This window comes from Toxotes jaculatrix, chromosome 18 (assembly GCF_017976425.1).
Source record: "Toxotes jaculatrix isolate fToxJac2 chromosome 18, fToxJac2.pri, whole genome shotgun sequence".
In the NCBI taxonomy this organism is placed as follows: domain Eukaryota; kingdom Metazoa; phylum Chordata; class Actinopteri; family Toxotidae; genus Toxotes; species Toxotes jaculatrix.
This window is the reverse complement of record NC_054411.1, coordinates 20459190-20600681: the sequence shown is the minus strand read 5'-3', so window position 1 is coordinate 20600681 and position 141492 is coordinate 20459190. Positions and strand designations below refer to the sequence as shown.

The 141492-nt window shown below is 42.4% G+C and overlaps 8 protein-coding genes, 1 long non-coding RNA gene and 1 pseudogene across 16 annotated transcripts; 8 read left to right on the top strand and 2 right to left on the bottom strand.

Annotated features, from left to right (window-relative positions):
• Positions 1-18009: 18009 nt before the first annotated feature.
• LOC121198227 (pyruvate dehydrogenase (acetyl-transferring) kinase isozyme 2, mitochondrial-like) lies at positions 18010-27277 on the bottom strand. The gene is made up of 11 exons (XM_041062213.1): positions 26997-27277; positions 26007-26148; positions 24122-24193; positions 23842-24029; positions 23606-23695; positions 22707-22784; positions 22520-22596; positions 22015-22113; positions 21148-21258; positions 20944-21057; positions 18010-20419 (listed from the first exon to the last, which is right to left on the bottom strand). Exons 1-11 carry the CDS (start codon positions 27124-27126, stop codon positions 20276-20278), a joined length of 1245 nt encoding a protein of 414 aa, XP_040918147.1. The 5' UTR covers positions 27127-27277; the 3' UTR covers positions 18010-20275.
• On the top strand, positions 24023-29456 carry LOC121198229. Its single transcript, XR_005896332.1, has 4 exons — positions 24023-24238; positions 26010-26164; positions 26396-26484; positions 28327-29456. It is a non-coding gene; the product is annotated as an uncharacterized LOC121198229 (long non-coding RNA).
• Positions 29457-30055: 599 nt separating this feature from the next.
• Positions 30056-38657, top strand: LOC121198226 (sodium- and chloride-dependent GABA transporter 2-like). 4 transcript variants are annotated; one of them, XM_041062212.1, is made up of 15 exons: positions 30056-30130; positions 32747-32881; positions 33224-33259; positions 33408-33545; positions 33924-34035; positions 34160-34292; positions 34789-34923; positions 35097-35200; positions 35685-35809; positions 35929-36041; positions 36312-36449; positions 36573-36675; positions 37320-37420; positions 37679-37849; positions 37956-38657. In XM_041062212.1, the coding sequence occupies exons 3-15, from the start codon at positions 33235-33237 to the stop codon at positions 38073-38075; spliced, it is 1518 nt and encodes a 505-aa protein (XP_040918146.1). In that variant the 5' UTR covers positions 30056-30130; positions 32747-32881; positions 33224-33234; the 3' UTR covers positions 38076-38657. The 4 variants fall into 4 exon arrangements, with proteins under 4 accessions (XP_040918146.1, XP_040918143.1, XP_040918144.1 ...); XM_041062209.1 differs by lacking the exon at positions 30056-30130 and adding an exon at positions 31041-31210; XM_041062210.1 differs by lacking the exons at positions 30056-30130; positions 33224-33259 and adding an exon at positions 31041-31210.
• Positions 38658-40004: 1347 nt separating this feature from the next.
• Positions 40005-42669, top strand: LOC121198228 (glucose-6-phosphatase catalytic subunit 1-like). The gene is made up of 7 exons (XM_041062214.1): positions 40005-40061; positions 40292-40485; positions 41147-41369; positions 41464-41573; positions 41652-41757; positions 41844-41959; positions 42146-42669. The coding sequence occupies exons 3-7, from the start codon at positions 41152-41154 to the stop codon at positions 42667-42669; spliced, it is 1074 nt and encodes a 357-aa protein (XP_040918148.1). The 5' UTR covers positions 40005-40061; positions 40292-40485; positions 41147-41151.
• An 836-nt stretch (positions 42670-43505) lies between these two features.
• On the top strand, positions 43506-66848 carry nbr1b (NBR1 autophagy cargo receptor b). Of its 2 annotated transcripts, none has more exons than XM_041062206.1 (22): positions 43506-43720; positions 49180-49242; positions 49715-49733; positions 49866-49888; positions 51003-51191; positions 51491-51568; positions 51696-51949; positions 52333-52458; positions 53248-53454; positions 53859-54018; positions 55116-55199; positions 55300-55485; positions 55643-55759; positions 56011-56086; positions 56326-56436; positions 58869-59150; positions 59974-60184; positions 60291-60539; positions 60788-60876; positions 61161-61236; positions 61676-61769; positions 62197-66848. In XM_041062206.1, exons 1-22 carry the CDS (start codon positions 43619-43621, stop codon positions 62368-62370), a joined length of 2970 nt encoding a protein of 989 aa, XP_040918140.1. In that variant the 5' UTR covers positions 43506-43618; the 3' UTR covers positions 62371-66848. The 2 variants fall into 2 exon arrangements, with proteins under 2 accessions (XP_040918140.1, XP_040918141.1); XM_041062207.1 differs by having other exon boundaries at positions 61676-61773.
• A 1035-nt stretch (positions 66849-67883) lies between these two features.
• Positions 67884-73509, top strand: LOC121199064 (transmembrane protein 106B-like). Of its 3 annotated transcripts, XM_041063521.1 has the most exons (9): positions 67916-68017; positions 68915-68967; positions 69763-69945; positions 70219-70282; positions 70410-70563; positions 70671-70811; positions 71010-71053; positions 71516-71569; positions 72710-73509. In XM_041063521.1, exons 3-9 carry the CDS (start codon positions 69765-69767, stop codon positions 72828-72830), a joined length of 759 nt encoding a protein of 252 aa, XP_040919455.1. In that variant the 5' UTR covers positions 67916-68017; positions 68915-68967; positions 69763-69764; the 3' UTR covers positions 72831-73509. The 3 variants fall into 3 exon arrangements, with proteins under 3 accessions (XP_040919454.1, XP_040919455.1, XP_040919456.1); XM_041063520.1 differs by lacking the exon at positions 68915-68967 and having other exon boundaries at positions 67884-68017; XM_041063522.1 differs by lacking the exons at positions 67916-68017; positions 68915-68967 and adding an exon at positions 68504-68674.
• Positions 73510-79418: 5909 nt separating this feature from the next.
• Positions 79419-88897, top strand: LOC121198333 (annotated as a pseudogene).
• Positions 88898-96039: 7142 nt separating this feature from the next.
• Positions 96040-102041, bottom strand: aoc2 (amine oxidase copper containing 2). 2 transcript variants are annotated; one of them, XM_041062783.1, is made up of 6 exons: positions 100415-102041; positions 99589-99707; positions 99145-99311; positions 98452-98584; positions 98037-98341; positions 96040-96479 (listed from the first exon to the last, which is right to left on the bottom strand). In XM_041062783.1, the coding sequence occupies exons 1-5, from the start codon at positions 101985-101987 to the stop codon at positions 98051-98053; spliced, it is 2283 nt and encodes a 760-aa protein (XP_040918717.1). In that variant the 5' UTR covers positions 101988-102041; the 3' UTR covers positions 96040-96479; positions 98037-98050. The 2 variants fall into 2 exon arrangements, with proteins under 2 accessions (XP_040918717.1, XP_040918715.1); XM_041062781.1 differs by having other exon boundaries at positions 96040-98341.
• Positions 102042-117323: 15282 nt separating this feature from the next.
• On the top strand, positions 117324-120145 carry LOC121199083. The gene is made up of 5 exons (XM_041063548.1): positions 117324-117481; positions 117825-117926; positions 118109-118285; positions 118809-118934; positions 119248-120145. Exons 1-5 carry the CDS (start codon positions 117433-117435, stop codon positions 119430-119432), a joined length of 639 nt encoding a protein of 212 aa, XP_040919482.1. The 5' UTR covers positions 117324-117432; the 3' UTR covers positions 119433-120145.
• Positions 120146-123011: 2866 nt separating this feature from the next.
• On the top strand, positions 123012-139978 carry LOC121198703 (TANK-binding kinase 1-binding protein 1-like). The gene is made up of 13 exons (XM_041062997.1): positions 123012-123080; positions 134004-134244; positions 134380-134511; positions 134987-135091; positions 135189-135339; positions 135455-135648; positions 136631-136698; positions 136812-136918; positions 137822-138012; positions 138127-138408; positions 138792-138872; positions 138960-139187; positions 139375-139978. Exons 2-13 carry the CDS (start codon positions 134011-134013, stop codon positions 139501-139503), a joined length of 1902 nt encoding a protein of 633 aa, XP_040918931.1. The 5' UTR covers positions 123012-123080; positions 134004-134010; the 3' UTR covers positions 139504-139978.
• Positions 139979-141492: the final 1514 nt, after the last annotated feature.

The following is a 141492-nucleotide window of genomic DNA, read 5'->3' as shown; positions in this document are numbered from 1 at the left end:
TGATTTGCCCCTTGCTTCCTGTCTTTACGATAAGCTAATATAATTTATTGCCACCTAGCTTTAGCTCTCACTGCACAGACATGAAATTTATATCAATTCATCATCTCACTCTCAGCAAAAAAGTGAATAAGACTTTTTTTTTTTTTTCCCCAAAAGGTCAAGTTATTCCGCTCCGCATGTGACCCTGATTTGGGGGCACGCGGGGTTTTCTGTTTCGTGTTTAGCTTCGTGCTCAAGCTGGGCAGCAGTTTCCATTTTTGCCACAGTAGCACAAAGTGCAAATGAGTGATTTTGATGTTTTAGTGTTTATGATTTCCCAGATGGAAAATCATTTCAACCCCCTGTCCTAATAGACATACACACCAGGCACACACACACACGCACACACACACACATACATAAACATATACAGATGTAAGCCCATGCTCCAGTCTCTCTACTGAATCTGTCTATCATTTCTCACCAATTCATCCTCTCCTTATCCTCCTCTCCCTTCCCAGCGTCCACTTGTTTTGAGTGCGTCTGTCACTTTCCTTAAGGCCACTGCTGATGTCGCTTTTGTCATGATGATGTACATATGTAAAGTTTGCGTTGTAGATGAATTTGCATGGGGTTCCAACGCAAGCAATGAGGATACTGATATGATTAATAATGTGAAGAGGTTTGATAAGATTTTAGTCTCAAGTTTAATGAATGTGTATATAACATTTAGATTACTAAGAGTGTGTATGGATGTATGTGTTTAGAAGCATACATATGCACTAACAAAGCATGCAGGACAAAAATTCTTCACCTCTTTGGATGCAACGAGAGGTGGGATGGGCTGACATTATGCATGCCAAAATGCTATGATGCTATTGGTCAGGACAGACCAAGTTAGGTACTGTAATGGGGTCGGGTGGGGGTGGGAAAGTTTATTTTTGCAGGACGGGGAGGGGTTACGTTTCTGATAGGTCTTGTATAGCTGCTTTCTTATCGAATCTTGAGAGACTTATGATAAGAGAAACATATTAACAATCGTAGCTTATGATTTTTCTTTTCTTTTTTTGCTTCTCTTTTCACAGAGAACTGTTCTGAAAGCCCTGCGCTTATCAGATATATGCAAAAAGAAGCAGTAACTGTGAACTAATGCTAAGAAATGAAAAAAAAACAAAACAAAAAAAAAAACAAATCCAGCTTCTTCCATCATTGTCTCGACTCCTCCTCTGCAAGAGAGAGGAGAGACTCCTCCCAAGAGATCCCCTTCCATCCTTTTCATTCATCTGCTCCTTCATCATCTGTCCACGTCATGTTTCCTTCCCATCTGTCCTGTCTTGTACTCAACACTTACATTTAAACCACAGAGAATTCAGAAGGGTACCTCTGCAATGTGAGAATCCCATGATTCAGTGCAAGGATGAGAATTAAGGCCAGTTTAACCTGCTCTGGGGGTCTCAGCAAAACTGAGCTGTGGACCACTTCTCAGCATCACTTGCTGCAAATTTATTTAAGAATAGTCACCAAAGAAGTTTAAAACAGCCTGAATATTAGATGATTCTGATTATAAGACACCTTTTTTTCCATATGTGGCAGGAAAACGTATCACACCTGTGTTCAGAAACTGGATTTCCTAAATACTTTTATTGCTGACTCACTCTACAAGGCACTAACTTTAAGAAATTCCCTAGCTTAGCAACATTATGACTACAACCAGCCCATAATGCAACAGTGTATGTAGGAACCTGCGTTATATCAGTACGCTTTCCATCTGATGTTGCGAATATGTAAACTCGAATATTACTATGACCTCCGCTTTTTCAGACATAATTTCCATTAAAAAAATGTCATACTCAACAAGATTAGGTAAAAATAATTGAGAAATTAATTCCTTAATGTGATTTTATTCTTGTTGAAAAATAATTACCACATAGTTCGAACCAGGAGCCTTTTGGGTCAGGTGAAGGTCTGGCCCCCCCCAGGCAGTTGCCTGCTTTGCCAGGTTGGTAATCCAGCCTTCATCAGGAAGGATCTAATTCATGAAAGCACTCTGTAGAGGTACCCTTCAAAGTCTGAAGATTTTTTTGAGATCCAAATTACTGCTGGTTCTTACATCATGCCCCTTGTTGTCAGCGTTTCTCTCCTTTCCATCAATTCACAACTCAGGTATCTCTTTCACACTATCCCTTTCTGTGCCCCAGTGTTCGTGTTCAACCATCTTTCCTCAGAGATGTTCTGTATGTATGAAAAATGGAGTAACTAGAAAAAAAAGTTGAGCTTTCCTCTCTTTTCTGTGCCTACCATGTGCTCTGATTTGTTGCTCTTGCCCCCCCTCCTTCAAAAATGCTATTTTGCTTTCCTTGTCCAAATGTGCTTCCTGTCTTCCCCTTGTGTCGTCACCTCGTCTTCCCACCCTTTCCCAATAACTGTATCCCTCTTTCTGTGAGACTTTATCCCGCCAACACACCATCCATTCCCCCGCCCCGAAGTCTCTCACAGCAAAACCAAAAAGGAACTGACTGAAATTGGAGCACCTTCACACCTGATTAAAAAAAAAAGATTGGCCTAACACTGGATTTCACCGGGGAGGAAGACAGGAACGGACGTAAAAATGAATGAAAAAGACTGGAGTGATGTGTTGTAGACTGGGAGGAGGGGAAAAATGTGCTATGAAATGATGTGTTCTGAGTGGATTGTCAGCCGAGCAGCATCAGAGGGAGGAGATGGAGGAGGAAAAGTTTGGGCAAGACAGAAAAGTGTGGTGATGATGAGGAGGAGGAGGAAGAAAGAAAGAAGCAAAAATCGCTTCTCCATGTAAGAATGTGTACCTCACTGTTGTTCCTGTGCACTGTTTGCTTCTTGTGTTGTCTTTTCTCACCTGTGTGTGGTTCTGTGTTGGTGTGACATTTTGTTTTATGTTCTGTGTTTTCGTGTTGTGTGCCGCACCCTATTTTCCTTCCCTTTTTTACTTTCGTGTAGCCTTTGTGTGAACCACACCTGGGTCAAACAGCCTTCACAAACACTGTCTGCAGCTTGTTTTATCCCACACAGGTGCAGGAGACTTGTACTTTGTCTTTTTTGGGCAAACACAAGCTGCACCAGAATGAAATAAATCAGAGATGACCTGAGCTGATACAGCAGACTCTGCCTGTCTGACAGCTAAAGTGGGATGAAACAAAACGCTAAAAAAAAAACAAAAAGAAAGAAAAAATAGTTGTTATTTGGCCAAGGTCTGGTCTGTACATTTGCAGGGCACACCAACTGAGATATTCCGTTCTCAGCTCTTGGTCTGGATTTCAGCCCAGTCCTGGTTGGCTGCAGTCCTCTGGTTTGAACTTTGACCTCTGACATGATTTTGATTTCACTGTCATTGACCTCGATGTCTCTTGGTCTCATCAGCTTCTTAATTACCACCCAATTACCATTTGTTATATCAGAGGACTGAGCAGCCCCCGAGGACTTCTGCAGTCTGTGTGTGTGTGTGAGTGAGTGAGTGAGTTATAGACACAGAGAGAAATGTTAGTGTGTGTCACGTTCAAGCTCTGTGTTTTTGGTGTAATTGCATGACGGCTGGGCTGGGCGAGCTTTGTAGTGATGTCCTTTTTTGTTTTTTTGTTGTTTGTTTTTTTTGTTTGTTTTTTTTTGCTTTAGTGGTGTGGTTGTACCATTTCCTTGCCTTGGTGTATAGCATTTTGTTGCTGCAGTTTCCATTAGTACAAACAGCTATGTCAAACTGAGCACCACTGGAAACTACAGATTAGATTAGAAACACTCAGTCTGCCATTGTAGAAGTCTTTCACTTCCTACATTCTTACTCCAACCTGAGAGGATTTGGTTTGGAAAGTTGTGCAGCTGCATTGAAGAAAGAAGGCTTTCTATAATGGCTAACACTTAAATCTCATATGTAGCATCGGAGGAAACTCACAGCCTCTTTGCCAACAGCATCTTTGGTATTAAATGTGTTGTAGTAGTATTTTGAAACGTGTGTTTAGTCACAAAAATCCATTAACTCTCTATTGCATAAAAGGCAAATTTATAAGATTTATACCAAGATAAAAATGATGTGACTCCATCTTGATGCTTTTGGGAAACAGGCCCATTTCTAATGTTCCACACTTCACCTCAGGAAGATATCAAATAATTTTCAATGGAAATGAAAGCTAAAATTTTACTTTTCTGTGATGGTGGGTAAAATAATTGTCAGTTTTGCTCATTGTGTCTGATGCCATGTAGGTAAAACTGGTCCCTTGTTAGCTCTTAGTTGAAAAATGTTAATCTCTGATAGAAGCAACTCATTGGTCAATACCTATACGTCAGGACTGGGTTGCACCAGAGCTTCATAAATCCAACTCTAAATTTCAGTGTTGTTCTTAAGTTCTCAGAAACAACTAGATAGTTTCAAATCATGTTGCATCATTAAAATATCAGCTTTTAAAGACTTTAGTAAGGTGTGAATCTGTTGCCAGGCAACTTTTCTAGTACCATTCACTCAAAAACAATGTGCAACACCAGGAATTCACTGTATTATTTTATATATGTCTTCATACGTGGATAAATAGGTTTCAAAGTTTGTAATATTTACATAGTTTCTGATGAGTGGACCGTGTCCGATCATGCTAACCTATTGTTAGCATCATATTTCATATTTTTTTTGTGATGTAATTTAAAATCTTTAAGATTTACATCATAAACAGTATTTATCAAGTTTCAGGTCACATATGTAGACCGCGTTCTGTATTACCTTAATACTCTTTGGGTCAAATGTTAGCAAGCTAACTTTAGCACTTGGTTCGGTAGCTACACCACAGTTACTGGGTGTTATTGTTTAGTAACTTCTTAGTAGGAGCTAGTTTGTAAAATGCAACCCGTTTCAATTTAGTCATGCATGTTCACTTAGTATAAATTTGATCTTATGAACAGCTGGGGCCGTCCAAGACTCTAAGACTGCGTATCTGTACAGATGCCATTCTGATGAAAGCAAAGAAAATATTGCTTTACCCACCAACATCATCTCAAATCTGAAACAAAATAACTTATTGGCATCTGGTAAATCAAATGATTTACCCTTTATCACCTGTTACATAGTTAGTACTTGATGTCTGGATGAACTTGTAAACTTCTTGACCACCCTTCATCAGGGCACAATCAATTTGAAGTGAATAAGTCACGATCAGAGTGGTGACTTATTCGCTTCAAATCCTCACTAAATTCTCTTTTCTCTTTTCCTTTTCAGTGCTGAGTTTCTAACCCTCCCCTCCTCCCCTCCCTGCAAGAAGAGGAAGACAATAAACTTTATCCCACTGCTCCTCCAGCTCCCCCAATGAAATTCACTGTAGAAAACGGGAGGGAGACAGAGAGAAAGAGGAAGAGGAGAAGACGAGAGGTAGAAATCATCAGAGTCACTGACACCTGGACATTTCCGTCGTCTGTCTGACACGTGCATATTGCAACCCAGTGACCCATGTAAGCCATTTTACTGTGGGAGCGACCAAACATTTCCACCTCTTCTGAACTGATTTTCACAGCAAACCACAGCATGGATGCTCCTGCCTCAGCAGCCAGAGGGCCATAACCTATGACTTGGATTTGGAAACCATGTGACAAGGATACCCTCTATTTCCACAGTTGTGTTATTCCTTCACTCTTTTTATTTCGAGAAGCTGCATGCACAACTGTCGATTTCCAGTGAACGTTCCATTATTTTGGCATTCAAAGCACTATGCAAGTTGAGGGGTGGTCCATCATGATGTCGAATGGCTCCCGCAGAGTCTGACCCGGTGGTGCTGCTGGGCTGCAGAGGCCGGGCTTCCCTGTTAATCTCTGCTGATCTACAGGACCTCTACCAGCAGGTGGAAATCTACTCATACATATCAGAAAACATCAGCCATATCACATGTAAATTTGACATGATCCCTTTTTTGTTTGATATCATCTGATTCTTCTGAGAGACAGTTGACATCTTGGGACTTCAAGTTCAACTGATCGTTTTAAATGTTGAGGTCTCCGTAGACGACAAAGAGTCAGTTTTAATCCACCTTGAGATGGAATCTAACCCAAAGACAGACGCGTAGATGGACGTACCAGTTGGGGTGAACAGAAACCCTCAAAGACACGAAACTGGCCATAACATCTGCTGAAAAAAAAAAAACAGGAGGTGTCACTGAAAAGGAAGATGTGATTGACCCTCTTTCTCTCTTTCTCACTCTCTTTTTCCCTCTCAAGTCTTTACAGTATCTTGACCCCCCCTCCTCCCCCGCACCTCAGCATCGCTGCTGCTGCTCCTCTTTAGCAAATCTGCATGGCATGAATGAAACCAATTAAAACCCGAAGAAAGACGGTCAAAGATACAATGGATGGATTTAAAAAGGGGTGGGGGGAGAGAGAGACAGGAGAGAGTCCATGAGAACGGGGGAGAGAGACTGTAGATTTCTTTTTTCATCCACCTAGCAATTTCAATGCAAAGTCATCATCATCATCATCCAAGCTACTTTTTAACCCCAAAACCGGCTGCTAATATGTGCAAAACAACGTCTCCTGCAGCAAACTGCTCTCTCAGAAGGCATGATGGATAAAGAGGAGCTCCCTCCTCCTCTGAGAGAAAGAGTGGAGGGGGGAAGGAGATTCTGCAGACCATACACTCTATACCTCTGGGGATGGGGGCAAGAAGATACAGGCTTTTTAAAGAAAGCAGGTATTCAGCAGCAGCAGGAGAACATCTTTGAGAAACTATTCTAGGGATTAAAAAAAAAAAGGCAATGATTGCAAAATTAGAAATGCATTTTTATGACATTGTTTACCAGCATGAATATTCTGCATGACTTCTGCAAGCCATTCTGATCTCCCCCACGAATAACAGGGCTAGAAATTGAGAATTTAAAGATGAAATTTTAACAAAATTATGTTATATGCAAAAGATTAAAAAATGTAGAATCATGTTTTTTTAAAAAAAAAAGATTTATTTATTTATTTATTTATTTCCCAATTTTGTTTTCAATGATAAAACACCTATGATTCAGAAAAAAGGGTTGCAACATCTACCCTGTTTTGTTTTCTTTAAGAAATCCTGGGGGACTCCCACCCCAGCTCTCTAAAATCCAAGAAGACTCCTTCCAACTTCTGCAAGTGTTTATTATGCTACTACGAGTTCGTCTACTACTACTACTACTACTACTACTACTTCAACTCCTCACCTGGCTGCTACTCTGCTTCTTCTTCCTCCTCCTCCTCCTCCTCTTCTTCTCTTTCTTCTTCTTCATGTAGCCTTTTACCAGAACCATTATACGTAACTCTCTCCAATGGCAGCTGTTGTGTGTCTGTGTCACTATCTGGACCCAGGACTACCAAACTGACACTGAACTGTGCTGTCCACTCCAAGATGTCATTGATTCCATGTATTTGAACTGAAAATGTCTTTTGTCCCTCTCCCTGGTACTTATTTCTTGACCTTGATATCCAAGGCAGTCACCACCCCTTCGAGGTTAGACAGGTGAAGTCTGGGGTCGAGAATACAACAGAAAAATGTACAGATGAAGGTTTTGGGTTTTTTTTTTTTTTTTTTATTAACCCACACAGTGATCCAGGCAGGTCTGTTTACTTCCTCAGGTGAAAAGATACAAGATGGCTACCTCATCACCCAGGGTTGTAATACCACTAGCTTGGATTTACACTACTAGGTCCACCTTGATAAAAAAAAAAAAAATGTGGTCCAATACAACAGTTCTGCAGTAAATCCTCCTTTATGAGGTTTATAATGTTCAGTTCTTATTGATACTTTTTAGATACATGTTGATTCATCTGTGTGATCATGCTTGAGAATTAGTTTTGCTGCTGTTGAACTGTATTGTATTATACAGAAAAATGTTTGTTATTTAACTGACCTTCACTGATATAAATGGACAGAATAATAGAAACATTCTTAAGTATATTTCAGTACAATTCAACAGCACCACGAGCTGTAGCCTCCAAACTGACCCTAAATCAACATCTCTCAAAAGCATCCAAACCCTGTAACCTTCATGAAGGGAGGATTCATTGCAGGACTGTTGCTTTGGACTGCATTGGTTTTAGCTAGGTGGACCTAATAAACTGACAACTTAGTGTATATCTCGTGAGAACCTAACGTCTCTTTTTTTCCCTAAATTCACCCACCTAAGAAAATATGGAGGCCACCAAAAATGAGATTTTCCAAGCATAAAGACAAATCCCACATTTTATTCATTTATTTCACTTTTCAGTTATATTAAATTAAATGTTATCTCCCTAAATTATGTTTTGGTGTCAGGTATGTAATATAAAACCCCTCTTATTTCTGTTCAGCATTAGTTTTTTTTTTCGTAGTCGTATAGTCAAAAAATATCAGAAGCAGCCTTAAAACAAAAAACTCAGCGTGTGTAGTAGTAGAATGTAAACTCTTGATTTCATGTGAAATGCAGACATGATCTCAGTTTTCTCAAAGGTAGCTACAGCCCTAAGTAAACTCAAGGAAAGGCAACATGCGGTTCAGGGGATTCAGACAGAAACTGAAGGGTGTCATCTGCAAATGTTTGGTCCAGTAGCTTTTTTCATGGTGTAGCTTTGTGAATGAATCACAAAATCCCATAACGAAGGAATGACAGCTCCTGTCAGACTTCCTGCAAATGTGTGATTTCCTCTTCATCTCGAAAGATCTCTTGGAACTTGAGCGGTGACTGATGATTGAGCCTTTTTGAGTTAGCTGTTATGTAGCCACAACATCTCTCCATTTAAAGCTCCCCTCTTGGTTAGTTTTATTGCTCTTCCTTTCCGAATGGCTCAGGAAAAGAATCATTGCACAATGTGGCATAAAATTGTAGCTTCATTGAAAGGATATAAGAAAGCATCATAATACTGCAATCTTATTGGTTGATGGTACTGGTTTTATTGATGAGCCCAATTGACAGTGTGTGCATTAAACCACATCTTATAGGGGTCATAACAGGGGCATTACGACTTGGCCTAGCCAAACTTATTGTGTAAATGCTATGCCTAGCTAAAACATGTAGTAAACCTGTAAATAAAAGGAGCGAAAGCTAAACAAACTTAGCAAAAGGTTAAACCTATAGAGGGAAGCTTTCTGGTTTATTCTTCTTAAAGTGACCTGATTTGGTGCTTTAACACTGAAATAGATTTGGTCCGTCATCTGCGACTACAACACAGAGGCAGAGCATCGTTTCCCTTGGTGAGACAGCCAAGGAGACACAGATACAACAGTGTTAATTGTGATGGATGTAGCTCCTGTGTAGCGATGGTGGTGTTTTTTTTCCCCCCAGGGTGAGAGGCAGCCATCTTGGCTCTGTGTGTTCAATTAGGGTTGGCCAAGTACCCCCCATTTATTAGGAACAGCAGAAGCAAGGACGCTCTGCTGGGCTGTGGGAAACCCATTTTCACACAACCTGTGGACAGATTTTGATAAATTAGATAAACAGAGTGAAATAAGGAGAAAAGTGGAAATGCCTTTAGAACTGGAAGGAGCACTTTGATGGAAATCCAGCAGTTTCTGGACAGATGTGTTGTTATCCAAAAAGCTGGAGATTGTTAGACTTCCTTTATTTGGATTTTGCTGGTACTTTTCATTTTTTACCTTTTCGTGTCTTTTTTATGCATCTCATATGAGCATTAATGTTCATTTTTGGTGCTTTGGTTGTGTTTATTTTTAATTCTTCTGTACTCGTTGGCATTTGGTTTGTGAGACCGTGTAGAAAACTGTGTAAGCACGGATGCATGACTGAACAAATAGGCCCAAAGGTTCAGGGGGCCCAAGCTTCTGTTTTAAGTGATTACAAAGAGACACAAAATGACCACAAAGAGACACAAAACAACCACAAAGAGATGTAAAACGACTACAGAGAGAAAACAAAACAAAACAGCCACATCTGTGTTGTTTTGTTTCTGTTTCGTTCTGGGTGTCTTGCTTCTTTGTAGAAGGGCCGGGGTGTGGTTACAGGTGTGTTCCCAGGAGTCCATTGTCCCATAATTCATCCACGTGTGTAGGGTTTTTATATTGTAGCTGACATACAGTCGGGCTATCACAAAACCATCAATCCAAAATATTCCCACTGACAGCTTATTCCCAATTAAAAAATGTCTGATAAAATACTTACAAATTAAAAAAAAAAAGACATTTTTGACAACTGTCCAGCTATTTAGAGACAAATTCTCTCCTGTTGACACAGCCAGAGAAGTCCATCAACTGTGCTTTCCTGCACTGCACGCTTTTCAATAAGGGCTATCGATCTAAAAGATCTGTGTCTGGCAAACCATTGCTATATCACAATGGTGCTCCCACTGAGTGATAGCCAGACATACATGCTTGCTCAAAATGTCTAAACCCAAATGTCCACTCCGGGGACTTGTGAACTGGAACCCCCAAAATTTGATCATTTGGTATGAACCATAACATTTTTAACAATTGTCACATTGCTGGGCTGTGAGGGGGGAAATCTTTCTATAAGATGGGACTATATTCTTTCTAATGATAAAAATTCTTGAACCTGTAACATATCTTTCTAAATTTCTCTTAATCTTTGCTCTGCTTTACATATTTAACTAGGATGGATTTTGTTTGATATACACAGTAAAACCTTTCCCTTAAATTTGGTTGTCCTCACATTGTTATTGAGCACTCTAGACGTCCAAATGTTCTTGAGGCCCTTTATGCACTTGATGAATTGCAGATTCTGACAGTCCTAGGTACTCACAGACTTCTTGAGAACATGCCCTTTGAGTTTGTTAAGTGTGGCAGCCAAGCTACCAGATCTTGGCTGAGCCCAAGTTTAGAAATATGAGTTCAGCCCATGTCTGGGAGCTCACCGGAAAGTCCATTTGTTTTCTCCAGAGCGAGACAAAAATGATCACAGCTCACTCGTCTCCATTTGTTCATGTTTCAAAGTCGTGCTGCAGTCTATTCACTATTTATTACTTCATTGCGTCTAAGGCCATGCAGTGTTTTAAACCCAGACACATCCATATTTTAGCATAATGAAGATCATAAATGGTAGCATTCACAGTGTAAGCAGCCAGACTAACTGAGTCTGAACTGAACGGAATCTTTTTGGGGACAAAAAAAAAAGGTGACCATTTGGTATCCATGCTCCTACCCAAATTACTCTCTGTTGTCACAAAAAGAAGAGTTACTTCTATGTATTTTATTTTTTTACTTTCTGGGCGAATCTTAACAAATCGCAAAGAGCCAAAAAATCAAACAGAAAACAGGGCCTATCTCAGGAATACACTGTGTCAAAAATCTGAGATGTGGAACGTCAAGATGTTTTGATGCCGCAGGATGTATTTTCAAGAAAGTTTTGCGTTTCAAATAATTGTTTCAAATGAACCTTCTGATCACTTCAATCAGTAAATGTGGATCTCTTTAATCCTGCTTGAAGCCTGGAAGTAGATTTTTTTTTTTCTGTCATTTTGGTCTACACTACATCCGGCTTCCCTTCTACACCTCACTAGGTCCCATTGCTTCCAGGTATTTTTTTTTAATACATATTACTTGTCTTCCTAAAAGTATACAGTAATAATGGTTTACCATGTACTATATTGTTCCTATACCATGGTGAACACAGCTTCTTCAGTGTGTTAATTATATTGCTTTCAACATTTTTTATTTTCGAAAATTGTATTTTTGGTTTACATATGTATGTTGTATTTTTTTAACACATGCAAGTCTGATGAATTATGATCAACAATGGATCTATAAATGCTTTTGTATACAAGCATGCAGTGAACATAAAGCCAGCCGTTGCATGCACCAGTTGGGCTACAGGCGTCATGTTACTGTGCTGTTGGAAACCATTTGCTCTGTGTCTCAGATGGGGTTTGCTGGATTTACGCTATCTGTCAGAGCAAAGGTGGTCACCGTCTCCAGTTTCTTGTTTGGTACTGGGGTGTATGAAAAGGAAATGCTTCAAGAATTCATGAATAATGGGTACAGCCCTTCATCACAGTGGGATCCACCCCCCGTCTCCCTCCATACATTTCACGTTGCTTCAGAAACCAGCCTAATGAAGACATAATGGAGACTTGTCAGGCAGTAGGAGAAGAAGAGGAAGTGGCTATTGCACAGTTCTAGAAAGACATAGAAACAATGATTATTCCACTGCAGTGTGGTAGGGACAGAGCAATAATGAAATAAGCTCTTTTTTAGGGTCTCTGGTTTCGGTTAAGTGTGTGAAAGAATGTGTGTGTTTGTCTGTTTAAATGATGTGTGTGTGTGTGTGTGTGTGTGTGTGTGTGTGTGTGTGTGTCTAAGAGAGGAGGCTTGCCATGCAGTCTGAGCTAAGCCACGCCCCCTGTGAGTAGACGGACATCTGAGCTAAACAATAGTGCAAATTTACTTGAAACCCAACTGACGACCAAACATATCAGGACAAGATGCAGAGGAGCGGCTCTGCCCACTGTCTCCCCCCCTGCCCTCTCACCCCACCCCACCCCACCTCACCACCACCTTTCTTTCATGCTGATTGGAGTTTTAAAGGTCTATATATAAGCAGCCTATTACAAGAAACCAGCAGCAGTCTGACTGGTGACTGATGCAGCTCTCTGTGGGTTAAACCTTCTTTGCATATACATTCTAGCCACACAAAGTCAGTCATGATCCTGCGGATGTTTTCCTTTCACAGCAGAAGAAAAACACCTGGTGTGGCCAGAAGTCCAAGGGCAGCTGCTCTGCCCTGTGGATTTACCATTTAAACATGAACGGACATTGCAATTTTAAGCAAGCTAACTACTTTATCCAGTCATTGTTGGCTAGTGGAGTTGTAAACTGAATCTTTGACAAAATAATCTTAACTGAAGGTCCACTTATCTTCACGAGGATCTTATGGTCTTCTTAAAAGCTAATAAGTGGACCTTATGTTAAAACTGTCTTGGCTAGCTGGTTTTGGATTAGCTCTACTAAAGTACACCGTCTGAATAGACTAGTTAGCTTGCCTAAAATCACGAACAATATGTTGCAGTCTTCTGTATAGCTAATAGGTGGGCCTTCAGTTAATTTTACCAATGCTAGTTACTTTTAGCCCAGCTTTATTAGCCTGCATTGTCTGGATGGACAAGTTAGCTAATCTAAAACCGTACGTTAAAAAAAACACTATTCCCAAGGTGAAGAGTGAACTTTCATGTTTAGTCTAGATAATGTTTTATATCAGTCTGTAGCTAGCTAGCCTCTAAAACTCCAGTCTGCGTTTCTTGCAGCAACCTCTCCTCCTCTCTATCCCACTCCTCTCATACCCCCCCTCTCTCTCCATCCTTTCCTCCTCTTCCTCTCTTCCCACCTCCTCCTTCAGTTCTTTTGAGGAAGAAGCTTCTTTTTGCATCCCTTGTTCTTGTGTTTTTCTATCCTATTTTTTCAAGATGAATTCTAAATGCATGCGTGGGAAACTTTAAAAAGATGACTTTAACTCAATTGCGAATGGCCATGTGAAGGGAAGCCTCTCCTCTGTTGGAAAAAGAAAAAAAAAAAGCAAAGGTTCTTGTCTTCCCTTCTTCCTTTTTTCCCCCAGTTAGGACATAAGCTGTTTTCATTTTTCTTTAACCTTTTTCCCCCCTAGGTTCATTCACATTAAATTCCTCATCAAAATTTTCATACAGACATGGACTTTTTTTTTTACTGATATAGTCACTTTTCACCTGGTAGCAGTGTGAGACATGAGCACTGTCTGGAGGCAAACTGGGCTCAGTTTCATGAGTCCAGTCATGGTTTCCCAGAAGCTTCCAAAACACCGCTGCTGAGGCTTAGGTGCTTGTTTGGGAAAACAAGTGATTCTTTATTTTTTTTCCCATGTAACCATTTCAGAACATATCCTTCAGACATATTCTCTAGATATGTTCCTTGGTCATATTTCTTTCTACTTTTGACACGGCTTTTACTGAATCATGGCTGCTGACACCATGGAAAACTTTTTTTCATCATCAGGCAAGCTGCCTGCTCATCACCTGCCTCTCCTACCTGTCTGTTCAGGTGTGTTCATTTAGCTGTGCCTTCTCTCACTCATTCTCCTAATGCTGCAGATTCTCATAATCAGAAAATTATATCATGCCATAAATCCAGATGCAGCTATTTCCCGAGTTGGATTATGACACTCTGGGGTTCATGTTGTTGGTGTGTGTCCGCTGGAAAGAGGCAGAGAAAAAGAGAAGGATGACAGGCAGAAAGATGAGAGGCTTCCCTCCATTAATGAATGGGGATTATGCTATAAAAACTGATGCTGGATATAATTTTATTGTCACTACACTGGAGAGAGAAAACAAAACAAAAAAAAAAATAAAAATAAAAATAAAATAAAGAGAATAAAGAACTGTATAAAATATATTTCAATGGAATGTTTATTATTTACCTTTTCTATTTTTGAAAAATGTAAAAAACAAAAAAGGTGAAACTGTAATAATTCAACAGCATTTGTGAAATAGAGACTTATAAAAAAAAAAAGCAGATCTGTTGTTAAAGTGTATGAAGGTTTGACTGTGAATGCTGATTTACCTGAGCAACTCTCCTCCTTTACTGATAGGATAAATAAATAAAGACCAGATGAATAATAATAATAAAAAGAAAAAATACACAAACTACTGGGAAAAAGCAATCAAATTAAATTTAAAGAGAAAACCTCAAAAACTTAATAAAAACATTAAAAGCTTATGCCAAAATTTTACCATTTGTGTCCAGTGCCTTTTTTGTCCTCCAGCCGCTAATGTCCCTGCGCGACAACACCCTCTAGTGGACTCACATAGTGGACCACCAAGACGTTAACTTCACAAACACCAGTTATTCAATCATCAGTTACATGTCAGAAACACCAGTGATGGAGTCAGTGCATTTCAGTGCAGAGTTCGTGTTGTGGAGGTGATGAAAGGTGCAGATGGAAAAGAGGATGATGCAGGATGGGTATCAGCCGAAGGAATAGATAGGAAGGAAGTGGCCAAGATTTTTTTCAATCTCTAGATCAGCTGGCAACTCTGTCCGTCGTCCTTTGAGCTTGGCTGCTACAGCTTACTTTAACCAGAGGACAAATCAGACTCTGAGGGACCCGAATTCCCCAGGATGACTGCATATCTCTGATTTTGGTCAAACATCCCCTTCAGATATGTTTTAGGACATAAATACATAAAGATCTCAGCTTTGAATAACATTTTACGTTTTTTGCAGTTGTTGTTTTTGTTTTTTAACAAAGAAGTTCTACAACCTTACCACTGAGCTCCAGAGTTCATGAACCTAGTTCACAGTTCTAGTGTCATAAATCCTGCTTATAGGCATCAAACTGACATTTAAGGTGAGCACAGTGATGTTCAGGCATTCCAGAAAAGTAAAAATTAAACAATTCAGATTTCGGACTGGAGGGGGATTTAAATGTTATTTTGTTGTATAACTGATTCAATTAGAAGGTAAATCTCTAGATAAATCTAACAGGTTTTGTAAACAAGTATACATATAATTGTGAGATAACGGTAATTTGTAAACCTCACCACATGGTGTCACTGCTCTATCTATAATCACACCACTGAAAACAGACTGGCACTGAAAACAATCAAAAAATCAAATATGACAGAATGTTTGAACCATTTTTGTATATTTATATTTATATATTTCTCATCTGCCCCTGTTTACAAATAACTTTCATTTGTGATATATTTTTTGACATTTATTTTGACTGAATGCGAATATTGAATAAAGAAGAGAGAAAAAAAAGAGAATTTTACACATGGTCATGTGTAAATCTGTACTCTCTGTATCGGTTTTTCAATGCACACCGCAGTTTTGCAGTCCGTGAGCACAGATTTGTAAACAACTTCTGTCTTCAGAGTCCACTGAGTGGTGGTTTCTGTTGCTCTCCTCTGTTCTGCTCTCTCTGTTAGTCACTGTTTTTACAGGAGAGGAGGTCTGAGCTGCTCACACCCAGCGGACAGCAGAGGAGAGAGGAGGTGTCACGGTACAAAATGGAGGCAGTACCTGCTGAACATGCTGAGCACCAGCTTACAGTTAATGTGACATCCTCTGTGCCCCTGTGTGTGCACAGGTGTAGCTGCACCAGGTGGTGCAGCGTTAACGCACAAACATGGAGAAGGAAACCTGACCTCTGACCCCATCACAAAAGTTCATGTCTGAAGTCAGTCTGCAAAGAAACCTCTGGATAAGCCAGAGTGGGTTTTGGCAATAAGTGACACCGGAGAGATGACGTTTAAACTGTGCTCTTTGGCCAAAATCACCAATGGAGAGGAAAGAAAAAGAAAAGAAAGGAGCACAGCACAAGAAGTGTTGCACAGATAGAGAGAAGAATGGATTCTGCTAGATATCAGCAAATTACAGACGCAAATGTCCTGCAGTCAGTCAAGAAAGTGAAAGTGGAAAGAGGCTGGTTTCTCCAACAGGAAATTACCTGAAAATCCACCATGAACTACTTCAAGAAGGAGGGCGGAGTTACCAAGAACTGACTCAGTAGTTCATCCCACTAATGAATGGACAAATCTCTGTCAGTCTTTATTTCGATCTTCTGGACAGTTACTCATCCGATCGACGTGCACTCATTTCAAACTCATGTTCATAATCAGTTCTGATAAAATTAGTAAGTAGTGTGTCATCAGTGTCAAGCTGATAAAACGATGTTGAGTGTGTTAAACAGAGTCCAGAGTCTCCAGAGCTCCAAATCAATGTTAGCATTGAACTAAAGTATAAAAGGGGGTTTCCTGTGATTTGTTTGTGTTAGATTTCATTGATGTGTCAGTAATCATGTACAAAGAGTGGAGATGTAGGGCAGTGTGCTGTAGCAGGGACCAGGTTCAGGTTCACAACAGAACTGGTTCGAGCTGGTCCTCAAGCTCTCTGACATGAACCCGCCTCAGTCAGATATACTGGGGACATTTGTGTGTTTGTGTTACGTGTGTGTGCACTGTTAATACTTACATCAGACAGAGGTCAGTGGTTCACTTGTGTGGTTTGGGGTTTGAATCTTGTTCATGGTCGATATTCAGCCTGAAACCACAGGACATTTGGACATTTTGACTTCTAAAAAATGAAATTTGAAACTTCAACTTTATAAAATCAAATTAATTCATGGCTGATGAATCAATAGCCATGGCTGGTTATGACAATTTTTTTTTCGGCAAATGGACAACTTGACCACAGCAGTTAGACCCAATTCATTTATTAACAACCTGTAAACATGCATCTGCAACAACTGCAAAGTGATGTCCTATTACTGATCTACAAAACAATGATAAATGATTTATGGGTCATTGTGTCAGTCAGAAGTTTAAACCAGAGAGGTATTAGATTCAAAACACAGTGCCATAGTTGTCAAAATTGTCAAAACTGACAGATTTTTACTTCAGAAACCAGGGGCGCCTGAAATAGCTCCTACTCTTGACAACTCTATAGCCACTGGGGCTAAATAACACATCACTGGTGTTGGGCGTTTCAGGGGATTTGTAACACTGCTTGGGTGGAGGCTTCAGTTTCTGATAATGGTGGATGCTGACCTGCTGTAATGTCATCTAAACCTGCAATCTTTATAGCTTTATTGTTGTTCCACAGGACCATTGTTATACCCCATTTGTCAGTCCAATCCATCATTTATGACCTAACGCTTTCACTGTTCAGCAAAACCAAGCCCAACACAGATACACAGGCCTACCGCGTGTTCACGGATGTCCCAGCAAACACTCCCTGTATGCTGGCCAAAGTCCGTGCACTGACCCTGGTACTCTTGTGAGCTATTCTAGGCCACCTACACAAAGAAACGCTCAGAAACATGCACAAATGCACGCACGTTATTGTACATCTTTTCATTGATGTTATGCAATTCAGTGTGTGTCCTGGTTTATTGCTTCCTTGTGCACAGTTCCCTGCCTGTGAGACACACACACACACACACACAGTGAGTCTACCTGCTGCTACAAACCCTGAAACATCATTACTGAGTCCACGCAGCTCCTGAGGAGCAAATACGCATGTTCATCACACAATATATAATCCAATTACAACAATAATGAAGATAAAAGTTGCATTAATTTCAGAGTGACTCATTTTTTAAAACCATTTTTCAAACCTTTTATTAAAAAAATAAAAATCCTCCATAATTAAGAGTTCACTTCAAATTTACATGAGAATACAGGCACTTCAAAGGACACAATAAAACAGCATCTGGGTCACACACATACTGTATGCTGTGAATAGTATACACACAGTGAATCACGATATACAGTATAACAGGGAGGTATTATTTTCACACAGTAAAATGCATACATTTCAGTCTGGACTCAACACAAGTCTTCAACAACACACTGATTGAGGCACTTTCCACACAGTGAGTTCAGCTAACTAATAGATAACCAATACCGTCAACAGAAGACATACTTACATAACTGTCTGTTGCTGACAGTGTTAGACTACCTGCCAAACACAAACCTTAATCCTTGTGTAATATCAGTAACTGGGTAGCCAAACACCTGTTCTGCCAAAAGGCAGGAATTCAAGAGAGGATTTACTTAGTCAGTTTGTTCAAGAGAAACTACATTAAATCAACACAAGCCTGCAAAGTATTCTCTCCCTGACTGATTCACACAAAAGCAAACCAGGGACACACAGGAGGGAATGTTTTGTTTCTCGTAACAAAAAAGAAAAAGAAAAAAAAGCACCTCTTAGTCAATGTGCACAGACATATTCTGTTTCTGAGGAAAATCTCCTGCTGGCACCTTGAAAATGAAAGACCTGACTGGCTGACAAGCACCCTGAAACACCTTTATTAAAAAAAAAAAAAATCAGTAATACAGATCACTAACATTTGGCTGCAATGTGTATTTCTTTGTGAAATAAGGCTTGGGATAATATCAAGCTGGAAGACACATGCACTGTTTTTTGTCCTAGACTTAACCAAATCCTTTATAACACACCACAGTCTCTTTCTTTCATCTGAACATCTTACTGCTGCTGAGATATATAAAAGCCCTTGGACCCATTCCGTCAGACATTATTACAATGAGAAAACATGCAGACTCAAAGTAAATTCATGCCAAAAAAAAAAAAAAAAAAAAAAAAAAGAGAAAGTATAATGGTACTTTTTTATGTTACATAATTATCAGGAACTCATTCAAATCAAATGTTGCCAAAGGCTGGAACGCTTACAATGCTTTAACAGAGTGGTTTTAAAAAATGAAGCCATCTTTTCCCAATATTCGGGGCCGACTGATTACTCACAAAGAGCTGTATTTTTTTATATAGCGTATTTTGGCACCTTAGGAATCAGTCAAAAAGTTTTGTGATTATTAGTTAATGGGCAGCCATTAACTTTGCTGACCATAAAGACAGCTTTGCTAAATTTAGCCAGCTGTGGCTAATTGACGTTAGCTGAGTGAAACTGCTAAATAAAACTTATGGCTCTTGTTGTCAATTTTCTCTCAGCACACTAGTAAATGTACTGTGTGTATAATTTAGATGTCAGATAAAATAGAGAGGGTTCTGTGTTTTGTGTTTTTATAGACATTAACAATCTAGCTAGCTGATCATTTTCAGACGAAGCTGCTAACAGCTAGCACCTAGCTTGAGTTTAATGACTGACAGCTGCCAGACAGTGAAACAGTTGCTGGAACTGCCCAAATGAAGCTTTAAGGACATCATATAGTTGTTTAAAGCTTCACTGTAAAAGTTTCGAATGTGGTGGTCCAGCATTCGGGGCTGTGAAGCAACAATCTGTTCATTTGTGAAGCTAATATTTGGTTAAAGAGCTACAGAGAACAGCTGCCTCTCTTACCAGCTGTTTGTTATTACTCAATGTGCAGCTCTTCATAACAAATAACACCCTTTTGTGCTTTGATTGATCACACTGGTTTTCAATTCACAATCCCAATATTGGTCAGAAAATGTCCACGATTAGATATCTTCCACAAATTGTTCAGCCCTGTACTGTATTCAGTTCATCTCAACATGTCTTTCTCTCTCTCTCTCTCTCTCTCTCTCTCTCTCTCTCTCTCTCTCTGTTTCTGGATGCAACCACTACATCTTTCTGTGTCCACCGTCTTGACTCAGAATGTCAACTTCCTTTTTCTCTTCCTTTATCTACAGCACACACGTAAAGAAAGCAGGAGGAGATGCAGGAAGAAGGTGCTCGCTCCAATTCCTAGACAGTCAGAACGTCGATGATGGGGCCTTCTCTTTCATCTCACCGGCCACTTTGAGTCACCTCAGCCCCCCATCCACTGCCGAGCTAACAATTCCGGTCCCACAATGCCCTACCTTTAAAGGACATTCTATGGTCAGTTTGCAAATGTTTGTTATATCTGGTCATTTAGTGAATCACTTGGCAGCGCGGTACACAGCCAAGTCCAATGGCTCCTTTGAGGGAATGCACCAATCGTCTGCCTCCAAACTCAGCTTGTAGTGACGCAGAGCAGTTTTGTTAAATACTGGCAGCCTCTCCACAGAGTCTGTGGACAACACCTAGAGACACAGACACAACAACAGGGTTTACTTACCACATGCTTTTTTTCCTGCTTGTCTATCTGAACTTATCTTGATCTTTTTCACTCTAGACTTGGGCCCTGGTCTTTGTACACGGCAAACCCAGTAAACTTGATTTGATAGCAAACTGACTGGCTCAAGCTGTTTCCGGCTTTCAAGGCTGTTAAATTAATCTAGACCTCTGATCAACAAATCCTTAAGCCTTGCCTCATTCTGAATAAAGCATTCAATACCTGTATGACAAAGCAGGCTTTACAATAAAATGTAAATCAGTACACAACAAAAAAACAAAGACCAATTCAAATTTAGCTTGGGCTACTATGAGCAAAAGAGGTCACAAATAAAAATATCTGACTGTTTTTATAAATAAAATATAATTTAAAAAAAAATAATAAATATGATATGGGCTCTCCAATCATGTTGCCTTTTTCAAAATAAGAGTTATTCAAGGTAACTTAACCCAAGATTGACATATCTAACACGTGTTTGTATCTGTATATTACCTTCAGGTGAATGACAGCATCAGTGCCGTAACCCTCCATCGAGTAGAGCTTCAAGTCTCCCTGGAAGTAGCGAGCGTAGAGCCGAGAGATGGGCAGACCATAGCCAAACCCAGCCTACATGAATACAGAAAAACACACACATTAGCTCTTCTCATGTACTAATATTGTATTTGAATGTGTTGTTTTTGTGTGTGATCTACTTACCAGTGGGGCTCTGTGTTTGTCTCCTAAGGAGGGTCTGGGTGCTGTGGAGTACATGTAGCTGAACAAACGCTCTGTCTTCTTGAAGGGGACGCCGCCTCCTCTGTCACTCATCTGGTGAAAGACGGACACAACAGAGAGCTTAACACAGAAGCGAGGGCTCGGCATAAATATGATGATGAAGGTTTGGCGTTAGGTGTGTGTGTCTCCAATTTAGGAGCGGAGTAAAGGTTGCAGGTATCAGCTAATAGTGTGCTGTGTTAATCCTGTCTAAATATGGCTGCTTGGTGTGCCAGGAGCCAATGCTGTCAGTGAATGAGCTCGGCATCTGGGCGGATTATGATGCTTTGATGATAATGAGGGTTTATGAGGCTTATATAATCTAATTAACCAGCTGAGTGGAGGTGAGTCTGGGTAACAGGAACAATGGGGCAAAGGCTGGAAACACGTCATTTCCAAATGAGGACAAGAAGAAAATAGTCTCTTTCTTTTCATAGCTTTTTTTTTTTTCTTACACCCAGTAATCACCTTAGTGTATACATGATGGATTTGTAACATACTTTAGTATGGCTTCACAGGATGGATTGCTGTGCTTTTTAAAGTAAAGAAGTTCATTTGTGCCAACTCAGGTTCTGTTCTTAGCTTACGTATTCTTCTTTCATATTGTGATAAAACTGAAAAGTTTAGTTCATGTTGTGCTGCATGTTTGCTGGTGCGTTGTAGAACTGGAAACGATGTGTGAATCCTTCACAAAAGGTAAAAGCAACCAAAGAGGAAAAGTCTTTCAAATGCTGCTAATTTAACGTTTTTCATGTTAATTAAACATCTGATGATTCAAGAGTTTCTGCGCTTGGCAGAGGAGTTACTCACCTTGATCGACAGGTCCTCGCCACCGAGGGCGACCATAACTTTGATGGGTGGGAGGGTCCTGCTGGCCTCAAGGTTCTCAATGGTTGCTCTCATGGCGTTCTACAGAGAGGACATGGGAAGGTTTATTAGCTTCTGAGTAGCCAGTAGGCTGGAACCCAAACTAATCCATGAATCAGTTAGTTCACTGAAAGAGAAATCAACTATTTTAATAAGTAAATAATAGTTTTGGACATTTTCGAAGCAGAAATGTCAAAGATTTGCTATTTCTAGCATCTCAGATGTGCGGACTTGGTGCTTTCCTTGTTTTACATGGTACTAAACTGAATATATTTTGGTTTTAGTTGTTGGTCAGCTAAAATAAGACATATGAAGCCTTGACTATGGGCTTTCAGTTTCATCGCTACGATAAATGAATGATCAATTCATTGTGAAAATAATTGTTTGGTTAAGTACTCCTCTGGGGGTGTACATTTTTTGTCTATGCAGCTGCTGTATTATTTATTACCTTGAAGAGTTCAAAGAGCATGTGGTACAGGTGAGATGGGATGTATGAAATCTGGATGGGCTCCCTGATGCTGTTGGCTGGGGGAGGAAAAAGAAACAAAAAACTGTCAATGATCTGTAGACACACACATCAGCAACTGGTAAAAAATGTGTTTTGTCCGTGTTTTGCATGTGTGTGTGTGTCTTACCATTCATCTGCCTCAGCTCCAGCTCTGGTGCTCCCAGGTAATACTGCTCACACAGCAACTTTGCACTTTCATAGGCATCTAGAGAGAAAGAAAAAAACAGTTCCATTCTTTGCCCTGCATGGAGATGATAAAGCCGACATAAAGATAAACAGATGCGATGAATGCAAGGTCATCATCAGCGTAATCACGATAAGTGTGTTTGGATCACAACCAGCAGCCCTGACTCTGCCCACTGACCGAAGAAAGACCTAAAGCGGCAGCCGGCCAGCTCCGCCCCTGCTTCACTCGATGCCGTGAGGAGTTTTTATTCCTCATCAGAGATACAAAAAGTGAAACGGACACTGAATTATGAAAATGGTAGTGGAGTTATGGTGTCACTGTTTTCTTAAATAGAACGCAGTTTGTCTTTGAGATGAGCTGTTTTGGCAGCCATCATGCCAAAAAGTCCCACACTGTTCTGTTTTTTTGACTTCATGACTGACGACATATCAGGGCTGGGTAAACACACTGCAGGTCCCTGCAGCAAAAATGAAGTGTTGGGGACGCTATTGGTCCCCTGTTTGATGTTGTCAGCTTGTGCTCTTTGATTTTGTCACAGGCATTAATATACATCAACAGTCAAAATGTTTTAGAACACCTTCATTTTTCCAGCTGTTATCATGTTTACATAATTCAATGTCAGAGAATTAAATGAATAAACTAATATGCAGTGACCCTGGGACCTATAAATCTGGGGCCCTCAGGCACTTCTCCTACTTGGTCATTCAGCCTTGTGCCATATTGGGTAATGGAATAAGAACAAGAATCTGTTGATGTATTGTCCCTGTCAAAAGTAAAACAGTGGTCAAAACCACCTGTGACAGCCTCTCTCTCTCTCTCTCTCTCCTGTTTCTCCTTACCTCGTACAACCTCTGTCACATCACACATAGAGTCGATGCAGCCAATGGTGTTAGGGTGGGCGGGGTTTGTGTTTCCGTTGAAGACCAGAGCTGCAAGAGAGAAGAGAAAGAGGAAATTGGTTATTACTCTTCCTCCGCCTTATATACAATACCTATTTACAAACTGCCTGTGAGTGCGGTTGGAGGCAGAGGCTGGTATTTGGAGTGTGTGTGTGTGTGTGTGTGTCGCAGCTCACTGTGTTGGTTGATGAGCATGCGGATGGAGATGCGGCTGGTATAGAAGCGATCCAGGAAGTACTGGATGTTGTGATCAGTGACAGCGTCCTGCTGGCCAAAGGCGTCTTTGTACTCGATGACTCCCTGAGCCATGGTGGGGACCACCTCGTTGTGCCGGTTCCTGATGGCCTCCAAGACCTCCACAAACCTGGAGAGGACAGGAAGAAGGCAGGGGTGAGGTTAGAGAAGAAGAAAAGTGAAAGCAATGTCCAGATCTGTCCTGTGCTGTGTTGCACTCACGTCTCGAGGACTCTCTGATCGTCTGGGTTCTTGTCCAGAAACTCAAGGATTTCCAACAGGCTCTGGATGTACCTGAGAGTGTACAAACACAGGAGAGTCCTTGACTGCTACAGCATGGTAAACACACAAGTGTGTGTGTATGTGTATGTGTGTGTTTATATATATATATAAACCTTGCTACAGCTGGTTTGGTCAGTACATTCCAGTGGGAGACCAGAGGGGCGGGGGGGGTGGAGGAGGAGGAGGAGGGCACAGACAGGAGAATGTAAACACCACCATCCATCACCAATCCTGACATGTAGCGTGCAAGTGTGTTTGAACGCAATTCAAGGAGAATAACTCCGATGTGAATCCTGTTTCCTGAGATGACCCACGTCCTAGCAGACCACAAACAGCCAGTCGCCCGCTAATCAATTAGTCCTGCGTGCTGTTTGTCATTAGAGACTGATGGACAGTGAGCAGCACGCTTTTTCGTTTTACAGCATATCTGCTCTGTAAATTCATGGCTGAGCCTGTTCACCTACAAGCATTAAGCTCTGAGAGAAAAGGGCGCAATCCTAACATCTGGATGTTAGGATTGTATGTATATTTTAAGATCCGAACAGCGTCACTGCGGCTTCTATGTCTGTCTCAGTTCCCTACCTGGAAGTCTAGCCATGTTTACAGAACCCGATCTGAGTGTGAGCTGACTGCATGCTCACGAGGTGAATCTACGAAAACTTTCCAGAAACTTCATCAACAGGTGGCGTCCGCGCTGCTAATCACGCAGAGCATCACGTTTTCCATCGGCGAACCTCTTAGCTTTGCTATTTTGGAAAACTAAGCCTCTGTGTCTCGGTTAAGTTCCATCACAATAATAACAACTGCACTGCAGAACGTCTGTAATTTGTCTTGTCATTCGCTCTCCAGCTCTGCTCCCCCCTTTTTTTTCCCCACACACACAAAAAAAGGAAAAATCTAGGAGTGTGTTGAGAAACAATTTCCAGAGAGCAAATTCCTAGAAAGACAGATGGAACAAATCTTGCAGTAGCCTCAAAACACTGAGGACTTTTTTTTTCAAGTCTCAAGTCAAATGTCTCCTCTCAGAATGAAAGCGTTCAGCACTTCATATCAAAAAAAAAAGACTACATTCACAATTCTCTAGCTTTTTTTTGTTAAAGCTTATGGGTCCACTTTGTTAAAGTGTCTGATTACATGAACCGAGCTCGGCCTTTTAGTACCGTCCATAGCTGCACACTTTTATCGTGAATGACGCTGAAGCTTGTCTTTATCGCTGTCACTCAACAGTGAAGCTGCTGTTCTGAACATACTGTTCCCCTCAGCTGCAACAACAAGCGAGTCAGGATGAGGGAAACGAAGAAGAAGGAAGGCGGGGAATAGAGGAGGAACTGGGACAAAGTTCAGCTGCCTTCCCTCTCCACCCCCCCGCCCCCCCCACCAACCATTTGATTATATCTGGGCTTACAGTACACTGTTGGCCTGCTATTCATAGCAGCTGGATTAAAAGCCTTGCAACACTTAAAATGAGGAACTAAAGTATAGAAGAAAAGAAGGGTGGTGGGAGCGGTCAGAGCACTGCCTCTGCTCAAATAGGAGAAAAAAAAAATATCCAAGGATGCAAAGTCACTTGTAATTTTAAAATGAACAATTTCAATGTTAATGTGTGTTTTGAGGATGTTCTGCGCTCAGCTTCTTTTAGATACACAAAAAGAAACAACAGTATTTTTTACCTGAGTAGGATGTGCTATGACTTAGAGGTCTGTGCTGGATAGCAGTGATATAACATAAGGTCAGTCAGTAAATCAGTCACCAGTTAATCGTGCGTTCTGCTAATCATTCAGTCAATCATCCAGTGAGCGTTCAGTGGTCCGCTGCTATTTCTCACCAGGTCTGGAGGAGCTGGACGGAGGGCGTGGCCAGCAGCTTGTCAGGCAGGAGGTTGATCTCCTTCATGATGTTGGACAAACGGACAGGGAGCTCCTGGCGAAGGAAGACAAAGGACGTGCGCTCGCAGGCATTGGTCGAACCTGGATGACAGAACAGGTCAAGATTACAAATCAGTGCACAAGGTCACAAACAAAGTTATTACTGCTTTACATCATCTGAACTCAAGGTAAACCTGCATTAGAACACAACTATGTGACTGAGCAGCAGTTATTGAGGTGGTGAGGGGAGTAATTCACGTTTTTCTTTACACTGGTGCAACTTGTTTACCCCAATTTGAACATTAAACATTTAATTTATTTCTTTTACTTTTTTCATTTTACCTCCTAGAGGCAGCTGAAGCAAGTTGTGAGCCCAACACTGAAATATCATCACATTGATATGAGAGCTTTTGGCATTCATCTGTACATCAGGTGAATGTAAGTCTAACATTTCCTCCTTTTTAGCTCTGTTTTTGGTCACTACCGACTCCCAAGGGAAATATCTGGCTATTTAGCTGCTAAACACTCCAGTATGTTCACCAGATGTCGTCATCATCAGTTGCTGTCATTGTCATTGTTGTCCATCCATCCACTGCATTATCATGAGCAGCAACAGTGTTACTACCACAAGCATCGTGACTGAGCCCTGAGAGCTCACAGCAGACTGGCGGTGTGTAACTGACACCTCTGTTTTCTTTCAGCGATGAGTTCAGATGGTGAGATCAAGGTTAGGAAACCTTTAACTGAACTGCTAATGGTTTTAGCCCCCTTCCTGCTCATAAGCTGCAGTACACAAAGATACAATTCAGCCTCTGAGGTTTTAGACATGAAATACCTCTTCCTTCAGTCTTATTCCTGATCCAATGGAATGTATACATCATAAAGAAAATAATAGTAAAGAAATGAAGACAAGTTGTAAACAGACTGATACAGATCAGAGTAGCACTCACCAAAGTCCAGGAACTGCTTCATTGACAGAGGAGATGGGGAGAACTTGGAGAAGTGGTCTATGTGTTTGGGCACGTTGGCCAGAGCTGCAGTCTTCATCAGAGAGCGCACAAATTTCATCTTACTCGTCATCCTCAAAGAACTAACTGAAGAATTAACCAAAATTTAAAAAAATAAATAAAAAGGGATATAAAATCCTCTGGCGTGCAAGGTTGAGTTGTATTAAAATGAATAAAGATTATGTAGTGTGGTCGTCCGGGGGCATCCTCTCACCGTTTACAGTCTGCAACTCCGCACACGAGGCTGTTATTTAACAGAGGACGTCGGCCAATGGCAGAGGGCGGGTGGGCGCAGCCAGCGAATGGGATTCAAGGAATCCCACCTACTTGTACTCTAGGAAGATAGTAAACAAGGCGGCGTGTGTATGTGTGTGTGTGTGTGTGTGTGTGTGTGTGTGTGTGTGTGTGTGTGTGTGTGTGTGTACGTGTGTGTTGAATGGGTGACCCGGTCACATGGAGTTTTACATAACGTTTCCTCTGCCTGATAAACAGCTCGGGCAGAGAAGTGTCTCTGTGTCTGCTGTCATCACATTAACGCAGACTGTAAAAACAGAAACGCTGTTGGCACAACATGCGCTCTATGGTCCAATAGTCAGTACAGTTTCTACAGAATGAGTGTAGCCACCTGGATGACAGGGTTGTGTACTGATAGTACCGATCAGAGGGGCTGAGGAGGGAACACAGACATGGAGACCAGAGCGGAGAAGAGGGAGCAGTGGAAGAAGAAAAGAGAATATATTCTGGCAGCAGCAGCAGGCAATGTTAGTTAGTGAATGTCGAACACAGTCTCACATGCGCACATTTATACTTTACGCATCCATGCAGAGGGAGACAGAAAGACAGAATCAAAAGGTTATATATATATATATACAAAAAACTTTTTATACCTGTACACATGACACTAATGTCGTACCATTTGTCTTACGGCCATGACTACATGTTTGATGTGTTGTTGTTGTCTATTCAGACAAAACCAATCATGTTGTTTAGCTGTTAAAGCAATGACTAAGGGTTAGGTTAACCAAAGAACATGCTGGTCATCTAAAATGCCAGTTTACAAATATCAATAAACATTGAAAGTTTGCATCTTTGCCTCATGTTTAAGGATTTTTATTTTATTTTTTAATGAAAAAGGTGGTTAGTCCATTGTATAGGCCATGTACACTAACACGGTCTTTTTTAAAGCTTTGGACGCCATCTAGTGGACAAATACTGTAACACCCTTGATTTTATAGATTCATTCATTCAATTTTCTACCGCTTTAATCCGTCAGGGTCGCGGGGGAGCTGGAGCCTATCCCAGCTGACTATGGGCGAGAGGCGGCGTACACCCTGGACTGGTCGCCAGTTAATCGCAGGGCTGACACACAAAAACCACACACGACCTGCTTGTGCTTTGTTGTTGACTTCATTTTCCAGTAGAATTATTGGGAGCTGTAGTTGCAGCTGTTTGTTGCGATTGTATTTTCATATTACAATATTTTACTGTAATATTCGCAATACTGTAATTTAGCATTCTGCTGTGAAATTGATATTTGCACAGTAAATTACTGTGAACATCGTTTTTGCCCGAATTTCACAAAATGTCACTGTATGTTTGCACCATAGACTTTAAATACTGTATTCACACCATCATTTGTGATAACACAACATATTACGGTAAAAAATTGAATCGCGCTTGCACCGCCTTGCATTGTGGGACCAAAGCAGAGCAGCGGTGAACCAGGTGCGCTTGGCGCACATATACCAAGAGGAGAGCAAAGAGGTGAGGTGAACGTCATATAAGATATTAGACAGTTTGTTATGACTTGGTATTAGGTGTGTGAATTAGTACATGAACGAATGAATTCATTTTTTATGGTCTCCGCATGTTGATGGGAGGGATAGTTAGAGGAGCTGAGAAACTGCGGTGAATTAGCCGCGAATTAGCTTAAACGCTAAGTAGCCCAGTGACTGAAGCAACCCCACATCATTTCCAAGCTTTGAAGCTTTGCCACACAGGCAAGTAACTTATACCATTGGGAAGCTTAAATTATGCTCTTTCATTTTATGAGTATCAGGTGTCGATAGTTTGTGAGTTAATTGACCGCGAAGATGCAGTGAAGTAGCCACGTATTAGCCGCGAATTAGCGTGAACGTGGATGGATAGCTGCTGCAATGTAAGAGCATCGCTTACTGTATAGTGTATGTGTTAAACATTTATATCCAGACATGCAATATCATATTTCATAATATTATACTCACATTTTTTTTCTATGTTTATGCCCTAAAAACTGCTATTAAATTATCTTTGGAAATATGAAAACTGAGTTTGATTCGATGGCAAATGTCATTCCCAGTCTGTTGTTGTTGTTAGTTTAGTATTTTCTACTTGTTCTATTTATCTACTTGTAATAAAAGATAAAGCGAGTATGGTCTTTGTTTTCTTTGTTTATTGTGGAGCAAATTCAAAGCACGTTTGTGTAGTTGTGTTAAAATCACAGAGGAAAAAGTCAAATGTACCATATTTTATTTAAATTGTAACTTGTTACTGTAACGATGTAAAAATACTGTAATCTACAGCTAGCTGTGAAGTGACAGCAAATAGCTGTAATTTTATTGGAAATTACTGTGAAATATTCACAATAACTTACTGTGAAATATTTACAGTACAATACTGATATATTTCCTGTAAATTACTGTGAAAGTAAAATTATTAGCCAGTAATTTACTGTAAATTCACAGTGGAAAAATGTAACATGTTATTATACTTGACAGTGTTTTCTTCAATTTTAGCTTATTTGTATCTTGTTTTATTTTACTTCTGAAATGCCGTGTATTTAGTTACATGTTTTGTCTCACGTACAGCACTTTGAATTCCCTTCTTGCTGAAAAGCTAAACAGTATACTAAATAAACTTGCCTTGATGTCCAGGATGCCCTCCAGCTCTCAGAGAGCCCAGACACTGGCCTCCATGACCACAGAGTACCAGGCGAGGTTCCGCCCTCCTCAGTGCTACACTACTTTTGTCACAACCTCCACGCTGAAAACCCCTCACCAGGCACTGAAGGGGACGAGTAACAAGGTGACCGCTTTTAAGTAAGTTCTTTGTCACTAGATACATGCTTGTATGAGTATGTTGAAAGGAGAAATAGGGGGATATGACGAGTTTTGAATTTCCGTAGAACTTATGAAGAATAAACCAGATACTTTGCAAAGATGTATATGAGTTCTATATTTCAATTATAGAATTCTTAAAGCAAAAATGACAAATTTCACATCATAAGTCTGTGTCAGCTCATTATTTATCATTAATTTTTATTGTTATTCATATACACTGCTCAAAAAATTTAAAGGAACACTTTTTAATCAGAGTATAGCATCAAGTCAGTTAAACTTCTGGGATATTGATCTGGTCAGTTAAGTAGCAGAGGGGGTTTTTAATCAGTTTCCGCTGCTTTGGTATTAATGAAATTAACAACAGGTGCACTAGAGGGGCAACAATGAGACAACCCCCAAAACAGGGTTGGGTTTTTCAGGTGGAAGCCACTGACATTTTTTCCCTCCTCATCTTTTCGGGCCGGTTTTCACTAGTTTTGCATTTGGGTAGGGTCAGTGTCACTGCTGGTAGCATGAGGCCATTAATAATGACAGTCCAGTAGGTGGCAGCAGTAGACAGACTCCTGCTTATCATGTCCCTTCTTGGTTAACTGCCATAGCTTATCTTCTACTACACCTACTGTACCAAGCATCAAACTCTTAGTACTTTATTTAGAGTGTGGGATTTTAAATAAAAAAAAAATAATAAAATGAGACAACACTGGTCTCCTGGAAATATCACAACAACTTTGCCAAAGCAAATGCACTTCCAAGAACATCACAGCAAGGTAACCAATAACCACTTGCTGAACTTGATAGACTTGCCGCACTTCCACCTATTGCCATGGCCTTAGGTCCAATAGTCAGTACAGTTTTTTACAGAATGAGTGTGGCACCTGGGTGACAGGGGTGTGCACTGATAGTAGCAATCAGAGGGCTGAGAAGGGAACATGGAGACCAGAGCGGAAAAGCGGGAGCAGTGGAAGAAGAAAAGGGAATATATTCTGGCAGCAGCAGGCAATGTGGTGGGACTGGGCAACTTGTGGAGATTCCCCTACCTGTGCTATAAGAATGGAGGAGGTAAGCTGGAGTAGTTAGATACCTGTACCTTTCATGATCACTAATGGGGTAAAGTTAGTCATTGTTACATTTTTTTTTCTCATTTCTCATTATGTTCAGTTTGTCTGTTTGCGATTTTTTTTCCAAGATACTAATCCATGGCTTAGGTAGTATACATTTAATAGCTAAATAGCATACTCCAGACATTTTACAAATAATTTTCCAAGAGCAGTAATGCAGCATCTCTATAAGAGAGAGGATAGTTTCTTTCCCCAGGCTGTGGCTCTGATGAATATGTGACTGCTTTTTCTCCACTACCTCCTTCAGCATCTTTCGTTTGCACAACATTTTTCCACTACCTCATTTCACCGTCTCTTTTTTTTATGTTTGCACTATAACCTGCACTATTTTTCTCAATAGTCTGAATATATATTTATAATAGTCTGAATATATATGTATAATAGTCTGAATATATATTTATATACATGTAAATAGTTATCTTCTGGAAAAAAAAAATTGCACTACCCACATTCAGACTGTCCCATTGCACCATCAGTAACTGGAAAAAAAAAAAAAAATTGTTCCGTTGGTTGTGTGTTGTTGTTGTTGTTTTTGTTGTTGTACCGCATGAGAGCAAGAAAAACCGGATTCAAATTCCTTGTTTGTATGTACAAACTTGTATGTACAAACTTGGCCAATAAATCTGATTCTGATTGTGATAAGAACTAAGCTAACCCAGTTTGGTCGGCCCACATTGATTATGCGTTAGCCCACATTTTTCATGTGAGTAATCAGAGATACAAAACAGTTACCTGTTTTCTCAAAACGACTGCCAGCTCTTTTATTTTTTTTTTTTCACCTGGATCATTAGAAACTTTTCTTGGATCTTTCCCAGGTTTCTCAGCCTTAGGCTACGCTCCTAGCTGCTGCTAACAGCAGCTCTCTGCTCACAAGTGTAATTTCTACAGCTGCTACACACTCCCCCTGGTTACTACTTCTGCTCTTATTGCCGCTCATATTGGAATTATCTCAACCAAAGAAATAAAAAATATATATAATGCTGTGCTTCAGTGCCGGCCCAAGGTATAAGCGAACTAAGGGCCCCGTGGCCACTAGGGGCCCCCAATAGCAATTAACTTAAAAAAAAAAAAAGAAAAAAGTAATTAATTATTTTTTCCATGTGTGAGTGATGTTGATTAATATATTATCAAATGTACATTCTTGTATAAAAACCAATATTTGATAACAGAGTGTAGTTTCAATACTGCCTCGCTGCTTTAAATGTCAGAGCCCCTCTAGTAGCGTGCAGTGCACCCAACCGTGCAGTGCGCAGTTTTACAAGTGTATTCATAATGACAGAGTACAATAAGTAGAGTACGTTTAGGTGTTTGAATGATCAATAATCAGTATTATTGGCTATTATTAAACTCTGGTGTACTGCAAAATACATTGTGCTGATAGGCTTAATCAGCATTGTGTTAGCTCATTTGCGAAAGTCACTGCTGTCCCACACACTTTGTCATCAAAAACGAATGTTGTGTAATTCTGTGTGTGCAGGCGTCTTCCTGTTGCCTTACTTTTTCTTTGCTGCGCTGTGTGGCGTGCCACTCTTCCTGCTGGAGACTGTGATTGGTCAGTACACACAGGAGGGCGCCGTCACCTGCTGGACCAAACTCTGCCCACTGGCACAGGGTAATCAATCATTTATGGTCAGCAGAGTCATAGATCCAGACTCTGTGATAATCATACACTGTGTACATTCTATGTCTGTTTGTCATTGAACACACTGAGTGTTCAAATCACATTAAAGATGGTATTAATCAGAACTTAAAATTACTTTCAGTGAGTTAGGGTTAACACAACAATAGTAACTTCCAACAAACCAAGACGACATCTTAAAATGTCTTGTTGACCAAGAATTTTAAATATTCCAACCGACCAAGTTTCGGTTTACAATCTTATGTGACTAATCATTGCAGTTCTACTCAAGCATTTCCATTTTCCCATCACTAATTGATACACTTTCACTGGCAGAGTTCTTTCTGATGTTGACTTTATGGATTAAAAAAGGTGAGACTTGAAACATTTCATATATATTTACACACTAAAACGCGACAATGAACAAACAGTGCCTGGAAGATCCTGGGCATTCTCACGATGCTGTGGCTGTCATATGTCTCTGTCTCGGCTTAAACTGTGGTGTGTTTTCTCCCTCCAGGAACTGGTTTTTCCTTGATAATGATCCAGCTGTATTCCAGAACCTACAGCATTATCCTGGCCTGGGCCCTCTTCTACCTCATCTACTGTTTCCAAGACCCTCTGCCCTGGGCTACCTGCAACAATCCCTGGAACTCGGGTCAGCATGGGTTTTTCCACGGATATGAGCTGTCCAGAACTCTCCTTTCAGACATGTGTCACCTTAAATGAATCTGATGGCTGATCACTTTCAACATGGCACAAATCTAAATGCCGTCAGATTATCGTAAATCTTCAAAAGGCATAAAAATAAATAAATAAAAATTGAAAACCTGGTCCTAAACTTGTAGATTTGTAAATTTGGTGGCTGTGGGGCAGTTGGATGGTACTCGGTCTATCAGAAGCTCAGTCTAGCTGCTATGGCAACCAGTGTCAGACTAGTTAGGTGCCAAAAAAAATATGAGCCAAAAATTAAGTCATAAAAAATGTTTGTATGTAAATATCACTTTCTGATGGTTGTTTGCTTTCCTATCAACAGACAGATGTGTGGACCTCATCTCAGCTAACTGGACTGCAGCACACAGCAGCAACATGACAGTAAACAGGACGTCTGGAAATCTCACCAAGTCTTCAGTCTCCGAGTTCTGGGAGTGAGTCACTGTTATCACACCAAGCTTGTTATAAATCAAATGTATAAAGTAAATATATATATAAAGTACATTCTGTTGTTATTTTCTTGAAGCCCACCACTGACTGTCTGGTGTTCTCATACAGGAGAGGAGTGTTGTCCATGTCTGGGGGAATAGAGGAGGTTGGGACGGTAAAGTGGGAGCTGCTGCTGTGTCTCCTGGCCTGCTGGGTGGCCTGCTACTTCTGCATATGGAAAGGTGTCCGCTCCACAGGAAAGGTCTGTGACCACACCTGGCCCCATAAAATTTATTCAGTACTGTTTATTTTCATCGCCAAATGAGTTTTGGAGGAAATGTAGTCGATAGTTAGGTTTACAAAAGGGACTCAGTCATTGGCGATCTGACTGTGATCCCTGCATCGCTGCTATGGTTAGGTTAGGACTGCAGAAGGACTTGGTTAGAATTAGAGAAATTTGGAATTTTGTCAGGAATTTTGTGGAAATATCAATACTGATGTCTGGATTTTCTGTATACAAGCAGTAACCAAGTCAGCTTTATTGTCAATACTGCCATATGTACTTGGACATACAGAGGATCAAAGTTATGTTTCTCTCAGACCCACAAGATTGAGATAAGTAAAAAAAAAAAAAAAGTGTTTGTGAAGTTTTGGAAACACAGTCTTTGGGTCTGCATGGTTGAAATCGCCCGCCGGGATTATGATGCAGTGACTGCATGTGGCCCTGCAAAATGTTAAATAACCACTCCCAATTTTAGGTGGTGTATTTCACGGCTGTGTTCCCCTACGTGATGCTGGCCGTCCTGCTGGTCCGGGGGTTGACGCTGCCGGGAGCCTGGCAGGGTGTGGTCTACTACCTGTATCCAGACCCTTCTCGCCTGGCAGACCTTCAGGTGAGACACTCAGGAGGACAGATCGTGCAGCTTTATGATTACCATTTTTTAATGGTTTATCTTGAATGTTGGACACACCAAGCCGGTTATCGCTTGCGCACACCCTGTCACACTGCTGTGACAGTGATGACCTTATTACACATGTTTTTTTTTTCCCCATCTTTGTTGATCAGGTGTGGATGGAGGCCTGCGCTCAGGTCCTCTTCTCCTATGGTGTTGCATCAGGGACTTTAATCACACTGGGCAGTTACAACAAAGTCAAGAACAGCTGTTACAGGTGAGCTGTGTGATCAGTAGCGCCCATATCCATTTTTTTTTTTTGCGCTTGGTTAAGGGATCGAACCCGTGACCCTCCGAATTGAATTGAATAATAAGATAACAACACACAGGACGTACATTATCAGTCAGGAAGAATCAGGTATCTACAAAGAAAAGTAAACCTTTTGTTTGAGTTTGGGTGAGTTTTTCCATCTTGTTCTTCTCATTCTGATGCACCTTTTGTCATTAGTGCCCAACTCCACTCTGCAGGAGTGGGTGTCGGCCCAAGTCTTGGGCAAGTCACGCAAATAAGATACTGGTACAGTATATTTCAACGTGTTTGGCAAACAGCGGTTGTTCAGTGTCTGTCCAGGTGTGTGAAACTGAGACAGCAGGCGGAGTTTAAATGTCTCTTTTCTCTCCTTTTTTGTTCTGCTCTGAATGCTAAGCTGTGTTTGTGTGTGTGTGTGTGTGTGTGTGTCTGTGTCTGTGTGTGTTTGCAGGGATAGCCTGTGGCTGTGTGTGCTCAACAGTGGCACCAGCTTTGTTGCCGGCTTTGCAGTCTTCTCAGCTCTGGGCTTCATGGCCCACAAACAGGGAATTCCCATCAACATGGTTGTAGAGTCAGGTATGATTGAAAGGCCAAAGCTGCTGTCTCTGTGATGTGACAGTCAAATTTATTCACCCTCACACACAAGGCAAAGTGGCGAGGGTGACGGTTCAAACGTCCCCTTCTGTCCCTTTCAGGTCCTGGCCTGGCGTTCATCGCGTTTCCTCAGGCTGTAGCCATGATGCCCCTGCCTCAGCTGTGGGCCGCCTGCTTCTTCATCATGCTCATTCTGTTGGGCCTGGACACACTTGTAAGATGAAGGACACTGTTGGTGTCCTGCACAAAGGACAGACTGAAATATCTTAACTATACAGTGTATATGACCTTTATATAGGCAGTGAACATTTGTGGAAAGAGCTGAAACAACAGCAGTTGGGAGAAGGTCCACATCAAACGTACGTTGGAACGCTATTGTGGCATGAGCCAAGCACATTACCATGAAAACAGAACACTGTGTGCTCCGCTACATATGGAGCGATAAAGAAGGCCCAGTCAGACTCCCTCTCTCTTCTTGTGTTAGTTTGCAGGTTTGGAAACGATAACGTCATCGCTGATCGACATTTTCCCCCGGCGCATGCGCAGACCGTGGCGCAGAGAAATCTTCCTCGTCTTCTTCTGCTCTGTCTGCTTCATGCTACAGATCCCTCTCACCGCTCAGGTGCTACACAGGGGTGCAACCCTCACTCAAATACCATATAGTCAAACACTGCAACCGGACTCCCACGGTGGAGGTTATTATTTTACTGACAGTAAATGTTTGTCCCTGCTCTTTGTTCTCCAGGGAGGAGTCTACCTGTTCCAGCTAATTGATTACTATGGGGCTAATGGAGCATGTATATTATTTGTGTCTGTGGTCCAGTGTGTGGCTGTTGGGTGGGCCTTTGGTAAGTGGTATCAGTTCTGTAGTGTGTGTGTGTGTGTGTTCTGTGTGATCTGTCTAAGATCTAGTGATTCATCCAAACGCTGTGCTACAGGAACTTTTCTTGGAATCTCGAAATCATTTTAGGAATTCAGACACCCTATGTGTGTGTTTTATTTTTTTTTGCTGAGGAACCACGGTCTAAATTTCAGCCCAGAATCTCCAGGAATTATGTTCATATTGGACTATTGGAATTACAGCTGGTTAGCTTAGCTTGACGTAAAGACTGGGAGCAGGGGGAAACAGTTACCCTAGCTCTGTCCAAAGCTAATAAAAGCTACCAGCACCAAAATCCCAGCCCAAAAGACCACATTGCAACTCTTCTTGGATTTTATTTGGGGGGGTTATGTTTTTCTACATGTTAGACCATTTGGTGGCTGGGAGCAGTGACTTCCTGGAAGCTTCACTGGTTGTCTGGAAACCTCACAGTGATGACAGGACTGACTGCACCCTGCCAAGAAACTGTCTGACACATAAGACCCCTATAAAAATTACCACAACTTTTCATTTTACACTGGTTACAGGCCAGTCCATGTGTCTTATGTCTTCTGTCTAACAATAGTCTGTCCTTTTAACCTGCTACCGTACTCGACTGTGTTCATGGTGCAGGGGCTGAACGGATGCGTGACGCAGTGGAAGCTATGACGGGACAGAGGCCGTGGGTTCTTTTCAAACTGTGCTGGCGTTACTTCACCCCTCTGATCTGTACGGTGAGTTACACACTAATTTAACAGCCATGTACTTTCCTCCAAAACCGGTTTGCATGGACGCTTTCTGATTGCAACATTTTCATCCCCAGAAGGCTAAAAAACCTGTGTCAGCTTGCATTTCAGAACCCATCGTGCCTTGGTTTACGAGCAACACAATCCTAAAACTAAAAGCCAATGCTACAATAAAAGGCTCACTTCCGCAAAGGAAGAGGAGACTTTGTGGTCTTAGTGCATTTTCTGTGTTTTTTTCCCTTCTAGGTTTGCTTCATCTGCTCCTTTCTGGACTACCAGCCCCTGACATCCAGCAGGGGCTACGTGTACCCAGACTGGGCCTACCATCTGGGCTGGGCCATGGCCCTCTCCTCTGTAGTTGGACTACCCATCTGGGCTATCGGCAAGATCTGCCTCATCAAGGGCACCCTCCGACAGGTAGCAGCACCAACACATCTTTGCCTCCCATCAGCCCAGTATACAGTATCTTCATCTCATCCTCATTCTTTGTTTGTCTAATCGTCTCATTTTCTGTCCACACCAGCGTCTGTTGGTCCTGTGGTATCCTGCCAGTGACCCTGGTGGTTCCACAACAAACAAAAGAAATCTGCTCAGTGAAACAGAGATGAAACCAATGTCGGCTCCTTCCCCTGACATGTTATGAGTCAGCGTGACTACAAAGACTATGAAAAACATCCTTATATGATATCTTTGCATATGATATGAACATGATGTAACAGTGTGATGTAGGTGTGCGATATGAGCATCACGTAATGTTTTCATTTTTTCCAAATGGAAGCAGAAGTTGTGAACTTTATTTACAAATTAAGAAAAATATATTGTAAAAATGCTGAAGACTTTTTTAATTGGCGATGGTGAATATAGAAAACGAAAGTGATGGATTCTGTGAAGTGAAGACAGAGAACAGCCTTCTGAACCGACACAGCTAACATCCCCTGTCTGTGATTTTCCCGTGTAAAACAGGAGACACGTCTTCTGTTCATGTGTGTGACCTGATTTCTCAACTAGGTCAAACAGCAGCGCCACCACCACCGTGCAGGCGGCCATGTTTTTCACGAACCATTAGCCTCTGTACATACTGGGATGTATGCATTTGTGAGAAGGCGATGGAAGGGAGAAGACTTTATGTGGTCAGCGTATCAAAACACGGAGCTGAGCTGAGGCAGTGCTCAACATTAGTAATGGTAGCTTCATCATGAGTCATGCTAGAAGTCAGTTCAAATTCTGACAGGGCTGATAGCAAGGCTGTAGATTCTTAGTGCCTGGATGCTTTTGTATCCATAAACCCATCAGCTCAAGGTAAGAGCAGAGAGTGGCAGCATGTGCCTGAGCCTATTACAGCACAGTGGCCACATTCAATATAACACAACCACGTACTTCATACATACTGGCCCAAAGAACATTTTCCTGTACCTATTTATTACAATGAAACAGGTATGAAATGATGAAAACAGTTTTCTGAGTCTAACCAACCCTCTGAAATCACTGTCAGAGTTTCATCTATTAGGTCAAATCAAATTTGGAAAGGCTTGAACCTGGATGGGTGAATCCTAACCCTGCCTTTGTCTGTAGAGGTTTAGAATAGCTATGGAATAGAATATAATTTATTATAGATCTTTGTAAATCTTTTTTCATTGAGAATAATATTTCTTAGTGTTTCTCTTTAGTTTCAGTTTGGATAAACAGATCCTTTAAGATTTGATTAAAAGCAACAGTTAGTGTATGAGTGAAACGTGATGGGCTGTGGGGGAAAAAAAAGGATGCTGACGTGATTTCGAAGTGGACAGGACCGCCGGGGGAGACTGACAGGGGTGGGGAGGAGGAGTGGGGACGGGATGTGCAGAGGATGCTCGGTCAGACGCAGTCGGTGTGTGTCCACGCGTGTGTTTGCGGACCAGCAGATGTGTTTACGCGTGGACGTGTACATGTGCGTGTGGCTGAGCCTGTGTCACAGTGGAAACTTGTGACTGGGGAATGGAACAGAGTCGCACAGGTAGAACACAGGTGCTGGGTCAACACGCAAACTACACCCCCCCCCCCCCCCTACCCCCGCCCCGCTGCTGTTGATCCCTTCTTTTTGTTTTCGAATGCTTTCCCTTGCTTACATTCACTGACAACTATGAGCTCATACATTCATATTGATGCATAGACTGAAACAACAGAAGGCTAATTTCTTTTCCGTTGGTCAGATCTAATCAATATTCTAATATTTAATCAACATTCTAATGTGAATTGTATATCTATACAGCTTGTCTAACTGGCCTCTGGTTTGTCAGATTCCTGTCAGAACAGAATGTGTTGTGTATTTCAGATGCACCTGATGTTATTCCTGTGAAGTTATTGTTTAACCTCTCAATTAATTACTAAAAGAATCTATTACTTTTTTAAAACCATTACTGGTTTTACTTGTGTTTGGTTTTAGAAAGGTGTTTAAAAAAAAACAGGTGCTACAACCATGGTGGTATGTTCACCACCATCATCATGTCAAACCTCTTCTTTCCCTCTATCTCTCTGTCTCACGCTCACAGCCCCCCCCCCCACCCCCTCCTTCTGTTGACCCTGTCTCACTCCAGTCCAAAGTCCACGCCTGAGGACCAGGTGATCTGTCTGCTGAATATAAAAGCAACCTGTGAGTCTGACTGGAAACACACAGCCACACTCATAGACTGTGACCTGTTCATCCATCACACACAAGCCCAGCACACACTGATCCAGTCTTTTTTTTTTTGTTACAAAAACTTTAAATGATTAATAATATTAAAACATCCAGTGACCACACACACACACACACACACACACACACAGGCTTTAAATGCACACAGCACCCATGTGATCATATCTGGCTCTGTCATCGTGCAGCTTAGCAGACACCTTTGAGACCACTTCAATTAAGGACTCGCTCACAAACACAGACCCACATCAGTGACCGCAGTGATAGGGGCTGCTGTTTATAGCAGCACTGGAAGACTGACTTGTTGTTTGTGCAGCTCATCATCCGAAGAGTGATTTTTCAGGGACGAGGACGAGACGTCTGGATATCATTACAAAATTCTGTGAGTACGATTCTGTCTTTTAAATATACATTAACATTTATTTCAACATCAGGACATTGTGAGACCATAGTTCTGTTCTTAGCTTAGTTGTGGTTTTATGGTTTAAGCTGGATTTCGTAAAACAGAACAGGTATGTGCTAAAATGCAGGTAAAGCTGATCACAAACAGCTGATGTCACTTTACATAATGCGATACATTCCAGCTTCCCTTGTAGGCAGGAAGCTAAAAGACAAAATTACAGTCGGAGCATTTCCTTGTTGTTGAAACACATAATGTCCAAAAGGTAACCTCATCATTAACAATTGATCTTTGATCTTTCTGGTTCTCCTACACCGCCCGCAACTTGGCTATTACGGATGCACTCTGGCTCCCTGTGAGCCTAACATGGTGCTGCTACCTTTCAGAGTCATATGCTGACTCCAGCCCGTGTGACCCCTGAGAATAAACTGTGTTGATTCCCTTAATCTCAAAGCCTTTGTAAATATTCAACATGTTAAAGTCTGGTTTTATTTTTCCACTTTCACCATTTTAGCTACTTTTAACAGTATTTTATTCTCCATGTCTTCTATGGTTCTGTGTTTTTTTTTACTGGTGTTTGAGTTACAAACACACACAGTCAGACTGTAGCCATCACACCTCTGTCCACCCTCTTCTTCTGCAGAAATAATGGACTTGCTCCACAGCTCTGGTGTGAGCATTACATCCTACCTGCAGACCCACTACAGCCACAGCCAGGGCTACTTCCTGTTAGTCTCCATGGCAACAGACCTACACAGCACCTTCTTCCTGTTGTTCCCCATATGGTTCCATGTACAGCAAGCTGAGGCGGTCAAACTGGTGTGGGTGGCAGTGGTGGGAGACTGGGTTAACCTGATGCTGAAATGGTGAGCAGTGGAACTGGGATGATGAGGATGATGAACTCAGTTTTAGATCACATTTTCGTTTACAAAGTGTGTCCATGACAATATTTTTGTTCAGGCTTCTGTTTGGAGAGCGTCCCTATTGGTGGATTCAAGAGACCGGTTACTATGGCAACTCCTCCCAGCCAATAATAGAGCAGTTCCCCATGACCTGTGAGACTGGACCAGGTAAGAGTAACACGAGTGAGTCGAGTTTAGCATCTATTTAACTCGGTTTCTTAAAGAGTTCACTTCCTCCTCTGACAGGAAGTCCGTCAGGCCACGCCATGGGGGCTGCAGCAGTTTACTACACCATGATGTCATCACTCCTCGCCACCGTGCTGAAGAGAGAAGGACAGCGAGTCAGGACGTGGTAAGATAAGCCTCACTTGTGTTCACTGCATGGCATCCATCAGTCAGAGCGCGTCCATGAGTGTCTTTTTTTTTTTTCCCCCCCAGGTGTGTGCGTGGCTCACTGTGGACACTGTTCTGGTGCGTGCAGGTGTGCGTGTGCCTCTCCAGGGTCTTTGTTGCGGCTCACTTTCCACATCAGGTCATCACAGGAGTTATCATAGGTACACACGGAGCCAATGATGCATTCAAGTCATACTGAAAATAGGAAAAAGCAGAACGGCATCTTGTTACTACATGTTCTGAAATTAAAATCAGGCCCCAAAAATAAGTTATCTAACTTTCTGTAGATTCACTGATCTTGTACTTAAAGGCTGATATGTTTTGTTTAAAAACTTTTTCTTCCAAAGGCATCCTGGTTGCAGAATCCCTCGGCCGGGCCCGGCTGATCTTCGAGGCCCGCCTGCGCTCTTACCTCCTCATCTCTCTGCTTCTTCTCTCCCTGGCTCTCCTCCTGTACCTGTGCCTCCAGCTGGTGGGCATCAACCTCCTGTGGAGTGTGGAGAAAGCACAGCGCTGGTGCCGCCGAGCAGAGTGGGTCAGCATGGACACCAGCCCCCTGGCCAGCCTGTTCAGAAACACTGGGACTCTGCTGGGCCTGGGCTTGGGGCTCCACTCTCCTCTGCACGCACACGCCAGCAGAGCGGCAGTCGGCAGGGGGACTGATGGCGCCATCTACAGGTTCATCTGTTTAAGTGCAACTCTGGTATTGCTGCAGTTGTTCGACTCTGCTTTTCGGCCTCCCGTCTGCATCGGAGCTCTGTTCTATCTGCTGTCGTTCTGTAAAAGTGCCACGGTGCCTCTGGCTACTGTGGCTATTGTTCCCTACTGTGTGACTGCAGCACTGGGATACAAGGTGGAGAAGCTGCTATGAGGCAGGTGGCCTGGCATTACATGCAGTGTTGGCTGAGTGAACCACTGCTCATCATGAAGCTGTGGCTTTAAATGTACTACAAAAATGCCAAAATTATGCGGACACATGTACACACAGTAATATTTTAGACAGCCACGTTCTATGAACTTGGTGTCGTCTCTTTCCTGTTTCAACATGGTGGTGCCCCTGTGCACGAAGCCAGCGCCTTAAAGAAATGGTTTTCCCTCTTTAACATGGAAGAACTTGACCTTGACCCCATCCAGCACCTTTGGGATGAACTGGAGCACGGGGTCCTATATGAACACAACATTTTCTGCTACACGTAGAACAGTTATGTCACCTGAGAGATTTCTGTATCTGTGTGTTTATCAGTCTATTCTCACTGATTTTAAATGGTCTCCGATGGATAAAGGAGATGTAACATCCTTTGGTCCACCAGTCAGTGGTCAGTTGTTTGTTGCCAGGTTCACTGTGAAACACTTGTGACCCACATCCACACTGTCCTGATGAAGCTGCTTCGAGAGGGTTAAACCATCTTATGTATCATTCATACATTTGATGATAAACTCTCAGTCTCACTGAGAGTCTCGGTTTTCCAGGCGAAGACCCAGAACCGGTCCCACCACTGACCAGAGGTGTCGCTGTTCCGTCCTCCAGCGCCTGACACAACCTGAGCGCAGAGACGTAGCAGCGCCGGAAGCGGCCGCTCGCTCTTCCGGACACATGGTGCAGGGTGGGCGTGCCCGCTGCGCTGATGTAAACACAAAATACGCCTCCCCCCCCCCCCGCCCTCCTCTCCCCCCCTCTTCCTCCTCTCAGTCGGATGATAAGTCACAGTGGACTGAATTGGCGAGATTAACCCAAATAGCTTTGCTCGCTGGTGCGGGAAAACGTGTCTCTGTGTCTCGTCGCGTGTAATATGCGTTAAAGCGCCGGCGGCAGCGACGCCATGGACTTTTACATCAACCTGAAGGTGAATTTCAGGGGAAATTCCAAGAATTTCCTCCTGTCTGGATCCGAGACCAGGAGCTGGGAGTCGATGGAGGCCATGGTAAGAGAGAGACAGGGGGGGGTTACGATCACAGCCATGCGACCGGTCAGCCTGCCGCTGCCCCTGTCCTACACACACACACACAAACACAAACAAACACACACACACACACACACACACTCATATACTGTTTTCCAGTCTGTGCTGATTGGGGTTGTGGTCCCAGCCCTTAGGGGAAGCAGGCCACCAGCTCCGGATGCTGTAGCTGTGGATGCTGTTGAAACACAGCAGCAGTTACCTCCGTGCAGCTCGTGTCCTGTGAGCTGGAAACATTAAAGCCGCTAACGTGACGAGAGTCACAGAGGACAGGGAGGATACACTAAGAGCCCTCACTGTATTATTATAGTGATATGTCGTCATGGAAACGCTGTTTACCAGCTCGTAACAGAACCGGTCTGAATCACACAATCCACCATTTGAAGTGTGCGCATCAGGCCTCTTGGTCCTGTCAGTGCACTTATTAGTCCACATAAGCTGTTAATAACATAGGAGCGAGGCCCAGCAGGAGTTGGTCTGACTACACAGCGGTGACAGTCACATAGTTTTCAATGCCATGATAACATAGAAGGGTTATAGGCCTAATGCTATAATACATCATATATACTAGTATGGTTATATTTATGTTTCATTTACCTACATTTGATATATTTTATCATTATTGTAAAATGACTTCCTGTTTTCTGTTTTGATTTGTCATTCAACTCATCACATTGTGTTTACCTGTTGTCTCCATTGATTCAGTGCAGCTTGCACGTGTGTGTGTGTGTGTGTTGGCCCCTGAGAGTGTGATGCACTGCAAATTCAAGAGAACATGACCAAATGGACATAAAGCAAGCCCCTTTAGAAAACGCCTTTGTCAATCTGATAACACCCGTGTAGCCTTTAGATTTAAAAAAAAAAAAAAAAAAATGGCTGCGACAATCCATTACATGAAAAACTCCTGCATTCAAAATATTACACGAATTCATTCAGTAAGAGTTAAATGAATGTGTTTTGATCGTAAAATATTTATCTACAAAGGAATTATAACTGAAACAAATGTAGTGGCATAAAAAGTAAACTATTTCCCAACAACCAGTGACCCTGTACTTGAGTAAATGTACTTAGTTATTATCCACAAATGGCATGTTCACACACGTAAACACAGAGGATGGATGAGTTTGTTTGTTTGTTTGTTTGTTTAAGTGAGCCTGAAACCTCAGCACCTATTGAGGAACCAATGGTCTGATCACTGATCAGCAACAGGTGTGAAACAGGTGTGTGGTGACTGCTGGTGTTGCGTCTTTAATATAAACATTTTCTTCTGGCGATGTCAGAATCAGGCAGGTTTTTTTTACACACACACTGGGTAATAAGGTGAGCTTCATATTTGGTTCTGAACTTCTGTTACCTGGGTGGTACCACGACTCAGGGATCAGAAGTCTCCAGTGCACAATTAAGGCCATTGATAACAAGACATCTTATAACATAATTGCCTGCAGCCTTGCTCTACGAGATGGATACTGATACAGTAGGTATTTGCAGCATGGATGTATTAATAGAGCTGATGTTGTACCACCTCTGAGTCCCTGCTCTCAGCAGCGATACTACAACAAAAATAAACCCCATTGGCCCCAAAATCATTTTCCCCATAAACCACAATTAAAAGAAGAGACACCTGTTGACAGGACGCCTCCAACAAGCTCAGTTATTATTCTTTGTATTGTGAATTTTTTTAAACTGAAGATTTTATATTTGTATAATTTTCACAGAACCTGTTTGTGTGACCTCGTCCCAATGTGAAGCCTATAGGCCGAGTAGAAATGCAAGGGAAGGACCAAGGATGAAATGAATGGGTGCCATTTTGTAATCCGGTATCCAGAAATTTACAATACGGTCCATCCCATGCCTGTGAGCTAGCATTCAATCATATGTGTAACAAGTGAGGACATACAACATTTCAGTCTTTAGTTTAGAAAACACAGTAGCATTTTGAAAATGTGTTAGAATAAAATAAATGTGTTAATAATAAAATAAGAGTGTAGTTGATTAAAAAACATTTAGAAGTCAGCCTCCTAATTACTAATTAGTAGCTCATTAGGTCAAAGGCCTTTCTCACAGTAGTCATTTGGACATGCCATAGCAAGAAAAGCATAGGTATAAGTGAATAATGGCTGCCTTCAAATTAAAAGTTCATACCAGTGAGCTAGCATGCGCCTGCATCCTGGAAGTGATTCACCTGAATGGAACATCTGTGCTTGTCAACTACTGTCAGAAAGGCCTTTGACCGCCATTAAAAAAAAAAACCAGTCATGCGGGCAGGTGAATAATATTAACTCCGTTTAACTAGTTGGTGGGTCTGAAAACAAGCAGCGGACCAGTTGCCACACAGCAAGAGCAGCTTGTGCAAACATAATCTGAATGGTCTGTTGCCTGTGAACTGTACTGATTATGCTAATTCAATTAGAGCCATATTAAGATGCACTCAGAGAATTCCCCAGTGTTATTACAAGCATTCAAATACTGTGGCTTTTAAATGCCAGAGTGGTTTGGTTATGCTGCTGTTGATGTGCTGCTTTTGCTGTGATTGCCATTGTATACAAAGTGTTGCTTGGGCCCATGATTCAGGACCGTCATAGTAGGTAGGCTATGCAATAATCATTGATCACTTAAACTTGTGACATGAGCCTATGGCTGCCAGTAGCAACAGCGATCAGTCCAGTCACTAATGCAAGAAGAAATCCTGAGCCATCTTTGATTTTACATTCGTGAGAGCGACTTTAATGGAAGAAACCTTTCTCAGTCAGTTTGAGTGAGATGTTAAATTCCTCCTCTGTTGTGTTTATTTTTGTGTTAAATAACCATCTACAATATGGCCCCTTTGGTAAACTGATGGCGAAGCTTCAGTGCTGTTGCCATGGTAACCTACAGTTTAATAGGAGCACATTCATTTAGACCTACAAACAAACAAATTCCTGCGTCATAGATGTCTGGTTATACCTGTCCGGTGAAATGAAAGGAATCCAAGAGTCCGTCATGGAGTTATTTCAGACAGTGAAATGTTTCCACAGTGGACCGGAGAACAATGGAGCAATATGTGGTTAGAAATAGGTGCTCAGTTATTAAAAGACTTGTTTTACGAATGTCCATCCCTAACAGTGATCATATAGTGTGTACAGTTAGAAAAGTGCTTGATGAAGAGGGTGAGGTGAAGCCAGACACAGTGTGTATGTGGACAACAGAATCAATCTGTGTCTGTCTCTGTGGCTGCCATTCAAAACCATGTGGCTGATGAGTCACTGTGGAGAACACAAGCCACATTTCAGGCAGCTTGGACTGTTTTTGAGCTGTCGGTCCAACTGTTGTCTGAATCTCCCACAGTGCTGATTGGTAACGGAGCCGCCTACCAGGGGTCACGTATCAGGGAAAAAAAATTTGAATGTGGAAATCAATGCAGAGGGACTGATAAATCATCCAAGGATAAATTACACAAAGGCTATCAGATTGTTTGTCCATCCATCCATTAGCTACGCTGCTTACAGCTAATTGAAAGGGTTGTGTTAGCATTTAGCTGGTATAAAATTAAACAGGATTATTACGCACATTTTTGTGCAAAGTTTCTCCTTACATTTCACTGAATGCTAAACTCAGCATGTGGGTTACCAATGCATGAGTTTCCTCACCAATATTGTTTCTACCATATAACTCCCAGAGGGCTCTATTAAACGCTAATCTACTGTTTAGCTAAATTATGAACAGTAGTTTGGCATTTAGCTAAACACTTGCTAAATGTTAAACGAAATACTAGCCATTTGGTGAATTATAAACTGTAGTTTAGCAGTTACTATTATAACAGCTGCTATGATATTATTGTTACTATAGCAGAAGTTGATATGAGTCAAAAAGTGAACTGATACTGTAAAGTGCGCAGTTCAGACAAATTAACTTAAAATTAGCCGTCGTAAGCCACAGGTCCTGTCAGACAGACGGTTAACTGGGCTAAATCTATCATCACAGGAATCTGGAAATATTATAATATGTTAGCAGTGGATGTAGGTGAGGCAGCAAAACCTACTAATTAAATTTGTACTCCAGGGATGTAGCATCACTGCTTGAAATAGAGAGAGAGAGAGAGAGTCAGAGTTTAATGTCAGGGAATCTGTTTTGTTTTATCAACATGGATGTCTCAGAGTAAGGGGCACCGGTGCACCCAGATGTCCTGGGGATGCAATCTTGTGTTATATCCCCATTACAGATACCAGACATTGTGTTTGTTGTAGTCGTGATGTTGAAAAGTGACGAAACAGCTGCTCGACCAATCATTATCTACCAAACAACCACTGATAATCCCTGGAACCAAAGCAGAACCTTTGACCAACAACAGCATGCTATGTTATGTTATGCTGTGTTGTGTTGTGTTGTTATGTTATGTTATGTTATGTTATGCTGTGTTGTGTTGTTATGTTATGTTATGTTATGTTATGTTGTGTTGTGTTGTGTTGTGTTGTGTTGTGTTGTTATGCTATGTTATGTTATGTTGTTGCGTTGCGTTATGTTATGTTATGTTATGTTATGTTGTGTTATGTTGTGTTGTGTTGTGTTGTGTTGTGTTATGTTGTTATGTTGTTATGTTATGTTATGTTATGTTATGTTATGTTATGTTATGTTATGTTATGTTATGTTATGTTCCTGCAGTGGGAAACCAGTGAGCTAGGCTCAGTCTGGAACTATTGAGAACTGTGAGGGCAAAAGTCCAGAAACCCTGTTTGTTAATCAGTGGCGTTGTGTGTCAAGACAGAAGGTGAAATATAGACTGGAAGCCCAGGGATTTATGGTCCATCTCTCTCAGCCACAGCAGCCCGGAAGAGTTCATTTGTTTGAGTGCTGCTGAGTCACAGACGTCAGACGTTAGATCTGAGTTGTTGTTTTGTCAGTCAGAGAGATGCAGAGAGGAGTGGGTTTGCTGTACAGGGTTTAACGTTATCTGTTTTTTTTTTTGTTTTTTTTTAATAATACACACAGTACGAGCCGGTAGCACCACACTGGTTCGTGTCGAAGCATAGAGGTAGAGTGTTACCTGGAGACAGTGTCCAGCTTTCAGTCGGTCAAGAGCCAGCCAGGAGTGTGAGTGGAGCCCACAGAGGCTGCCTCCTCTGCCTGAGCAGAGACGAACACGAGCTGCTGAGTCCTCTCAGAGGTCACCTTCTCAGTGCCGAAGAAACACACACACATACACACACACTTGCAGAGACAGACAGTGTACTCTCTCAGTCCCTCGGTAACTGAAACAGTCCATTTACACACAGACACACACATATCTGAGAGTCACTGAGTTCATCCAAATTGAAATGAAATGAATTATAGCCACCTTACCTGACTCCACTTCTGTTTCACTCCGTCCTTATCAGATCTCTCTTTCTTTCTTTCTGTGTGTGTGTGCGTGTGTGTGTGTGTGTGCGTGTGTGTGCGTGTGCGTGCAGGTGAAACGTTCCTTTGGCCTGTGCAGCCTTCAGCTGACCTATTTTGACGAGGAGAACGAGGAGGTGAGAGACTCTGGTCCTGTTTGCTGATTCCCACTTTTTTTTTTATCACTTTTTATTTGCTTTCCTGTAATTTTAAAGAGACACTGCAGCAGTCCATTCATTGTGCCTCCATAACGTTGGAGAATTTACAAGAGACAGATAATTTAAAAAAAGCACAATGGTCAGAAACTGGTGTAACAGAGGCCGTGATATTCTGAATTTATAGTCGCTGATATAGGGTGAGCTGGTTGATCCTACAGTTCCCATAATGCAGCTCAAAAGCATCTTCGTTTTAAGCCTTCCCTGCTTTTCAAATTTCCTTGATGGCATCACTATCACATGATTAGGGTTCTTTCCTCTGACTCGACAAAGCTCTCAGTAAACTGAGCCACACGTGAAGTTTGCTGTTTAATTCCTGAAACTGTATCATCAAACCAATAATCAGCTGATGTGCCAATGTTCACATCCACAATCTTCTCCTCTCCTCCTCCAGGTGTCCATAAACAGTCAAGGTACGTAAAAGTAGACAGTGGTGAGATGTGCTGCACACACACAAAAAAAAAAAAATCTGTTACATTTCGAATTAACTGAATATTTATGCCATGTTAAAAAAAATAAAAATGCTGTTTCTGCTTTTATTCCAGTTGAGTATGAGGAGGCATTGAAGGTAAGCTGATGTAAAGTTCGGTTTGTATTCACATTAATGCACTGATGGGAACAAAGAAGTACTCCGTATGTCATGTGTTGCAGGCAGAGTGTAGCCAGTGCACTGACGTAGCATGGTAATCTAATGGTCACTAGTGGCTGAAATAAAGAAAAAAACATTGAACTTTGGGTCCTGAGTCAGATTCAAGTCTCAAACTTGGCAGTCCCAGTTGGGTTTGATGTGCTCAGGGTTTTGAAAACACTCCACAGGAGCTGGGTTCAGTTTCACTTTTAGACTCTTTAAATCCAAGTTGCCCACATGTCCTTCCCCCTAATCACCTCCTCCAGCTTCTCCTGGGGAGGAGCCAAGGCATTCCCAGCCCAGATGAAATATACAGTACAGTGCGTCCAACGTGGTGGAGGCAGCTAGCTATGCCTGCACGTCCTATACAACACATGGTGGGTTTCCTCCCAGCTGGATGTACTTGAAATCATAATTCCACTTCAGCTGGTTCCCTCTAACAGGAAAAGCGTTGCCCTCAGGCTCAGCTTCCTCTGTCCCAAGGCAATCCCAGAACACCCAGGGATCTCCAGGGTGCTACGCCCCCATCTAAGAGGTTAGGAAGTCTGAACGCACCACTGTAACTCAGGCTGAACTAAGACCACAACAAACAAAATAATCTTGTCTCCTCACAAAAAGTGCTGACTAAGCACAGGGGGACACAGGGACTTTTATTGTGTGAGTTGGCACCAGAATGATAGACATGTAGCTAGTCAGGTTCTCCTGCTGCACAGCGATAAACTCAGCTCCGTCAGCCTCCAAAGACAGATTAGATTCAGCAGGTAGAAAGGGAGCAGTCGCACACTGTTTACATTGAGATTGCCAAGTAGGACACAGGGCCAAACAATATCTCAGATATGAGTATACACAGCCACTATGAAAGGTCTGGAGGCAGAGGACGGAGCAGGTGCTGCTGTTTCGAATGAACCAATCAGCAGTAGGCAGTAGGTGTCCCTCGTGACAGCTCGTCTCTGGCAAAGTGTTTTTTGTTGTTACCAGTAGAAAGACAGCAAATTGAGCCAAAAAAAAAAAATGGTAGCAGGTGAGAGTAACCCGTTTGTTGCTTGTTTCCCAGAGTGCAGCGAGGCAGGGCAACCGGCTGCACATGAACGTGTACGAGACCCGAGGCCAGCCGACGAGGGTCGCCACCACCAAGGCCAGCGGGGCGGAGCCCAAGCGGGGCTTCAGACCCCCACAGCACTGCCCGGCCCTGGCCCAGGTCGTCAGCCGCAAGGTCCAGGCTGCAGTGCCTGAACAGGGCATGGTAAGACCCGAACACAAAGCGTTGTTGTTCATGTTGGGGCAACAACAGCCAGTCATGAAACCTCATACAGTTTACTGATACAATGGATATTGCTAGTGAATAACAGAAGAATCATTTGAACAATAGTAATAAAAATAGTGATAGGTGAGAAAACCGGTGTTACTTTGTGTACATCCAGTGATGATATATGAAATAATAATATAAAACTGTTTGATCATTTTCACTGACAGTGATGTAAGATGAGGATGTGAAGATTTTACTGAGTGACTGAGTGAATATTTTCTTCTCCTGCTGATCAGGTGATCATGAAGGAAGTGAAAGGGACCAAAGACGAAGACAAGACTCCTCCGGCCTGGTTCACCTCTTACATGGAGAAGGTGAGAATAACCTGGTGGAGGTGACGTGTTAGGTTTTCTGCTGGAGGAAGTGTGTGATTACTAAGACACTGACCCTCCCTCTCTCCCAACTGTACCCCCCCCCCCACCCCACCCCACCCCACCCCAGTTTAAAGACCAGGTGGTTCGTGAGGCGGTGGAGAAGATCTGCAGGGAGTTCTCTGGACAGTGCTGCATCCACAAGCCCCTCGGAGGAGGAGGAGGAGCAGGGGGAGCAGGGGGAGGTAGAGGGGAAGCAGTAGGGGGAGCAGAGGCCCAGCAGGTCCCTGAGGTCTCCTCCACCCTGCCTGGAGCTCCATCCTCCTCCACTCCTCCCTGTTCCTCCTGCAGGGGGCAGACCACTGGGGGAGGCTACCAGTGCAGGTATGTGTTGATGTTGTGGTTAGAAAATCAGGATCTTAGCATCAGCAGTTTTGGAAGTGGTTTGAAGTGCCTTCTGGTTAGCGTGGATCGTAATGGGCTGTGAGGCTGAGAGAGGAGCAGTCCTGTTCTCCTAGAAATATGTTGAATTACATGGTAACAAACAGTCCTCAGCTTGTGGACAGTGGTTTGGATTCTAAGGTATATTCTGTCTCTGATTGTGAAACGGAGAGTACCAGTCTTAGTCACGGTGTCAGTTCTTTGGTTGGAATTACCCTTTCTCTTTCCTTTCACTCTCTTCCACTTTCTCTTTCTCTTCCCCCTCTTCGTATTGCCTCTCTCCTCCTCCTCCTGTCCCTCTTCCCTGCGTCTCTGTCTCTCATCAGTGTGTGTACCTCCTGCACTCTGTGCGAGCCCTGCAGCTTCTCTCATGATCCCAGCCACAACCTAGTGAGGGCCAGGACTCCTCTGTCCATCCCGGAACACGGATCGCCTGCACCGGACCACAGCAAGTACGACACCACAGTGGTGGTACAATTAAATATTTCATATTTTTTATATTATTAGATATTTTAATGTCATATTTAACAGACGTTAGGGTGGCTTACTTTTTCATCAGTTCTTTAATTGTGTGTGATTTGATATGAAGGGGAAGAAGCTGCTAGTTGACATCAATAGATCATCACCTTATTCAATTCTGACCTTTGTTAACAATTGTATTGTTAACAAACGTCAGAAGATTATATAGATTATAAACATATTCCATTACAAAGTTCCAGCATGAAGATGTCACTTGTTTTATCAGCAAAATGTAAATAAAGTATCAACAGTAAAAGTTCTACAAAAAAAAAAAAAACTGTCATTATAAATGACTGGATTATTATTACTGATGCATTAATGTGAAAAAAACAAAATTTCCCTTTGAATTAAATTGTAGAGTAGAAATATAAAGTGGCATGAAATGGAAATACACAAGTACAAGTGCCACAGGTTTGAAGAAGCAGAGTAAATGTAAAGTCTACATCCAGGCTGGTTGCTCTGAGAGTCAGTAGAACAATAGCTGGGGTGAAGTCAATTTTAAAAAAGGAAATGTTTTTTTTTGAGTCATAATATCACTGACGTTCTTACAATTCATCCCAGAGTGAACTTTAATGTTTGTATCAGATTTTATGGCGATCCATGCAGCAGCTGTTGAGATCGTTCAGCTGGAAGACCAGTTTGGTCAGCGGTCTGGATCTTCACCTCTGTGTTGTTGTCTTTGTTTTCACTTCTGTCCGTCGCTGTGCGATTTCCCGCTCCAGGTTCTACAGGCGAGGTGACCGCAGTTTCCGGAAGGCGGAGAAGCAGCGACTGAAAGCAGAGAAACGTCTGCTGAAGGCCGAGGTCAAAGAGATCCGCAAGCAGCTGAGGATGGAGAGGCGGGGCATACAGTGGAGCTCCTCCCACCGAGATGGAAGCTCCTCCCCTGTTCTCCTGCAGCCTCGAGCCACCCAGCACAACAGCCCAGAGTAGGTCACAAAAAATAACATATTCCAAGTGAGTTAGGTTGGAGTACGCACCAGAGAAAAAGAAGTCCCATTCTTAAGCCTCAGTAAGAAGACTGTGGAGTAGCTCAAGAAACTTATAAATAAAATATAAAATATAAATTACAATTTGAATAGAAATAAATATAAAATGACATCCTCATATTGAGTGAGATATAACACTTGAAGTCCAAAAGGTGCATAAATGGTTGAAATAGATTGAAAACAGTAATAGATATAAAGTCAGCCATCCATTTCTTGCATTAAAGAAATGAAATGAAAAGAAAATCATTTCAGATATAGATTAATTTAAATTTGGTGGGTGAAAATATCCTGAAAAGAAAAATTCAGGATAGATGCAGGACAAATGGATTTTATTTCTTGCCCAGGCGTCCCAAACGTCCCTGTCCCTTGGTGGTTCCAGCCATGACGGCTGCGTTTCTGGATGAGAACCTTCCGGATGGAACCCGACTGCGTCCCGGGACCAAGTTCATTAAGTACTGGAAGATGAGGAACACTGGAACTATCAGCTGGAGCGCAGACACTAAGGTAAAGACCTCTACAGTCGCCAGTCTTCTCTTTTCTCTTGGGGTTGTTTGAATAAAAAAGGAAGACTCCTTTAAGCAGCGTGAGTTTGTAGAGTAGTCCACATGGCAACTTATGTACTTTCTACTCCACTACATTTCTACAATTTATGCCGTTACTCGTTACATGTTATGAACATAATTTCCTCAAAATCTTGCATGAAAAAAAAATAGACTGATTGCATTGAGGCGTTGTTTGCCATTGCCAACCAATCAGGTGGCTCTATTACCTCCAATGATGGCAGAGCGCGCATTTGGTAGCAGCACGAGCTGGTGGACTGGCCTGATTCCGGCGAGAAGAAACGACATGCAACACAAACATGGACCCAGAGCCAACGTCGGCTGAGCCTGAGTCTGAGCCCTCCAGCTCAGAATCAGACAGCCACCTTTGGCCGTATTTAAGCAGGTGACATAGGCAGAGGCATAAATCAGTATATCTACATTCTTTATCAAAATTTGGGGGCGCAGCGCAGTACGTTAAGAGTGCGGCTTTGGACCGGCCTGAGATCCGAGGGTTCGATCCCTCGACCAAGCGCAAAAAAAAAAAAAAGATTTGGTGGTGGTGAAGGAGACGCGCCTCCCCTGCCTCTGCGACCATGGCTGTGGTGCCCCTGAGCAAGGCACCGATTCACTCGGGCGCCTCACTAGGCAGCCCCCTGCCCTAGCGTCTCTAGTGCATGTTGCTCATGTGCATGTGTTTCGTTCACTTGGTGTGGGTAAAATGCAGAGAATAATTTCCCCAGGAGGGATCAATAAAGTAATTTTAAAAAAAAAGAATAAAAAATGGCGCCGGCACTGAGACAACCCATTGCGTGAGTACTTTTACTTTAAAAAATACTTTAAAGTAAATTAAAAAGTAAGTACTTAGTACATTTACCTAAGTAAGATTCTTGATGCAGTACTTCCACTTTCACTTGAGTATATTTTTTGTGGGATATTTGTACTTTTACTTCAGTACTAAGCTTCAGTACTTCCTCCACCACTGGATAAGAGTATATGGATAGAGTGTAGTGTGTAGTTAAATACATGAGCGTCGTATTGTGCCTTGTTTGCGTCCTGCAGCTGAAGTTCATGTGGGGAAACCTGGCGGTGGGATCTGGGGACCGTTGGAGAGAAGTGTCAGTTCCCTTCCTTCAGCCGGGACAGGTGAGATTAGCAATTTGGAAGTTTTCATTTTCACTTCTGTTTGGAAAAGCACACTGTTGTATGCGACTGCTCTTACATTTACACCATATTGTATGTCCAGGTCGGTATAGTGAGCGTGGCACTGTGTGCTCCGGCGGTGGAGGGCTCCTACACCTCCCACTGGCGCCTGGCCCACGCCGGAGAGCAGTTTGGGCCAAGGGTGTGGTGCAGCATCGTGGTCGACCCTCTGGCCCCGGCGCCCATGATGGCTGATGGGATACTGGTGTCGCCCTGTGTCACACCACAGGTAGAACAAATGGGTTGGATTAACAAAAAAACAGGAGTCCCATGGAAATTAGACAGTCTCAAAAATCAAGTAAACATAAGTGTGTGAACAACTTTGTCTATCAACTAAAATACACACACATAGAGACATACTGTAAATGATTTGCTGATGTACGCAGGGTAAGAACCCAGTGACAAAGGATGGAAAGGCCTGTGCAGCTTCTAGGGAGCAAGCTTTAATGTCAGTGGACCAAGAAGAGTACTACATCCCCTCTGTAGACCTGCTCACCGCACAGGTAAGAAAATCTGCAACAGGTACACTGTAGTTTACTTGACACTGTGGAGCTGCTGCTGTAGTAACTATCCCCCTACTTTGTCCAAATGTTGTTATACACTATTACATGATAATAATTCTGAAGCCTCATCTTTAATTTGTTTCTTACTTTTTATGATTCATTGATCAAACTCTAAAAACACAACCTCCTACATTTCCCATAATGCAGCCTCGGAAGTATCTTTAATAAGCTGTTTGCTGTGTATCTGTCAGGATCTCTTGTCTTTTGAGCTGCTGGACATCAACATTGTCCAGGAGTTGGAGAGTGTCCCAAACAACACCCCTGCTGGTAAGAGGAGTTTTTATTGGTTAGTATAGCAGCATTCAGACACCTGGATAAGATGTTTTACATGCAGCAGTATCCTGAGATACTCATGTCCAAAAAACTGATCCTGATGCTGCTAATCAGGGATCAGTGAAGGGAATTATATCGGTGTGACCTGTTGGTAACTGAGGGACCTGACCTGACACAGAAACCGAAACAGTTGAGCAAATTCTCTTGTCTCTGTCCTTGTTTCCTCCACTCAGACATGACTCCCTGCATGTCCCCTCTGCCTCAAGATGGCCACCTACAAGACAAAAGCAGTCCCTCTTTGGGTCTGATCCAGGAAGAGACAGAAGTCATCAATAGCATCATGGGTAATGGAGTTTCCTGTTCTACTTTTTTTTCCAAGTTCCAGAAGGAGTTTTGTTGAGGTTAGGATACTGTAGCGTCCTAAAAGCAGTTGTGTAGGAAAGCTACCCAGCATGCACTGGGGCACCAAACTTATTTTATCATTTTATCTGTGTTCACACAGTGGTACTGCTGTTACTGTATTTTATATTAGGTTCTCTAACCTCTCTCACTATTTACACACTTCATTTGTTGTCATAAAATGATCGAATGCGGTTTACACCACGTGTGATGTGCGTGTGCATCTAAGGCTACGCCTCTTACTACCCCACAAATATGCTGTGTCATGTCAAACCTTTTCACCATGACTGCTTCGTAGCTGAGAACCCAGGAACCTGCATCCACATGAGCCCACATGCCCCATTCCAGCTCATAATATCACTTCGCAATAGTGAGTCACCGTAGCGTCCAACCTGCCCTTAAGCTAAACATGTAAGGATGAAGACGTAGCACTGTTTAGAGGGCGTGTTCTTACCTCTTTTCTTGTAAACGCAACGACTACCATCACCACCATCACCACCACCACCTGTTCCAAGCAAGAACCCATGTTTGCCGGCAGAGAACACTGACATATAGCACTTTCATGCATGTCCTCTGTATCACAAGTCATCAGTGCATGCATATAAACAAGGGGATATAAAAGCGTAACCTTGGTCAAAAAAAAAAAATTCTCTTACTTGTGAATACACCTGCACATCAGGGCTTTGTTGGTCCTTGTGAACAGCATTGGATCTGGATGTGTACACATAGAAACTGTTCTATCATCAGATTCTGTGAGTAGAGATGAGGACACACAGGGCTGATAAACCTTAGTACATTTTTCCTCTTGTTACTGGTCCTCAGATGTCCCGCATGGGGCAGGACCTGGAGCTGAGGGGGGCGGAGTCCCTGCTCAGGAGGAAGGGGAGGATGACATCAGTGGGACTCAGTTTGTTTGTGAGACTGTGATTCGCTCAATGACCCTGGAGGAGGCTCCTGACCATGCCCCTCTGAGAGGGTCCCGCCCAGGGACAGGTAAAGGTAGCAGTCACAGGTCTGAAGACAGGTCACTGGTCTGAGGCTGTCCTTGGAAACTGATTACTAGTCTTTCCCAGCATATAGTAGTACGTAATGTAAAGAAAGTATTGCAAAGTAATAATTATTCTAAGAATTGATCATTTTGTAACTTGGAAGAAATGCATTTTGTTAAACCAGTTCAACAGTCATACTGCATATCAAGGCTCTGGATAGTTTTCTGATAGAACCTGGACATTTCAGTCAGCCAGCGTCTCAGGAAATTTGTTTCGGGAAGAATGTTAAAAATACTAACTCACTGGGTCGTCGTCTTATCAGCTTTTTCCACCACAGCGGCTTAAATACTCAGAATTTAATGGTTTTTTTCTTTGTCACAGCTTTTGCTTTTGGTTCCAATGTTTGTGGCCAAATCTTTGGGGAAAAGGCTAAATTCCAACACTTCTCTCCCAGCACTTCAGCAGCCAGCCTGATCTCTCTCCCATTCTAGTTAGCTAACAGGAAAACAATCTATTTTACCAGTGAGGAGTGCAGCAGTGTGTTTAGTGCTGCCACTGGTATTACATCAATACCAGGCGTAAATCCTTCTTTGATTTTACATGATTTGTATTATCTTTTCTGGAAGAGGACTCTCTCTGTTAGAATAAATCATGTTTTTTTGTGTGTGTTGATGTGTTGCGTATCCACCTTAAATGTCCCCACGAATATTTTCTTCCACCTGGTGTTTTTCATTCTTCCCATAATAAGTTTTAAGAATACCTGAAAGGCCCTGGACTGAAATGTACATCACTGTTCAGTGTTAAGTACATGTTCTGGTAAAAACTATGATCAGTCAAACGTACACTTGAGCAAATACAGCTGCTTTTGTCTTTACTTTTGCGAAGCACCGGTCAAAAGTTTTAGAACGCTTCGTTTTTCTAGCTGTTATTTTTGTTACTGAATTTAGGTAATTTTTTTTTTTCTCCCACAATGAAAATGAAACATTGTACAGAAAGTTTGCAGCAACACTGTTGCTGTAGTTCCCACAAATGCGTTGCACTTGTAGGAATTGTTATCAACTTTCAAAGCTTCATTTACTTCCGTTGCTGCAGGAAAGTTGACCAATTTCTTAATGATTTTTTTAGTGACCTAAACCTTTTTTTTTTTTTTTTTTTTTTTTTGTACCATTTAAAGTTGTTCCCTGGACTTAAACTGCTGAAATAATGAAAACTAGAAAAAAACTTTTGACCAGTTGTATAAGCAGAAAGCTTCAAACCTGTGTCGATACAATGAGCTGATGTACCTTGTACTTTGCATCTGCATTCTGCAAAATTTCCTTTGGTATTTATTTTATTAGAAAAGCATTACAGTACATTGTCTTAACTGTCATCTTCCTGTTTGCTCTTAGTGGCACGTCCAGCAGCTCAGGGTGGCTCCTCCTCCTCCTCCTCCTGTGTGAAGAGTAAAACACTGAAAACAGAGGAGACCCCAGACAGCAGCCCCAGCAGCTCAAACAACACCACCCTGAAACCACCAGCCACACTGAAGGCCTCCCTCCCTTCCCCGCTGAAAGCCTCCCTGCCTGCTCCCATGTCTGTAGCTACGACCCCGGGGGCTGGCCCCAGCTCAGCGCCGACCCTGCTCCACGCTTCGGCCAGGGCCTCCACGCTGCAGGAGCACACAGCCACAGGTGGAGTTGTTGAACCTTACTTTAGATTTTGACCAAAGATCCCACCAGCAGTTCCCGGTTGGACTATTTTTATGTGAATCCTGTACAAAATGGATTTTAACTTTACACGAAAAGACTCATGGCTTCACTAAAATTTGATCTTGACTTGGGAGTTGTTGAATTGAAATGTTTCTACAAAAAGAGACTTTGAGATCATTGTGATCTTGACCAAAACACTATTTATACACAGTTGGGATCAGTTTACAGTGGAACGTGTTGTATTCATAGTATTTGTCTTTTGTTCATTTGCAGTAATGACAACAGAATCAATATAAAGGGGAAAATGTATTAAGTGAAGGCATGGAAGAGGACTTTGGTTTGGATTTGGCCAAATCATCCTGCCCTTTTTAACTGATCAGTCACATTGATTCTGACTGAAACTGATACGCCTCAGTAAGTCTGAGCAAAAGCTGCAGACTCAGGTGTCTCTTCTGCTTATTTTTTGTGTTTTCCTCTGTAAATAACCTTCATGTTAATCTTTACTTACCAACTCAAAGCCGAGCAGCATGATGTTTTTGGCTGGACCACCAAAAGTGGGGGCCAGGCCTAGAAACACTAGTGTCCATGACTGACTAACTTATGAAGTTAAACCAGTGGTCAGCTGGCTAAGTTTCTCATGCCTGTGCATAAAGTAAAGAGCTGGCTTCGGGACAGTCGGTGGTAGTGCTGTCAGGCTAGCTGTTTCCCCCCTGCTCCCAGTCTTTATGCTAAGCTAGGCTAACCACATCCTGAATTCAGACACCGTCATTTACAGTGAACGCTGTTCATGTTTCTCCCGTGACAGGTGAGGCTGAAGAGTCCAACATGGAGAGCATCTTTGTGGAGTCCAGGGTGAAGGAGAGAGAGAAGGAGCCGGAAGAGGAGAAGGAGAAAGAGGGAGAGGAGAAGAGAGAAGGGACAAGAAGTCGCTCCTCGTCCACCTCCTCAGAGGATTACATCATCATCCTCCCTGACTGCTTTGACACCAGTCGGCCACTGGGGGAGTCCATGTACAGGTTTGTGCAGGAACAGTCCTGGTCGCCATGTGTTTTTTTTTATAGGATTCTGGATGGTTTATGTTGTTGTCTTCCCTTTAATTCCCCATTCCCTGTCCTGTCGCAGCTCTGCTCTGTCCCAGCCTGGGGACATACCAGCCAAGACCCCCACAGACCCAGATACTCCATCTTCTGACTGTCCAGGCAGTACTGCAGAGGGGGAGCTAGGTGAGGCGAATGAAGCCGCTGCAGCTCCGGGGGCAGAGTTGTCCGGCACCAGCAGTGCCAACGACATGCTTTGTACGTCTCAGACACTGGATGATGAGCCGTTGACACCTGAGGTGGTGGCACCACCTAAAGCCGTCGTCGCACCAAGGTCAGTATGAATGTTGGGGTGGGGGGACAGTCTAATATTTGAGTCTTTATTTCTAATTCCCTCTGTTGTATTGATACACTTCATAAGCCTCTAAATATGTGACATGCATCAAAGGTCCAGCAGCTGTCGTGGAAGTGGGGACGCAATGCAACTTCAATTTGAAATTTAATACATTTTTTTTTTTTGTGGTAAGGTTTTAGTACTGGTTATAAATGCTTGAAAAATGTCTTCCTCTTGACACTGTACAGTCCAGAGAGCAGTGGAGAAACAGATGTTGATGCTGCTGCTGCTGCTGGGGAAGGAGCCGAAGGCTCTGAGTTGTACCAGACTGAGGATGGTAAGCACATCACTATATCACCACCAGTTATGATACAACATGACTAAGAGTCTACAGACACACCAGCAGCTCTTTGAGGCTGCACTTAGGCTCAGCCTCACAGAGCTTTTAGCTTCTTCTTATTCATTCTGATGCTGACAGACTGTTTCGAAGATGCTGAGACGTACAGTGCAGATATGATGACAGACTGTTTGTTGACTGCTTGTTTTTTTAATTATTTAAAATGGAGAGATGTGTTATTATGGAGTCCAGGATAATGTGACGTTTGTTTTGTTGTCTCACAGCCTCTGGTCCTGAACAAACTGAGAAAGAACATACTGAAGCTACTGAGGACGCACAGGACGGCCCTGAGGACCCCAGGTCTCACACATGCATACACAAACACACACACACACAAAACTAATGTGTAACAGTGAAGTCCTGGTCTTGTGAATAAACTGACTGACAATTTAGGGAATTTAGTTTAGCCAGCTCTGGTGGCATCCAGGCCCCTGAAAAGTTCTGCTGTACAAAGACCTGGTCATCAGAAAGTGGTACAGCAAAGTTCATCTGCACATCTTTGCACAAAATTTTCTTCTAAAAAGCTCGATGGTGGCTAGTTGGTAAACTGTTAGCTGCTGAGCTAACCACAGACACACTAGCCAGTCAGAATACACTTGTGCTGGTCAGTCAGAATATCTCCCAGAGGCTAGAGTTGCTGCTAAAACTATACACAAATTGTCTTCAACACTGCGAGTGTATCGACTGATTGCGTTAATGTACACTTTTGGGTGTAACGTCCTCCATTGTCTCTCCTCAGGCACCCAGGCATCACCAGCGGCCTGGTGAAGGGAGCGCTGTCGGTAGCTGCTTCAGCTTACAAAGCACTGTTCACTGGACAAGGTCCCACTCAGGTCAGTAAGTAGTTTATACCTCATATTTTATATCTGTGTAGTTAAGACGTTCAAGGCTAGGTTACTACTGTTGGTAAGCTAGTTAGCTGAACATGCTTACATCTGGGGCTTGCATTAGAGCAAATAAGACAAGTTGAATCTGTTTCTTGCATTTTTTGCTCCTTTGTTTTTGGTTTAAGGAAGTGTTAAAAAAAAATACCAATACTTTTTTAGTAGAGCTCCGTGCAACATTACTGAACTGTCAGAGAAATCCACAGTCTCAAAGGCCTGTGGGGCTCAGCTGATGTTTGGATAGTTACAGTTTGAGGTTGGGGTTTAGCAAACATTCGGTTCTTAAATTGGTCTGTTCACATGAGACATGAGACATTTGTTTTCATAGAATCAATAGCAGATTTCATGGAATGACCAGACCTCTTTCCCCGCGCAGCCTCCAGTGGACGCGTCCACCCAGGAAACCATGATGGCCGTGCTGGTGGAGATGGGCTTTGGGGACCGGTCGCTGAACCAGCGGCTGCTGAAGAAACACAACTACAACCTGCTGGATGTGGTCAATGAGCTCGTCCAGATGACTGACAATGACTGGTACTCCACACGCTACTGACAAAAAAGAGACAACGAAGTGGAGGAAGAAGAAAAAAAAGGAGATAGAGGAGGAGATGAAACACGTGAAAGATCAGGAAAGAGGAGGGGGGTAAAGATGGGAAGAGAGGAATTCATTTCCGTTCATCTACCTTTTTAGCTTCATCCTTCCGCCCCTTCTCTCCACTGTCCAGTTAAAAGGAGAGCAATCTTCCAGCAAACTCTCTGGGATCCTATATTAGACCATCAAACACCTGCTGTCTGTGGTATTACTTTCTGTGTCGGCCTTGATAGCGGCAGGACGGTTTCTTTGCCTAAGAAAGAACCGTGTTCCTAAAGTCTCAACAGGGCTGTGTGTAGCATTTCTTAAAAGTTAAGACCTCGTATCCCATAAACACTACAGCAGCCTGCAAAGCCTACTTTGTTGTGTTTGTTTTGGAAAGCATAAAAGTGGTTATTAATGCAAAATTGACCATCATGAGGCTAGCTAACATGAATTTGTGTTAAACTAACCAGTTGTGTTTCAGTATATCAAAGCAATTCAGCCAATTTCACAGTTACAAGGCAGGTAAATACACCAAGATCAAAATAAAAATTATTCGTTAGCATTGAAATGCTACACATAGCACCCTCCGGATTATCCCTTTCGCCTGGGACAGTTATGAAGGACAAATCAGTAAGATAATATCAAGTATTCGCACCTGCACTGAGAACAGTAGTAAGAAGATTCACATCACTTTTGTACCTAGCCATTTAAAATCGGAGGATGTGAACACGTGCTAGAAAGTCCTCATTGACTTGCACCGAGGCATTCACTGGATGCTTGATGGTTCCACTGGAGCATCAGTCGTTTGACCCCCCAGAGTTCTACTACCCTAACCTGATGGGTATGCATGAAGGCCCAGTCACAGCCAGACAGGGGGGCACACTTTTCTGCATGTCTTTGCAAGAAATGTGGTGATAGAGGTCGTCACTACTCACAGGGCCAGTCAGTAAACTACTGTAGCTGGCCAGCTAATGGCTAATGCTGTCACAAAAGCTCTTCAAGTTAACGGGACAGTAAGGCTAAATTTCGTCATGAGAGCATGTGTCGGTGGCTCTGTGCAGACGTCCATGTACCCACCGGCTTGTGGACCATTGGCTCCTGTCTTGGTCAGTTGCACAGATTTGCATGTTGAATTTCTCCACGGTTAAACTTGATGCAAAAGATTTCCCCAAAAGCAAATCCACTTGTACAGAAATTCCTTTGAAATAAACCGATTTCGTTATTCTGTTGTTTTAAATGCTGGTGTGACTGGGCCTGGGTTTGGTTTCGGTTCAGGTCTGGTTATTTTCAAATTAATGTAATTTATTAACAACTTTCTCTCTCTCTCTCACACACACACACACACACACACACACTCTCACTGTGCCGTCTTCTGTGTTCATGCATTCATGCATGTCACATGTTTAAAGTCAGGACTCAGTGCTCAAGAAACAGACTGTGGCCAATGCCTTGCATTAGCCGGGCAAACCGGTTGCTCAAATAAGCAAAAATATAGCTTGGGTTGGGTCTGCGTGGCAAAATTTGTCAATGGCACTTCAGTCAGGTCTGGACTTAAGAGATGCAGATACCAGAAGGGTTCAAGTCTCTGTTTAGGCCTGTGCAGAACTAATCGGACCTGAGAAGATATAGTTTTTCATCATTCAGGTCAGGGTTGGTCAAAATGGTGACATCCGCTAGAAGATGATCTAAATTTGTCACGAGTCAGAGATACTGTTTACACCTAGGTATCAATTCCTTTTAAAATGTCTGGTTTTATTAACCAGTTTATTGTTGCAGATCAATCAGGTGCTTTGTGACAGTATTTGCTTTATATGTGACTTTAGCTTGACCTTGATTCTTTATCGCTATATTGGTCAAAAACAGACATTCCCATCTTATGTATATATGTTACATGTTTCAACACTTCATCGGCTCATTTTCAAGAAATTCAAAATTTACGTATAAATTTACGTAGGATTGAGTATGCCACGATAGAAGGTATTATCCACATTGCCCTCCCCTAATCACATTAGCTGTACAGACAAGTATGTGAGTAAGGCCACTCACACTGGGGCCAATTGTCTCCATGTTCATGTTAGCAACAAGTAATCATATCATAAGTCTCAGAGCTGTTCTTTTTGTTCCATTTGTTTTGTCAGTATCACTGGAGATCACACAGGAATCTCATGCTATCTATTACTGAGCTGTATGAATCACCTGCTGTAGATGAGCAGATGAAAACTGGAAGCAGAACAACATATTCATCATAAAAGCAAACTATTTCCCTACCGTTGACTTTCCCTTCTTTCATCCAGCTCTGTTTTGGCAGTCAAACATCTTCCCTGATGCTGTTTGTTGTCCTCACAATAAGGATTTTCTGTATTCTCCCGAACCCTTTGGTCAGACTGAAGGTCTCAGTATGCTTCAAACGAACCAGGTCATTCAAGTCATATGACCCATGTCTGAAATACGTGTCACACTTCATGGCAGGGTCTTCCTGGGTGCATCCTACAGCCTCTCTGTTTCCAGTAGCTCTTCTTCTTTTTTTTTTTTTTTTTTACTGTGTCACATGTAGTCGTTCACACAAATAGAGATGGAGGTTGTTGTGTAAAGAAAATGTACAAAAAAAGTTGAAACCCTGCCTCCTATGACACCTCTGCACATCTTGCTACTAGCAGTATTAAGTGGGAATAATTATCAGATTGTCGGTTTTGTTAAGTCACAGAATTTGTCAGGAAATAACAGAAAATAAAGTGGGTCAAGTGCTGTTGAACATAACATCTGCATTAACGTGACTTGGACATGTCAGCCCATGTGATTTCGTGTTTCCAGCTTTTGTTTCACTGGAAACAAGCCAGTGTGAACATGAAGCAAACCAGAAATTTAAATAAAAAGAGCCAAACCAAATGAGCCATGGTTTAGAAAGAGACGATCATATTAATTCTTTGTTTAAAGCATACAGAGGACTGAAGTTCACTCAATGTCTTTTAACATCGCACATGACACAGGTCTTTACTAATCAGCCTGAGAGATAAAAGTCAGCTTAAAGTGACTGTTTAGTTGAGTTAGATGGGGTATGTTTAGCGACTTTGAACAGCCGCATTGAATTGAATCCCTTCTGCAGAGCTCACGTGTGCGAATTTCATTTTACGCTCCTGTCGTCTGTTTTGTGCTTTGAAGTGTTAAAAGTGTGGGGGGCTGATACTCCTCCTTTGGCAGAGCACATGTAGAGTATGTACAGTACAGTCTTTCCAAACTTTAACTGGAATCAAACAGTGTGTAACTGTGAAATGTGTCTCTTTTTTTTTTTTTTTTTTTTTCCTTCACAAATGTATGAATATATATAGAACCTCCTAGTCGGAAGCTGTGACTATCAGTTAACTTCATTAGTTAAGAATTGAGATTGTTTAAGGTGTTTTTTCTTCGAATGCTTGAAGGCTGTTTGGAAACTGTAAAAACTTTGAGCTGTGGATGTTGTGTTTTCAGGCTTATTGTGTGGTGATTGAATTTGCTCTGCTGTATGTGTGTGTTAGTGTTATCCTTTGTAAGAAATGTTTACCAGACTGATTGCAGATTGTCTTTTTGTTTGCACGTGAGAGGACCTGAAGGATTTGTGGTTGAACAAATCACTTAATAAAACAGCACTTGTTGTAGGATTATGAGAAATTGTGTGCGTTCCTGACACCAGTTTCGGTGATTTAGCACAGAGATGCTAACTGTATTTCCCATAATGTTTAGCTATTTCTTTATTCCTTTTAAGTTTAATCACACATTAGCTTTGACACAAAGCGATGTACATCTTTGCAGCTCAGCCAAAAACTGAACATTTAAACTCAGCACTTCTCATTTTACAATTTTCTCATTTTACAAATTTCTCATTTTTTGCTCTACGTGAAAACAGACACAAGATTGAAACCTACAATAAAAGAGTACACTTTTATACAAAGGTATCACTGCAGCCAACCCTACCTAAATGATGTTAAGGGACTGTGAATGTAGTGTTGCCAGCAAAATGATAAGTGTTGTAGAACAGACAGAAATTTAAACATGCTTTGGAGAGAAGTAAAAGTAAACCGAGCATTTGTTTCTTTATTTGGGGTTGTCCATTTTAGTTCATCTCCTGCTATGTAGACAAAGCTCCTGCAGTAAACTCTTGGTTTCTTACACATTTTGCATCACTTAGCTAAGTCTCACCACAGTCCCTTTAAAAGGCATGAAGTATTCTTAAAGAAACATTGCTGCACATGTCCAATCCAAGCTCCTGAGTGATATACATGCACTGGAAGAAGTTTTGACAAGTTTTACATGCTGTACTTTATTGTTATTTTTGCTTTAATTAAAAGTGTATCTGTTCCACAAGGGGGCAGTCAGTCTGATGTTTTCAGACTGGGGTATGGATGCAAGTGAAGGACTTAAGTTAGAAGAGAAAAGCTGGATTGTTTAAGTTTTTTTTTCAGTTGTACTTTATATAATATGGTCATGACGTACCAATCAATGTCTCCAATTAAAGTCAATTCACTTGACATTTTCTTCTTCTCCTTTCCACTGACACAAAGTCATGCGACTGTTTGCTGTAGCATGAAAATATATGACAAATTAAACTCCATTTCATTGAACATAGTGTTTTTGATGTAAAGCACCATATGTTTAAATAGGGGACTTGATGCTGTGAATGAGTGAAGAAATGTAATTATAAACATTCCTGTTCACATAATAATTCCCTTCTCCTCAGCTAGAAAGTATGTGGACAACTCTCTGAAGTGAAGTGTATGTTTGTTCTGAGCCTGAACAATAGACAACCGGCAGCCTGAATCCTTGGTTACAGTAACACAATTAAAATAATAAATCGAAAACTTCGTTTTTAGCTTCAGTTTTTGAAGTTCATCTTATTAGAGTCACACATTAGTTGGGGGTACAGACAGTTCATCCATGATTTTTCCAATAACCACTAAACATGCCTGTGTTTAGTTGCTGGTTTAGTAATGATGAGAATGGATGTGTTAAAGGGGGAAGGAGGAGGGCCACAGGACTCACAAGTTGTGTGAGGCTGAAGTTCATGATAAGGCAAAAAAAAAAAAAAAATGCTGACTAACAGCTGGGTTAAGTTTCCAAAATTAGCCAGGAGGATGTCGGAAATGGGGCCGTTTTGGTTTTCAAAATAAGGGTGTGGTGTGAAATTTCCTGTTAACAGCCTGTGATACTTGAACAAGGGCTCAAGAGCATTTAGTTTAGACAAGCAACTCTATCACAAAGAAGAGAAAACAGTAATAGGTCAGCTGAAAAATGGTATTTCTTGTTTCCTCATTGTGCTAGAACAGTCAGTAAGTAAGTCAGTCAGTTTTTTGGGGCAAAATTAAAAAAAAAATCAGCTGGCATAGTAATTTAACACAATTGGACATAACATGTAAACACGGTAGACGTTGGTGAGACAGCCTGGACAGTGACATAAACTTTACTTTGAAAGCCGTCACAGGAAGTGTTTGTGGGTTGTGCTCCGTAGGGTGTGTCGGTGTCGGACCTGTGTGTGTATGTGTACTTCTGCCACCAGCACGGTCACACATTAGCAAACAGTAACACAACGTTGTCAGCAAGAGTGAAGATGAAGACGCTGTCAGCACCTTAAAAACAGCAGCTCAGCGCTCAGGTAAGCTAGCTGTCATCCAGCTACTGAGGAACCTCTTGGACATGTTTTTGTGAGTTTATCGCGATTTGTGTCCTACAAAGTGGACCAAACGTTAATAAATAACACATCGCTCAGAGGGAGCTGTGTTATTTATTACATCCTGAAAAGCAGTACTGTCATAAACGATGTTGCTCACCTGTTAGCATTTGTTTGAACACTTCAGCCACTTTAGGTCCTCTTTGTTAGCTAAATGACTTTTTGTTATTCTGTTTACTAGTTTGTTGACCTTTCATTGCACTTGTCATTTTCTTCCTGCTTTAACTTTCTTCTTCAATTTGTGGTTGCTGTATTGAAACAGTGTTGATACTTTATTTGTCCACTTGGGGGCAGCAGAGTAGGCTCAAAACAGCACTGACTTTTGGTGAATGTGTTAGCTGTTGTTAGCTGCGCAGAGCAGTATTAGCGTAGCTGTTGTTAGCTGCGCAGAGCACAACCTTATACGATTGGAAATCTGACAGGTTGCAATTGACAAAGCGAGCATCCATGCAAGACAATGGCCTGCATTCATAAATTTATTGAACACCTGTTGAATGATACTTTGCACTTATCTGGTCTCCACCAACTTCTAAGAAGAAGATTTGGCTCTTTAGCTGCTAAGTGATCCAGTGTGTTTAGCAGGTAGTATTTACTCTATCAACTCATCAGTTAAAAAGAAGTTGTCATTGTGAACCCGTGTGAAGACATATTTATAACATTACAACAAACTGTGAAACTTTGCTTCACTGTTTTACAGTGTACGGACGCTGTTAGGAAACTAAAGCTCTACATGTTGATTTGTATTTCTTGTTACAAGTGTGATTGTTTCCTTATATGAAAGCTATCATTAACTTTGGTTAATGAGAGGGTTTTTTATTTTAGGCCTGTGTGCACCTGCACTTTCTCAGCAGGAACTTTCACCACACTCATACACAGTGAGTCTGTTCTACAGTATTCTGCTTATATTAAACACCATTATAATAGGACAGCACCTAGATCCTAATGTCATTCTTCCTCTTTCATTTATTTAAGTGTGCTATTTTCTCACCGCATCTTCTCCATATGCAGGTGCACATACTTCCTGTTTTAGTTCAGTTTTAGTGATCACTCTATATTCTACATAGCCAAAGGTTTGTGGACACTGGAACATTTTAGGCATATGTAATTGCTGAACATTTTCATGGGAATTAAGTGATAGGTTCACATTTTTTACACTCTGTCTTAAGACAGTCAGGTGCAGTCTACAGTTATAGAAAAAGTCATAATATAGCAAACAAATAGTTCTAGACAAAAGATGAAAAATAAAACTGGTATTATAATAAGAAGGAACATTATTAGAGTTAATTTGAAACTATGCTAAAAGTTGTAATAATTCAACATAAAGTCACAGTTTAATCAGAAAAACTCAGAATATTGGTAGAATAATATTTTATTAAATAGTTGTGATGTTTCAAATATAGCTTAAGTTTTATGAGAAAAATAATATTGGAGTTAAGTTATAGCTTTACAGAATTTCAAGAATGCACTCATAATTTTAGAAAAAATGTTATAATATTATTAGGACAAAGTTCAAATTTCATGAAAAGGTTGTGATATTTTCGGAATAGAAAATAATTTTATTAAAGAAATGAAAGTGTGAGAATAATCAAAGATCTCTTTCCCCTGTTAAGCCCGTCTTAGGTTTTGTAGTCCATTAGTATCTGAAATGTTTCTTCTTCTTCTTTCTTCAGGTATGGGGGCTGTTCAGAGCACTGGGGGGGTGGGAATACAGCACAGTGGGAGTGGACAGGACTGTGACCACCAGCCTATAATTGAGAAGGACGGCATCAAGAGGCGGAGCTCCAACTTGAGGCACAGCTCAGGAGAGACGGTTCACTGTCCAACTTGTCAGGGCACCGGGCGTATACCAAGAGGTACTGAACACACACTCATGGCAGGAGTCCTGATACTGAGTGTGGCTAAACTCTTCACTTTGGTGACTGTATAACTAGCTGGTGACTCCTCTCATTTGGTCTTGAACCTCCAGAGAGTGATCCGATCAGCACTGCTCTGCTCACTAATGCCCTCTTTTGTTAATGTAAACAGTTTTGTCCCTGGGACTGACTCAGTGGATTTATTTTTCTAACACAACCCACGACCTTGTATTTTCATCTTTGATATGAAATCATGTTCCATATGTGTCACAGGTCAGGAGAGCAAGCTGGTGGCCGTCATCCCCTGTAACGACCAGAGGCTGAGACCCAGACACACGTAAGGAACCAAACACTGAACACTTCCGTTAAGGCCGATTTAAGGTATTCCTCAAACCTAAAAAACAAAAACTTTCACTGGACTAAATGAACTTGATGAGAGTTTTCGATATTTCCTCCTCTGTCAGGAAGCTGTATGTTGCCGTGTCCGTCGGTGTGTGCCTGCTGGTCAGCTCCCTGGTGTTGTTCTTCCTGTTTCCTCGCTCTGTCCTTTTGTCTCCGGTAGCTGTGAAGTCGTCCTTTGTTTACTTCACCGCCAGCAGCGTCCAAATTAACATCACGGTGAGTAGAGAGAAACTGAAGGAGAGAGGTTTGATGGATGAAAAGAAAAGACAAATGGATCTCACTCATTATGCTGTCGCTCAGTCACAGCTCTTCCCTCGTTGCAGAATGTGTTGAACATCAGCAACAGTAACTTTGTGGCGGTGCAGGCCTATAATCTGACAGTGCAGGCCCTCAGCTTTGACACGGTGGTGGGAACGGTGTCCATTAAGAACGTCACCTCGGTCAAACCTCTGTCCGTCAAAACGGTGAGATGCCCCAAACCTCGCAGAAATTCTTTGACATGCTTTTGCCGTATCACGTGATGTCTTTATACCAGAAAAAACGCTTGTTAATATTTTTTAAAATACTTGTGAATATTGTGCTAATGCTGAATAAAGAACAGGACTCGTGGGCAGTGAGGAATGGGAAATGACTTGCCTCTCTCCCTCTCTCTTTCCTCGTAGTACTCCTTCGTGATCCCCATCAATCTGACGGACCCCGGCCTGAAGTGAGTTGCCGGTGTTACTTACAGTAATATTCAGTAAAAACCCTCTTTATCTATTATCTATTTATCTACTTAGTGGTGTAACTAACAGCTTTAGTTACAGTGTGTGTCAAAATGGAGAATGGCCACATCACTGGTGACCCTACTGTTGACGTGGATAGTTGCATCTTGTGCGTGCCTGGGTTTAATTCCTGAGGCCACGTAGAAACATGAGATACAGGGTAGCTATCGTGGTCATGATGTGAATGTGTGGGTAAGACAAGAATACCAGTGAAAACACATGGTGGTTTCCTGACCTGGCAGTGATGTTAGCTTTGCCTTCCTGGGAATATGTATTTCAACATCTGTTTAATAATGAATGTGTAATCATTGCTGCTGCATTAATGCTGTGCTGGGCATTTCTCTAAAAAAAAAAAAAAAAAAAAGACTGTTCATTGGCTGTTTTTACCTTGATTTCCTCTGCAGTAACTACTGTAAGAAACCCTCCATACCTGTCCACATTCTGGATCTGCACCTGCAGTAAGTATCATAAGTTCAGTAAAGTGCCACAGTTTCTCATAATGTTTCCACAAGCAGTGAAAATCCTTTTAAAGGTGTGGATTTGAGGGGAAGACTGGCTGAAGTGTGGTCAGCTTGTATGTAATTTGGTCAACTGCAGATGTGTTTAGGAATTTGTACCTGTCTTCAGAAGGAGCCCCTGTGTCAAAATGGACTGTTAAGACTTTCTTTTGTTTTATATTCTGCTCATGCGGCATATTTCTGAATACATTTGTGTTAAAGTATTTCCAAACGAACCAGATGCTGTGGTTCCAGTATGGCAGAGGACAGAGGACAGAGGAATGACCCTTTACAGTTACCTTGTGTTGACTTATGCCCCAGTTTGTTCTGTGAAGCCATCGATCACATGACCGGTGAATGGATTAAACGGTCGCCCATAGTATCTCAGTCACACACTTCAGACTGGAAGAATAAACATCACTATCTTCTCTGATGTCTGAAGACAGAGCAGCGTTTCGACTGCACATGTTCTAAGTGCAGCTGAGATACACGCTGTATCTACGCATGCAAAGCACTGTAGCTGACACAATGAGGGGTGACTGATAAGTTTCTTGTCTAAGGTAGAAGGAGTCGATTTTAGAAAACCCGGCACAGTTATTCTTCAGCATGGTCTCCTCCTACACTTACACTCTCAGTCCAGTGGTTGTGGAGCGTACAGATCCCTTCTTTGTAGAAGTCAGGGTCTTGGACCTCCGCAGAGAGTGTGGTCCACAGCAGCAATGACACCAATCATCAGTGTCAAAATGGAGACCACTGAGCTGCTTCTTCCTCTTGGGGAAGAGGTTATCATCTGAGGAGGCCAGATCAGGTTCAAATCGATGAAGGCCTGTGCCCATTTTCTCAGACAGAGCTGGCTTTCAATTTTCAGTTACCCAAAACAGAAAAACCACAAAAGCTATTAACTCCAAACATTGTGTAGAATCAGTCAGAGAGTTGAACTGGATCGTCCATGAAACAGGAGCTGTATAACTCCTCTCCTTCTACCTCAGACCATGAACTTATCAACCGCCCCTTGTACACTCCTGTTGAAGTCATGTTGTAAACTTACTCTCAGCGTCTAGTTTTATGATTCTTCCATGTTTTGTGTTTGTTTTACTGTAGGATGTCTATGACGGTTTACTACCTGGCCCACTATGAGCAGCTCTCCCTGGAGACGTACGAGTACATCGACTGTGGAGCGAACAGTACCATACCACACCAAATGCAGCCCCCACCCCCCTGATGGATGGACAGATAAGAGGATCGGATGACGTACTGCGTGTGAGGTGGAATAGTTTGGATTACGACTTGTTGTTTTTTTTTTTCCCCATGAACTGTGACTCTAAAATGTTCATTAAGATATAACGTTATACCAGGATGCCACTGATGCTCATCCTGGATTGATGGATGCAGAGCCCTGCAAAGAAAAGATGAATGAGTGACTAAGGGCATTTTCATGCCTAACCTGTTTCATTCCGTTGAAACAAACTCTGGGTGCGTTTGCCCAGTTAGGACCGTTGGTTTTGGCTGATATCAGAAACCCCGGTGTGGACCAAACTGCTGCACTGAGACCGTTTAAAAAAGAGGCTCTCAGTCTGCTTGGGCTCTGACGTGGTTCGTTTGTGGACTGAAAGCAGCCACACACACACACCTAAACTACTGGAGACACACTAAACTACTCATAAATCCACCTGCTGTTCGTGAACTGTTTCAGGAAACCGTCTTATAATTGATGTGTATAATCAATTTATATATTTATGTAACTAATTTGTCGACGCGTCAGCAGGAGTCAGTCAAACGCAGTTTAAACCATCAGCTGTTGTATTTGTATGCTCTGTGCTCCCAATATATATATACATCCTGTTTGTCATTATTCGTAGCACATTATATTTGCAGCCTAATAAAACTAATAGTGCTCATAATCAGTTACTTCATCACAAACTGGACCAAAACAATAAAATGACAATGTGTCATTTATTTTCCTTTGTCCTGACCTGATAGTTGAAGAAGCCGTCCACCACCAGATTAAATGCATTTCACAGGGGGGGGGGGGGGTTTATTGGAGCTTTTAAGGCTTTCAGCACCAGGCTGTCATGAGGTCTGAATGCACTGTGGCCTTCTGAAAGCAGATGCTGCTGCAGCAGCTGCAAACCTCCTCCACCTGCAGGACCACAGACCCCAGCAGGCGCCTACCACAGAACTTCTTCTGCAGGTCTTTGACCTCAGCCTTGCAGACCTTGTTGATGCTCTTCACCTCAGGGCTGAAGCCTTCAGTGACAGTGAGTCCCCTCCATTGTCTGGTTGACCAGACGCTTGGTGTGAGAGACCCACTTCTCCTGGCTTTGGTTCTTCAGAGCCTGACGCTTGGTCATCAGACCGTCGCCAGGGCGACAAACCGCTGGACCTGGTTCTCACTTCTTGCCTCCGTTGTAGACTCAGAGCCAGATGCTGAAGGATTGGCCGACTCGGTTGTTCCAGGCTTTGTCAGTGGTGAACTCCGAGTTGTTTTCCTTCTTGAGGATTGCGTGTCTTTCTTGTCTGTGTTCTTGTGATACAACGCTTGTTTGTGCTTCTTCCATTGTCTTCTTTGATTCTTTGTGGTTCTTCAGTAGATACTTTCACTTCAGAGTCTGTGTGAGATCGGATCCTGAACCTGAGAAACTGTTCTACTTAAAGAGTAAAAGTCCTCACTGTGAAGTACAGTGTCCTCTGTTAGACTGTTAATCCTGATGGATGAATATGTGAGCAGCATTTTACTGTTGTAGCTGGCTGAGTTGGATCAAGACTCTCAGAACGTCTGAGCTTGTCCCTGGTTTCATGTGATGTTTTAACCTTTCTCAGCCTTTAGGGGTCAGCCAGGTGGCATCATTTGGATCAGTTTACTCAGCAGTTAGTCCATCAGTCACACTGTACGCTTTGTACATAGCTGAATGAAAACACAGCGACTGGAGTTGGGTTCACTGTTTTACTTCTTTCACCATAGATCCTGATCATCCATCAGTTATAGAGAAAGATTTTTCTCTTTACATTTCATTACTCGCTCTCTTCTTATCTACCAAACACTGATCAGTGTCTCCGCTCAGTCTAAATGTGATTTCAACTTTGAGTTATGACAAACCCCAACACAGGTCAGCTGTTCAGAGCGTCCTAACACGGTCCGATGGTCCACCAAGGTCATCGGATAACAGTACTGCTCCTCACCACTGCTGGGTGTACTGCAAAGACTGGAAGACATGCAGGTGTTATTCCGCTGGAAACACTCCAAAATGTGCTTTGTATTTGTTCTCAACTAAAGCCTGTAGAAGCTACGTTTACGCTAAACCTCACAATCAGAAAGGTGCTGATACCCACTGAGTATCTGTTTGGGATCTTGGAACTGTGATGGGCAGGTGTCTTCAGGTTGTCCTTACAGTGGGGACACTGACTGCCAGCTGAAAACAGCACATAACAGGACGCTTGCTTAGCTAATCATCATGACTAGTGCTAAAATTCCAAGGATATTTCCACGACAGTCCAGCAGAACTTAGGTCATCAGTATCCATCAAACAAAAATGTTTTAAGTTTTAATTCTTCTTCTCTCTTAGCTCCACAGATCTGCTTTGTAATCAGTAAATACTCATTGCATTGACGTTTACCCTGCATAGTGGTTGACTTACATCATCTGTGGTTTTCAGCCGCAAACTGACATTATATCATTGTATCAGTTATAATATTAACATACTGATTTCCACAGTGTGGACCTGTAACATAAAGTGACTTTGTGCAGAATATTTTCTATCTAATCAATGATTAAGATGTTTTGTTGGTCTTTCTAGGATATTGACGTCAGCTTATGAATTACTCTTCCCTTTCATCTTGCTGTATATATAATTTCCTTTTTTCTTAAAGATTGAAATATAACTAGCTGCCGCTTTAAAACGTAACATTTCCTCCATTGTGTGTCTGTAATTTTGTCATGGTGGACTGGTTTAAACGCTTCAATACCCATGAGCCTCTGGGAGAAGACAACACGTGGCGCCATGGTTGCCCAACTCTATCAAATCTGACCCAGAATTTAGAAGTGAAGTGATTTAAGCTGCAGATCGTGTTTTCAGGTTTATCAGCTATGGGATCATGAGCTCTCTCCCACCGTTAGCAGCTCATGTGACAGAATTTTAATGTGACTGGATGTTTCTTCCTGAAATACACCCAGACGTTACCTTTTAAACTTTTTTTTTTTTTTTTTAAATCAAAGAACAAGATATTTTCTAACACAGTTGTTAATCATCCAGACTCATGACACCTGGTCAGCTCCACATTTCAGCCACAGTTTAAAGACCATCTCACACACAACTCTTGTCTACAGGAAACAAAATCCACCTACCAACACCTACAAAGCTCAGTACTGACCACGTTATGTCTTGTTGAAGTTGTTCAAAAGCCAGCGTGTAGTGTAAAACTCCTCCCATACTGGGAGTAAACCCCAGACCGCCTGGGTGAAAACCAGGACTCCTGGTAACCTAGATCATTAGGGACCTTGACAGCCAGAGATTGAGTGAGACATCATCTGATAACGAATCCATCCTCACACTTTGCTCATTCACACCAATCCTTTCCAGGACAGCAGCACATCTGTGGTCAGTGATATGTGAGACACAGCGCAGAGCAGCCTGTGTGGCCCTTCATCAATCATTCAGCAGCCCTTCTCCTAATGAGAGCACTCTGGACCGTAACGACCTGTCTGCTGTTTGTGTGCATGGGTGTGTGTGTGTGTGTGTGTGTGCGTGGTTAGTGTTCTGTAAGATGGCTTTTAAATATCAGACAAAGTAAAACCTGCTGGGTTTAATGATTTCACTGTTCAGTTCGTGGTGCTGTTGAATTATATTGCTGCATCTGGACAGGTGGTCCTTTTATTTTGTCCACCCCATTTATATCACTGATGTTAGGTAATACTACAACACAATGCAACATATAACAAATATTAAATATATAATATAAAATAGTTTCAGTCAGGATCGAGGGCTGAAAAACAGAGAAAAAGATTGTTTACAATCTTAACCAGCTTGACATGGGTGTACCCAGTGTCAGCCTGCTGTTTGCTGCAGAGCAGGCAGCCAACAGTGGGTTTATCGGAGTTTTTTCCACTGAAATCAGCTGCCCTCTGCTGCTGGATATGGTGCTATGAGAGTGTTGAGACTCTCACCACCTGTAAAACCTTGTTGTTATGCCCATGTTAATCACAATGCTACCTGTTTGCTCCTGTGTTGTGTCTGATTTGGTGTCAGAGCCCTCGTGCACCAGCTGTAAAGACAGAGAGGTAAACTGAAATGAACGCTGAGTTAAAGGAATTCACCAAATTTTGTGCGAGGTCTGGTTCAATGTGTACAAGAATGTATGATGAAGGAAAATACAATCCAGGCCATAGCTGTTTGTGAATGATTGGCTGCTGACCCTAACCCTAGCTCTCTGTATATCCCAGAAATACAAGCATCATGTTGCATTGCTTTCTAAATGACATTAATGCCCTAATGTTAAAAATAAGTCTGCGTTTATTTAAAGTTAATGCAGCTTAACTCAGACCTGAGTGTTTAACGAATCTTTTTTATGTGTGTCTGGCTCTAAATGCATCCTGGAAATCAGCAACGCGATACAAGCTGTCAGATTTCCCCAGGAAACGGGTTTGACCTCATGCTGTGGTGTCACATGTCCCCTGCTCATTTTCCAATCAGCCCTGCTGTTGTTCAATAATAAAGTAGACTGAGCAAAGTGCAGCGCAACAAACGGTTTATGTGAATCTAACTCTGGAAGGAATGATTTAAGATCTTTACACCCACAGCAGAAGATCTAATACATCATATAAGTTCGTTATAAAGGCGTCCTCATCAGAAAGCGGAGCCACGTGTTACACACCTGCTGTTTGTCTCGGGCCATCCTGCGGTCCAAAGCGTTCTGACGCCGTCTGGCCTCCCAGTGCATAGCAGACATCCCGGTGCACAGCGGCTGGAGTAGACAGTAAACAAGTCAGGATCTGCTGTTGAAAGATCAGACGGCGAGCAAAAACCTTTGTGGTTTGCTCACACAGTAAGTCACATTAAGAATTCCATAGGGAATATTTAAAAAAAAAAAAAAAAAAAAAAAAAACACTGCAAGACAAACGGACAGGTGGAGGTGTGGAGTTTTAAAGACATGGGGCATCCTTGACATTACCCACCCCAGCACAGATTCAAACCAGTTTCCTGTATGAATGGAAGGAAGCACTAATAAAATAAAATGTGACTGAAGTGCATCGTGGGAAGTAGGATCTAGTGTTGATGCTGCATTCCTTCATTCAATCTTCTATAATTGCCAAATTGGAAACAGACTTGATGTCTTAATCCAAGTCATAGTTACAGCAGGGAAAGTTAAAACCTTCCTGCTATAAGGCGACAGTGCAAACCACTGCACCACCTGCTCTGTTATACTAGATGTATGTGATCTGACAATAGAGTGACTTGATACGACCTAACTCCCGACCACTGCCATCAGCTACTCTGATTACTGCTGTCTGTCATGTACCCTCAGAGCACCTCCTGTCACCTGGCACATCCCACACCTATCACAGCAAACTGCTGTTTGACCATGTTTCTTAATGTAATTCATGTATGTGCCAACCTGCAGAGGTTCCTGCCGTTTTATATATAAACCACATACATTTTCAAATGACACTACAAAAAAAAAAAAATATTGTAATACCAGAGATAACAGAATATATATCTCAATTTTTTTGTAACTCATTTCATAAATAGAAGACTTGCATTCCACTTCTCCCAAATCACACAGCTTTACACTGTATTTTCTCCCTGGATGTGATGATCTTATGTACAAAAGATCTTTTGTGTCTGAATAAACATGATATAACACACGATTCAGGACATTGTTTTTACTTAATATGCACATAAAACATGTCCTTGATATGTAATGGATACGTTTTTTTTTTTAAGGTGGAAAGCATTACAGTAGGATAAATCATGATGTAAAAAAAAAATGATAACGTACGGTTGAGCACAGAGATGTCTGAGAATTAATGAGCAAATTAGATAGGAAATAAAGGTGCTTACTTACCAGACTTGTGTGCTGGAGAGAAGGCAGCGGCAGCAGCAGCCTCGGCAGAGGACTGGTGAAGGCTGAGGTGTCAGTCTCTTTACCTCTGACCTTGTTAAATGGAGTTTCCAGGCAACATAATGCTCTGCTGGGCGGAGGGAAACAGAAAGGTACAGCAGGGTGGATAAATCATTGCTGCACGACCTCCTGTGGCTCACTAACAATGGTCCCAACCCAGAGTGTGTGCATGTGTGTGTTTGTGTTTCCCCATGTGATTGTGTGTTTGTAGTCCTGTCTATTCTCTTAGACACAGTAACTATCTACCAGAATATTTCAGTCTAGCTCATTTTCTGTGGATAGAGGACAATGAACTCCAGGACTACATCCATTCAACCTGCATCAGGCCTCGGGTTCACAATATTGAACAACAGTGTCTTCGTGCTCGAGCCACAGGCTGCGTCAGCCAATCAAAAAAAAAAACCCCAAAAAACAAGATTCTATTCACAAACACCTGAGACAACTGCACTGTCAGGAATTGATGTGTGTAAAGACAAAACCTTTGTCTATAATGAAACAGTATAAAGCAAAAAGTCAATGTATTATTGAAGATTGGAACACTATGCAGATACCTGACATTTAGGTCTGAACTCCACATGATAAGCTGGTAATAACCATAGACTGTATAAGACATGGACACGGAGCCGCTCTGTGACAGGAACCTAGCACTCACTTCTCTGATATCACCTGTGAAACTACTGCTAATGTCATTTCAATGTCATTTCAGCAGAGGGCGGAAACACTTGCTGCAGCCAAGACGGACAGTTTCCGGCCGTCCTCACAGCCCCAGACCAAGGGAGGAGTTGTAGGTTTCAGCAGTGAGGATCACTTCCGCGTTCAAAAAGCTGCAGTTCCTCGGCTACCACTGCGGACTGGTTCCAGAAGTGAGCAATTCTCCATTGACCCCCATGTTAAAATAGCCAACTTTACAGCCTAAAAAACATATTTACCGCCTGGTAAATTTTTTGTTTTTGGTCTCTATTGATAGTTTCCACCTCAGTGAACACTGTGAGGGGGGTGATTTTTTTTGTACCACAACCGTTTTAGTGTTATTTAGGCTTAAATTTTTTATATTAATTAGTGCATGGTTACGTTGAGTGATAGTCCCATAGACAGACACTGGCAGTTAGCTCTTTGCTAAAGCGGCTACATCCAGAGGCCTCCGGCTACCTCCAGCGGTTGACAGGGGCTGCAGTGTCCATGTTTGTTTGCCAATGTTTGGATAGGTTTTTGTGACAGTATGGCTTGTTGTAGTGCAGACTGTGCTAACCGACCGTCGAAGGAGTCTGTGTTGCAGTTTTTTCGGTAAGTAAATTTCTCACTATTTTACCTGGATGTTAGCACTAATTAGCATGTACCGGCATATTTTGCCGCTGGCTTATGACTTAATTGCCATCGCTGTGGTCGCTGCTGATACAGATAGAGGACCGGAGCAGCTAATGTTAGGAACGCTGTTGCGGTGTGTTCCGTGCTCTCAGAGTCCGTTTATTGCGGGAATACTAGGCTACAATTTTATTTCGTCTCATTTTTCTGTTTAAAAAGTCCGACATTGCATGGACAGAGCAGCTCTGTCAGTAAGCGGTTGTTTGCGTGCTGCTGTAACTGTAAGTGGATAGTGGATGGAGGCAGTAGTGAAAGCTGGTAAATATTAAACATTTTATTATATATATATATATTTTTTATCGTTATCATTAATAATAATGACAATAATAATAACAATAATACTGTTTTTAACGTTTTTATATATTCTATCAATATGAAATAATGATTGTTTCACAGTTAAATAACAGGCTAGAAATAAATTTCCCCCCACAACTCCACCAAACCCTGCAGCTCCGCCTAAAACCTCTCTATCTGAAACAGTCATGTTTAAAACACAGCAGCAACAATATGATCTCTGTTGTATGCTGTGTCGCGGTTACACGGGGTCGAGCTAGGCGGGTCGCCTTCGGGGACTGTCGTGTGGTGGATGTAGCTGCGTGTAGCTGCCGCTTAGCTTGTTAGCTTAGCTAATCAGCTGATTAGCCTTCGCTAGCTCGGTTGTTCCGAGCTATGTGACCGGGTTCTCGGCTGACTCCGGCTGACCCGTAGAGTAACCGCCTCTTCGCCAAATATGGAAAGTACACTCCCACTAAAATCCAAGATGGCGCAGCTCAAATGCCCATGGTTTGGTCCATAGACTGTATAAGACAGGTTTGGTCACAAAACCGACTCCCCGAAACCAATGGATGACGTCACGGGTGCTACGTTCATGTCTTATAGTCTATGCCCCAGACACACTCTCATCCCATTAGAGCCGAACTTTATTTACAAGTAATTTGGCATCAAACCAAACTCTTCAGTTTGTTCTCAGTCTCTAGTAATTGTTGCTTTAATCTTGTTAGCATAAGTCTTCTGTTGCTTCATGATAAAAAAAAAAGCATTATTTCAGAATGAAACAAAAAATTTAAGGTGTCTATAAAATGTATAAATTATTGTAGAGCCAACATCTGAACCACCCATCTCTAAGATCAGATGTTTCCCGTAATGCCCTGAAGTTTTGCAGCTAGTGGAGAGCAGCCATAAAGAGTCTGGCTCCAGGAAGCTGCAGCCGCCTTGATTTTGTGAGGTTATTGTTGCGTACATTGGTTGATGATTGTGCTGTCTTTAGATTAAAAATAATGTTGAAGTTCATAAGTGTCAAGTGTAAAAATGTATAAGATATATTTTTTCTTTAGTTCAGGTAATTTGTGTTGGAGTGAGTGTTCGGGTTCCTTTTTTGGGTTTTGAAAATGGCATCAGAGTGATCGCTTCTCTTGACAATATGATAACTAGCATCTTGGACGCTCCGCTCAGCTACACTACCAGAGAGCAGTTAAGGCGGGGACGGAGTGTCGCGGTTTAAAAGTTTATGGATGTTTGCGCACGCTTCGGCCTGTGACCGCTACAGTCTGTAAGTGTTATTGTGTGTAGTTTTAAGTTGTACGTTTAGCATGTTATGGTTGTAGCATTTTATTTAGCGGCTAACTTGCATATTGTTTAGTTTAGCTTGCTAGCTCCATTTTACTTTGCGAAACGTGTACTGTTTTTTATTTTTTTTGCGGATATTAATTTGCGTTATTTTTTCTGTTGTATTTCAGTTTTACAAAAAATAAATGACGGTGGGTGTTTTAAAACGAGAAAAGTCACATTCGTGGCTTGATGTTAGCTGGGTGAGGGCAGCACAATGATCTTAAATGTTTAAAATAACTTACTAGATCAATCATAAACAAAGTACATGACGGTTTGGAACTGGATTGACAAAATCAGATACATTAGATGGAGGACTAAAAGGCATCTAATGGGGGAAAAATTCTGGGATTCCGTTAATCTTTGAAGATAGCCAGACATGGATGTTTTTTCACAAAAGATTACGTACAGAACGTGTAAGTATTAGCTTCACACAAACGAACAACAAAAGAACGATAAAAAAAACATCATGCAATGAGGAAACCCACATAGTGGGCCAGAGTAGGGCTTAATATAGCTGCATCTGACTGAAGAGGTATGTCAACAGTGTGATTTGTAGCTGTGCTGTATAAATTCACACTTCCTCAGATTCAGATAAATCATTGCAAAGTGAAAGACTTTGTGTTTTGCACTGTTTGCTGGACGAATCCAGGCATTTGATAACACCACCTCGTACTTAAGGATGTTGTGACGGGCATTTCTAGCTTCTGACTGCTCTTCCATCTGTCGACAGGTGGATGGATTCAGGAAGCAGATCACCAGTGAGGTGAGTATCTCACATGCCACAGCCAAACCAAGCTTTGTGCCAATATTTTGATTTGTTCTCTCTGCTTCGGTTCAGTCTATGCCTTACGTTTATACATTGGAAGAATAAGTTCACATTTCTTTATCACACCCAAGTTCCCGTCTGTTTGCTTCTGTAGGCCGAGCACCTGGTCGCCAGCCTTTTCCCTCAAAAACTCCTGGAGCTGGATCACTTTCTTAAGGTAAGCTTCCTGAATAAAGGGAGGTTTCAGTCCTGACTGATGTGGTTACACACATGGTGGTGTAATGCTACAGCCAACACTCACTGAGCAGCTACGGTACTTTGTGAGAGATTTAACTGAGGAACAGCTGGTGTATCTGTTTACACTGCGTCGTGACGTGAGCGTCCACGGTCTGATTTATGCTGCGCACAGTGCATGTAGTTTTCCACACAACAGCAGGACACAGTGGAACAGGTGGAGGTGTGCAGCCTGAAGCCTGTATGTCTTGAATGTAAATGACTGACAGTATCAGAAATGGGATTTGAATTGATGAAACATGTTGTTCATTTGTCAGCTTTTCTAAATCTTTCTATGATTGTTGTCCTTATTTTTATGAACATTCTGTATATGCTCTTAATTAAAACGAACTTTGCTGCCTTTGTCTTTTCTCGTTTCTTGTCATCCTTCTGTTAGTATTTTTTTCTTACATTGACTGTTTGTTACCTTTTTTTTTTTTTTTTTTCTAAAAGTTTTATTAAAATATGTAGTTTCAACCGTTCCCATGTGGTCTTTATCCAGGAGCCGATTCTGAACGTGTCTGACCTGAAAGAAATCCATTCAGAGATCACGTTCAAAGTCCCAGACCCGATCCTCTTCATTAACAGCCACGATGGCGTGGACGTGGTGAGTCCTCAGTGTGTTCTGCCAGGTGTCAGGTAGTGATCCGGTAAAATGCAGACAGCACTGGAACAGTCCTTGTTTGTTGACCTGCGTACGAAAGTTTAATCAGCTGACAACAGGTGGTCAAACTCAACAAAAAGGCAAACATTTTGGGATTTTCTTGATGATCGAAAATCAAACGAACGTGATCGACGGATGGATTTTAGTGGAGATCACGTGTACATGCAGTCACAACAGAGAGAGCAGCTCTGTTCATCCTCTGTTTAATAAGGAGGGTCAGTGAGTGGATCGTAGTGGCGAGGACACTGTGTGGGAACAACCATACTGTGATGTAAACCACTGAATTGCTTTTTGTGCTGTCCACACAGAGGATGAGAGCAACTTATCATATCACATAACATATCAAACATGGCAGCCGCTGTAGCCCCAAAATACTAACATTTTTTTTTCTTTTTAGTCTGTTTCAAGTCCAAAACATACTGTAATTGCTATATTACCTCTTTAACATTGTGACTATGCAGTGATAGATACATACATAGATCTGAATAAATATATTTATGTAGGTCAGCACTGACAGCAGTTAAAATGTTTGTAGACACAGACTTCCATCTTTGACTGGCCAAGAAAAACCCCTGAAAGAAAAAACTTCTTCAGAAACTTTTGCTGCCTTGGCTTTTAGTCAGTGAAAACAGGCTCTGAATTGTTTCCCAGGCACCAGAGGCCAAAAATATCTCCTGTTCCTATAGATGGAACTGACACAGGCTGGTTGTTCCCTGGCTGTGATATGTTGTTGTTGTTTTTTTTTTTTTTTGGAGCTGTAGAGCTCATTAGTTGGATTACCGTGGGGCTGTTAACATGTGGACCTCAGCTCAACCTGGATTCCTGACTCCATGCTGCCAAGTGTCATGTCAATAAATGAGAGATGAGACAGAGGCATGCATCCGTGTTACTCAGAGGGTCACGGCACAATGAGCTCCCTGACTCCCACGCACTTATCGCCACTGAGAGGTGTTGAAGGGTTTGCGTTGCATTCAAATGATCCTGACTGTCGGAGGAAAGTCTGATCTGATGGTTCAGTACGGTGCCCTCTCAGGACCACAATATAAAAAACAAACACATAAGAGTTGTAATACAAGATGAAACACACAATTTCCTGTTTTTACCTCTGACTCATTTCTTTCCAATGATGTGCCCTTTAGTGTTATTTTATAATCTTATAATGAAAATAATAGTGGTAGTGAAGAGTTGGGTGGGTTTCCTGTTTATTCAGCACTGACCTGGAAATAAATTTATCAAGGATCTCAAAGCAGGAAATCCGTCCGAAGCTAAAACTTCCCAGCCTAACGTGTTTTTTGGTCCTACTTTTAGAACTAGCGGTGAAGGTATTTTATCATGTTTATCAATGTATAAAATGACATTTAAAGTAATGATGTGCTGCAGACTAATCACACACATTCAGTGGGATCAGAAACTTTTGTTTTTGACCCTGGCACAGCACAAACGTAAAGAAAATGACATCTTTTCTTTTTGATGCAGAATCTGAAGAAGAGGAAACTATAAGAAGTCCCTGATCAGAACAGAAACTCTTCACATTCCTCTATGTGCTTTTTGGGTTTTGTGTGAATAAGACTCTGTTTATTCTCATTAGTAGTTGTTCCAGGCAAAAATGTCAACTATTTTCCACTTCCAGCTTCTCAAGTCCAACCGTTTGGTCTTCGTCTTTTGTCAAAGATAGCAGTAAATTGAGCATCTGAAGATTTTAGACTTTCATGAGTCAAAATAAGCAAAATGAAGACTTTTTAAGAAACTGTGAGTTCTAATTTTTCACTGTTCTTTATGAGTTAATTAAGAAAATAATCAAGTTATTCCATAATGAAAATCCATAAGCTAGCTTTGTGTGAATGAAGGTGAGAACTGACAGTCACTCATTGTTAGGATCAAGCTAAATGCCAGTTCACAGAAACAGAGAGAGAGAGCAGGCTTTGTGAGGCTGAGACCAAATCATGCAGGCAGAGTGTGAGAACTCAAACCAGCAGCAGCAACATTATTCTCTAATGAGAAGAAGAAGAATCTTTTTTTTTTTTTTTTTTGAACATGGACTGTCTCGTGTTTGGTTCCAGGGGGAACAAAAACGCCGGCGATGCCGCAGGGCGTGATGAAATGCAACACCAAGCTGATGGACCTGATCGAATGAGTCAAACCAGAGATCAGGACGCTGATAGAGAAGTGTAACACAGTAAGTATCCACACACACACACAGTATTCATCTGTTATGCTGATGTACCGTAAGGTGTATATACTGTATACAGATACACTGTAATAGTTTAAAGTCCGTCTGAAGTAGAGATAACACCATGAACGCAATGTAACTTTAAATGGTTCTAGCCTAAAAGTTGGCTGTGTGTGTGTGTAAAACATAGCTGTGAAACTAAATATCATTATATGAATATTGAGTAATGTCCCCCGTGCTTTTTAAAATGATCCTCATGTCACCATGTCTCTGTACCATCAGGTTAAGATGTGGGTCCAGCTGCTCATTCCAAGAATAGAAGATGGAAACAACTTTGGAGTCTCCATACAGGTCAGTCCTCACCGATGGCTTCGCTTCAGTGCTTTCCTTATTTCATAAACACACGTAAAGCTAAAATAACTCTCAGCGCGTCATCACAAAGCTGTTCCCATGACTTTAAAAAGCATGTTTCTCTCTCTCGCTAGTATTGATTTTAAGCTTCAAACTCCACTCCAGTGTTTGCCGATCTTCTTTTGACTCGTCACATCTTGTTCTTTGCAAAATACATCTGTGGTTATAACCTGAGAAAATAACAGCAGGATGTATGTAAATGGACTGTATTTGCATTTGTACTGTGAATTTGCAAAAGAAATATAAGTACTAAGTAGTAAGTAATACACGCAGTAATACCAAGCGATAGATGAAAGTACTCTCACACTGTCGTGTAGGACTGGTGTAACTCTTGTTATTTGATATTTCCCGTATAAACTGTACATAGGTATAATTAACAGCCAGCAGAGGCTGCTGCTGCCTTTACAAAGAGGAGTTCAAGCAGCTGAGTTGAAAGGTGCCAAACTGTCTCCTCAACAGCATGTCCTTGTCCTCAACAGCATGTCCTTGTAGTCATGCTATAACCATATGGTGGTTATACATTATGGTTTAACCACCGTAAAGAGAAGTTTTTTTTTTAGCGAATTCAAAGCAACATGTCATTTATTCACATGAATTCAAACACAGTGTGGAAAAAGACGTGTTGACTTGTCAGAAGTTAGTCTGCAGTTACGTGTGACAGCAATGTGAGATTTGAATGCAGGGGTGTGTTCACAGGGTCAGTGCAGGGACACACATTAGGACTGTTGAGCCCATTCTGAATATAATTTAACTACCGATGGGACCAAGTTGGACCAGTCTGTTTCAGTCCGGGGCTAGTGGATACTGATATTGGTAAATAAAATCTTATAGTATGTGATATGTAAAGGTTTTACTCTTTAAGTCTTCAGATCTAGTTGCTGGAAATACTCAGGTTATTCATCCTGAAAGTATATGCATTTAAAACTGAACTGAACTAACCATTCACCCTTTTTTTTTTTTACAGATCATTTTAGACCAGTTCACGTCAACACATCACTGCAGGACTTTATTCTGATTGGCTCCCCCTCTCTAGTATTTACTCCTGTTTTTATATTTACATGTTTTGGTGAAAAGCACTGGGTGTGGGCACTGACATTCCTGCCTCTAAGATTACACAGGCGTCAGTGAAGTAACCACACCTCTGTGTCTGCCTGTCTGTCAGTCTGACTGTCTGTCTTCTCCTCAGCCAAAAAAAAGGGCAGATACTGAGAACATTTTCTTAATTTCACAGCTCAACACAGTTAACAAAATGAAAATTCCCGCTGAAGAGCTTGTCAATGTTTTGGTCCTGACCAATCAGGAAGCATCACCCGTTGGTCATGCAGGATTGTTGGAAGATAACTGTAAATTACTTAAAGAGGTCGGGACAGGATCAGCATGTGTGTCTGGGTCTGTAGGAAGAGACGGTGGCAGAGCTGAGGACGGTGGAGTCGGAGGAGTTGGACCAGATCTCCAAATATTACATCACCAGAGCCAAGCTCGTCTCCAATATCGCCAAGTACCCTCACGTGGTGAGTGAATGGGAATGTGTGTGTGTGAGTGTGTGTGTAGAGCAGAAAGTATAAAGTATACTGGATAGTTCCTCCTTTTACTCTCAAACAGCCTCAGTTCTTCTTCTCATTGATTCCACATGATGTTGGAAACCTTCCTCTGAGCTTCTGCTCCATGTTGACATGATTCATCACATCATTCAAAGGTGTTCTACTGGATTCAGGTCTGCAGACTGGGGGAGATCACTGAAGTTCACTGAACTCAGTGACACTGTGACATTCAGATATTCAGACCGTGACTGACTGGTGTTGTTCATTCTGAGAAGCTTTTCTGCTCAGCACCGTTGTAATGAGTGCTTATCTGAGTTACAGTAGCTTTTCTGTCATTGTCATGTGATTTTTTTTTTTTTTTTTTTTTTTTATATTGCACTGCTCCCGCATGATTGGCTGATTGGATAATTGCATGCACAAGCAGGTGCACAGGTGTTCCTAATAAAGTGCTCTGTGGGTGTGCGTCGCTGGAGTCGAGCTCTCGTCTCGAGAATCCAGCTTCGATTAACCGTCTCTTGTCCATGTTTCCTGTCCTCCGTGCAGGAGGACTATACAGGAGGACGGTGTCAGAGATCGATGAGAAGGAGTACATCAGTTTGAAGATCATTGTTTCGGAGCTCAGGAATCAATACGTGAGTGCTGATTTGTCTTTTTCTCTAACCTCCATACCAGGAGCCTGGTATGGAGGTTAAGGAGGGTTTGAACTTCATCTGGGCCTCTCCTGTGATGTACAGGCCTGCAGTTTTTTTGAGAAGAATCATGTTATATATAATTTATTCAGGTACATTATTAAAACATGATTAGAACGTACATACGAAGTGTATAAATGGAAGGCGAGAAAAGCAGTGAATGAAGCGGCGTAGATGGTTTTCATGACTTTCTGCGTACATGGTTTTTGTGAAACTAACAGACACATATAGTAATCTATACTAATGGTATACACAATGGATTATATACACATTTCCATGGGGTACTGTTTTTGCAACTAGCATACAAAATATTAATGTACTTTACTGTTTTGTACCGAAAGGAAATGATGCAATACGTACATCAGAGAGTGACGCTGCCAGTTAAACTTTACAGACAAGAAGCAAAATGTCTGACGCAGATTAAAGACTTTTCCCCCAGTATGTTTGAGAGCAGCTCCTCAGTTTTTGCATTGCATTGTGGGACAGCAACGTCCACCAGGACCCTGCTGGAATTGTGACTTATGTCTTACGACTAATGGAACCTGAAGTTCCACTTTGCTTGTTGTTGTTGACGGTTAGCGAAAACATATTGAGTTGTCTATGAGTTGTCACTCTGCATGACATGATCCTGAAGAATATTGAGAAGATTAAGAAAACCCAGAAGCAGCAACTCTGACTCTCTGTACTGACAACCCGCTACAAAACAGACACACAACATCAGCTGTGAGTCTGACCAAGAATTCCCAGCATGCCTGATGGTTTTTAGAACCTCAGGACAGTTCGTGAAGGATCAAATAAGTGGCGGCTTTTGGAAAAAGTGTTCTTTTATTCAGTATTGAATACTTTTAACATGAATGGTGCTCACTGATGTATGCATAACAACCTCAGCCACACAACACCGACATGCTCTCTGACACGTAACCTCCAGTTGTGAGTCTCCCGCCCTCTGGGACCTGACGAATCGTTGCTGTTACAAAGACCCCCTGCTGCTTTCTCTTCCTGTCTGGGTTGTGTGGACTTTCACTCCTCTGGATGCGGTGCCTTCCGGGATTTATCTGCAGTTTATAAATGGGTTTCTGTTTTTTTTCTTTCTTTTTTTTTCTTTTTTTTAGCTCTCGGTTGCCTTCTTTCCCACCCAGACAAGGTTCCCGTTGTTCAGTAATTGCCCCTGCCCCTGAAACTTTCTGCGCACCTCACTGTTCTGAGGAAAACTTTAGGATTTCACAGTTTAACTCTTACTTAGTCCTCTCCTGGAAAGGGATCTATTGTTAATATAGGAAACAGGCAGCTGCATTTCTTCTCCACATTACACCCCGTGTTTTTGTTTGTTTGTTTTTTGTGTTTTTTTTTGTCGTATCTTTGTATCTTAGTGACACTTGGGAAAGCTTTTGCAGCCTGAGGGAAAGATCTTTTTGTCCTGACCTGAAGGAGGTGACATTTGAGGTCCAAAGACTTGAAATTCATCCTCAGCAAACCGCCTCTGTGTATCTGTGTTTTACCGATGGAGCAGGCTTGAACTGGAGCTCAAAATGTCTCCCACGCAGCAAGTGGGACTGGGATCATGTGAAGCATTCTTTTTTTTTTTCTTTCTTTCTTTTTAAATACAGAGATACATCATGTTTACGAGAACCAAGGCGAGACTGATTCGCTGCTGGCTGTGAACTGACCCCGCCTCAATTCTCTTTGCACAGAATCTGAAGCCTTTTGAACAAGAGCAGCAGTTTTCAGCAGGTTTATTGTTCAGAGCAGGACAAAGTTTGACCGACGCTGTTTCAGATTTTAATTATTTTCCACCTCATGGTCAGATAATTAAGTCAAGACCTCGTGAAACAGTGACAGTAGTATGGAAAGTGATGAACTGAAGTGAGGGACCGACCTCAAAGTGCATGTAAAATGTGGTTTTATTCAGCTCTTTATTTATTTTTTTTAAGCAAACAGATGAAGGAGCAGACCTCTGTGCGTGCATGCAGGTTGACGGCTGTCACTTCAAAATAAAGTTTGGACAAATTCAGACTAATAATCAATAATTCTTTAAAAAAATTCAAATGATGTCGATGTAGGCTTTACTAAACTCAAGAGGGAACAGGGGACACGTGTCATTCAGGGAATTCAGACTGTTTATACCATTTCATGGTGAAGGGACATTAGCAGACAGTAATGTGTGTGTTTGATAAATTGCTGTATAATATGCTGTTGTGAGCCAGCTAGTCACGCTGACACTTGTTCTTTCAAACCTACTCCTGTCCCAGCACCCTGTGCCTGTCCTTGTCCCTGTCCCAGCACCCTGTCCACGTTTCTGTCCCTGTCCCTCAGTATGTGTTCCTGTTATTAACAATGCCTCCACTTGCCTCGCTTTAGTGTCAAGCTAACATTACAAGGCTGTTACATTTGAATCCCTCCCGAGTACAAAGGCACAAACTGTTGCACCGATACGCTGAGAATTTTGTATTTAAACACACAGATAGCTTCACATCTTTTCCCATGTCTGTCTTTCAGTGGCATTTAAATGCCCATACATACGCTGAAACAAAGCTCAGCTGCTGCAATTGTTCCTCTCCTCTCTACTGACTATGAGAAAAGTTTGCGACACGGTTCCAGCGCTAGAATGGCTCTCAGTAGAGCTGATTTTAAAAATAAATAAATAAATCCTAGATCTGCCCCTTTAACTGGACCCACATCAGAATTTAATGGGTTCTTCCCTGGCCCACGCCCCAGCTCTCCACCAACTTTGCGTAATCCTGCTGACAAATAACCAAACCAATAAACACGACCTCCCGGATGGTTGGAGATAGTAATTGATGGGGGACAAATTCCACACTTCTCAGTCTGTGCAAAAAGGCATATCATTTCAGTTTAAGTTGATGTGAGGCTTCAGCAATCTGATTTAGAGTTTTTTAATCAGCTCTACAGTTTGAAAAATTCGATTTTCATAACTGAATTTTGGAATGTATCTTCACACAGAACAGATGGACTGTGAATTTTTGAACCACAGAATATTAATAAAGCCATTTTGATTCATTTATAGGTATATGTGGGGTGTCATGCTAGTTCAGGTCAGCTACAGAAGCTGTGGTTATTTATATAACCGTGTATACAGGAGAAGCCCTGGATCATCCAGCTCAAATTCACAGGAAAAAAAAAAAAAGATGCTCTTTATAACCTCTGAACTTGCCTCATAATCATTAGAACACAAACTAATTATCAGTCTAATGATGAAGTTATTCATTGAGGTTGATCCTCTCTAAGCCCCTGAAAAACAGTCAGTAATCTTTACTGGGTTTGTTATTGAATGCAGGATAAAGCTGGACTGATGTTCAGTTTCACAGCTGTTACTTGATCGATGCTGAAGCCTGGTACGTTGAAAAGCATGTGCGACTTGACATTAGACGGAAAATGACGAAGTTAGGGACCAATCAAATGGTTTTTGGAGGTTTTCAGACTTTTGTCAGTGAGTAGCTTTACTACTTGTAAGCTTACTTGTTCTCCTCCCATTAAAGCCTCCTGCTCCGTGTCTTCAGTTCCGCCCTGACCATTAACAGCTTTTATTTAGACTCATCTATATGAGTCTATGACTGTGTTGACAAGAAAGCTCTTACTCCACATGAACTGTATCAGAGCTTTGATAAATTGTGGTCCGTGTGGTTTCCTAACCCCCCCCCCCACATGGCAGCGTTTAGCCCTGATTGTTTCAAACCCTATGGGCAAAAAGATCTCAGATCAGAGCATCTGAAATTAATACAAAACCAACGTGTACTTGGCAGGGAAGTTCATTTTCCTGGGCACAGCTCCCATTTCTGAACATTGTGGGGAATGGCAAACACTCGTTACACTTGTGGCGTGTTTGTTCGTGTTTGTGTGACATTCTGTTGTCAAAAGGAACGAGTGGGCACATTCATGTGCACCTTTAATCAGCAGGATATAGACAGGTTCAGACAGAGGGTCCAAAACAGAAGCCTGGATGCCAGAAATGGCTGTGTGGTGTGTGTTCAGCCCACCTTAAGACCTTTGCTAGTGTCTAGAGTGTATTTCTATTAATCAACATTACCAAAGTTAGGGGGGGGGGGGCGTTGGGGGGCATTGGAAAACCAGCCTTGAAGGGCAAGTAATTCTTGTATCAACTTTGTGCTTTTTGTTGTTAACTGTTTCTTTTTGAGAATCATTATTTTACATAATAAAATTATTTTTTTGAGAAAACTCCTTTAGTTCCTTGTGTTTTTAGCTTTGAAGATGAATGAGCTTTTAGTGTTAGGTGGAGGGTTTTTTTGTTTTTTTTTTCTGCCACACACAGAAAGTGACTTGTCTTGCTGCTCTGGATACCTGAACGCTCCCCTGTGATTCCTCAGGTGTGATGTTACTTCAGTTTTTTAACTTTGTAGCAGTGACAGGTTATTATATTTTCATAGCTGCAAGCAGAGGTACAGCCCACCAGCTCCAGTCGAGCAGTTTAGTCAGTGTGGAAGTTACATAACAACACAGCTTGGACAATTTTAAATGACTTGCATGTCATAGCACCAACATAGGCATCAACAGATAACCAGCTGCAGGCTGGTTTGCAGTGTATAGTCGTATTCTTGCAGGTGTACAGTGCAGCCATTACAACCCTTATCACTGTTACCCTGTCAACATTGCTGACACTAAACTCTGCAAGCTTTTTTTTTTTTTTTTTTTTGGTTTTCATGGATATTTTAGTTAAAGGGAGGCGAGGTCCTCCAGTACAATCGCCCATCACGGCTCAGATTCTTTGAGAGCTCCCTCAAACAGCAGAGCTTTTTCGAACGGATCTAAACTCTACAGTCGTTTCTTAGAAAGATTCAGTTTCCTGCTGTAAGTGCTAATTCGACAGCTAGGTATTGAGACTGGGAAATATTACACAAAATAAAACCCAACATAACACCCTGTTTTGAAGTAGCTGGGACTACTTTTCCTGCAGTCCTTGAATGTGGACATCGATAAGCCTCCCACTGACCGACCATTGTGTTGGGTTTCCTTCCTCTCCTTACTTACTGTTTTCAGGGAGGCAAAAATGACAAGCTGTCAAGCTAACATGCTACACAACCATGGAAAATCAGCAACAACTGTTGTCAGTTAATCACACAGAAAGCACTGCTACCCACAGCTTCCAGAATCTATGGCCTGCCAGCTCCAGGTGTCGCCACTATAACAAGAGGAGTTTGGCGTGGATAAGGCCCGCCCACTGCTGATTCTGAAGAGAAGAGGTGTGCAGAGGATCATGGGAAGTCCCCCAGCAGCCTAGGCCTATAGCAGCATAACTAAGGGATGGTTCAATTGCCTGAGCCAGCCCTACTATGGGCTTTATCCTTAACTGTAACAGTGTCTATAGAAATAATTGTGACTAACTATAGGTTTAGTCATAATAACAACTAATTATAAGCTTTGTCAAACAAAGAGGTTTTAAGCCTAATTTTAAAATTAGAGAGGGTGTCTACTTCCTGAAATTGTTTTTTTTTTTTTTTTTTTTAATCCATAAATCCCACATTTCCTATCCCAGAGTAATAATGCCATGTTTCTGACGTGAGTCTGTGTTTCAAACCCAGACCTGACTCGGCCTCATCTCAATAGCTCTGATGTGTTTTATGAAATAGGTGAATCCTGGTTCAGTTTGTTAAAGCTGTGCTTTTCTGAGCCCCCTTTATAAAAAAAAAAAAAAACACACACCCCTGGTCCCAAACAAACCACACAGGTTAGGCGTGAAAGCACCCTGAGTTTGTTGTTGTATGCCAGTGTGAGGATGGGAGGTCCCTGCTTGTTTTTTTGTTGCCTTTGTTTTGCTCTCTTTGTGTTCAGTCTGCCCTTAAACTCGCTGTTGCCTATTGTATCCGACTGGAACCTGGCCAGGAAAGGAAGTGTTCACACCACTCGGCGATCTTATGGTTGTTTGTTTTTGTTTTTGTGTTAACAAAAAAAAAAAAGCAGCATAGATGTTTGCAGCCATGCACGTACACAGGCACGCACAGACACACAGATGAACTGTAAAAATGTTTATGTATTTCCTAACAACAAAAATGTAAGTGCTACAACACGGTCACATTTGTTTTCCTCACAGCTTCCATCATCATCATCATCACTGCACCAGGTGGACAGTCACAGTTACAACACACACACACACACACACACACACACACACACACACACACACACACACACACACACCTTGTAGTATTTGTGTATGGGGCTTTTAGACACAACACAACAACCGAGCAAACTGTTGAGAGGGACTCTTCTGCTACATGGACCACATAAATCACAGTCAATCACAGTCAAAATCACAGCACAGCCATACATGTGTGAATGCGTATGTCTGAGCAGCGGTCACCAGTGACCTAGCAACACCAAACAACTTAAACCTACGAATGCTTCCCTCCTCAGCTTCACTGCCCTTCATCAACAGCTGCACTACAGCTGCTGCCGAATGGCAGGACCATCTGACATCAGTTAAAAATACTGTTCAGGCCAATCCAGCAACACCTTGACACTGGCAGCAGGCATATCCCCACAGTCCATATCCAAACCTACAGCCATGGTTCTGCAGCTTGTACTGAGGATGTGTTTATGGGAATTTTTTAAAAGGCGACTCCCCTGGCTCAGCTCAGATCAGCCCGCCCCTCCCGCCACTGGTCCTGACAGGTTCTACATGTTTTTTTAAGCTGTAACACAATGTCCCCACAAGACTTCACAGTGTAAACCTATGTTTTCTGCTCTGACTGGTGACATGGGCTCATTTAACTGCCAATTTTCCAGTCTGCTGCTTTTAAGTGAGCCCAAGTCTCTGTGGAAAACCTTGAATACCTTCCTCAGGGTTCAGTTATTGAGACTGAAAATTCACGTTGGTGAGTTTTTTTGAATTCTGGATCCAGTTGACCCCAAAAACCAGTCGCAGTTTATTTTTTAATGAAATCCTTTGTCATAGTTTTTTGTCTTTAGTTATACACTGTTGTTATCTGTTACTTTCCCAGCAGCTTTTGGGAGGTGTATTTACTTTTAAAATCGTGTAACATTTACAGCAGAGAGAGAGAGACACTGTCGAGCTAGTCTGGTGCCAGACTCTCTACATTCTGTCAGACACAGCTTGGAAGCTGCACTAATTAATAGAGCTTTCAAATTCTATCAGGTCACTGTTCTGGTTTACGACCCTCAACTTTTTCGTTTGGGTTCACTGTCACCGCTCACATCTCTTGTTTCCGTCAGCGGCAGGCAGCTGTTTTCAGCAATAAAAGCCCTCGGTACTCTACCTGCCCAGCCTCAAAACAGCAGACAGACACGGTCAGAGGCTAACTGGTGAACACGTGGAGCGAACACTTGCTCTTTGAGTGCAGGCTTTTGTTGGATTCTTCTTCAACAGAGCTCCGTTCTCCTTTGTTGTTCACATCCTGTCACTGCTGTTCTTAAACAAGTACAAGTCACAGAGGAAACTTTAACAGAAAGCTTTAACAGAAACATTTCACTTGACATCTGAGGCAGAGAACCACTCACAGTGTTTAACTTCACCAAGACACACGCACAGAAACAATCAGTGAACCTTACATGCACTCACATCCCATCCTCTGATTCTGTTCCCATGAAGGATGTAGAGTTGGAATGGAAGTCACTGTATGTGTTACACTGTGTGTGTGTGTGTGTGTGTGCGTGTGTGACTTTGCTGGTCTGGTTTCAATTTTCTCCCTCCAGGAAAAACCATGAGGGGAAATGTGAGAACTACACATCTGTGTGTGTGTGTGTGTGTGTGTGTGTCTGTGTCTGTAAACTTTCTTAAAGCAACACTGAATAACATGAATATTTGCAAAGACCAAATGCAGCAGACCAAGATCCCTTCTTACACAAATAATCTCTTCTTTTATTTAGAGAGGAAGAAACAACAGTAACTCAATTCTTCAGACCGTGGCACTGTAGGAAAAAAATATACAAAATGAATCAAACATCATTCAGTTGTTCAGTAGTCACAGCCTCGAGCTTTGAAGTGGATGGTACAGTGCTTATTTACACACACCTGACTTTACAGCGTCAGTTTACAATGTATACATATTGCAGTTTATATCACAGCGGTTCACCAGTAAGAAACCCAGAGAGTGAAAATTGTGTATTTTGCCGTGGTCTTTGGATACATTCTGAATTCATGCTAAAAAAGAGATTGCTAACATATAAGCAAGAATAATTGCAAACATTACTGAAATCAAGATAATGATGATGATCACCTCTTTGCTTGCAAAATCTCAAACTATAGCTCCACATTTCTGAGGATGTAATCACGAGATTCTGGAAAAAAAAAAAAAAAAATGAACAAAGAATCCCAGGCAATAATTACTGCTGACAAGACATCAACTTGTAGTTCATAGTCTTGTAAAGTGTACGTAAAGTAGTACATTTTCCATTAGCATTACCTTTATTCTTCTTAACCTAATAACAACAACTTTGTGTTTTTATTCTAAAAACGACACATTCACATTATCATCAAATTGAACAAACAATAAGAAAACAAGCTAAATCACTATGGTTTGTGACTTTGCTGATACCGCCCGAAAAGCAGTGTTACAGCCAGGCTAGCAGCTCGGTGAGGCTGTATTTAGGCACAGTGGTGTTTCGAGCTAACGTGTTCATAACAACAATGCTAACATGGTTGGTGCATAGGGAGGTAATGTTAATTATGTCACCATCTTAGTTTTGCGTGTTAGCATGTTAATATTAAAATCAAATGCTAGTATTTCCTGACATTAGCATGCTACAGATATAGTACAAAGTGTGTGGTCATAAACCAAAGTACAGAGCAAGATAAAAGTTTGACCTGATGATGGCACTAGATGGAAAATCCGAGAATCACCAAAGTCATTCAGATACACACAAGTTGTCAAAGTGAATAAGTAAATGCTGAAGCTTTTAAATATAACTTTGACATGTTGTGAAATGTAGTTTTTACTTTTCTCAGTTTAGAAAAGATTAGAAATATATGATTGAAATCATACCATAAACTTTTAGATTGATCCTCTACCTTATAGGCAGAGTTATGTGTTAGTCAAGGCTGGATTACCAATTGGACAACCTGAGAGGCCCCACGGTGTGGCAATTATTTTGAGATAATCTGATTAATACGCCCATAGAAAGCACAATATAAAGAAAAGAAACAAAAAAAATGTAAGTGCTGTAAGTTAGCTCCTGCATTGTTTCCTAGTCTTGCAGTTGGTGCTAAATTCACATGGTAATTCTTAAGTAAACCTGCATTTAAAGAAGTCATAGAACTGGTGAAGGGGTGCTGGGGTTGTCTAAGGGGGCCCATAGCTTGGTTTTGCCCAGGGTCCTGTTGAAGATGTTTGCTATAACACAGTATGAACTTAACCATACAGGGATTTTTAAGCTTGGGTGAGATAGTTAATCTATCACAGTAAACAGTCTGCTTTATTTTTGCCTGTGATGTTGTTATTATAATGAAGATGCAGGTAGGCTTGGTTTTGTATAATCTCATTCCTGGTGCTTTGGTGGACACTGCAAGACACGGTAAAATTTCAGAGCCAAATGCAAAAAAATGTCCCATCAGAAAAATCCAGCCTGTAAGACAAACAGGAGGCAAATATGGATAAGTTGGAAATGATACAGTAAAATGCTTTTTTTTTTTTCTAAAATGTTGCTGTTTGACAGCCAAAGCTTCTTTCGCTCAACTTCTTGCCTGGTGCAGCTTTAAAACCCATGCAGCACAAATAATCTGCCATCCCACCCTGCCTCTATAAACGCGGTAAAATTGACACGAACTTCTTGAAAGATTTGGTAAATCACCTCAAGCCCCATCTCTGAAATCACTAGGGCTTGGAAGCTATTACCTACCAGTGATCAATAAATCAGACCCACTCCTCAAACCTCATGACTCCACCAAAGCCATAGAAGGTGAAGGGCTCCAGCACAGGGCTGCAGGCCTCTTGAGCGAGGCAGGCTATCCTGTTGTTTTCACAGCTGTCCTCACTGCCCGGGGCAAAGTACACCCCATCAGCAGAGTGGATGGATGGATCCTCATCGAAGTAGTTATGGGGCCGCAGCAGGACCCCGCCCCCATTACCCACGGTGACCGTGTTGGGGATGTCCTCAGCGTGAGGGATGTGGAGGAAACCAGTGGTAACCCAGGCAACCAGGTCCTGCGTACACATACATCATGCAAAATCCTTTAGATAATTTGTCTGATTTAAAGCTCACACGTGTTTGTATTCTGTCATTATTTTTATATGTAGATTCCACCTCAACACACCTCGTTTTCAATGGTTTCGTTGTCTTCAATGTACTTGCTGAAGTCGACAGCTGGAGTCCAGATGTTGTTTTGACTGTACAGACTGCTGCTGGTCCGCTCTAGGTCCTTGTGCTTGGTGATGGCAACCTTATACCTGGAGGCACAGAGAGGTTTGTCATTACAGCATAACAACACACCGAGTTTAAATGTCAGATGCTCACATTTGAAAAAGCTGAATCCAACAAAATCCATAAAAAAAAAAAAAAGACTAAAATACCTATTTGATTTTGAAATAGATGCAGATTCATTTTCTGTCAAACTGACAGATTAATTGACTAATTGTTGGTTTTTATCTGAAGAATAAGTAGCGAAGAGTCATGTCAGTTAAACAGCAATATTTAACATTTGCTAGCATTAGCTAACATCAGACACCACGGCTACTGGTTTCACCAGACACTTCTGTTTTCCAAAGTACTTTGTGCTTTGACCAGAGAAAAAAAAAAAAGCGTCCAAATAGAAAACACAAACATGCACTATGTCTCCATGACTTCCCTGTCCACAGGGGGCTCATCCTCTTATTGTTACGTCCCAGCCCATGCCGCACAACAAGCACTGACTGTGACTTTCACTACAATAGTTTATGATAAATTTAACCCAAACTTAGTGTGAGGTTTTTTTGTTTTTTTTTTTAACTTTGCAGATGTCTCGTCTCACCTGGCCCAGGACATGGCCCTCTCCTCAGCCTGGCTCTCTGGGAGGTGGTCCCCTGTGAAGCTGAACACCTGAAGCCTGTAAGAGCGCTGGTGACCCCAGCGGTTGGTCTTGTTGCTGGCGATGTGGAGGTAGCGAGGAGTTTTGGTGTTGTAACGCAAGGCTGCCTCCTGTGGAAGCGTCACAGTGGACGTTAGTCCTCCGTTAGTCAAGACTCAAGAGTTGTTTTGTTACACAGTAACAAGAATTAGTCACAGAGCGTAACGTGGTTGGCGGCTGTGTCCCATAGAACATAGGCAACACCCACCAACATCCACCCAAGTCAGGGGCTGCATTTCCTTCCCAGGACACTGTGACCTTTGTTACGCTCTGTGACTGATTCCTGTTACTGTGTAAGGTCTGTTAAAAGAAACCTAAATCCAAGTGAAAGAAAGATAAAAGGCAGACCTGCTCTGTTTTGAGTTGTTTCTCCACCAGCTGTGGGATCATAGCATAGTGATCAGGCATCCACGGCAACGACACGTTAACATACTCCATGTCTTTGGTCTGGAATACGTTCTTCACTCCTGCGAAAAGGAGAAAGATGCAAGAACGTTTGTGATACTGATCGTTGCCTGTCGTAGTTTCAGAGCCAAAGCAGAGTGACACTGGGCCTTTGGATTCTCCTACAGATCCATGTCACTTTCTTTTTTTTTTTTTTTAAATTCGATTTCATTTCTAAATACATATAAATCTGCAGCGAACTCGTATTTCTGCACCTACATTGGACCAAATGATCATGTATAATAACTATGTGTACCGGCTCTGCAGCTCTCCTCAGCTCTGTGGAGCGTTTTAGAGCCTGTTGTTCAGCTTTACTGTTTTGGCTCAGATGGTGCAGCCTGAGATTTAAGTTTTCTTTATTGGTGCATTTTTTTTTTTTTTTTTTTTTTTTTTTGCATTTCAGTTCCTGCGTCAGTTTCCAACCAAACCCCAGATGACACAACCAGCCAAGATCTGCATCCTCTGATTTCTTGCCCTTTATCACACCTACCTGGGGCTATAGGTTATCACACCAGTCACTGACAGCAGACTAAGAATCATCTAGTTTTTATGCTTTAGCAGCAAGAGAGCTTTAGAGCTGCATCACTGTTCAATAGGAAACCAGTCAGCTGGGGGAAATCTCTGAGGAAGAAAGATCCTGATCTCATAATCTCAGGATTTCAAACTAATAACTTTTTTTATCATGACTATGTTTTTTTTTTTCCTTTTTTTCCATATTGCCCATACTCACCCAATACATCCAAGTCCACTTTAAAGTTGATGAAGTGGGTGTGGATGTTCCCCAGGACCTTGTCCGCCACCTGGTGTCCGTACTTCAGGTTCCCCTCCACCAGATAAGAAGAAGAGATGTAGCCGGTGGCGTGCACCTTGGCCTCCACCGATCCGCTCTGGTAGAAGATAAAATCCCACATGTAGTCGTAGTTTCCTATAGCTGTGATGGTTCTGAACACCAAGGCGCTGTTCACCATCCCTCCGTAGCTGTTGTGGAAAAAGTCTGAGAAGTGCCTTCGCAGGGGCTGTCCCATGTTGTGCTCAAAGATGCAGATTGAGTTCCTGAATCTGATCGGGCCGGGGACGTCGATGTAGCGGTATGTGTCCACGTACGTGGCTTCGTGGGGGCAATCCACACCACGGGCCAGTTCGTGCGCGAAGCGCCCTATCCCGATGCTCGAATCCAGAAACTTGGTGAGGATCATCCCCGGTGTCAGTGAACCGTACACCGACATGGCCTCCTGCACGCTCAGCTCGTAGGCTATCCTCTCGTTCTTGAAGCGCACGTCAAACACCCTCATGCCCGTGAGAGAGCTCAGCCCGAAGGCGAAGCTCCAGTCCATGTACAGGACCTGGTTGTTGCTCACGCTGTAGCGCTTCCCCTCTGCGTAAAACAGCTGCGGTCCGATCTGCAGAGGCTTGTTCCTGGGTTTCAGAGAACCGTAATCAGTGGACTCTTCGTAAACGATTTTCTTAACGGAGCCACTTTCATATTCCCGTCGAAGTTCTTCCACCGTGTCGAAGTATCGGCCGTTATACATCAGCCGCTCCACCTTCCAGTTGGACGCGTTTAAGTTCTCGTGGTTGACCAGCACCTCGAAGCCCACCGGGTGGATATACATGCCGCTCATATCCCTGAGGAAAGACACCCAGGTCTTTCTGTCCCCGGAGCGGACTCCGCGGGGCATCTGCTCGAACGCGTTCAGCCTCTTGTCCTCACCCACGCCGAAGCTCTCTTTCAAGAGCGTCCCCAGCTTGGAGAAAATCTCATTCTCTATAAACTGGAAAAGCAAAACGTATTCCCCGATGGTGACCGTGCGCGCGGTGATAGGCAGCTCCGTCTTGTACCTCTCCGCGGTGACATCTCGGTGGTACTTCGGGTTGGGAAGAGGCCCCACAACGTACTCCTTGATCTTGCCTAGGGAGCCGTGGAAGACCACCGCTGTCGCCTCTCTCGTCGGCTTGGCGCCTTTGTCATCCAAGTAAGCCAACGCGTCCGCTTTCTTTGGCAGAGAGAGGTCTATTAAGAACAGGAAATTTTTCGATGGCTCCGTGATCTGGTTTGTGGATATGTCCAAGTCTTTCTGCTTGAGCATGTACTGCTGGACCTGCAAGTACTCCTCGCGGCTGAGATCAGCGAACACGAGGCTGCGCTCGTCGTGCTTGCCCCGCAGCGGGTGGACACGCTGAGCAGAACATTTGGGGGCCCTGTTGGAGTGGACGGCAATCAGGACGATGTTGAGAATGACGGAGACGAGGACGAAGAGGATGAGCGCCCATTTCACCAGAGAGTTCATCCTCCGCTCTACCATTACGCCCGGGCTTGAGAGAAAGAGAGGAGAGGAATGAGCCTCTGGTTCATCGGCGCGCGGTCAGACGCTTTTGGAAAGGAGAGGCGCGCCCCTCAACATCTTCCGTTCCCACCCTTCTCTCCCATACCCCCCCCCCCCCCCCCCCCCCCCCCCACCCCCGTCCCTTCCTCTTTCTTTGAATGTACAGTTATGGAACTGTGGTTTCATCTGACATCTGTTCAGCTCCACGGCCGACAGGACTGTTTTTACGCACGCTGCTTGGGTATTTTTACGCACGAGATTTCATTTCGTTTAGTTTCCTTTAACAGCCATCGTGATTTAAATAGAAAGGACAAAAAGAGGTTGTGTGAATATTCTGTCTCTTCCAGACAAACTAAATCCAAACATTTTATTTGTTCTGAAGCTCAAACACACACAGTTCATACATATGGATACGATGCTGTTCAGACGAAGAAAGCTTTATGCACTTCTAGGCACACATTTCTATTTGTCCAAGACCAGAAAAGCAAGAGTTATATGAAATAAACTTTCCTTTTCTTGTTAACTCATTGATCATAAGTTTATCAGTATCAAATTTATATTGTTTAATCCTCACTGAAAATTATGGCTTCAGTTGGTTAAATGGCTGATGGATTAAAAAAACACAGCTCATATACATATACTACCCAGCATGCATTGCAGTGAGGGTGAAAATCCTCCAGAAATCCTTCTTCCTTTTTCTGATATGGAAAAAATAAAAAAAAATTTACATAATGGAGGCTGTTATGTGTGTGAGATAGTTTGTCTCAGAGGAGTCACATGATCTCTGAACTGACAGTGCGAACGGTGGTGAAGACAGGTCTGAAGTCAGTTTGTAGTCAGTGAAAAAGAAAGAGATAGATGAAGGAAAACACATTACTATTACTATCAAATAGTAATACATTCAAGTTAAGGTGAAAATAATGAGCCCATCAAACCATGTCGCTATAACCTTTTAGACTTCATAGGGGTCAAAGGTCAATCCCTGGAATGTGAATTCCAGGGGTCAACCAAAAGCACAAGAAACAACAACATAGCAGTAGAGAATCCTGTACACTGATTCTTTGGAACAAGGAACATATGATGATACAGACAAAATGCTGAATCAGCCATTAGCATGTCTCCAGAGGTGACGTGTGAGAGCTGCATCACATCAGTCATCACAGCTTCACACACACACACACACACCTTGACATGATTAGACACTTATATTGTACGTACAACATATTGTAGCACACAAGAAGGGAGCAGACAAATATGTTGACAGTATATACCGTTTGGGATTTTACTCACTGATATCACAGAATTATATAGTGACAACAAAAAAAAGTTCATGTATTTATCATGTTCATGTTTTTGTCTCTCACTGTCTTGGATGTGTTGTGCTAGCAGTGGCTAATGTAGTCCTGAACGGACTTGTTGATAGTGAAGGAACACAAATACTGTGTGAGGTCTGATAAAGTTAAACTGTGTCAAACAGACATGTATTTAACTTCCTTACAGCGAGATAGGTGCCCCCCCCCCCCCTAACCCCAGGACCCCTGTTGTTGTTTCTTCCAGGTCCCGTCAGGTCACACAGAAAAGGATGTTGGTCCTAATTGGCCTGCTCTTGACCCGCCAGTCCTTCCTGCCAGCCTGGTGGGAAATGTGTTTTTTCAGATTAGGCACGCAGCGAGCGTTCCCTCCAACACTCTGATGCAGGACGACAGCCACGGCTTACACGTGGACTGAGGTATGTGTGGATGACGAGACTGTGGCAACACAATACTTTCATGTACTTTATTTTTGATTACTATTACACACTCGCAAATGTCTTTGATGAATGTCCTTGATCCATATCCACATGTCCACAGAGTAAACAGATATTGTTTCATTTCCACTCCCAGGACAGTAAAACTGACTGAGGGCTTGAGGTGAAGCCCTGTTGATGCTACTGTAAACAGCCCTATCACAACATGTCATGTTGTGTTTTCTTGTTCCTCTAATGACTTCATCACAGTGATAATGGGTAGACAGTGACAATGATAGATACAACATCACAGTTTTCTTTTCCCACACTCCATCACAAGTTAAGCAACACAAAAAAACAATACAGCTTTGTGTATATTAATCAGAGAATTGAAGCAGACGATTAAAGGTAACTCAAAAGTTACTTTCCCTAGTAACTAATTACAGTAAGTTACCCAACACAGTGCATTCTGCATGTGATAGAGTTTGCTGACATGGGCTGTACAATGGTGCTGTATCTCTCCGGGTGGGGATTAGTGGGTCTAAGTCTGAGTCAAATGTCAAACGTCTTGGCTGAATTTTTTTTTTTTTTTTTTTTTTTCCTTTTTCCACCCATTTGCGTTGGAATCAGATAAAAGTGGCCCTTGAGGCTCCAGAGCAGCACTGGCCCCCATTCGTGAATGGACTCATTGTGAAATGTTGTGACCGCTTCTTTTTCTACTCCGAATAATTCCCTCGTTGTGAGATGATTGTTGGATTTATCGGACAGTTTGGTCACAATTCTGCTCGCATTCACGTTGTGTGGACCTTAAGGTCGGCTCTTCATACATGGTGGCCCCTGCTCGTCCTGCCTGTCCTGTGTGTTGCTGTGTTCGCGCTTCTGTTTGTCACTGATGGGTTTGCTGCTTGGGTATATGATCGCCAGACCCAGTTATTCATTACAGAGTTTAAGGTGGTCCACTGTGCTCCGAATCCATGGGCTTGGGTTCTGTACTTCCTTTTGACCCCATTTGTCCCAGATTTTTTTTCTCCCATCTCACTCCTAGATCTTAATAATCTTAATAATTAATTAGCAGTTAATTAGCTATAATTGTATTTAACAGTTAGCTATAATTAGCATTACCTTTAGTCTTGGTTCAGTAGTACTTCCAATATAAATCCTTCTCTAGATTCTAAGTCTTGCACCAGTTTTTGCCTCTCAGGCCAGGTCTGAAGAGTCTCTGATATGGGTCCCTGGTCCACAGGGGCCAGGGTTGTTGTTTTCAACATATAGAGAAGACACCTCTCTGACTATGGAGAACACAAAAGTCGTCTTTATGTCACCATTCGATCTTTTTTTCTTCTTCTTCTCTTTTTGTTGAAACAAAACAGTATTGGGTGTCCTGCTTTTGTGAGCGTTCTTGGCATTTCCTGGATCTTTGTTGTCTGCTCTCAGCTAGCACCATTCAATCACCTCCTTTAAAAAAAAAAAACAAAACCAAAAAAAAAAAAAAAAAAACCCATAAAAGTGTTATGTGTCCTGCTTTTGTGAATGTCTTAACCATTCCACCCTCCACTCCCCCGCCATCTTTTTGAACAAAGAGTGTTAAATGTCATGCTTTTGTGCGTGTCAGAAGGTTTTTGGGTTTTTTTTTGTTTTTTTACTCAACTTATGGCACGAACATGGACGAATACACGCTTGAAATGAACAGAACAGAATACTTGACATCCACTTTTTTTTCTTAGGAATTTTTTACGTAATGTGAAAAATTGCACATGTTCACAATTTTGGACGGTAACATGATGCATGTGTGTCCAACTTACTTTCCCACCCAAAAAAAAGCCTGCTGGTTGTGTAACTCCTCTTGGCAGAGCTCTGCCTCTTTGACTGGCCTGTGATGGCAGCTGACCTGAGAACAACCTTCTCTGGTTGGCCGCTGTAAATATTTTAAAGAATGCCGACTCTCTGTCCAACACACACATATTTGGGAATGTTTATAGACTGCTGGATAGATCATTTGCACTGTTCAAGTAGTAAACATGCTCAACCTTGCCGCATGCGGATCCCTGGATCTTGCACAGACATTTCAAATGAATGTACACACACACACACACACACACAGATACACACACACGTCTGTTCCCACTTAAGCTTTACAAATGGCTGTTTAGATTGACCCTGTGGCCTCCATACTTTCTAGCATTTTTCTGGGCAGACTCCCAGTCTCAGCTCCAGATGGTAAACTCGTTACAGATCTCTCGCCCTGTGCTGGGAATGCAGTATCTATCATTTGATGTATTGTGCTCTCATGCATTTCTTCATACTTACATAGTTTAGTTTAGCGTCAGCTCAGTCCACCTCGAGCTGCTACTCCCCTACTGAACGTCCCCACAGCCTCGCCTTTTCACATAAGGCTCTGAGAAATGAGCCTCAGTCGGGAGGTTTGTTGTAAACGTCTGCGGACCTGATTCTTACATGAGATTTTAGGTTTAGTTGTTCACTGGTGTTTCCTTACCAAAGTGTGCGATATCCATTAAAACCATTATCATGGCTGAGTGTGGAGGCTGAATTAAAAACCCTGTCTTCTGCTATCCATGCCAATTAAACACCACACTTCTTTGGTGGAAGAACTAGTAGATAGTGTTCTTGTCGCAGGTGGAACACACATCAGGTGAGCTCTGATCGTCCGGTGTCGCAGTGTCACCAGATGTTCAGAGCTACACACTGTATGGTGAGAACTGTTCTTCGTGGAGCTTCCTCTTCTTCTTCCCTGGAACATGATCCCAGTCGACATGAGACACGTCAGAGGTCTCTGTGAGACTGACTGGTCTCACACAGATGTTGATTTTATTTATGGCTGTTTTGGAATCTTTCATGTGAACAGACTTCAGCGGGTTGCAGCGTGCGGTGGATTTTATTGTGAAGCAGGAAACACAGGGGATTTGTCACGGAGGTTAGTGATGCATGTGACCACCACACTATATATATATATATATACATACATACATACATACATATATATATATATATATATATATATATATATATATATATATATATATATATATATATATATATATATATATATATATATATACTACTAGATCAAGTATTTCCATGCTCATTATAACCACACATTTATTTATATGGCACCAAATCATAACTGAAATGATCTCAGGGCACTTCTCACATAAAGCATGTCTAGACTGTCCTCCTCCCAGAAGTCGGCATCTTGGTCCTCCAGAGAGTGGTCCAATAAGATTAATAGGACTGATAATAAGGATTATAGCAGTGGGTGCTGAGCGAGATCATGGGGGCAGTAGGTGGTTTGCATTCACTGATCCAGACTCTGCCACTCCTGAAGCAGAAAGACCTGCAGAGAGTGACAGGAGGAGAGAGAGAGAGAGAGAGAGGCGAGAAAGAACAGAACTATGGGAGAGAAACGACGCAGAGTTAGTAACAGGTATTAATGGGATACAAATCTTAGCTTGGTGCATCATGGGATGTCATCCTGGCAGTCTAGGGCTTTCATGGCATAACTATGGAATGGTTCAGGCAAGCCTGACTGGTAATAGGATACTATGAGCTCTTTAAGGTATGATGGTGCCGGACTGCTAAGGTTTTTTTTTGGTGAGGAGGAGGAATTTAAATTCTATTCTGGATTTTACACGTTTTTCTAATACTACTGTTTTTTTTGTTTGTTCTCTTTTTTTTTTTTTTTTTTTAGATGCACAGCAGCGCTTCAAAGTGTCACACTTTACCGCCACCGTGTGGTTGCAGCGCCTCTGCAGTGCAGTTTCCCTAAGAACATCATCGACTTCAACTCTGCTTAAAATCCAACGTGCTGTGCTCTTTTCTGCCACCAGGTGTCGCAAAGTCACTCCCTCCTCACTTACATGCAAAGAGAGGAGTCCCAAAGCACCCTGTGAGCTGTCCCACTGTGTTTCACACCACACAGGAACTGTTGTAAACCTGTATTTACGTTGCAGATGTTGCGGCCTGTACATTTCATCTGCAGCCGGCTTGTGGATTACCAACAGTACTCCAAAGAGTCCAGATCTGCTTCTGGGTATTTCTTATCCAATCTGACGTCATGCTCGCCCAAAACAAGAAGATCATGGAAATAAAATAAACCGTATCCTTCCTCTCAAGCTCCTTCCTGACGGTCAAAGAGTAAAACATCTGTGCAAGCTGGTGGTTATAGTCCAGTCTTCACAGGTTTCTGTGTTTCTGTGTTTCTGTTATTTTTTGGACTTTGTTGGACTTGTTGGTAAATTCTTTACTGCCCTGTATGGACTCTTGTTTAGTTTCTTGAGTTTCGGTTTAATTCCTGTGTGTAGCGGGAGAGCTTTCTTGTGGTGTACCCGTTTCTGTTTTTTTGTTTTTTTGTTTTTTTTAGTATGTCCTTACTTTGAAGCCCTTAGCCCTTGTGCATCTTTTTTGATTGTCTGCCCCACCCTGATTGGTGTCACCTGTTGCCCATTATCTCTTGTCTATATAAGTCTTGTTGTTCCCCAGTCCCCCCTGTCAGTTTGTCTGTTGTCATGTTCCCTGTCTGTGTTTGTCCTGTGACCTGCATTTGTCCTTTTCCCCTGCCTGCCCTACCTCCTGGAATTCTCTGTTCCTTTTAGATTCTCTTTTGTTTGATTATCTCAAGTAAGGACTTCTGAGTTTTTGGGACTGGTGTCTGCTAATCTTCAGATTTGTCCCACATTGAACAGACTGAGGAGACCGTAACGGGTGTAGTTTTATATGAACATAGTACAATGGATGAATCACTTCGTATTGAGTGAAATTGATGTCTGGAATTTGTGGGACAGGGCTGGATACCTTTGTGAACATCAGTCCAAATACTACTGAAATTACAGAAACCGACACCTTGAAAGAACAGTATCTACTTTTTGTGCCCTCCTTTCTTTCCACAGTGGAAAGAACTGAGGACAGAGGACAAAGAGATTTAACAAGTGCAGCAGATTTATATCAGTGATGTTATAAGCGGAAAGGCGTGTGCTTCACTCAGTCCTTACACAGAGCATTCTGCAGCGTCTGGTCTTTCTCCACACAACTTTTGTCATTTAAACCTCACAAACATTCCCTCTGCTGATTCATATCAACACAACTATTTACATTTCAGTTCATTTCCAGCTACAGATCCATTTTGGGAAAAGTCCTGGATGACTTTTAAAGGGGCGATAGTGTGGGTGGTGTTTTATTCTCACAGACAGGCAGACTGTCTGTCTGTATTTATGTTTGTTTGTTTATTCGTTTTTCTTGATATGTATATTCTAAGAGGGGGAATTGCCGTATTTTTACTTTTATTCAACTTTTGATTTTATTTTTGTTCTTATTTTTCACTATATTTTTTATTTTTATTTTTCACTTTGACTTTTTTTTATTTTAGATGCATCTTTTCTCTGTGTATACACTTCTTGTGCAGTTTTTCTTCATTTTCAATTGGGAGCTTGTCTGTAACCAAAGAATTTCCCTACAGGGATTAATAAAGTTTTTCTGATTCTGATTCTGATTGGCACCAGCCTTCACCTGCATCTCTGGGTGATGCCAGAGAAGATGACCTTCATGTCTGGATACTGCAGGTGGAGGTAATGCAGGTCCTCCTTCATTGCTGTGATGAGGCTGACACTGGAGACATCCCCTGGGTCATTCCCACCGCAGTGGATGAGGACATCCAGCACAGCTCTTCCACAGAAGAGAAGCCTTTTATCCAATCGCACGACGGTCGCAAGTGGAACTGTGATGTTAACATGAATACTTTATTTGCAATATAAAAACAATCTAATGATATACAGTCCGTAGAGTGTACTAAAGTAAGTTACATATGCTCACACATACTATGTATACTCAAACACTATGTTTATTTAAAAATTAAAACTACTAGCCTTGAATTTTTTTCAGTTCCACCCATTTCTTCTTCTGGATACTTTCTTTTCACCATATTTCTGGCTTCCTTCTTAATTTACCCCGCTTGTCCTTCTTCTTTTCTTTTGACAGTTTGATGACTGACTGAGCGGCTGAGCCAATCACATTTCAGTAGAAACAAGGATCAGCTCAAATTAGGAGGGGCCGCTCGAATCCGCCCTTGACATGTAAAATATTCGTTTGACCCAGTCCAGGTGGGAGATTGACCACCTGGTGCTCCAAAAACAACCTGGAGCTGAACAAGGCGAAGACAGTGGAGATGGCTGTAGACTTTAGGAAGAACCCAGCCCCTCCTGCCCCCATCATCCTGAGTGACTCCTCAGTCGACAGGGTGGAGTCCTTCACCTTCCTGGGAACCCTCATCACCCAGGACCTCAAGTGGGAGTTGAACATCAGCTCCCTCACAAAAAAAAAAAAAAAGCCCACCAGAGGATGTACCTCCTCCGGCAGCTGAAGAAGTTCAACCTGCCAAGGTCAGTGATGGTACACTTCTACACCTCCATCATGGAGTCCATCCTCACCTCCATCACCACACTCTAGACCGACCTCTTTAATCTAGCTTTTAATTGAAGTTAATTTTTTTTTTTGTCTTTGTATTCTCACATTTTAGTCTGTTTTATTACTGGGTTTATCCTTTTATTTTTTTTTTATTCAGTTTCTGGATTTCAGCTTTTACTCACTTAAGCAGATTTTCTCTTTTAGCATTTTTCTTATCATTTTTCTTTTTTTTTTTTAATATTATTTTGCTTTCCTGACTTTTTATCCTACCTCTGGTGTTTCCTCATTGCAAATCCATGAGATTCACGATAATGTTTCCTCAGTTCCTGTTTGTATTGAGTCCTTTAATTTTCTTTTACACTGTGATTATTGATGGCGGTTAGGTATGTGTGTCTGTGTCTGTGTGTGCACGTTGGTATCATGGGTACAATGTATTTGAAAAGGGCCATACAAATTAAGTCTGACTGACTGACTGACTGAATGTGACACGGACACAGTGTGTGTATAACAAGATATGTTGTGTTGTGTTTTCTTGACAATATTAGAGACCATTGACACATTAATGTAAGTCCATACGTTTTGGGGTTTTTTTTTTTTGGGGGGGGGGGGGTTTATTTTTTTTAAATTGGGGGGTTGGGGGGGCAGTTGTGGGAACCAGAGCACCTGGAGTAAACCCACACATGGGGATTTGTATTTGGGGGGGGCAGGAAAGGGCAGGACAGGTCCAGATCATATTCTTTTGGAACTCTGCCTTCCTGCATTTCTCATGGGTGGGAGGGGGGTGATGGGTATGAGGCCAGATGTGGGTATGTGGTGGGATTTGGGTGTGTGGTGGGATTTGGGTGTGAGGTGGGATTTGGGTGGGAGGGGGGTGATGGGTGTGAGGCCAGATGTGGGTATGTGGTGGGATTTGGGTGTGTGGTGGGATTTGGGTGTGAGGTGGGATTTGGGTGGGAGGGGGGTGATGGGTGTGAGATGGGATTTGGGTGTGTGGTGGGATTGGGGTGTGTGGTGGGATTTGGGTGTGTGGTGGGATTTGGGTGTGTGGTGGGATTGGGGTGTGAGGTGGGATTGGGGTGTGAGGTGGGATTTGGGTGTGTGGTGGGATTTGGGTGTGTGGTGGGATTCGATGGGTGGGAGGGGGGTGATGGGTGTGAGATGGGATTTGGGTGGGAGGTGGGATTGGGGTGTGAGGTGGGATTTGGGTGTGTGGTGGGATTTGGGTGTGTGGTGGGATTTGGGTATGTGGTGGGATTCGATGGGTGTGAGGTCACATTCGGGTGGGAGGGGGGTGATGGGTGTGAGGTGGGATTTGGGTGTGTGGTGGGATTTGTGTGGGAGGTGGGATTTGTGTGGGAGGTGATATCTGGGTGGGAGGAAGACGATGGGCGCGAGGCAGGATTCGATGGGTGTGAGGTCACATTCGGGTGGGAGGGGGGCGATGGGTGTGAGGCCGGCTGACCTCAGGTTATTTTTCCTCCGTTCCTTTTTATCGGCTGCCATGGTTAGATTATAATTTATAAGTTCAATACAGTCCTCTTTCTTCTTCCTAGCCTTCATTTTTTCATTTTCATAAAGCAACCTGTCAATTTCATTCTGAGTCTGAAGCCAGATCTGGCCGCTCCGTAGCTCAGCGTCTTTCTTCTGCTCGTCTTCTCTTCTTTTATATAGCCTGTGAATAGTGATACTTCGTAACGAGGCAGCCTTCTTCTCCTCCTTCTCCCTCGCCTGTTTATAGTGTTCATCCATCTTTTCGGAGTCCTGGGCAAATCTCTTCTGCACCGACGGAACTCTAGAGTCAGCCTTCTCCTTCTCTATGGCTGCCAGTTTCTCCCTGACTATGTCCTTGTTCATTTCTTGTATTCGGAGGCGTTCTGCTTTGTCAGGCTTTTGCTGCCGCGGCATCTCCTCTTTTTGGAGCTGAATAGGTTTGGGTTTCTGCTCCTCTTCTTTTAAATGATGTGTCTGCTCTTGTGTGGTGAGCGTCCCTCTGCAGAAATTTAAATGTTTTGCAAGAATCTTTTTCTGCAATAGAAGGTTTTCTTCTGCCTCTCGTCTTATCTCTTTTTTTTCCTGTTCATCAAGTTTCTTGAAGAATATGGGATGTTTTAACAGCTCTCGTCTCTTCTCTTTCTTGCGAAGTTCCTTTTCTTTGATTTCCCTCTTATAGGACTCCGCGAGAGCGACGTTTTCAAGCTTCTGCTGATGGCGTTTCTCCTTTTCCTTTCTACATTCTGCTTTTGCTATGGACATAGCTAGCTCGTCTTGCCCGAGGTTTTTCTCTTTCTCTAGCTCTTGCGTTCTTTTTCTGAGCTGAGCCAGAGCCTCGTTGTCTTTGTCAATGTATTTTCTGCATTCTCTCGTTATTTTTAGGCGTTGTTCCCCAACCTCGCTGTTGAGAATTGGGTTGTCTCTTAGCAGATTTCTAGAGGGAGAACTGTGTTGCGGTGCTCTGACATGAGTAGTGCGGTCTTTTGAGACCAACTCTCTTTTTTTATGGGTGGATGTGTGTGTGTGTTTGGGGGGGGCGGTGCTTCGTGGTTGACCTCTCATGTCTCTAAAGTATCTTTACTGAATTTTACAACTCGGTATCAACTCGAGTATCATTTCCCCTGTGTTTATAAACATCCGTGCTGGTGACATCACTTTCTGTTGTGATGTCACCAGGTGAAGATGGTCATCACTTCCTGTTGCCTTTGATGATGTCACCGGGTGATGATCTTCTTCGGGACATTCCAAATGGCTGACTGACTTTCCATGTTCTCTGAAATCTGCACAGGCAAAACCCAAAGCTGAAACTAAGAGCAGGTATTCAGTGGGATTTATTGTTTGAATAAGAAGTGTCTTTAAAGTTAAGTGTGACTGATTTAGTTTCCTTTTCTTTTTTTTTTTCCATCTTTGTTGCGCCTTGTAGGAAGTAAATTGATAAATTACAAACTTTCATGGCATTACTTTTTGAAAGCCTCCTCACTTTAATTTGAATTGAAGTCAGTTTACAAGAGAGGCGGGTCAGTCTCTTCGGCACCCTATGATGTTTAAAACTTTTCTCAACAGCACATCTGTGATAAACAATGTGTGCAATACCTCTCTTACATCTTTAACATGAGTGAACATTAAGTGACAGTTTGATACTGAAATGGCCATCAGCAGTGGACAGATGGACTGTTGGACAGTGGGCTGTCCCACGATGGCTTGGTGATGTGAACTACATATTGACCCTGTGCATTCTATATGTCAGTTTCTGTAGATCAGGTTTAGCAGTGTGACAGTGCTGAGTCAGGTTCAGATGACCAGCCAGATGATTTACAGGGATATCTTTTTTTTTTTTTTTTTTTTTTCCCCAGCTGTGAAATCATCACCTCCTGTTACCTTTGATTTCAAGGCATAGATGACCTGGGAATCTTGGGCTCCTCCATCTTGAGAAAATCAAATCAGAAGGTCGGTGGTTCGATCCCCAGCTCCTCTGGTCCACGTGTCGAAGTGTCCTTGGGCAAGATACTGAACCCCAAATTGCCCCTGATGTGCCCATGACTGTGTGAATGTGCGTGTATTAGTTTAAAATGTGTTTTGTAAAAAGTAAAAAGTGCTGTGTGAATGTGTGTGTGTGAATGGGTGAATGTATACACAAACATACAGTCCATTTACCATTTCTTGTGTAGCTGTTACAAATTGTGACTGTTACTCAGTGTTAACGTGAAAGTTGACCCCATGTGACAATATGACAATTCTGAAGTGTCTGAATGTAACAACTGCGCCAACATTACAGCTAATATAATGCTATATTGCACCTTTCATTGGTGTAATGGTGTAGTTTACATTATATACATTTTTAACACTTTAATGAAATCACACTGAAAATCAATTTTCCAATTACAGGAGCTTAAATCTTCTGTGTAGACAAGGACTGTGCTCCCTGCAGATGAGTGGTGTGATAAAGTGTTTCACCTGCTGAGTGAGCTCCGCTGAGCCAAGCCTGAAGCACCAAGAGAGTGAAGTGTGAATGTAAGTGAAGTGTAGTGTAAGACTGTGGTTGACAGTACTACGGCCAAAGAAGGGAGGTGGCTGTCAGCAGGACCAGCAACAGGTGAAGTCACCCAGTCTCCAGCTCTCCCAGCAGCCTGGGTTCACCACAGAGCGGTGGACTTCAGGGCACATCCACTGCACACCTTAGCTTGTAACAGAGTTTTGTCACACATCTCTCACTTCATATTTCTGATATTAACGTCTGATGTTATTTACTCTTTTACCTACCCACCTCTGCATTCACAGCGTCCAGGTCTGCACTGGATGATGATCCAAACTCCTGTGATTCAGTGTTGGCTTTGAGGTAGGAAGGATCAGTTTGCCCTCCATGTCCTGAAGCCCACCCCCTCCGCAGGTATCACCACATATACATGAAGCCACGCTTTGGATGTACCACGCGATTGGCTAAATGCATGAACAGGCAGGTGTACAGGTATTCCTAATAAAGCCTGCCAGCTCATACAATTGTTTGTATTAACCACAATGTTGGTGCTGTTCCTCATTGTGATGCATGAATTACTTCATTATTCTGTTGTGTAATTATTAGGAATAATCATTTTTTCTTTAAGTATATTTAACTGCAACGACTACCACAGATAAAACACACTAGACTGCTTCTTATGTGAAATCAAATTGTAATGAATGTGGTTATTAGGATGTCAGGTCAGACACAATCAATAAATATATTAATATGTCTATGAAGGTAGTGGTCACGGAAGGAACACACGTTATACTATACCGCTGAAAACAACAGGTAACAGTTTAGTGAACACATTGTGTTGTTCTGTTCCTGCTGTTCATTCCCATGTTGCACAGCAGGGGGAGCAGTTTGAACCTCTCTGTGGCGCAGTTGTTATGTAACTCTTCCTATGTTCTCTATACCTCACGATGTAACTCAGTCTACACATGTGAGGTGTTTCAAAGACATCAACGAACAATCTATTATTTTTGACAATTCCTGTAAATGACTCACAGCGAGTGAGTCTTACAGTCTTGGCCTCCTGTTTTTATCGATTGATTGATTTATTGATTGATTGAAGTTTTTATGGGAGGACTGTTCAATGGGATGATCACATTAATGTTGCTGTTGCTTTCTTTGGCCTTGTCGTGATAATGTTCTTCTAGTTTCTGGAGTCATGTCACACTTTTGTTCGGATGTCTGCAAAACATTATGAAGCTTTGTGATTTTATTGTGGCGGGCAGCCAGTTCTTTGGCATATATTATTTCCGATGTGGAGAAAATGTGTTTGTAACCAACTTTATTATGTATATCAAAAGAGCAGTCTTCATCCCTGTGTACCAAGGCGAGGGCGGGTCCATACGGGGTCCATGCTATTTGTAGAAGTGGAGTTTATACACCTACTTTTAAGTGTCCAAACTTGTTAAAGACTGTGTTCTCCCTGATACCTGACATCTCCCTGACTAATAATGTTATGGAGGGAGACTTTAAGTGAGTGCACTGCTTTGACAAATGAGACACTCCTCCCAGTACAAACACATTTAGGGGATTCTTAAATGGACATTTTTGTAAAGAAACCACATACATTGCTTTTCCAGGCAGCTGAACTCCTTTGAAAGCACCCAGTTGATCAAAGTGAATACAAATCTGGAACCTGCCTTACTACAACAACAGAGAGAAAAGTTTTGCATGTGACTAATGTAGTCTGGGGGGGGGAAAAAATGGACTTCACAGTTTTGCTGTGCTGTCACTTTAAATTCATGAAGTGTTATATTTGAAGAAGGTTGAAATGCTTGGCACCTCTGAACACAGCGACTGTATTTTGGGCCTGTCTCGTATGTTGCGTGTTTGACAGACAGCACACTTCCCCACCGGTTTTCTACATTTCCTAGTTGTTCAGTTCTACGTCTGAGGCATTGTCCGTTTGTTTTATCCCCATTTCTTAGAAAGTCAGTTCTTTCAACTGAACAGACAAATGCACACTCAGACATGATCACACAGACATCCAAGTATAGCAGAAAAACTGGTTTCGACCACATACTCTACATTCATGAGAAAAACAACATATATCTTGATCTTGCTGAGCAGGAAGAAACAAAAACAGTGCCATTCCCTGTCACCCATCTGTGCTTTTACTGTTTAAAGTGATGAAAATATTCATGAACTCCTGAGTTCCTGTGGACGCTTAACGACATGTTCGTGCACAGATCGCAGCGGTGGAATGCAGTTTCACCACCTGTCTGAATCTGATCTGTTGCTTCTTTATCATTTACCATCATTAAGCTCAGTCAGTGATACCATCAGATATCTGCAGTGTGCTGTCTACGTGTGTTTGTGTTGTCTGGAGCACACAGCGTGCACGTTTTGTGTACTTTCATTTGTACAAGATGATTTAAGTGATTCTTACTTAAGTTCCTCCCTCAGTTAAAACAGAGGACTCATTTTATGTGTCTGTTTGGCTATTGTCAGGCAGATTTTGTGTAGTATAATCTCAGCCCAGATGGGTGTGTATCCTCCAACACATTATCAGTGGGCACTGGGGTCCACCAGGGTTGAATGGGTGCAGGAGAGGGATGGAGGAAGGTGTCAGGCTTGATAACCCCAGGAGGGAATGGCTGCACTTGTATTCACCAGGCCACGACCTGGGGACACTTTACAGTCATGAACAGTTCTACATGTTCGAAGATGGTGTTAAAAAAGAGCTTATCGAGAAATCCTGACAGAAACTCCGAGAATCATTACGGAGCTGTACACCTGCATCACACGAAAGACGAAAAGTCAAAGGCATGATGGGTATGTGCAGGTCACAGACATGGCATCCCTGCTGTGAGATCGGCCTCAGATTTAAACTCTGAATCACATTTACTTCATCTCAAAGGCATCAATTGCACCACAGTGTGAAAACCAGCAGTCACTGAAGTAATTAATAATTATTAGATTGTCCAGACACACACTGCTTGTTCATTGACTTTTATTCATAGCAAGCTCATTTAAAGCTCACTGGAAGAGTTTTGGCTGCACTAACATGTTGGGTTAAAGAGGAAAGAGAACTAGAAAACTACTGATCAGATATACAGCAGTTAAACTGGTTACACGGCTGAAAGAGTTCATATCTGTTTGTGTTCAGGTTCCTTCCAGGTACATTTCTGAATTAGAAGATTAGAAGAAAATGATAAGGAGATCAGCCCATCAGGAAGCATCTCGTGCACCTGTTGTGGTTCTGCATCACTGCACAGCTGTATATAAGCTGTGGCAATTTCTGCCTCGAAACACACCCAACCACCTACTGACCTCCATCAGACATGAAGCTGCTGCTGACTGCCTGTCTGACCTGGGCTGTGCTCTACACAGGTAACTGACCTTCCCTGAGCTTGAGATTTGTCTGATACTTACTTTTGTATCAACACTATTTATTTCTGTGTTTATTTGATGTATTCTACATATTTGGAGTATTTGTTTTTTTTTTTTTTTTTCCAGAAAGCAGGAAAAAAAATGTGCAAATGGGCCTAAATGTTAGGAAGGATTAAACCATGCAAAGTTCTGAGAACTGAAACTATGAATCAATTAGTTGATTGAAAAGAAAAGAAATCAGCAACTTTGATCATATACGAGTCATTTAAGTCACTGTTTAAGCGAAAAATGTAAATATTCTGAAATGAACTGAACGCTGGAAATGATTTTGTTCACTTTTCAGCGGAGTCGCTGCGCTGCCATGTGTGTACAGACGCAACATGTTTCAACTCGACCTCACAGGACTGTCCTGCCACGAGTACAGTCTGCAAGACTGTCACTTCCGGTGGGTGCCAGTAACTCATCATACTGTACATCCAAGGCTTTTACATTAACCGTGTTAATGAAGTACCTGACAAACTAAATCAACAATTCCATACTGTTGTGATGAGATAAAATTAGTTTTTGTAACAAGGTAACAAGAGCGGTTGTCTCATTTATCACTTCACCTTTTCTTTCTCCTGCCAGTGATTTTTACGGGTACATCCGTAAGTGGGACAATCAACAAAACTTGTTCATCACTGCTGTCCTGCGCCACTCCTCTCGGCATAGAGACTGAATGGTCTGTGAACCGAGGTTTCGCACGGGAATCCCACACTCAGCTTTGCTGCGTCACCGACAACTGCAACATCCAGACACTGGCTAGTACGTAAGAGCTACTGCTACTTTTATCAAGAGGCAGTAAGCAGTCTAAATGTCCCTTCTATAAAACCTTTAGCACATGCATATCCAGGCCCAGGGCAAGTTTAAACGTTTCACTTTGATCCTAATCTTAACTTTCATATATAGCTAGTGTCAGGATGCAGTTAGCCTAGCTTAGCACAAAGACTGGAAGGAGGGGGAAACGGCAATCCCGGTGCTGGTGGGTGGATTTTATTGGCTTTGGACAGCAAAGGGCTAAGTGTTTCCTTGAGTCCAGTCTTTATGCTCATCCATTTAGGTGTGCGAGTGGCATCCATCTTGTCATCTAACTCTTTAAGAGAAAGTAAATAAATATATTTCCTAAAGTGTTTAACTATTCCTTTAAGCCTGCAGCAACATACTTTGGCGCAGGTACAATGACTGAGATGATAGGTGACTGGTGTTAAAGATTCATTCAAACATGTAGTGAAGACCTGCACAAACAATCCTGTCTCCTTTTCTATTTCCTCCTCTTATATTTTTCCAGTTCCTAATCCTGCACCAAATGGGAAGCAGTGTCCTGGCTGTGCTAGCTCAGCTGACAGCTTGGCAGGGACCTGCAACGCAACTGTGTCTTGTATGGGAGCTGAAGACAGCTGCTTCAGTGGCAACAGTGAGTTACTGCAGTAAAACCACCGTGCAGTGATCCGATTGGTCCTAGTATAGTACAGTGGCTCCAGATGTTTATGCTAGCACGGCAGTCTTAGTAGCCCCAGGTGTTCATGTGTAAATTTTAATGCAAATATATGATGCAATGCAGCAGTTAATAATGTTATTAGTTATACGTCTAACAGGACTTGCAGTTGGATGCTAGATGTCACTGAACATGCTAGTGATCATCACGGTACATGAACACACTCAGTTTGATCAAATCCTTCCTTCCTTCCTTCCTTCCTTCCTTCCTTTCTCATGTCCTTCCTCTGCAGCTACATCAAACTCCAAAGATGTGTTGCAGCTCGGCTGTATCTCCAGAAACCTCTGCAGCAACCTGGCTGCTATAGAATCTCTGCTCGGTAGTAACCCCAGGATCACATGTGGAGCGCCATGGAGCGCCAAGATCAGCGCTGCGCTGCTGGCCTTCGCTCTGACGGCGTATAAAGCTCTTGTTTAGATAATTCAAACAACCTGCTCACACACATACAGTATATGAACAGACACAGCTGCTTATAATCAGGCATAGAAGTGTAAAAGTGCTTTCTCTGTAGTGGTACATACACCTAACATACGAGATGAAGAAGATATTTTGCACAATACTTGTTGATTTCAGTCGGAAATAACAATAATACACACTGTTATGAAGTATAAGTGAAAGTGATCTCAGACCTTTGGACCTCGCACACACACACACACACACACACACACACACACACACACACACACACACACACACAGATCAAATCATGCACATGCATAACAGGCACACCCATATACTTTGACGCAATCATACAGAGATTAAATCACAGGCATGCAGGTGAACAGTTACGCTTATTGCACATAGCACATGTTGCAGTCCACACTATGCTATGAGTGCACACACACTGACAACCACTTGCTGTCTGTCTAATCTTCATATCAGAGACAGAGATTAAAACAGACTGAGTGCAGCGTTGAGGATGAGGAGAGTGTCTATATCTGACATGGTTTATGATCACAAATGTTAGTGAGTTTAAAGCATATATTATAATAATAACTCTAAAGTAACATGTATGGCAATAGTTTACTATTGCAGCTGAGCAGAGCAGCTTTTTAGATATTTTCAGACGTGTGATAACTGTTGTGTAATTGATCCTCAGTTTCAAAATAAATTTATCCTTCGTCAAGCAATTTTTTGATGTTTGCAATTAAACAAACTGCTGTTATTGTTTCTCTGCCTGTATATAGTCTGAGCAGACAAGCTCAGACAGGCTGAGTGTACTGCTACCTGAACCCAACACTGGTTTTAAGTGAGCGGGACTCATTTGAAAAATGTAATGCCGCATAGCACCGTATCAGGATTTAACAAAACGTGACGACGTGACAACTTAGGGTTGTTTGCTTATCTTACCAACACTATCAATGAGCTGTGATGAAACCACACCCACACAGTTCTGATTAAACACGTGTTACGTTCAACCCTTATAAAAACATAGTAAATCTGCTAAATTCAACCCATAAAAATTCATTTTCAAACCTTAACTTTGATTGTTGCTTTAATCTTAAATTTTATACAAAAAAAAAAAATTGGAAATTATAATGTTATAATGTTATAATGCTGAAACTCTTACTAGTACGTGGTCAGACTTTGTTGTTGTGTACAGTTTGTCAAGGAAAATCTTGAAAGGGTCCAGTGACTTCCTTAAGGACATGCCCAGCTGCCCGTTCTAGGCGATGATCTGAGCAGTGCCATGCACTCAGTGGTTGCTAGGTAGGATTAGACTCAACAGACTGTAGTTTTTTTGGGACAATGCAGTCTGTTGTTCCTGCCACTTAAAGTGCTCAGATGAAAGCAGAAAAAGAGGAGCCGAGCCGCATCACGTAGTACATCCTGGGTAATGTAGTTTAGTCAGGACTATCATAGACAGCCCAGAGAGTCTCTTTGGACTAAGACAGAAAAGAGGAAGCTTGTCACAGTACGCTCAAGAGTAAAATGTAGAACTGTCTGCGCTACACATGTGAGTAGCAGCTCACCTCACAGCACTGAACACAGTTTAAAATCTACTGTGGATCTGAAAATAGAACCGGAATCCATGTTCAAGTCCACAGCGTTAGGCTGCTGTCGCTGCCTGTCTCTCCTCTCTTGTGTCTGGATGCTGGAATCATTTCAGTAACAAGTAAATGTAGGCCAGTGGAACCAATGTGACTCATGTTTGAGAAGCTGACACAGTTAGCAGCAGAGCTGACAGGCAGACATTCAGCTCCCTCATTCAAATCCACCGAGACAGCAAAGCAACTATATATATATATATATATAAGCTTCCAGTTACATTCAACTTCCCTTTCTTTTGCTGCACTTCCACTTTTAGATATAATAATAATAATAACAGATATAATAATAAACAAATCCCATGAGTTTAATAAATTCCGCAGGTGAACTATATCTTCTTGCTTAATTATTTCCTCACAAATACAACAAAATACATGAATTATTGAAACGAAAATAGAATGAAAAATCTAATAATGACAGACGTATTTTAGTTGGACACAAGTTAAATAGCAAGTTATTAGTGTGTATAAACACAGCAAGATGCCAAACACAAGAACTGTTTAGTATAAAACCTGAGATCTCATCTTGTCTTAGTTTAAAATAGACATAGTATAATAATAATATTTTCAACACCTGATAACACCTGCTCTCCTTCCTGAATGAAGCCTGGTAAAACAAACAGCAGCTCTCTGATGGTTAAGCCTATGTCTGCCAGCGCTTCATCACCAGGACGATGGCACTCCAGGAGGCCTACATGGAAAAATCTAAAGCGTAAATCTAAAGAGTAAAGAGTATTGTTTGAATAATAATGGCTGCTCGACTGGCCTCTGGAGTCAAGATGGTGTGGTTTCAGCAGGGTGACCACAGTGCAGCCAGTGACGCAGGTGGTGTTGGGGAACGTCTCCCTGAAGCACTGAGGCTCTGGAGCAGGATCCTCTGAAGCTACTGTCCTACATGAAGCAGACTAGAAACACTACACATCTGTTGATTAATGTATGTCCAGTGGCTCCAGCAGTTCCTTTTGATTCTTTTAATCATCCATGGATGATAAATAGAATCAAAAGACATATTTCTTCACAAAAGCTCAGGTCTTTGATTTGGAAACTGGTATCAATGCACGACAAAGACACATCTGCACTGATGGAAGCGGCTGTGGTGCACGTGTGTTAGGCTCCATTTCTCCAAGTCAAATGCTTCTCCACATTCATCATTAACCTATTTATAACACTGACGTCATGGAGTGTCAGCACGTTTGAGTGAGCGTATGTGCGTGCACGTGAGTGTGTGTGTGTGTGTGTATTTCTTTCACATCTAAGCAGATGTGATGTTGTACTCTTTATACATCGACACAAGCACAACTCAAATGTAATCGCTATAAATGCTGAGACAGTGGTGCGTCATTTATGCATTCAGCTGAAGCAGCAGGAGATCTGGAGGCTGACAGATCACCGGGAACACCAAAGTCAAACTCACTCACTGGACTGAACTAACCCAGGGCCCCAGGATGAGGTGAGCCCTCATGTAGACTGGACTTAAATGTTATTTTTGTTTTTGGTTTTTTTTTAAATCTACAATTTAAACATTTCTCTTTCTAATTAAGTGGCACCAGAGGAAAACTCAGGGATCAACAGAGTCAGAAGGATTTGTTGAATGGCTGGACTTCTTCAGTGTAAGAGACATCACAGTGATCTCAGCTCCTGATTCGATGGAACAGATGTTACAGATGTTCTGTTTCACCATCAAACCCATTTTAACCTCATGATGTGAATGTGAGTCTATAAATACATTTTGCTCTGCAACCAACAGGATATAATAATAATAATTAATATATATAGTATAAAATGTTCCTCTATGAATCTTCTTCAGAAGCAGATAGAAAACAGAGCTAATGTCCTCATCTCTCTCTCCCCCCACCGCCCCCTTCCCTTCTCGGTTATGGTCGAAGGGGAGGGGGGGAGGGGGGGGGCGCACACACACACACAGGCGGCAGCATCCACTGCTGATGTCAGACTCCAATCATGTCGACCCTCCTCAGCACCATCAACACCATCATCTTCATGGCTTCCCTACAGAGACGTGAGTAAACCGGCCTCGTCGTCCTACGTGTCCTTTCTGCCAACTTCTCATTGTGTCTCCGTATATATGTGTGTGTCTGCGTGTGTGTGTGTCGCTGATATCTGCCCGTTATCCGCCACATCTACTGTTTTCTCCGCTAAAAGCCGAGTTCACCGGTTGAAAATGAGATCTCAGCGTCTCTAAGCGGGTCAGGCTGCGGGGATGCTTCGTTTGCGCAGCGGCGGATGCTGTCGGGGAAAAGGCTCGGCTCTGACGCTCGGGATGAATATTAGAGGGATAGCAGGCAAACACAAAGCAGCAGAGACGGTAGGCTGAGAATGTCAAGGAGATAAAAAATATCGCCCGAGCTCGATGAGGTTGATGGAAACTCTCTGTCTGTCCCACTGATGCGCTGCGTGGCGCCGTGGCGAATATGAGGCTGTGGGAAGATGAAGGTGCAGTTTGCACCGTGGCCTCAGAGTCTTTGGGATTATTTTTGGGGTCCTGACTGTCACATACAAGACGAGGGCATTTTTTTTTTTTTACTGAGTGGAGAGGCTTGATGCACAGCCTTGGATGGACGTGTTGCCTTCAGGTGTTGTCGGTTTTCTGGAACACATCAAGGCAATACGGGGATTGTCTGTTGTCGTAAATGACAGCTCCGTATAAAATCCCCCAGGAAAAAAAAAAAAAAGATTTATTGGTAAATGCTGATATATGTTTGTTTGTGTTTCACATAACGAGCAAGGACTTGTTTCATGGCTGGAGCTGAAACTTGTGAACTTACTTAAAATTCTTTTATCGTGAAACAAAGAGGAAGAGGATTCTTGAAATAACTTTAGCACAGTGGTAAGAGTTGTTAAATCGTCTTATGTGTTTTTTTTTTCTTCTAAATGTCACCAGGTATTTATATTCTAGAAAACATACAGTAAATATACAGAAATATATTTACAGTCAGTAGACAGTAAACCTGCCTGCTGTCTGCTTTGTATCTGGGGCTCCAGGTGAAATAAAATGAAATCTAGGCATGTGTACAGTCTGCAGTGTGCACTGTTCATAAATGGTACTTAAAGGTGACTGGATACATACACAGTGCACAATGTCCCTGAGGCCAAATAAGTCTCCTGTAACAATATTCAGCAATATTCTGCTTTTCCCTTTAGCGTTCCCTTAAGTGTACATCGGTTCCTCAGTTCTATTCACAAAGCACATAGGGTACAAAGTATAAAGTTTAATACAACACGATCTGTAGCTGAATGATAACCAGTAATGAACAATGTCCACTTTAGTGGACACGCAGTTTATTGTAATATTTTTTGCTTGTGCAATATTTGAGAAATATGACATTGCTGTTCCTTAGCCGTTACTTGATATCATCAGCTTTTCATCTGCAAGACTGGTCCTCTATATAAAGACAGGACACGTGGGTATTTTTTAGACTTGTATAAACCAAACAGTATAATCCACCTGATGAAGAAATGTAGTTTCTATAAAATGCCAATTCTCTTATTTTCCTGTGGCAACTAATATATTGCTCACATCACTCATATGGGACTCCAACCCACAATGACCTGATTACAGCAGAGAGCTGTAACTACAGTTTTAAAATTGAGTTGATCTGTACGTGCGTCAGAGGCGGAGCTCACTGCTGCCCCACAACATGCTGCCAAACGTTGTCTTTTGCTCTGTTCCTTGCAGTAGTTTTCTTACTGCAGCTTTTCTTACTGCACCCCATATTATATAATTAATATGTGCTGCTTTGTGGCCATGAATATTGTTTTGTCTTTGTGTATCCGTTTTCTTTACTGTGGATTGATGTGACTGTTGCACCCACAAAATGACGCCAGACTCAGGATGAACATATTTTAAGAAAAGGGAAGGATGGTTTTATTCTGAAAGAATAAAGGAAAGTGAACAGTGATTGGGGTCGGGTCTTCAGTGACCTTCCCATTCACTTAAATGGGAGTGTTGTCTCAGACCTTTGGACCCACTGTGACTACAAGTGTGTGGGCAAATACACATCAAATTTGCTGCCCAATATGCTGCGTATCCAGCACTTAATGTCTTTGTTTTAAAGTCATGAAATAAACCAGACTTGACTTAGTCTGATCTTCCTGGCAAGCTAGAGTTGGCAAGCTAGAAGGTTCACCACCTGCAGGACTCAACATAGTCCAAGGTCAGCTTCTTCCTTTAGTCAGTTTATATTCACATTTGTCCTACAGTACAATTTCACTGTTATTGTGTAAATTCTTTGTTGGCTGAAACAGTCTGGTATTCCGAATGTCAAAAATAATTTGTAACTAGAATCCTTCATTTAAATATGTTCAAAACAACCCATAAATACTAAGAACTGATGTACACTCCACACATCAGGGTTGTGTTTATAAATCAAATATGCAATGAACTAAACTGCACAGTACAGAAACAATTATGATTTGAATTAGAAAGAGCATTAGCTTGGACACATGGACAGCACAGCCTTAATCCACTTTCTTTATCCCCATCTGCTCTGTGCCTCCTGCTGCTCCATCAGTGACTCGCTCTGCCTCCTCTCTGTCCACTGTCCACATCACTGTGTAGCACCATTAACTAGGATCTAGGAGGTCACCACTGTCTGACGATGCTTATTTTCAAAGGAAGATCATCTTTTCAACTGTTAGCTAAATGTTTTAACCAGTGTAAAGGCTATAAATGAAACTATACAGTGACCTGGCAACACTGCTGCTGTGAGTTTAGGGCTAAGTGGTTGTTGGACATCTCTCCAGTGTGAGGCCTAAATTGTTCTGAAACCACAATGACACTAGCTCAGGTGTTGGGATGTCTTTTCTTCACACCACAGCTAAGACACAAACACATTGTCTCTGTCAGCTCATTGAGTTGTATTAACTCGTTAATTTCTAATTTAGCTGGTAAAGTTGTGCCGTTGGACCTGAATACAGATGTTGGTTGAGCAGGTTGAGTTTAGGTCAAACGCTTGGACTTTTCGGCCTTGTCTTTTCACCCAAATCCGTCTGCTTTTACTCATGGTTTTCAGCAGAGGCTGCCTGAAACTCATTTGGCCTTACCTGTCATTTCTCCTCACTACACTCCATCTGAAAAACTAAAACTAGCTGAAGGTGGGTGGTCTGCTCAGTCATTCTCCAGCACAGCAGCTGGATAAAGTCCAACAGGGCCAAGAGTAGCAGAGAGCTCTGCTTTACATGTGGTTGGCTGTAACAGAAATGCTGTTTGTTTCAGAAGGTAGAGGGAGATAAAGTTTGGAGAGCGTGATTTAAGTTGGTATTTGTGTGTACATGCGTGGGAGGAGAGGTGCAGAGGATGACCTACAACACTACAAAGTGTGTGTACCCAATACCTGACTACAAATACATAAAGCACAGTAAGGAAAAAAGTCTCATAGTCTCAGCTGGTCTAACATTTTCAGTGATGTAGTTTTGGTCGCTATTTTAGGAAGAGGAAGTGAGAGCATTTAATAAACCTGAGATTTATTCTCCGTTCGTGATAACCTGTTAATCAGAAGGCTGATTGTGTCGCTCAGATATAGATGGCATTTTTATATGTTTTTGTACGTGAAGTGAAGAGGGAATTGCTTTTTCCATGACAGCTAAAACAGACAGGTGAGAAATTAAAAGGAAAAGCCAACTTAAAGTGTCTCAGTAAGAACAACTTCAACTTCAGTGCTTCTTGGCATTGATTCTCCAAGTCTCTGGACTCTGCTGGAGGGATGGACACCGCTCTTCTCTAAGATATTCCCTCATTGGGTGTTTTTGATGATGGTGGTGGTGGAGAGGGCTGGTCCAAAAATGGAGCCAGATTGAAGCAGTGTTGTGGAAAGTAATGCGGGACAGCTGGCCAGTGGTTTGCGCTGTAGGACGTCCCCTGTACCTGACCAGGTGTGTTCATCATGTCAGGGAAAAGACTGCGGACATGTGAAACAGCTACCGAGTGAAGGAAGACCGCACACTGATGATGGCCTCCACTCTCCCTGTGAAACTGTCACCTGCCCTTGCTCATGAGAGGAGTAACTGGCTGTTTTCTTTCTTATTAGTCATTCATTCATCTCAGAGTTGTTATGCCTCTGTGTGCCTTTTTTTTTTATTTTTCTGTGTTCAAATAGTAGATAAAATAGAAGATAGATAGAAACTGACAAAACAAGGTGACAAAAGGAAGTAGGGATGTGCAGACAGAGGAATGCTAAGACAGAAGATAGTAGTTACTTTAAAAGATGTTCCCGCTCTGACCTGTTGGTCAGTACTACACTGAGGCTGCCTCCACAGCTCCACCTGACTCAGCAAGAAGAACATCAGTCAGCTTACACAACAGCTGGCCTCCCAGCTCTGACACTGTGCAGTTTTACCAATCGTTTTACTGAATGTAACTGTCTCTTGCTCCAAGCATCTTATAGAGCTTACCACAGTGCCTCTGTTGGGCTTCGTCTGTCTCAGTGTCTTCTGTCTCTTCATGTTAATCCCAGACTGACTTCCATGATGTTGAGATCAGTGCTGATAAGATCTGTGGGAGCCAAACCATCTGTTGGCACTGAAGATGGTTCTTATGACTGTGTGTTTGGGATCATTGTTGTGCTGCAGACTGAAATGTGGACCAATTAGACGCCTCCCTGATGGCAGGATTATGCTTATAGCATTATCGAGTCAAAAAAGACTGAAAAGTAGGATATTGGCAACATGCCACTGTTTGCATTGGGTTTTGCTGTTTATCTTATTAATTTCTGCAGAACAGGACAGGCTGTAGTATATCAATCAGCTGACAGAGCAAAAGACATGCGTTTGACTTGACGTGCAACTTTATTGATTCTATGGCATGGAAACAAAACACACTACAGAAGTACCAGGTATGGTTTCCCTACAGGAATATTTTACTATTATACAATGTGAAGTTATCACAGTAACAGAAGAATCTCAGAACGAAATTCCTGTATTTTATAAATAGAGCGTGAAAGGTTAAGATGCGTCTTTGAAGCAAATCTTCACCTGCAAAAGACACTGACGTTAAATGTCACAGCACAGTGTTGTATGGAATGAGGTGTTTACCAGGTGAACAGAAATCAAAATGCTAGCTGCCCAGGTGTCCTGATGGGTGGCGCTGTGGAGGGCTGCCTCAGTGTTGTACTGGCCAAGAGGTCAGAGTGGGAAGTAACTACTAAATCCTCTCTGCACGTCCAGAAGTGAGCAATTCTCCATTGACCCCCATGTTAAAATAGCCAACTTTACAGCCTAAAAAAACATATTTACCGCCTGGTACATTTTTTGTTTTTGGTCTTTATTGATAGTTTCCACCTCCGTGAACACTGCGAGGGGGGGTGAATCTTTTTTGTACCGCAACCGTTTTAGTGTTATTTAGGCTTAAAATTCTTATATTAATTAGTGCGTGCTAACGTTGGGTGACAGCCCCATAGACAGACACTGGCAGTTAGCTCTTTGCTAAAGCATCGGCTGGGCTAGGCGGCTACATCCAGAGGCCTCCGGCTACCTCCAGCGGTTGACGGGCTGCAGTGTCCGTGTTTGTTTGCCAATGTTTGGATAGGTTTTTGTGACAGTATGGCTTGTTGTAGTGTAGACTGAACTAACCGACCGTCGAAGGAGTCTGTGTTGCAGTTTTTTCGGTAAGTAAATTTCTCACTATTTTACCTGGATGTTTGCACTAATTAGCATGTACCGGCATATTTTGCCGCTGGCTTATGACTTAATTGCCGTCGCTGTGGTCGCTGCTGATACAGATAGAGGACCGGAGCAGCTAATGTTAGGAACGCTGTTGCGGAGTGTTCCGTGCTCTCAGAGTCCGTTTGTTGTGGGAATTTCGTCTCATTTTTCTGTTTAAAAAGTCCGACATTGCATGGACAGAGCAGCTCCGTCAGTAAGCGGCTGCTGTAACTGTAAGTGGATAGTGGGTGGAGGCAGCAGTGAAAGCTGGTAAATATTAAACATTTTATTATATTATTATCATGATTTTTTATCGTTATCTTTAATAATAATGACAATAATAATAACAACAACAATAATAACAATAATAATGTTTTTAACGTTTTTATATATTCTAGCAATATGAAATAATTGTTTCACAGCTAAATAACAGGCTAGAAATAAATTTCCCCCCACAACTCCACCAAACCCTGCAGCTCCACCTAAAACCTCTCTACCTGAAACAGTCATGTTTAAAACACAGCAGCAACAATATGATCTCTGTTGTATGCTGTGTGTCGCGGTTACACGGGGTCGAGCTAGACGGGTCGGACTCGGGGACTGTCGTGTGGTGGATGTAGCTGCGTGTAGCTGCCGCTTAGCTTGTTAGCCTAGCTAATTAGCTGATTAGCCTTCGCTAGCTCGGTTGCTCCGAGTTAAGCGGCCGGGTTCTCGGCCGGCTGACTCCGGCTGACCCGTAGAGTAACCGCCTCTTCGTCAAATATGGAAAGTACACTCCCACTAAAATCCAAGATGGCGCAGCTCAAATGCCCATGGTTTGTTCACAAAACCGACTCGCCGAAACCAATGGGTGACGTCACGGGTGCTACGTCCATGTCTTATACAGTCTATGTGCACGCCCCTACTGGATCTTTGAAGGACACTTCCTGTCAGACACCCTCAGCCACAGGAGCTGTACCCCATTAGGACTTCAGGTGATATAATGAAATCAGTATAATGCAGCCTGTGACAGTGTTAAACATGAATGAAAGACCATTTCAAACCAGATGCCTAACAGTTTTAGATGAGTAGAGGCCTTGTTACTGTCTTACCAGCAGGCACTGATTTTTTTTTTTTTTTTCTTAGAGTTTTAAATTTTACCATTTCACAACAGTCATTTAAACGTCCTTTTTCACATTTAGTTATGAGCTGATTATCCAGGGTAATAAAATAATAATTGATTTGCCATTTTCTATTTTAATTTTCTATTTTTCTTTTTAATTTGAATTCATTAAAATCATCTTCCATTTCTCTCTCTCTCTCTCTCTCTCTCTCTCTCTCTCTCGTGTGTGTGCACTCTCCCCCACACACACTGAATTAGCCCTTAGCTGTGCTCACAGATATGTTGCCATGTCCTCAAGGACTCTCTCTCTCTCTCTCTCTCTCTCTCTCTCTCTCTCTCTCTCTCTCTCTCTCTATCTTCTCTCATCTCTCCTCCTTTTGCTTTTATCATAACTGAGCAGCTTTCTTTCATTTGTCACTTTATTTCTGTTCATTTCAGCTTGCCTTGTGTTGCTGTTGGGATACTAAGCAGTTTATTTGCAAAAATCTCTCTCCTCTTTACTCTTAATGGTGGTGATGTTGGTGATGGGTTTGAAACTTAAACCGTGTCAGTGTTCAGTTGGTTTTACAGGTTCGGCTCAGTTGATGGAGAGTTGATGTGTTCACTAGCTTGTTTTGCCTGAAAAGGTTTAAGGTTTGTTGTTCAGCTCTGACTTGGAGCATAGGTTGCAAATGTGAGCTGGTCATTGCTGAGAGAGCTGGATAATAATGAACGGAAGCCCAACTGTATATGAGTCAAACACAGGCGAAACACTGGTTGATGATACTTTTTTTTTACGCGGCACTCACAGAGGGTGTGACTAGCCTTGTTAAAGACTCCACTTAATATTACAAGCAAGCAATAGTACTGTTTCTATAGTGTCCTCTAATTGAAAGAGTGAGAGACTGAATGTGCAAGCACATCCACAGAGAGAAATATATTATCATACGGTGTGTCTGGTCTGTCACACCAGTTAGATCATCATTGAACATGTCCTGGAAAAGTCCTGGAAACTCAACTCTAGAACGGAGTGGGAACCCTGGCACTTACTCTGATAGGCAGTCTGAATGCTGATTGGCTGACGGTCGGTGGCCATTGTTGGTTAAGAATATCTAAATTCTGGGCACATGGATGAACTAAAATGTCAAGTAACCGAGACTCATGACAACTGTGATGTGATCGCTTACATGCACAGTACTGCTGTAGAGCCGTCCATGATGATTGGACAAAATTTACAGGATTAATGTAAAAAAATGATGATGATGATGACGAGGCAATCCACTGGGCTTTGTGTTTAACCTCAGGGGATTGTGGGTAATGCAGGACCGTTAGTCCATTAATAAATGAAACAACCATGTGATGAAGACATATGGCCCTGCTCTGATCTGCCCTTGGCTGGCACACACTGTGTGTGTGTGCAGAAAAAAGTCAATAGAGCTGAGTGAATTGAGTTGAAAACTGAGAGGGAGATGTAAAGGAAGAGCCGGACAGAGAGACACAAGCAGTGTGTGGGCTGAGCCTCGTGTGTGTGTGTGTGTGTGTGTGTGTGTGTGTGTGTGTGTGTGTGTGAGAGAGAGACAAAATGTGTGGGCTGTAAGAGTGGGAGTTATCTGCAGAGAGGTGCTTTTGACCTCTCTCCCTCTTTGTTACTGCAGCTGTCTTTAGGCTCCACACACACACACACACACACACACACACACACACACACACACACACACACACACACACACACACACACATACAAACCATGGGAGTAAGAGCGTACGGGTGAAGGAGTTTTGGGAGTTGCTTCAATTGCAGTTACCAGAATTGTATCACCTTTACTACTCTGTGTTATAGTACAGTGCTTTGTTCAATGTCCGGAACTGAATCAGCGGCCTCAGAACTGGAGCTGGCCCTCAGGTGTTGCACAGTGAAAACCTGCCTGGGCCGATATCCCCACCAAAACTTAACCATCTTAAGCAACAAAATATATTGTGCACACAGCAGGATGACATCAAGGAAAGTGCAATATCTTCATCCATTTACCACACACGTATCTATAGGCAACATATTAAGACAGGCTAACATACAAACCTCACACACACACACACACATACAAACAAACAGTGAGTAGGTCCTCAGGTATGTGTGTGATTAGAGCTGTCAGCAGCTCATCTCTAATGTTGCGCCTCTGTCAGGCGTATCATAGCAACTCTGACAGGGCATTCTCTTGTTTTGGTGTGGGAACATAACATGGCCGACGGGCTGAGGGAGAGCAGGAGGGATTCCTCATGTCTCATACAAACCGTCCGGTCTTGATATAGTCTCACCTCTCACATTTCTCTCCTGTAGATTTGCACTGAATTGATTTTCAAAAAAAAAATCCATAAGAAAGTGACTCCCCTATCAGGTCAACGATTATGGGATGATTCTGTATTTTAACAACCCTACACACAGCTGTCGTAGCCAAGAACAGAGATCTGAGGCTGCAGTGGGCACAGACTCACCAAAACGGAACAGATGAAGCCTGGAAAAAAAAAAACGCAGTCTGGTCTGATGGATCTGGATTTGTGCTGAGGCAGCAGATGGTCAGGGTCAGAATTTGGCTTCAACAGCATGAATCCATGGACCCAACCTGCCTTGTGTCAACAGTCCAGGCTGGTGGTGGTGGTGTGATGGTGTGGGGAAGGTTTTCTTGACTCAGTTTTGGCCTAAATACCAATCATGGTATGAATGTCACAGTGTGTCTGAGTATTGTTGCTGACCGTGTTCATCCCTTCATGGCCACAGTTCACCATCTTCTAATGGCTGCTTCCAGCAGGATAATGCTCCATGTCACAAAGCTAAAGTCGTCTCAAACTGGTTTCATCAACATGACAGTGAGTTCAGTGAACTTCAGTGATCTCCCCCAGTCTGCAGACCTGAATCCAGTAGAACACTTTGAATGATGTGATGAATCATGTCAATGTGGAGCAGAAGCTCAGAGGAAGGTTTCCAACATCACGTGGAATCAATGAGAAGAACTGAGGCTGTTTGAGAGTAAAAGGAGGAACTATCCAGTGATAGTCTGATCTTCCTGATGAAGTGCTCAGTGAGTGTAGATTGTATTAAGCCTTACGCTGTCATTGTTCTGCTGAAGACATATGCCTGCTTCTTTATAGGACTGCTAAACACTGTATGTTGTAGTATCCGTGTGTGAACGTGTGTGTGGCTGTTTGCTGTTGTAAAGAGGAAGCATGGCTGTGTAAGATGTTCACATATGAAATGTTAATGTACTGCAGAGCTGCACACTGCGTTCTGCTGTTGTCAGACTGCTGCTCAGATCTCCTCCGGCTCAGCATCTGGAAGTTTTGCAGGCTAAATGCAATTTTAATCTGACATAGTCAGACCTCGGTCTCATCCATATAGACCACAAAAAACAAGGGTCACTTGAGGGCGTGGACCTTCTAGCTCATACCTGCCATCTTGTGTTAGCAAACAAGGTTAGGGATGTGTGTTAGAGCTTTGATTTATATTTATTTATATTGGCAAGAAGCATCTGCTGATGTGAACCATGCATCTCAGATTAGAAATATATATTAGAAACATTATACATCTGATTTTTTTGCTTTCATAAATGAGAAGGCTATCATCACTCAATATGCTGCCAACTGTGGAGATCGGGAGCTCTTGCACAGACGTGGCTGGGAAAAGCTCATTCATTTCAGAGCGCACACTGGCTGACCATTTGTGTTGGCAAGAGGAACGCACAACGATGCCTCACAAATCATCAAGCCCCATAAATCCTGTCTTATCGATCCTATTTTTTGAAACAAGATTCTCGTTCTCCATTTTTTTTTTGTTTCGTGTTGGGGTGGATCAGTTTTCCCCCTGTAACCATGGAAACCGCCAGTGAGAGGCAGGGGGCAGGGATAGAGAGGGAGTAACTTCACAGCAGCAGATGGGAAACACCAAACCTTTGGCTGGCAGGCTCAGTGGGCTCCTGGCTGCAGTCTGAAGAACACACACACACAAACACATACACACAAACTCTCTGGCTGTCACCTATGCCAGAACATGAGGCTCGGCAGATTTATTGCCATTAGTGCCCCTGCTGTGTGAGGGTGGGGAGTGCAAAGTGACTCACTAAGCTTTTTGTCTGTCTGCCCAAAGTCCGGTCCACGTTTTCCTCACTACGTTTTCCGGAGATCACCTACAACTGTTTCCTTCCCTCCCCTACAGCTAACTGATGATGGATCTGTTCGGCAGAGGAGAGCTGGGGCTGCTGGGAGGCGGAGAGGGGTTGAGAGATGACGTGGGCGTATCTGGGATCAGCTGGTCGGCCAATCGGCTGCCGGAGGACATGTACCCGGCGTCGGGATTGGCCCTGGCTGCGGCCTATCATGACATCAAGACCCGGCTGGCCAGTCTGGAGAGGGAGAACAGCAGCATCAAGAGGAAACTCAAACACTACGAGGTCAAGGTGGAGAGCAGCACACACAGACACACACACACACACACACTGTACACACACATTTACACAAACAATATAGAATACAATGTCACACTCTCCTGACCTCTCCTGTGCTCTTCTCTCCTTCTTTTCCTCTTCCCTCAGTTTCCCATGATCAGTGAATTTGGAGAGGAGAGGATAGTGTGTTGCTCCTGTGAGCCCATCATCAAGGACACCAGCGTAATCCAATCAGAGACCACCAACCTACAACAGAGGATCAACTCTCTCACTCAGGAGGTACATAGTAATACTATCACTGCAACTGCTACTACTACTACTAGTAGCGGGCAGAATATCTCAGTGAGGAGAAAACAATGCTTTGAGCACGTGCAGAACCTGAAGGAGCGCGTGACTGTTTTCCCAGAGTGCACAACTACTATCATTGATCTCCTGCTCGCACGCGGATCTTCTTTTTGGCTGTAAGTGGGCAGACCCAGTCACCATTGTATCCATGTACACCCTGCCAATATTATCCATATTTATTATGTTAATATTGGCAGTGTGTATATTGTTGCCTACACTGACATTTTACCAAAATAAACAGTATAAAAATGACTAAGTTAAAAGTGTTTTTATCAAATTAATGTCAGTGATTGAGGAAACAAGAGACAGAGAGTCCAAAACAGCGGACCTGCTCAAACTACAAATAGAAGCACTAATCATCGTATCCGCCTTCAAAGTCAAGTCTACTCTTATTTATTCTTTGTTTCAGCTTCAGAAGAGTAAGGAGAGGGAGGAGAGGTTGGAGGAAGTCATCCAGGCTTATGAGAAGATTCACCTGGAGAAAAGCAATGTCCAGAGAGACCTAGACAAGATGGTGAAAAGACATAGACACACACACACACCAATGCTTTCTTGTGATAGTATTTTATGCCACTGTGTTTGTAAGTGTGTGTGTGTGTGTGTGTTGTCAGACGACTCTAGCAGAGCAGCACGTGGAGAGGATCTGCAGTTTGGAGTCGGCTCTGAGACAGAGAGAAACTTCCATTCAGAAGCTCAGTGCTCAGCTCCGCAGCAAAGATGCCCATCAGTCTCAGCTCCACGCCAGCCTGGACGTACCCAGAGGTGGGTTCTGCTTGGACTTCATAAGCATACAACCAAAATAAACACCGAACACAACATGACTGCAGACTACAACCGTATAAAAACACAGGCTTGAAGCTGTGCTTGGTTTTGTCAGAGGGTCGCGGGCCGACGCTGCAGAGCTCACGCAGCCTGGACGCCCTGTCGGACCTGAAGCTGCAGCGACTGGAGGCCGAGCTGGAGGGGGCTCGGCAGGAGGCTGAGGGAGCCTGTGAGAGGGAGAAGGAGCTGAGGGCTGAACTCCAGAGGCTGCAGCAGGAGGTCGCTCAGCTACAGGAAGTGCAAAGACAGGTAGGCGTGATGCGCAGCCAGGATGTGTGTATTTATGGTACCATCAGAACCATTATCTCAACTGCAGGCCTCCATACTGTGGTTATTTTGTCATATTTGACGGCCATTTGTAGCAACAGTGGGACAAAAGTTTACATATGCTCTCTGTTTACTGGTGAGGGGCACAGTGGAGTCTGGCATGAAATTAGTGGAATGAAGTGAATAAAAAATATATAAAGTTAATGAAATTGACTTTGATTCATGAATTAATAGGACGTTAGAAATAGCAGACGTTGGAATTTGGACCAGAAAATTGATTAATGAACAGTAATGTCTCTATTTCACCCGTTTTGTGTGGTTATGTTTGTGACAGTTGTTATTTTTTGTTACCGTTTCCATTGCTTCATTTAACGTGATTATCCTCAAGTTGTGTTTTATTTAGGGTACAAAAGTTCCACAGACAAAACCTATTGGTTTACAAGAAAGGAAGTACAGTGCCCTGTAGCTGTTTATTCTGCAATGACTGTGAAAATGCAATAAGTGGTAAAACTGGGTTTCAGGTTTCTTCCACATAGCTCATCAACACAATGCTCTGCAGCAGCTGAGCTATCCTCAGAGGTCTGAGCTACTTTGAATGCAGCACCAAGAAGCTTGTTTAAATCTCCACAACTCACAGCTGAATCAAATGAAAAGTTCATCTTGCTGGTTTACTTTTCCCAAATTCCATATCTCTGCAAAAGTTCATCACAGGCAGAAAGGAAGTGATTTGGGTTGAACGTTGAAGTTCTGATATACTGAAAAACAGGGGACTTGTTCACACTGAGAGACGAGTCTGTTAGTGCCCAGTGTATTTATCACATTTTAGATATATTTTACATGAATACAGAGTTTCCCCAATCATGCATTTTCAATGTGAGGGAGAATTTAAACAAAGACATGTTAAGTGCTGCAGCTCTAACCACAGCTCTGTGTGTGTGTGTGTGTGTGTGTGTGTGTCCATCAGTCACAGGAGCTGCCCCCACACTGTGAGCACTGTGACGTAGAATGGATAAAGAAAGCCGGGGATGAACAGTGAGTCTGGTTTCAAAGAGGAGAATATTTTGAAAGAAGTCTTATCGCGCAATGGCGGTTTGTCATTTGTATGCATGTATTTATTCCGTCACTCTCTTCGCGTGTTTTTGCAGAGTGAACCTAGCGTTAGCCTACACCGAGCTAACCGAGGAGCTGGGTCGGGTTCGCGGCCTGGCTGCAAAACAGAGTGACCTTTTACGGCACGTCTCACAGGAGCCTGGTAGGTCACATGACGGGGGTTAATGGTATCATTAAAGCAGAGGTTAGTGTAATGGTTTGAGTCTACTAGCTTGAAAATCCAGAAAAAAAAGGACTGAGGCTCACAAAGAAAGCCTCAAGTTTAATTCAACCTGTGGAGACATCTTGTGAGACATCTCTGTTGCTGTACTGATATACAGAAAACAAATGAAAAAAGAGTTTCATTTAGATATTGAATGGCTGCCTGACAGCTTACCAGCAATCTGTCAAAGCTGCAAGAGCAAAATATTTGACCACGATCATCTGCAAAAAAATTCCCACAGTTCCCCACAATCAATTCAGGTCTCAACCCCTTTGCTGCTAACTGTCTTGAGCCGACTGCAGCCATTTGTAAGGACTTTGTAAACTTTTTCTGAACAGAAATTGACAACATATGATCGAATATTTCCCACTATCCACAGTGTCTGCCTGCTCTGCTGTCTATAATGAGTTTCAGCTTGTGTCTCTGTCCCATAGTAATGACACAATCTCTCACCCAAAGTCCGCCTCCTGCACCCTGGACGTTGTTCCTACGTACTGAAGAGTGCGAAAAGGATGTGAATCATATGCTACAGCCTTCGCAGTCACCAGATCTCAACCCAGTCAAAAATATATATGGGAGATTTTGGACCAGTTAGATCAGTTAGATGAGTTAGCGCTCTGTACCACCATCATCAAAACACCAAATGAGGGAATATCCTTTGGAAGAATGGTGCTCATTCTTCCAGGATTTCTAAGTAGCTTCACCCCAGCGTTCAGCCATCGCTGAACTCAGAACTCTCAGGGAAGCTGGAAAGATGCTGAGAGAGAGTTAGTTTGTGCAATGACAACATTCAGTAGTATTGAAATAAAGCCCACTCTCTCTTCGTCTCTCTTCCTCCTCCAGTCTCTCGTCCTCCACCGACTCCTCAGCGCCTCTCCCCCACCTCACCCCAACGCCCCTCACTCTCCCCCGACAGGCTTCTCCCCGCCCCCTCTCCTCCCCTGTCCCTGTGTGACGGCCCTGCCTCCTACTCTCATCAGCCAACGAGCAGCCGTCTACGAGCGAAGTTCCAGGGTCGCCGTAGTTACTCTGAGGTGAGGCGGGAATTTTTTCTGATGAAACTCTGTGGGACAACAGGACTTTGTCAAAAAAAAACAGATCCATGCATAGATGAGTCATTTGAATTTTTGACCTTCTCCTTTTCCCAGGTATCTGACCCATCAGCCATCCAGAGACCCCACGCACGCCTGATGAGGGACCCAGTCTCCACCCTCCCCAAGCCCAGGCCCCTCCTGGGCGAGACGCAGGGTTACAGCCAGACCAAACCTCAGCTCCGTACCAGCTTGGTGGGCCTGGTCAGACCGGCCTCAGCTCACGGAGCTGGAGGCGAGAGAGGGGGAGGAGGCGGAGGAGAGAGAGGCGGGGGCAGCAGTTTGAGCAGCAGTCCTCATCACTGTGCTCTGGACCTGGGCTTTCCGATGGCTGCTGAGGTGAGACTCGGAGCTTTCATTTGGTTTTATGAGGTCACTGACCTCCTCATCGTTAACAGCTTCACACACCCACATCGACATGGACAAATATATAACGACATAATGAAGCATAAATGTCACAGGGACACATGAGAAGGCAGGATGAGTTAGAGTTTAAAATCTAGGCCAGCTTCCCTGTCAGGTCACTGAGAGGTCACATGACTGTGTGTGTGTGTCAGGTGACATAAAGGAAAAGGCTTCCATGGATTAGAGAGAAGAAACTGCAAGCAATAGCAGGAGTGGAAAGTATTAGGCAGACATAAGCCAAATAAACATAAACCAAATAAAGTTCCAGATTTTTCGGAGTTATCACGCTGCTCGTCTCTGCCTCTCCTCTCGCCCAGGTGCATCACTTCTGTCACCTCGACGACCCGCCTGAGCCCACCCCACTGGTGACACCACCACAGTCCTCTGATGAAGAAGAGGTGATGACGATGACGTTTGTGGCTCTGCTCGTGGCTTCAGAGCCGGATTGTTTATAATCACAGTGTATTTGTTGCGTACATTTACAGGACGTTTGCACGTACCTATCGCCGGCTGCCAGCCCGCCCCGGACCCTGGGCGCAATTGGGATCAGCTCATCGTCACCCCGAGAACAGCCCCTCCACCCCTCGTTCTCGTCTCCAAGGAAACAGCCCCACCATCCCTCCTTCTCGGCCCCTGAGGGCCCTGCCACCCTCTCCTGCCATCTGCCTCCCTACATGAACACAGAGCATGCTCAGTCATGGCCTTCCATTAACGTGAGTAGAACACAATGAGAATTGCATAAAGCAACAGATTCTCTGTAAAAAGAAAAAAAACCAGAAATAACAGTGGAACTAGAAGATGTATAGCAGAGAAAAATCTCTCTCTCTCTCTCTCTCTATTACTTATTTTTTGTGATTTGAGGATCAGTGGTTTCACACCTGTGTTTTCCTCTGTCTGTAGCTATGGATGGAGTCAGAGGAGAGCGCCGTTCGTAGCTGTCCTTTGTGTCAGCTGACCTTCCCGACTGGTTACCCTGACGACGCCCTCATCAAACACATCGACTCTCACTTGGAGAACAGCAAGATCTGATTTTTTTTTTTTTTTTTCACTCATTTCCACCTGAGATGGGCACCAGACCCATACTGATTGTTTTCCTTTGAGTTTTGATCCAGAAATGGTTTAATGAGCCTGCATGCTTCTTTCAGCGCTCCCTGTGGAACTCATCCAGCCTTCCAGTCACAGATCAGGGCTGTTTTTACCCATCAGGCTCAAGTGTTTATCATTTCATTTCCAAACTGAAAATCTCCTCATCTTTGCTGACTAAGGACATACATACATTGCCTAATATCTCTCACAAAGCACCGTATCTTTATCTTTTCATAACCAGCCTCTTCATTTGTACATAGACCTGAGAGCTGAAGGAATGGCAGCTGTAGAAAAGACAATAGTGCTGAACATCTCGGATTCAGTGACAGGAGCTGCTGAAGCTCCTCTGGTAACCTCTGATATTGCTGGTGTGAGAGCAGTCGTGGAGACAGGAGACGTGCTGGAAAACGTACCGACACATGCAATGTCAAAAGCACCTGCTGTTTTCATGTTTCCCAGCATGCATCACAGCGCCTGGACGTCGCTGCTCTAATGTGGTTCTGAGGGGAGAAATGAGAAATGAAGATTCTCCCTAAAGTTACTGGACCTGCAGTGATGACAGAATCTGTGCACTCTATAGTCTGGATGTCTTCATTGCTGGTTCCCAAATATATGACACAAGCTATAGAACAAACCATGGTTTTAAAGGACACTTTAATGGATACGGGCAAGTATGTCAGGACACTGATGACAGTAAATGGGGCTAATCCATTGGTTGGTGGAGTTCCAAAGCAAATCATGTGTAAAGTCAAATGTGTGAAATGCTCCAAAGGTAAAAATGTGATCAAATTAAAAAAAAAAAAAAAAAAACAGGAACTACAAGGGGGGATAAAAAAAAGCACCTACTGCCATCCTCTGGTGTGGTACTGAAAGTGCCTTGCTTAAATAACAACCTTTATTTTGAAAAGGAGGCCCATGAACGTCACTGTAAAACGTGTTTGTACTTCTCTTATGATTATGAATCACTATAATTATGAGAACGTTAGCCTCTCAGATTTATTGCCAAGATTTTCCTGTATATATTTATTCATACTTACCTACTTATTTACATCTTAGTCTTGAGATTTATCCTGTGATAGCTTCTCTAATTCTGAGAAACATGAAAATGGAATCATTATGTATCTCAACACATCACAATTATGATTTAGTATCTTTAATTCTGGGATTATTTCTCATAATGATGAGATTGTATCTAATCGCATGTGTACTTATTATTACTCCTGATTTACTAGTATTATTAGCTCTCTTATGATTATTAGATATTTCATAATTTATTAAGTCTTTCTCATTATAATGCGTACATCAAGTTCATAATTATGAAATCACATGTTATCACGTTATGAGATCTATTCATAATTATAGTATCTGATAATATATCTATAATTGTGCATCAGTGTCTAATAATTATGACAATATTTTAATAATTACAAGATTATATTACATGATTAAAGAAACAAAGACTTGATTTCCATAATATTATCATAGTTTATTCATCAGATTTAATAATTCTCACTCCATTAATAATCATAATAAGAACTTAATTGCTTATACTATTATGAGATGGCGTGTCATAATTATGAGACTCGCAAGACCACACATAAAGTTTCTCATATTTAGGACATGGTCTAGATTTAAAAAAAAAAAAAAAAAGCCTATCAACTCCTTTGTATGTATAGGAAATGGCAAGAAAGACAACGTAAGGTGAAGCCTGTTTTACAGTCCTGATTCATATCACATTTTTACACTGGAAACATTCCACACGTGACTTTACGTACCTGGTCTCCACTGGGTTCCTGATAGAAGTGAACCTGCAGTGACACCAGACTACACACTGATCATAACATATCCTTTGCATCTGGGCTCTGAAAAGACGGATGTTTTGACTCCTAGCTGTTCGTGTTTTAAGGATGAAAGCCAAACTTATGAAGCAAA

Bases quoted from the DNA above. Each gene is read 5' to 3' on its own strand.
- LOC121199083 (XM_041063548.1), top strand. From the start codon at position 117,433: ATGAAGCTGCTGCTGACTGCCTGTCTGACCTGGGCTGTGCTCTACACA. The intron at 117,927-118,108 runs GTGGGTGCCAGT...TTCTCCTGCCAG, and splicing joins CTGCAAGACTGTCACTTCCG to TGATTTTTACGGGTACATCC. The intron at 118,935-119,247 runs GTGAGTTACTGC...CTTCCTCTGCAG, and splicing joins CAGCTGCTTCAGTGGCAACA to CTACATCAAACTCCAAAGAT.
- LOC121198227 (XM_041062213.1), bottom strand. From the start codon at position 27,126: ATGACGAGTAAGATGAAATTTGTGCGCTCTCTGATGAAGACTGCAGCT. The intron at 23,696-23,841 runs GTGAGCTGCGAC...TCTCTCTTGCAG, and splicing joins CATGCTCATCAACCAACACA to CTCTGGTCTTCAACGGAAAC. The intron at 20,420-20,943 runs GTAATATACAGA...CTGTGTCTCTAG, and splicing joins ATGCTGTCATTCACCTGAAG to GTGTTGTCCACAGACTCTGT.
- LOC121198226 (XM_041062209.1), top strand. From the start codon at position 31,081: ATGGAGACCAGAGCGGAAAAGCGGGAGCAGTGGAAGAAGAAAAGGGAA. The intron at 35,810-35,928 runs GTATGATTGAAA...TGTCCCTTTCAG, and splicing joins CAACATGGTTGTAGAGTCAG to GTCCTGGCCTGGCGTTCATC. The intron at 37,421-37,678 runs GTGAGTTACACA...TTTCCCTTCTAG, and splicing joins TCACCCCTCTGATCTGTACG to GTTTGCTTCATCTGCTCCTT.
- LOC121199064 (XM_041063520.1), top strand. From the start codon at position 69,765: ATGGGGGCTGTTCAGAGCACTGGGGGGGTGGGAATACAGCACAGTGGG. The intron at 70,812-71,009 runs GTGAGATGCCCC...CTTTCCTCGTAG, and splicing joins AACCTCTGTCCGTCAAAACG to TACTCCTTCGTGATCCCCAT. The intron at 71,570-72,709 runs GTAAGTATCATA...GTTTTACTGTAG, and splicing joins ATTCTGGATCTGCACCTGCA to GATGTCTATGACGGTTTACT.
- LOC121198228 (XM_041062214.1), top strand. From the start codon at position 41,152: ATGGACTTGCTCCACAGCTCTGGTGTGAGCATTACATCCTACCTGCAG. The intron at 41,574-41,651 runs GTAAGAGTAACA...CTCCTCTGACAG, and splicing joins GACCTGTGAGACTGGACCAG to GAAGTCCGTCAGGCCACGCC. The intron at 41,758-41,843 runs GTAAGATAAGCC...TTTCCCCCCCAG, and splicing joins GGACAGCGAGTCAGGACGTG to GTGTGTGCGTGGCTCACTGT.
- aoc2 (XM_041062781.1), bottom strand. From the start codon at position 101,987: ATGGTAGAGCGGAGGATGAACTCTCTGGTGAAATGGGCGCTCATCCTC. The intron at 99,708-100,414 runs GTGAGTATGGGC...TCCTTTTCGCAG, and splicing joins AGTGGACTTGGATGTATTGG to GAGTGAAGAACGTATTCCAG. The intron at 98,342-98,451 runs GTGTGTTGAGGT...ATGTGTACGCAG, and splicing joins ACGAAACCATTGAAAACGAG to GACCTGGTTGCCTGGGTTAC.
- nbr1b (XM_041062206.1), top strand. From the start codon at position 43,619: ATGGACTTTTACATCAACCTGAAGGTGAATTTCAGGGGAAATTCCAAG. The intron at 53,455-53,858 runs GTAGGTCACAAA...TTTCTTGCCCAG, and splicing joins ACCCAGCACAACAGCCCAGA to GCGTCCCAAACGTCCCTGTC. The intron at 60,185-60,290 runs GTTTGTGCAGGA...GTCCTGTCGCAG, and splicing joins CTGGGGGAGTCCATGTACAG to CTCTGCTCTGTCCCAGCCTG.
- LOC121198703 (XM_041062997.1), top strand. From the start codon at position 134,011: ATGATGGATCTGTTCGGCAGAGGAGAGCTGGGGCTGCTGGGAGGCGGA. The intron at 138,409-138,791 runs GTGAGACTCGGA...CCTCTCGCCCAG, and splicing joins GCTTTCCGATGGCTGCTGAG to GTGCATCACTTCTGTCACCT. The intron at 139,188-139,374 runs GTGAGTAGAACA...CTCTGTCTGTAG, and splicing joins AGTCATGGCCTTCCATTAAC to CTATGGATGGAGTCAGAGGA.